General features: G+C 48.1%; 3 protein-coding genes and 1 long non-coding RNA gene across 5 annotated transcripts; 2 read left to right on the forward strand and 2 right to left on the reverse strand.

Annotated features, from left to right (window-relative positions):
• Positions 1 to 21,799: 21,799 nt before the first annotated feature.
• ANP32B (acidic nuclear phosphoprotein 32 family member B) lies at positions 21,800 to 46,807 on the forward strand. Of its 2 annotated transcripts, none has more exons than XM_023629723.2 (7): positions 21,800 to 22,235; positions 31,330 to 31,479; positions 35,020 to 35,142; positions 40,594 to 40,783; positions 43,099 to 43,223; positions 44,734 to 44,803; positions 46,355 to 46,807. In XM_023629723.2, exons 1-7 carry the CDS (start codon positions 22,182 to 22,184, stop codon positions 46,420 to 46,422), a joined length of 780 nt encoding a protein of 259 aa, XP_023485491.1. In that variant the 5' UTR covers positions 21,800 to 22,181; the 3' UTR covers positions 46,423 to 46,807. The 2 variants fall into 2 exon arrangements, 1 of the variants encoding a protein (XP_023485491.1); XR_011432410.1 differs by having other exon boundaries at positions 21,817 to 22,235; positions 42,799 to 43,223.
• Positions 46,808 to 53,607: 6,800 nt separating this feature from the next.
• LOC138920716 (uncharacterized) lies at positions 53,608 to 58,029 on the reverse strand. Its single transcript, XR_011432411.1, has 2 exons — positions 57,767 to 58,029; positions 53,608 to 55,806 (listed from the first exon to the last, which is right to left on the reverse strand). It is a non-coding gene; the product is annotated as an uncharacterized lncRNA (long non-coding RNA).
• A 45-nt stretch (positions 58,030 to 58,074) lies between these two features.
• On the forward strand, positions 58,075 to 77,676 carry NANS (N-acetylneuraminate synthase). The gene is made up of 6 exons (XM_023629725.2): positions 58,075 to 58,355; positions 62,236 to 62,451; positions 71,839 to 71,938; positions 73,309 to 73,463; positions 75,895 to 76,161; positions 77,444 to 77,676. The coding sequence occupies exons 1-6, from the start codon at positions 58,224 to 58,226 to the stop codon at positions 77,651 to 77,653; spliced, it is 1,080 nt and encodes a 359-aa protein (XP_023485493.1). The 5' UTR covers positions 58,075 to 58,223; the 3' UTR covers positions 77,654 to 77,676.
• A 3,054-nt stretch (positions 77,677 to 80,730) lies between these two features.
• TRIM14 (tripartite motif containing 14) lies at positions 80,731 to 107,820 on the reverse strand. The gene is made up of 6 exons (XM_023629724.2): positions 107,518 to 107,820; positions 104,412 to 104,507; positions 92,401 to 92,634; positions 88,737 to 88,899; positions 85,638 to 85,730; positions 80,731 to 83,992 (listed from the first exon to the last, which is right to left on the reverse strand). The coding sequence occupies exons 1-6, from the start codon at positions 107,716 to 107,718 to the stop codon at positions 83,457 to 83,459; spliced, it is 1,323 nt and encodes a 440-aa protein (XP_023485492.1). The 5' UTR covers positions 107,719 to 107,820; the 3' UTR covers positions 80,731 to 83,456.
• Between the last annotated feature and the right edge of the window lie 866 nt (positions 107,821 to 108,686).

Below are 108,686 nucleotides of genomic sequence, written 5' to 3' on the forward strand. Positions count from 1 at the left end.
TTTTAAACATTTTGTTAAAGAAAACCCAGCAGGGAATTTTAGAATAACTCCCACATGTGACAGTTCTGATTATTACTTCATGACCCTGGGAAAGGTGCTTCATTTTTATTGGTCTTTGCTCAAAGTGTGACCTTGGGCCAGTCATTTTCCCTCTCTGGATATTAGCATCCTTCTCTATAAATAACAACCCCAGCTCTGTCTTGCCTGCCCTCAGGGTGGAAAACAGGCTAAAGATGACAGAAGTGGAAGTGCCTTGGTAACCTTAAGGTCTGGTGTACTTTTTAAAACATAAAAAGTGTTGCTGTTACCTCCTACGTTCCTTCCCTCGGCAGTGACATCGCTCACACTGTGTAAGAGTAGCAATGTTTCCTCCCTCTCCATTCTGCTAAGACGTTTCTCCCCCTTAATTCTCTCCATCGAGTTACCCACAGATGGGTCCCTGCAAGAGCATTCTCCAATGGGTCGTGTGTTTTTTCACGAAAAACAAGCAAAGGGCTTGTGCGGGTCACAGTGTCTGCTGGGGAAGGCCAGCGTGCTGAGGCTTCAGTGGGAACAGCTGCAGGCCTCTCGCTTTTCCCCACGTCCTCCACTATAGGACCACTTGTCCTAGGCCTCTGTCAGCGTGGGTGAACCCTTATGAGCACAGCAGCAGCAAACCGCACAGAGGGTCCTCATAGTCTCCATTTCGGTCACAGCAGAACCTCATAATGACACAGAGTGTTGTTCATTCTAACGGGCATTTGGTGAGTGTTTGTTATGAGTCAGGTCCTGTGCTCGCCACTGGGGGTAAGAGATGAGTCAGACATGCTGCCGGCCCTTGAGACCTCATAGTTTACTGGGACAAACAGACTCATGAGTGTCACACACAGAACGTGTTGTGACCAAAGCCTGCACAGTGTTTGGACACAACGGATGGGCCACTGAAGTCTGTCTGAGGGCCCAGGGGAGGCTTCTCAGAGGACACGAGGTTTAAACCGGACCTTAACCAGGGTGCAGAAATTCCCCAGGGGAAAAAAAGTGAGGGGGTGCATTTCAGACAGGGGGAGCTGCAAGTACCAAGGCACAGGGATGTGCGAGGGCACCTTGCCTCTGGACGTGGTAACAGGGATGCTAGAGTGTGTGCTACCCACCGGGGAGTGGAAAGTGCTGAAGCTGGGGAGGGAGCCGGGGCCCCGGGAGCAGGCCTTTATGATGTCAGGGGGAGCCACCGCAGGGTTGTAGGGAGGAGAATGTCGTGGTCAGGTATGCTTCTTAGAGCATTTAGGTTGCAGCATGGGCTGGGTGGGAAGGGAGAGAGAAAATAAATTAACTGAGGGTATTGAAGAAAGGGGCAGATTCTAGAGAGATTTAGAAGGTAGAATTGATAGATCGTATGAGAAATTCTAAGTGCTTCTGGCACAGGAAATTAAAAGAGAAAGAAGGCAGACTAAACATTTAGTAGGGCCCACAGGTAAGATGATAAGCTATCTTGCTTCAAGCAAATCAGACCTTGACTTCAACTTATTGATTGCCTGGCCAAGATGGCCTATGTAGTGGTTGTGGACAGAAGGTCAAAAGCTTTGTGTTTTTTTTAAATTATTTTATCGAGGTCATATTGGCTTATAACATTATATAAATTTCAGGGTTGTGTGATTATATATCAGTTTCTATATACACTGCATCATGTTCACCACCAATAGTCTAGGTTTTTGTTAAAAACTGTTATTACAAATTATTTGTACAGCTGTAAAGGTGGATTCAGCAGACCTGGTGGCTGGGCCAGGGTCCCTTCTTCCCCACTCCTGCCCACATGTCTTAGGCCCACAGCTGATTGCTTTGTCAAGGAGAATGCCTTCCCCAGACAGAGAAAGGCCACGCTTTGGCTGAGGATTGACAAACAGCTGTGCTAGGATCCCCATAGTAAGTCCTATCCAGATGCATTATCACTCAGAACTGCATAGCTCTGAATGCTCGGCTGCCTGTAGCATACAATTGTAGACCAAGTGTAGGGCGAACTCTCAGAAGAATTGATATTTGAGCTGGGTCATGAAGGAAAGCAAAGGAAAAATAAGTATGCTAAAATGATATCTGACCTGGTTTGGCTCTTTTCTAGAAGTACACCTAGAATGCTCTAGAGCAGAACTGTCCAATAGAACTTTCTGCAGTGTTCTTCTGTACTATCCAATATGGTAGCCATTAGTCATATGTGGCTATTGAACACTGATATGTGGCCAGTGTAACTGAGGAACAATTTTTTATTTAATTTTTACTAATTTAAATTTAAATAGCCACCTGTAGCTAGTGGCTACCATATTGGACAGTGCAGCTCTGGAGCCCACTTAGCATGCCCTGATTCTGTCTCACACGCTCATTCCTTGCTTCATTCTTGTGACTCTTGACTGTCTCTGTTTTCTGCCTACTCCTTCCAGTTTGACGTACTCATTAGCTACCTTCCAGCTTCCAACACTGGTTCTGTTTCCTGGTTATTGATTTCCTCTCTCTCATCATAGCAGATCCCTGAACTATCTTCCATTTGACTCAGTCTCCATACCTCCCAACCTGTGCCATTGTGTAGGCCTAGATAAAGTAGCTTCAGAGAATCCTGTCCCGCCACGTTGGGCCCTTCACCACGTCTTACTCACTCCCTCCTTTTCCTCGGTTTCTTTCCCAGGCCACTTTAACCAACCAGGTAGCAACCTGGAATATTCATTGATGTTTTCCCTCCCTGACAACTTGAGTTAGAGGATAAAAAAGTTGTGATGGAGGTGTGTGTGTGCTGGGGATGGGGCAGACCATGGGGACCTGGTCACTGTCCTTGATCTCTGAAGGGCTGTCACAGAACAGAGAACAGACGTGCTCCACAGGGCTCCAGAGGGCAGAACAAAAGCACGCGAGTGAAAATTCGAGCAGAAATCCAGCTCAGTACGAGAAAACTGTTTCCACTTGTCAGACTGTGATTTTTGGTGGTTTCACCTATAGAGGCAGAGTTTAGTGGAGACCCTGGAGGAATGATGTTAAACATGCGCCAAAGCCAGTCTGCTCAAATAGTGCTTGTCTCCACAGTGATGGATAGCTAATTCAAAACGTGTAGGCCCTCCCCTTGCTGACCCCATTTAGCTTACAGGTTCTATATTGAGTGTCAGACTCTCCTCATTCCAGCGCAGCATTCTAATTAAATAACCTTGGCTCTTTTCGTGTGGGAAACAGGTTTCAAGCACAGAACCTCTAGCACCAAGCAGAATGGCAACATAATTTTAGCTCCTGAGCAAAATGGGTCTCACAATAGCGTCAGTACAGCGTGCACATTAACATTTGAATATGCTGTATAAGGCGTGCTAATTACTCTGGGAAGAATACTTGAGGAATAAAATAAGCTGTGATCATTAGAGGAGAAAGGGGCTGGCAATTTATGGCATGGCTGCTACTTGATATTCAAAAGTACGTGACGGCTCTCATCACAGGTAAAAGGTAATTACTGTGATTATAAAATGTAATGATAGTGGCAGGAAGTGATCAGAATCTTATCGGAAATAAGCTTGTGGTGCAGTTTTTTACCACATTCAGATTTATTACTAAGAAATATTCGTTCCCATTTGCTTGTTGGGTTCCTCTGAGCAGTTTAAATGTGAACCCATTGCTGTATTACTAATCCCAACTACGCAGAAGATGCTGACAGTTCTTACGGGAGATGAGAAGCCGAGATGGGGAGGCCTCAGGTGGACCCGGGACGTGGCAGTCACCTGGTGCTCGAATAGAGGCTGTGGTGGGGAGCTGGTGCCCCGTGCCTCCAATGGCCCAGACCCGCAGTTCCCAAAGTCTGGTCTGCAGACCTCTGGGGCATCCTGATACTCTTTCAGGAGGTCCAGAAGGACAAAATTACTTTCATAATGATGTGAAGATGTTACTGAACTTTTTCACAGTGTTGAAAGACTACACATTGCATGATTCAATTTATATGAAATGTCCAAAATGGGCAAATCTATGGAGACAGAAAGCAGATAAGTAGATGCCAGGGCCTAGGGGAGGCCGGAAGGGGAATGACTGCTTAATAGGCATGAAGTTTCCTTTTGGGGTGATGAAAATGTCCTGGAACTAGGTAGTGGTGGTGGTCGCACAACGTTGTGAATGTGCTAAATGCCACTGAATTGTACACTTTAAAATGGTGAACTTTATGTTATGTGAATTCTACCACCACCACCACACCAAAAAAGACCAAAAAAAAAAGAAAAGTAAAGGTTACACATTGTATCACATGAGAGCTTCTTCCCATGCAGAATTTGGAAGCTTCTTGAGGGTTGTCTAATCCTGGAATGCCAGGTCTTTCAATAGCTACAATTCTTAAAGGAATGAAACATTTCCCTTATTTCCTTATTAAGGGACCAACATGCTAGCAAACCCCATTCTCTGGACTTTGCCTAATGCTGGTCTCTCCACTTGAAATACCCTTTCTGTCAACCTGGAAAGCGACTGCTTGTTCTTCGAAGCCCATCTAAAATGACACTCCCTTGGCGCCCCGTCTGCCTGGGCCTCCACCCGCAAGGCCCACTCCAGGAAGAGCTGTCCGTGCCCTGAGTCTGGGTTCCTACAGCACTTTGGCCGTATTCCTTATATCCTAGTCCTCATACAAGACCTTGTCACATTGTATCACAGTCACAGTACATCGCCTTTTGTTATTGTGTCTATCGCTCCTAAAAGGGGACTCTTAAGAGCAGGAGTGTTTTCTTATTAACTCTACTCTTTATATTATATTAACTCTTATTAAGCTCCGTACACACACCCAGCTCTCCAAATGTGCTAATTAATGACTTTATATTAAGTACTTTTTGAAAGGCTTTACAAACATTGACTCATTTAATACTTATAATCTTATATACATGTTATAGTTGGTTAAACTGAGGAAACAAAAGCTTTAGGGCATGAAGAGATGTTGAAAGAGCAAAACCATGCGACAGCATCTGGTATCAAATTTGACACACAGTTGATGCTCAATAAATGCCTGCTTCTTCTGACAAAAGGAAAAATGGCTAATAATATTAAGTAAATGAAAAAGATCCATTCCAACAACTTGTTAAATGTTTCCATATATTTTTTAGACCTCATAGAGTGTTAGAGCTGAGAGGGACCTTGGTTATCTCCTCGAGCGAGTTACAGAAAGGACCAGGGACCTCCAAGGTGATCCTGTGGGAGAAATATGGATCTGGAGCTTACGGGGAGAGAGGGAGTCGGGAAAGAAGTCTCCCAGAAGCGGAGAGAGTGAATAAGTTAATGAAGAGAGAAGGGGTAGCTTAAGACTATTCAACCAGCACTAGAAAACCCTCCAGCCAGGAGCAGGGCCAGAGGGAGGCAGGAGAAGCAGGAGACGGGAGAGTCACACAGCAGTGCAGGTCGCCCCACAGCATGCACTCCCAATGGGACACACAGAGTTTCAAATCAAAGAGCACGTCAGGGTCTCCCATAAAACCCAGCTGCAGTCTCTTGTCCCATCCCATTCTGACAGAACTCCTATCAGGAATTTAGAGGCAACTACTGCCAACTCCTTTAGCTGTTTCTTCTGATGTTTACCTCCATATTTAGAAACATGCTTCTGTTGCTATTTCTTGATTTTTCCACTTTAGACGTTATCTATTGCCTTCCTACTATTAGCAGATTAGGATTTAGCTCTCTGCTACCGGCCCTAAAAGCCAAGGGGGCACTACCAAGCTGAAAACCAGGTGAACATCTAAAAGGGAGGCAGCTGCTCCTCAGCAGGTTAGTGCCAGGGAACGCAGCTCCACGTTGGCAGAATGTGTCACAGTAGGGTCATTTGTAAGCAACTAAAACTCAACTGAAAAACTGACTTAACAATGAAACTCACACTAAAAGTCCAGGGTAATTCAAGCTGCAAGTTTGGTTTGACTCAGCAGAACACCAACGTCATCGAAGCTGACTTCGATGTGAGATGGCTGCCAGCAGGTCCCAGAGCTCCTTGCCCATACCAGACAGATAAAGGTCACCTCGGGAAGCCTCCTTCTCAGGAGCCTCTAGCAAACCTCTGTTAATCTAGATTGGGTCATGTGCCTTAGTGGATACCGTGGGGCTCCACCCACACCCCCTCTTCAGGTGGGGGACACCCATCCCTCAGCTGCTGGGAATATTCTTGCTCTCAGCCTGAGGAAACCACTTCCCCCAAGGATTTACACCCCCTCACAGGGTGGAGGCTGAGGCCAGTGACTGACGGACATGGGAATATAAACAACCTGGCCCCCTTACTTCAGTCTGCGACAACTCTGAAGGGCCATCCCCATTCTTGAGTTCCTGGTGGGATCAACTGAGGCCTTCTCTGTGACTACACTGCAACCACTTTGCTGGTCAGCTTCTCTCCACGCCCACCAGGTCTTCTTTAGGTCCCCATAGGTCTATGTCCTGAGAACACTCCTCAATGAACCTTCCACACGCAACTCTCCATCTCAGTTTCTGTTTCTAGGGAACCCAGTGTAACAGTGTTCGCTTCTGAGTCACTAAACGTGACAAGAGGGGGACTATGCTGATGAATTGGGACTAGTTTTCACGCTCTATCCTAGAACGAGGAGTAGAATCAGCCTCTCCTAATGCACGTAGGCTGAGCCAGGGAGGATGGGACTGGAACAAAATTTTGAATTGTTAATAAAAAAGGGAAGAATCCTATTGGGGAGGCAACTACACAGATCTTTTGATCTTTCAAGAGAAGCTAGAAACAGTTTATGTAAAAAATCTCATGATCTTTTAATGTTGGAAATTAATCAAGATACTATTTTTAAATGCTATGAAGAGCCAACAAGGTGTGGTCCATACTGGCCTGCATCTCAGCAGTTGGCGACCTTGGCCAGAGAGAACACAGGAGTAGTTTGTAGCTCCAGAGAGCAAAGCTAGGACTAAAAGCTGTGTGAAGTTAATATTTCAGCTCAACATAAGGAACAATTTCCTAATGCTTTGAGCAATATAAAAATGGAATGAAGCACCTCAAGAGGAGGTGAGTTCCTTGGCACCAAAATTCGTGTTTGAGTCTTGTTAGAATTTGAGCTATATGATCTATTCATTGGTATCTATACAAAGTGCCATATATTCATAAAATATCATTCATACGCCCTTAGCCTGATATCAGTAGCAAACGGCATTGGGATTGCACTGGTGGTGCTACTGGAACATGACTCAGTTTCCTTTTCCTGGAATACACACTCTATTTGACTGATCACTTCCAAATATTTACTATCAAAATATTAAAGGAAATGAGAAGTGAGAATATAATCATGTTATTCATTGCCCTACTCTCGTCTTAGATATAAAAGTGCCACTAGCAAATCCTTTACAGATATCACATCCTGATAAGCTCTGTTGCTTAGAAATTAGCATTATGTTCTAGCATGTCAGACCTGGGGGCCTCTTTAAGATCATGCAGTCCTGCTGCTTCGCTCAGTAGACACAGGAGACTCAAAAGACACAGAGAAGGAAGGCAAACCACCTAAATCACACAGGACAATCCAGGACGAGGACCCAGATCTCTTCACTCAGAGCAGAGTCCATCCCACTGCAACCCAAGCAACTTGTTTTTTGTCGTTAAGCAGAAATAATTCCCCATCGTCCGGCTATCCCAGAGTGACAGGACTTCCTGGCTGATGGACTTCAAGGTTTTCACAAATAGGAGGTAGCCGGTCTGTGGTCCCCGCTCCCTTTCAGCAGCCTAGAATGCCTAACCATTTATAGAGAGCATTTATTTGATTCTGTGTCAGGCATTTTTTTTTTAAAGGAAATTATGTTCACAGGGTTCAAAAAAAGGTGTGCACTAAAAGTTTCACCCCCACTTCTTCCCCCATTCCTCTTACCGCCTCCTACAGGTGATTTCTCTTATTAGTTTCTTGTGAACCCTCACAAGAAATTTGAAGTCAATTCCCCTGATTCTTAAAATGATCTGATAAGGTGGGATATTTATTCCTTCTCATCTTACCTGTGAGGAAACAAAGACTCAGGGAGCCTCAGTGAGTGAAACAATGAACCACTAAGTCCAAACTCAGCGTTCTCTCCATAATGTCACTATGTCTCTAAAAAGCCCTGGGGTGTTGCGGTAACAGCTTAGCTACCAGGAGCAGGATGAAAGGTACAGGGGGCCTGGAAGGCAGGCTGAGTCACCGAACCAGGGCTCCTTACATCGCTAACAGGACTGAGTCTGCAGAGGGACGGCTGGCCCAGACTGTAAAGAGAAGAGGGACTCAACAGGCAGATAGCCACCTTGAAATAGGACGGGATTCCTCCTGCTCCTTCATCCCACACGTCTAATCTGTCACAAAGCCCAGTCAAGTCTTCCTGGGAGCTATGTATCCTGTCTATCCCTCCCTTTCTCTTCTCAGAGCAAAAAACTCCATCAGCCTCCGGGCACCTCCTATGTGGGTTATTGTCACAGGCTTTCCACGGGTCTCCCAGTGCAGCAATGGCTATAACTGAAATGAGCATGTCTGACATCCAGTTTCCAGTTGAAGCGCATGTGTAAATTGTGCTGGTCCTTTAAAAAGCCTAGTTTTTTGTCCTTCAACTCCATGTAGTGGAAATAACCCCATTAGTGTGTTAGTAAAAGGGGTCGCACAAAGAAAACTTGCTCCAGCTCAGAAACGAGGCTGGTCACAGAAAGGAGAGACTTGCTCCAGAACGTGGATAAATAAACTGCAGTCTATTCATACTCTGGAATACTAGTCATCCAGAAAAAGAAATGAGCCACTAATGCACCCAACAACCCAGATAAATTTCAAAAATGTCAAGTTGAGTGAAAGAAGTCAGATACACAAGAGTACTGGCAGTATGATTTCATTCATATGAAGTTCAAGAACAGGCAAAATCATCTCTTGGGGACATAATTTATCATAAGGGTTGCCTCCGATGGGGCATTGGAAGGGATATGGAGGAACGTGGTGACAGTGCTTTCTATCTTGATTGGGGTGTTGGTTAGACAGGTGTAAACATTTGTCAAAACTTGCTAACTGTATGCTTAACATCTTACATATAGCATTTCACTGTATATAATTATTCCACAATTTAAGAGAGAGAGGAGAGAGAAAAAACCCGACCTGCTCAAGCTGTTGTAGAAAGAAGAACCTGGATGCCGATGAAAAACAACGGCTTCCTAGTAGCTCCCTGCCCTCTCTCAACCTCTCGCTAAAAAAGTTCTGAAGAAATGAAGAAATTAGAAATCTCCCAACATTATGCAAAATCTGACAGAAATCTAATGCCAGAGTCTTAGCAACATCTCTACTCTTTTAAAGTGCATGTCGCAGCTAGATTTTAAAAAGTGACCCAATTTTGAGCTTGTATCATACCCACTTTGATTCCCTGAGCTGACTGCCTGAGAAAAGGTAGGAAGGAGAAAAGGTAGGCTGGCCCCTCCCACACCATCTGTCCTCTGCTGCTCTGGGGACATCCCTCCCTGGGAGAGCAGATCTCTGAGGCAGGCAGAACACCTTTTCCCAGCATCCACACCCACTGCCAGGAGCCTCCTCTGCCAGCTTGCTTGCTTTTTAATTTAAATTTCATTTGTTTCATGGTAATACATGGTCAGAGTTTTAAACGCCAAACAGGACGACTACAGAGCTTGCTACCAAAACAGCCGTCTCGTGCCTCGCCCCTCCCACTTCACTCCCCATTCTCCGGAGACAGCAATTTCATTTCTTTTAGCTGTTGCCTCTGGTGTTTGCTTCCTTTTATATAAATAATGTGGTTATATTCTTCTTCATTTTTTTTCTTAGAAGCTAACTGTTAACATTACCTATTGACTTCCCACTATAAAAATAAGAATTTAGCTCTCTCACGCCCTCACTCCACACAGCTTTGACCCCTCCCTCCCTTTGGTATTGTTATTTATGTTAATGTGACCGCATAATGTTTACAGATGTGCCATAAAACATACTGTAACTATATTTCCTGTACTTTTTATTTTTCTTAGAGTTAAGAATTATCTTTTTATTGTTTTCATTTCTCTGTCAGAGCTATAAAATCACCTCTCAGTGTGATTACATGGGAGGTAATCTTCATTTTTATTTTCCAGTATCCCTTCTGGAGCCCTCTGTCCTCTCGTTCCATCTGTACAGCTACCGTGTGGGAGCATATTCTCCAATAGCTTCCTGAGAAAGGGTGTGTGAAAGGTTAATATTTTGAGATCCTGAACGTCTGAAAATATTTTTCTTCTGTTCTCACTCTTGAATGATAGTTTGGCTGTATGTTAAGCTCTAAGAGAAGGATCCTGTTCCTCAGAATTTCATCAGAAGGCATCAATGGCTCCACTGTCTTGAGTTTCCTGTGTTCTATTGAGAAGTCTCACTCCATTTTGATTTTTTTTTTTTTAGGAAGATTAGCCCTGAGCTAACATCTGTGCCCATCTTCCTCTATTTTAAAGATTTTATTTTTATTTTTTTCCTTTTTCTCCCCAAACACCCCCAGTACATAATTGTACATTCTTAGTTGTGGGTCCTTCTAGTTGTGGCATGTGGGATGCCACCTCAGCATGGCCTGATGAGCGGTGCCATGTCCGCGGCCAGGATTCAAACTGGCGAAACCCTGGGCCACTGCAGCGGAGCGCGTGAACTTAACCACTCGGCCACCGGGCTGGCCCCCATCTTCCTCTAATTTATATGTGGGACGCAGCCACAGCATGGCTTGATAAGCAGTGCGTAAGTCCATGCCCAGGATCCAAACCAGCAACCCCCAGGCCACCAAAGCAGAGCGTGTGAACTTAACCACTACACCACTGGGTGGAACTCTCCATTTTGATTTTTGATCTTTTCATTATAACTCTTTTTTTCCTCTTAGGACACTTTTAGGATCTCTGGTTTTCTGCAGTTTCATTATAATATACCTTGGTGGACCATTTCAATCTGGAAATCCAAAGGAATCATGTTCTGTTATTCCTTGATAATTTCACCCTTTACAGCTATAGGTACTGAAAACACTGACATTTGCGAGGTGAGGTCTCTCAATGGAAATGCCAGCTTGCTTCCTAATCACCATGGAGTGATGCCCATTAGTCTCTAAGACCTATTAGTGCGCACAGAGTTTCCAGACACCTTTTTAATGCCTCTCTCATAAACATGATTGGATTTTCAAGGATGGTCAGATACTCAGGAAAGACTCTAACACAAGAGCCAGAAATCTAAGTTAGTAAAAATGAACTTGGAGAATGTAGAAACAACTTAGAAATCAGAATAAAACTTTATCTCCTCAAAGATAAATGGAGAAGATGTTACATCAATGAAATAAAAACAAGATGCTACGAAAAATGAACAATTACAAAGAACAAGAAGGAGCCCTTGGAAATTAAAAATATTATAGCTAAAATAAAACAAATTTGGTTATCTTAGAGATTTTCTTTTAAAATAGTCACTTTCAAAAAAAAAATAGTCACATTCCCCAGTAAAGAATCCTACAGCCTCCCGCCTTTGGAGAGTAGCTATTTCCAGAACTAGGTGGGGGAAGGGGAGCAGGAGGGGTGCTTCACCATTTGGGAGGTAGACTTCCACTTAATTCCCGCCATGTTATCTCTTCTCTCTTCTTGAACTCTGATTAGTCAGATATTGGGCCTCCTGGACCGATCCTTTAATTTTATATTTATTTTTCCTTTAGAATACAGTATTTATCTTTTTATTCTACTTTCTGGAAGAGTTCAATCCATCATGACTGACCAGAAACCCTTCTGACATCATTTACACCCAGACTGATGGTATATCCTTTGAGGGGAAGAGAGATAAGAAATGGGGAGGGGGCTCCATGGGGTAGCTTAGGACTGGTGGTGGCACTGTGCTTCCTGAAAGGGATGGTCTCCACTTCCCTGTGCTCAATGGAGATGCACCCTCATCTGGGCCTGGTGTCCCCAAGTCCACCACCACACTGAGCCCATTTCTCCAGAGAGTAAACATCTGGTCTTCTGCCATTTGTCCACTGGCTTTCCAGTTTCTAAACTCTCCCAGAGGGATACTGGTGAGGGTATAGACAGAAAAATTAATGAACAGAGAAGGAGGTCCAGAAATAGACTTAAGAATATGTAAGAATTTAGCAGGTGATAGAGGTCACATTTCATGTTCATTGGGAAAAGATCATTATTTAATTAACAGTATTGGGACAACTAGCTAATCATTAAAAATAAAGAAAATTAGACTTTTACCTCAAACCATACATTAAAATATTAGTCTTTGTAAATTAAATATTTCACATAAAAATGAAACCAGAAGTACCAGAGGAAAATATAAGTGAATATTGATATAATCTTGGGGTAAAGAAGGCCTTTCTAAACATGACATGAGAGCAATAACCATAAAGAGTAGTTTTATCCTACATGAAAATTTTAAATTTTTCTTCATCACCCTCCTCAGTGTATGTGTGTGTATGTGTGTGTGTGTGTGTGTATCCAACCCATAAACAAAATTTAAAAGCAAACAAAAAATGAGGTAAAATAGTTTGAACATGTATGTCAGACTAAGCGTTAATATTCTTAATATATACAGAGCACTTATTAATAAGTAATTTTAAAATACCAAAAGGACATGAACAGGCAACTTACAAAGAAATACAAACAGCTTATAAATACCTGAAAAAATATTCAGCCCCATTAGTTATATATACAAGTACAAATCAAAATAAGAATGGGATATCATTGTCAATTTACCTAATTGATAAAAAAAACTCAGTTTCATTGAGATATAATTCATATACCATAAAGTTCACTCTGCCAAAGTGTACAGTTCAGTAGTTTTTAGTATACTCACAGAGTTGTGCAAACATTGCCACTATCAAATTCCAAAGCATTTCTGTTACCCCAAAAGAAACCCCATAATCCTTACCAGTCACTCCTCATTACCCCCAGCCCTTGGCAACCACTAGTCTACCTTCTGTCTCTATGGATTTGCCTGTTTTAGAAATTCCATATGAATGGAATCATACACTAGGTGGCCTCTTGTGTCTGGTTTCTTTCACTTAGCATAATGTTTTCAAGTTTCATCCATGTTATAGGATATATCAGTACTTCATCCCTTTTTATGGCCAAATTATATTCCATTGTATGGATGTATTAGTTTCCTATTTGCTGCCATAACAAATTACCACAAATTTAGTAGCTTAAAACAACCCAAATTTATTATCTTACTGTTCTGTAGGCTGGAAATCTGGAACAGGTTTCTCTGGGCTAAAGTCAGGGTGTTGACAGAATTGCATTCCATTTTGGAGGCTCCAAGGGAGAATCCGCTACCTTCCTTCTCACAGTTTCCAGAAGCCATCCACCCTCCTTGGCTTGTTAGGGCTCCCTTCCTCCACGTTCAAAGCCAGCATTGGTAGGTCAAGCCCTTCTCAAGTCACATCACTCTGACCTCTTCTTTTGTGGTTGGTTCTCCCTCTTGCTTTCTCTTCTGCCTCCTGCTTCAACTTTTAAGGACCTTTGTGAGTTCTTTGGCCTATATGGATAATCCAGGATAATCTCGTCTCAAGATCCTTAATCACATCTGCACAGTCCCTTCTGCCATGTAGGTAACATATTCACGAGTTCCAGAGGTCAGGACATGGACATCTTTGGGGAACCATTATTCTGCCTGCCGCATGGATGTACCACATTTTGTTTAAGCATTCATCGGTTGATGGACATTTGGGTTGTTTCCACTTTGGGGCTATCATGAATAATGTTGCAATGAACACTCCTGTGCAAGGTTTTGTGTGGATTTACATTTTCAGTTCTTTTGGGTATATATCCAGTAGTGGAACTGCTGGGTCATATGGTAGTTCTGTGTTTGACTTTTTTTTTTTAAGTATACAGTTCAGTGGGTTTTAGTATATTCACAAAGTTGTGCAACCAAATCATCATCACTATATAATTCCAGGATATTTTCATCATCCCCAAAGTAAACCTTATACCCAGTAGCAGTCACTTCCCATTCTCCCCGTCCTGCAACCTCTAGCAACTACTAATTTGCTTTCTGCCTGTGCGGATTTGCCTATTCTGGACACTTCACATAAATGGGATCATATAGTACGTGGTCTTCATGTCCGGCTTCTTTCATTTAGCATAAGTTTTTAAGGTTCATCCACGTTGTAGCACGTATAAATTCTTCATTCCTTCTCATGGCTAAAAAAATTCCATTGTATGGCTATACCACATTTTGTTTATGCATTCCTCAGTTTATGACATTTGGGTTGTTTATGGCTATTATGAATAATGCTGCTATAAGCCTTCATATACAAACTTTGTATGGACATATATTTTCATTCTCTTGGATATATACCAAGGTGAGAAATTGCTGGTTCTATGTTTAATTTTTTGAGGAACTGCCAAGCTGTTTTCCAAAGCTGTTGTACCATTTTACATTCCCACCAGCAATGCCCAAGGGTTCCAATTTTTCCACATCCTCACCAATGCTTATTGTCCATCCTTTTTATTTTAGCCATTGTAGTGAGTGTGAAGTGGTATCTCATTGTGGCTTTTATTTGCATTTTCCTGGTTCCTAGTGATGTTGAGCTCCTTTTCATGTGCTCTTTGGCCATTTGTATATCTTCTTTGGAGAAATTATTCAAATTCTTTGCCTATTTTTAATTGTTGTTGAGTTCTAACAGTTCTTTATATATTCTGGATACAAGTCCCTTGTTAGATATATGACATGCAAATGTTTACTCCCATTCCATACATTGTCTTTTCACTTTCTTGATAGTGTCATTTGAAACACAGAAGTTCTTACTTTTGATTAAGTCCAATTTATCTCTTTTTTCTTTGGTTTATTGTGCTTTGGGTATCATATGTAAGAAAGCTTTGCCTAATCCACGGTCATGAAGATTTACTCCTATGTTTTCTTCTGAGTCTCATAGCTTTAGCTCTTAGCTTTGTCTATGCTCCAGTTTGAGTTAATTTGTATATGGCATGAGGTAGAGGTTCAGCTTCCTTCTTTTGCATGTGGATATGTAGCAGTCCCAGCACCCTTTGTTTAAAAGACTATTCTTTTCACATTCAATTGTCTTGGCACCCTTAGGTTTTCAACTTTGTCATTAGTTGCAAACTGATTGACAAAGACTTTTAAAAGATAACACCTAGCTTACGCAAGGGGAAGGGGAAGTCTTCTACACTGCTAACGGGAGGATAAAAGTAGCACGGCCTCTGAAGGGCAATGTGCCACGCATATCTGAATTTGAAATCTATATACTCCAATTCAGGAATTGTACTTCTAGGAATTTATTTCAAGGAGCCAATGGTATAAAGATGTTATGTATAATGGTGAACAACTGGAAGGAACCTAAACGTCTACCAGGAGACGACGAGGTAAATAAGTTATGCTACATCCATACTATGAGATAGGCTGCAGACTTTAAAAGTGATGAAGTAGACCTAAATGTGTTGACTTGGAGCAACCCCTGTGACCTCCTGTTCAAGGAAAAACACAAGCATGTTACGAAGCACCGCTTACGGCAGGATTCCATTTATAGAATATCGTGTATTTTACAAACGCACATGCATTCACAGGGACTGCTCGGAAAACAGTCACAAAAATGTTAACAGTGGTTGTCGCTAGGTAATGGGATTTTGGCTGGCTTTTATTTCCTTCTTTATACTTTTTTGCATTGCATGAATTTGCTGCATGAATATGTATTGTCTTTATATTCGGAAAAAGAAAAGCTATTTTCATTTTGTAGAAGAATGTCCTCAAAGAATATATATTATAGAAGCCTATTCAGTGGCATGGAAATATATTCATAATATATGGTTGACTGAAAAAAGCAGGTTACAGTATCATCCACTTTTGAAAATTTTTTAAAAATGAAATATTTCCTAGGTACTGTGACACTTTTTTTCACTGCTTACTATTTCTGAAATCTGGATGTCTCTTCTAATCAATATGAATATTTAATGTAGTGGGTTCCCTCCTCCCTGCCTCCCTGAAAAGCTGTTATTAATGAGCCGATGCTTCTGGCAATCTGAGACTCGAGAAAGTGCCATATGTGTGTAGAGAAAAGACTGGAGGAATACAACCAAAATGTGAGCAGTGCTTAGCCTGAATTGAGATTTCCATTTTCTTCTTTTTGTTCAGTATCATTTCCAAGTTTTCTATCATCCATGCACAGATAAACATAAAAAGAACCCAGGAACCTGGCTGCCCAGGCTTTCCAGGAAGAAGCAGAGTGTGAAGGTATTTCAGGACTTTTGGCCTTCACTAAAATAAGAGACTCATAGATCAGGGAGCACACAGACCACCTCGGGAGTGTCCGAGTCCTTGCGTGCCCACCGCGGGGCCCCTAGCCAGGCAGGAGCTGGCGAAGCAAGCTCAAGAACAGATGGGAGAGTTCAGTCAGCAGGGGCAGGCCTCTTGGATCAGGCCTCTTAGTTCTGTGTGGACAAGGAAATCCCCATGAGGTAGAAAAGGGTCCAGATGGCGGCGACATTGGCTAATTATGGAGGAGAGGGATGCCCAACCTGGTGGGGCCACTCGGATGTTTTCCAGTCTAGCTCAGGAGCATGTTCCCAGCTCCTCCAGAGGGACAAGGACTGCATCAAACAAAACGAGTCCACCTGTTTTGAAAGTCAAACCAATTTGGTTTGAGGTGAGCCCTTCCCTCAGCCAAAGACGCAGGAGCTACAGGGGCTGAAGGACACGGAGTAGAGGTGGCGGACTTGATGGCCACAGCAGAACTTCAACAACACCAGAGGGGGCCAGCAAGCCTTGGGCCTCTGCTGAGGGCGAGGGAGGGACCTGGGCTTGCAGTAACTGTGGCCAGGGCACGGAGGAGAATGCCAGGCGCTGTTCCAGGTAGGAGCTTCACCCACATGATCACGTCTACTCCTCACAACAGCCCCAAGATGAGCAGCCTGAGGCTCAGAGAGGTTATGTGGTTTGTCGAAAAGCACACAGCCAGTAGGTGATGGAACGGGATTCCCACCTCATGAAAATCCTTCTCTAAAAAGGGAAAAACACTGAGCACAGTTAATACTCCTATTTATCATGAATAGTAACTCATTATTTACTGTAATGGTAGATGGAAAAACAAGTTTCAAAAAAATCTTCAATCCAGACCCAATATTGTTTTTTAAATTAAATATGTATAATACAGGGGGAAAAAAACCACTGCAAGGATATACACCTTAATGGTGGATGTCTCAATGGTAAGAATTTAATTCTTCAATTTTATTTTCTGTGTTTTTTTCTTTTCCCCTCATGATGAGCATGTAAATCTTCTAAAGCAGAGAAAACAAAACATCTTCTCAGAAGCAATTGTGAGGACTAGTGGATCAAAGTCATGAGAAACAATTACAGTGAGACCTTAATGACAGAGAAATCCAGGTTCTTACTAGCTATGTGAGTTCCACTTGGCTTCGCTGGGCCTGTTTCCTAAACAATGCAAGGGGATTATGGTCTTGTACCAGTGAGCTGTTGCCAGGATTAACTGAAACACAATCTACACGAAAGTCCCAAGCACGGTACTTGGCATAAAGATGGTGCTTAATAAATATTAAACCTGACTCTTAGTAGCCATTGCTCTTCTTTGCTGCACCCCAGGAAGGCCCAGCACCTTCAGCTGTTTCAGAGAGCAGAAAGGAATCTGGGTCCCTTTCGCAGGGGCCCCCCGACCTGCAGCTGCCTACACACCTGACACTCTCCCCTCCTGTTTTTTTGTTTTTTTTTCCTTTTTCTCCCCAAAGCCCCCCAGTACATAGTTGTATATTCGTCGTTGTGGGTCCTTCTAGTTGTGGCATGTGGGACGCTGCCTCAGTGTGGTTTGATGAGCAGTGCCATGTTTGCGCCCAGGATTCGAACCAACGAAACACTGGGCCGCCTGCAGCGGAGTGCGCAAGCTTAACCACTCGGCCACGGGGCCAGCCCTTCCCCTCCTGTTTTCACCAGCTGGAGACTAATAGGATCTCATTCCTTAACCCATCTCCACCTATTTGCCTCTCTCTTTCCCTTTGTCTCAACCATCTCAGCTGCCTGGATAGTATTTTTGAGTACACATGACATTATTTCCAACATAACACACATCTGCAGAGCATCTATGTTCTAAAGATGGCCCCAGGCAGCTACTCTCCATTCATATCAGCCCAGCCAGACACATTTGTATGAACTCAGTCTAGTTGAGAATTTAGATCCTTCACCAGCTCCTATGTGTTGCCTAAGCGCTCTAACGGGTACACACACCATGTTGTGGACACTCAGAAGGCAGATTTACCAGCGTCTGTACATGTGTATGGGAGAGGAGAGGAGAGGAAGAATCAAAGTACTTTCAGAGTCATGATCCCCTCACCCTATATACTGTCTTAATGATCCCCTCACCCTATATACTGTCTTAATCATGCCCTCACCCTGTATACTGTCTTAATGATCCCCTCACCCTGTATACTGTCTTAATGATGCCCTCACCATATATACTGTCTTAATGATCCCCTCACCCTATATACTGTCTTAACGATGCCCTCACCCTATATACTGTCTTAACGATGCCCTCACCCTATATAATGTCTTAACGATGCCCTCACCCTATATACTGTCTTAACGATGCCCTCACCCTATATGCTGTCTTAACGATGCCCTCACTCTATATACTGTCTTAACGATGCCCTCACCCTATATACTGTCTTAACGATGCCCTCACCCTATATGCTGTCTTAACGATGCCCTCACCCTATATGCTGTCTTAACGATGCCCTCACCCTATATGCTGTCTTAACGATGCCCTCACTCTATATGCTGTCTTAATGATGCCCTCACCCTATATGCTGTCTTAACGATGCCCTCACCCTATATGCTGTCTTAACGATGCCCTCACCCTATATGCTGTCTTAACGATGCCCTCACCCTATATGCTGTCTTAACGATGCCCTCACCCTATATACTGTCTTAATGATGCCCTCACCCTATATACTGTCTTAATGATCCCCTCAGCTTCATATACTGTCTTGACTAAAGAGAAGATGTGCTCATTCTGCTAAACTAGTTTCAGAGCCAGTTAAACCAATGCTTGAGTGGGGCTGCTTCCTCTCATCTTCAGATTGAATGACGTCTGCTCACAGCCACAAAGCTTGTGGAAGCTCGGGCACCTGACGCTGCTGCTGAGGCAGCGGGGCGGAGGGCAGGTCCAACGAGTTACAAACTAGCTCAGAGTGTTCTCCTCGGACATTCTGGAGTTTACTGGAATACACACACATTCTGACCAGCAGGCAGTTTTAAGATGCAAAGGGATGCCAAAACTGGGCCTTATTTGATATTTTTATTACTGATTAGGCAAACATTAACATCAATGGAATTACAAAGAGATTCCCCCACAGTCCGGACTCCCTAACAAACTAAGCTGTTTTCACTTGTCCTCACTCCCTTCCAGCCCTTGTTCAAATCCATAAACCCATGAACATGATAATACTTGTGGATTAGATACAACTAGATATTCTGCTGCTTCCTCACACCCAGATGCGTACTCAGAATGATGATAAGTACAGCGACGTTCAAAACCGGAGCACTGTGACAACAGCCCCTTCAGGCCTGTGGCCTGACAGTCCAGTGGAAGATGTTGGCAGGGCAGTGTGACACACCCTGTTCTGCCTGTGTTATTTATGCCTCTGGCAGTGAAACCCCTGACAAAGAAGCATGTCACTGGAACACATGCTCTTTGTTCACAGAGGTGCATGCCAGCACCGGCTGTGTCAGAAGGGACAGTGCCGGGTCTGTAGTCTCTCCTCCTTTGCCTCTTTTGCTTTCTTTTTACTTGCTGCACATTGTGGCGATGTTTATTAACTACTTTGTAGCTTAATCTTAGAAACGCACATTTATTTTGTGAGTTCTGTATCACGGGGAAAGAGTTCCTTCATACCCTTGTGTGGTCATGAAGAGAGGACAGGATCCCAAGATTTGTCCTGTTTCTCCCTAAGGATCAGCAATACACCTCCTCCACTAGGTTGCCACTCTCTAGCACAGAGCTACCATATTCCAACCTCCTTCAGCATCTCCCCTTTACCTGTAAGATGGTGCCCGTGGGCTCAGTTTGGTCTTAAAGGCCCCCTACAATTGTTCCCAACCAACTGTTCCACAGCAGGCCCCCACGCTAAGACTTCATTCCAGTGCGACTGATGGTGCAGCAGAAACGATGGCGGGCTTTTGAGTCGGACCCACGCGGGTTTCAGCCCTTGCTCCACCTCTTGCTGGTCACGCAGCTTAAGATTCCTGAGCTTCAGTTCCTCATCTGCAAAACGATTAAAACACAATCTACGGGGTCGGCCCGGTGGCGCAGCAGTTGAGTCCGCGCGTTCCCCTTCTCGGTGGCCCGGGGTTTGCCGGTTCGGATCCCGGGTGCGGACATGGCACCGCTTGGCACGCCATGCTGTGGTAGGCGTCCCACATATAAAGTAGAGGAAGATGGGCACGATGTTAGCTCAGGGCCAGGCTTCCTCAGCAAAAAAGAGGAGGACCGGCAGAAGTTAGCTCAGGGCTAATCTTCCTCAACAAAACAAAACCAAAACACAATCTACTTCACAGGGTTGTCTGTGGATTCAACGAGAAAGACGACTTCAAGCCCTAAAAGCAGATGCTCAGTCTTGCTTGTTAGCTCTCGGAGCTGATTTGATGTTTTCCCAAAGGCCTTCACCTCACGGCCCTGTGGTTCTATAACCTTATAGTTACAGATTAGTGTGACATCCCGAAGACTTCCCTCACCATTTCCCCTGTCAGAGATGTCCGCTAGAACTGTTTTAAATACGCGATTCAGGAAACAACAATCTAGGAAGTTTTTGCCTTCTCCCACAATCCTTCTAAAACTTCCCTTTGCTTTGAAATTTTAATTCTTTCGATATTTTTAAAATTGATAGAAGTAGTCTTGTTTGCCACTAAATGAACTGAGGGAAAATGGGAGGAGGGGATCTTTCTTAACTTTAAGAAAACCTCGGGTTCATGCATAGAATTTTAAGTTTTTCTCTATTCATAAGTTGTTCTCCATCTTTGGATAGAGAACAACTCTTCCATTAGAACAACTATTCTATTCCTCTCCTACTAGAGTTAAGATGGTGGCCGATGTGACATCACCTATTTACTTATTTGACGCTGACTATAAGGTGGCCTCACTTTCTGGAGGTCTGCAAAGCAAACTTAGGGCTCTAACCCTGGCTCTCAGGGTGCTCTCCGAGCCAGGCCATGACAAAGGCTACCTGTCACGCCTCACCGAAGGGGAGACCGTCAAGAATTTACCCAGCTCCCAGGGGTGCCCTAAGGAATAAATAAGATAAAAGTCTGCGGGAAAACTGTAAAACTCCTAGGCCCCATTAGAAATGTTAATTGCTGGCCTCGCTAGCCTATATTTAGATGTTGCAAAACCAGGGAGATCCTCCTGAACTCGGACTCTCGGCTCCTCCGCGGCTTGGGCAAGCGGCCTGGGCTACCCCCGGCCCCGCCGGCCGCCCGCGGGGGCCGACTCCGCCCGGTGCCACGCGGTGCAGAGCGGGCCCGCCGCGCCCCCGCCCCGACGGGGGTCCCCGCCGCACCGCCACCGCCTCCCGGCCGCGGAGACAGCGGGGCTCCGGCTGTCGGCGCCACGCTGCGCGGGCAGCTGGAGGTGAACACGAAAGCTCCTGCCCCGCGCGCTCTGCTCGCCTCCTGCCTCCGCGGGCGTCGGGCTGGCTGGGGCGAGCCTCCGCGGCCCGCCTCGGCCCTCGGGGCCCCGCGGCCGTCCCGGCGCCGCCCGGAGCCCCGCGTCGGGGCGCGGCGAGGTGGGGCCCGGGAGTCTCAAGCCCTCAAGCCCCCTAGGAAGGTCTTACATCAGCCACCCCACGTGCGACCCGGGGGAGGGAGGAGGCGGCAGGCGTCCCCCCGCCCCCGCCCCTCCCGCCGCGCGTCTCCCCGCCCCGTCCCTGGAGCCGCCGCGGCCGCCGAGCCGAGCGGCGCCGCGCGGGGCCGAGTCGAGCCGAGCAGCCGCCCGCGCCGCGTCGCCGGTTTAAGCGCAGTGCGGGGCCGCGGCCGGGGGCGGCGGTAGTGAGGCGAGCGCCGCGCTCCAGCCCCCTTTCCCTCCATGGTTTCTCTCCGCTCCCGTGAGTAACTTGGCTCCGGGGGCTCCGCTCGCCCGCCCCACGCCGCCCGCCGCCCGGGACCGCGCCGCCGGCCGCCGCCGCGAGCAGACCCTTCCGACGGCCCACGCCGCGCAGGCCGGGCCGCCTCTCCCCCCTCCGCCCCCGCCGCGGAAAGTTAAGTTTGAAGAGGGGGGAAGAGGGGAACATGGACATGAAGAGGAGGATCCACCTGGAGCTGCGGAACCGGACCCCGGCCGCGGTAAGCCGGCCCCACGGGCGCCCTGTCCCCCGATGACTTGCACGTAATGGTGGCCACCTGCGGGGCCCGGGCCCGGGCTCGCCGGCCCCGCGCGGGGAAGGGCGCAGCTCGCAGGCTCGGACGGGGAAGGCGGGCGGGCAGGCGGGCGGGCGCGGAGGGGGGAGCGCGCGGGGATTAACTCTTTGGCGCCCGCGGGCCCCGCGGCCGCCCAGGGAAGGTGGGGAAGAGCAAACTTTGAGCTCCGCGCCCGCCGGGGTCCTCGGCGCGCGGGGCGCGTGTGCCTGTGGCCGGCGGCGAGGGCAGGCGGCGAGGGTTGTGTAACGCTGGGAGCCATGTTTGCAGCCTCCCAGGATGCGCGGCCGCGCGGAGGCCGGGCCTGCCGGGGAGCCGCGCGGCCATCCCGGGCTGGGCCCGCCGGGCTCCGCGCGCCGCGGCCGCCGGGAGGGGCGGGACGGGGGCTCCTGCGGCCGGGTCTCGCGCTGGGCGCCGGCCGGGCCTTGGGGCTCGGGGCCCTCGCGCCGCGGAGGGGGCGAGCAGCCCTCGGGCGCCGGGGCTCGGGCGGGCGCGGCCTGGCGCGCGGGGCGGGGGAGGGGCGAGCCCGGCGGCGGCGGTGGCGCAACCGCCGCCCCTCCCGGGGCTGAGTTTGAAAAAAGGATGCGGTTCCCGCCATTTTTCAAGCCTAAAAATAAAACTTTCTTCCCCATTTCCTTCGCTACCCCGGGCCTGCCTGACTCCCGGCCCCCAGGGCGGGCGCCGGTCGGCCCGGGCCGGCCGTGGCGGTGGCGGCGGCGGCGGCCTCGCGCTAGTCCCGCGCCGCCCGGCGGGCCCGGGGACCCTGCCCAGGAGACCGGCCCCTCGGTGTGGGCGGGCGGCGGCTCCGCGCGCCAGCGGCCGCCACAGCGCCATGTTGGCGGGCGCCCGTCCCCCTCCGCCGCGAGAGCCGGCCTGCAGGCCCGGCCCGCGGGGCGCCGCCGCCCGCCCTCCCGCCGCGGCCGGGCGAGTCGAGGTCCGCTTTCCCCCCGCCTCGCCGGGGCTCGGCTCGTCTGGCGGGCGCCGCGCGCGGGGCCGCCGCCGCCTCGTCTGCTCTCGGGCGCTGCCGTCCCCTCCCCCTTCTTAAAAGGGCAACGCCAGGCGGCCCTCCGCCGGCCCGGGCTCCGGGGACGGCGGGCCTCGGCCCCCGCACGTGCTCGAGGGCGGCGGGCCGGGGCCGCGGCGGCGTGAGGCGGCCGGCTCTCGAAGAGTCGCCTCGTTCTCCTCCGCTCCGGCCCTCCCCGCGAACTCGCGCGGCTTCCCGAGGCCGGGCGCGGGGCCATGTTGGCCGGCCCGCGGCTGTCCCGGGGAGGCCCCCGCGTGGTCAGGGCGCCGTGCTCCCAGGCTGCCGGCCTGCGGGGATCCGTCCAGCAGGGTCTCCCCCGTGGGCACGAGGGTTTTGAGGTCGCGGCGCGGCCCCGCTCGGTCCCGGGTTCGGGGCTGAGGCCGGCCGGCTGTCAGACATTTTGTGAGGGCCACGTGCGGGCGTTGGGGCGCCTCGGCCGCCGCGACCCCGGAGGCGCGGAGCCCGCGTGCCGAGCGGCGGCTCGTTTCAGGCGCGTGCGTTCTGCCCGCGTGGCTGCAGACCGGCGGAATGCGGAGTAATTAAATTTAGCCAAAATTTCCGAAAGAAAAGAAGCACGTGCATCTTCAAAGTGCTTTTAAATCGAGAATTTCGGTTCTTTGAATGGGCTCGAACTAAAACACTTAAAATACTCGGTAAGAGCAGTGTTGCTCCCTCTGGGAAATAAAACGGTTGGTGTTCCCACTATGTGGGATTTTTTTCGTATATGAAATAATTAATATTGCTTTTTAAAATACAGATATATGTGCGAGTTTTAATTTTTCAAGTAATCGACTTAGGCCTTACTCTCTTGTCAAAGACAGGCCAGAGCCCTGTAGCTATTTAATTAAAATTAAATTAAAAGGTCACTATCCACATTTCAAGTGCTCAAAAGCCACAAGTGGCTGCTGAGTTCTGCCTTGGACCGCGCCAGCCTGCAGAATCCACTGGCTTCTTGAGTCAATACCTGAGTCCCGACACCCTGCCGGGCCTGGAAAGCAGTGTGAACGGAGAGCAGGCCTTCCCTGCTGAAGCCTCAGACCGCGTGGTGCCTGGTGCCCGGGTGCAGGTTAGGGGCCTTGGGCGAGTGTCAGGGGAGACTGCCAAGATTGGGGGGCAAAGACTCCCCGAGGGCTCCGAGAGGGCGCCTGAGACCAGTGGGAGTTAGGTTCTTAGGAGAATAAAGCTTTGACCTAAAACCGAAGCATTTTCAGGAAAAAAATGCCGTAGAATTTGAAAGAAATTTTAAAAGAGGTGTTAAAAAGTGTTTTGCACAAAAGCATCATCCTTAAGGCAAATGAGTAGTTCCAGGATCCTTTAAAACCAAAGTCCGCGCTGGCCTGGTGGCGAAGTGGTTAGTTTCCCGCGCTCTGCTTTGGCGGCCCAGGGTTCGCTACTTCCCACCCGTCGCCCACCTATGCGCTCCCTACCAAGCCACGCTGTGGCAGGCGTCCCACTTATAAAATAGAGGAAGATGGGCACAGATGTTAGCTCAGGGCCAGTCTTCCAAAACAAAAATAAAAAAACCAAAGTCAGCTAGTGCCATGGCTCCTTATGTGTGTTGTGGGGCCAGCTGCTAGAGAACAGACCCTATTCTCTGGCCTGCTAAGGATCTGGGATCCTGCAGGCTTTTGTCATTTGGAGAAACAGGAAGAACCCTTTCTTCATTGAACTACTGCCTGTCATAAGATGAATAGGAGGCTGTTAAATGCGGTAATAGTGTATCCCATGATTGACCTCAGTGTCATCAAGTGAGATCTAAGTGTTTGAGGAGGGTAAGTGGAGGTTTGATCATAAATGTTTTTTGTTTTTATTTTGGGGTTTGAAGAAGACCCTGGTAACACTTGACCTTCTTGTGGTCTTTGGCCTAAGTACATGAGATCAAGATAATAGGTTTGCTTCACCTATTACTATATCCTTATTCCTTGTAAACACAGGTATGCTCATTTCCCTAAGAGGAGACTCATAAAGATATGTGTAATTCGATTTTTTCCAAGTGCAAAATGGCGTCTTTTTTATCCAGTGTGTTCTCACAGTAGAAAAGATGGCATTTTAAAATAATCTTCATAAAGAATGGTAATCATTCAAAAATATCTTAAAGGCAAGGCTAGGAAATACTTTATATAAAAATATTTATATTGTCTGTTACTTCACTCAGAACAAGTTGTACAGTTCTAGAACATACCATATACACCATAGAAATTGGTGGTATTATCAGATGAAAAAGAGACACTGAAAAAGAGACACTGACATGCAATAGCGAGCTATAAACCAAATTTAATTATATTCCCAAACTGGATAAAATGCCTGTTCTTTATGTGGGGCTCTCATCCTTGCATTACACTAAACACGCCACTCTGTTAGGAGCACCTCGTTAATAACTACGAATCAAGGGACAGCTAGCTTTAGATATTGGCTGTGTTTGAGTCTTCTCGTTCAGAAAATTTAGATTTTCCTTAGTTTATGCCTTCTTAAATTTTTTTCCCCAACTTTTGGCATCTGGTGTTGTCTTTTGTGATATAATTTTGAGCTCAATGGGATATTCTCATTGGTTGCATAGCAACTAATTGGTTTTTTTCCCCTTGTGTAAATAATACATCTTCATTGAAGAAAAATTAGATACAGATAAGCCAAAAAGTAGTAGATAGAGATAAGCAAAAATAAAAAACAGAAATCTTACACACACACACACACACACCCCTTTCTACCATCTAGGCATCTGGTGTATAGTCTACTAGAATGTTTTAATTTTTTCCAAATTCAGATGTGTTATCAACGCACATACTATCGTGTTGCTTTTATTTTTGCATATATAATGCAGTAATTATCTTTCCATGTCACTATTTATTATTTTTCAGTCTCGTTGTTAATGTCTGCATAGATCATAATTTAACCATCCCCATTGGGTGGTTAGAAGGTTTTTTTTGCTGTTTTAAATAGCACTGAAACGAATATCTTGTAACGGGAGTCTATCTTCTGCCAAATGCATTTCAGAATGGGTGCCTTCCTTACCTACCCGCCAGTAGGATATGGGTGTTTCCTTCCTTGGTGCCAACAGGTCTGCCACCTAAACACACTTAAGAACTAATATAAATTTGTTCTATTGTCATTTTGAAAACATTCTTTTAAAATAGTAATAGGGTAGAAGGTTTGGAACATTGGTTAACTCAGGATGGAAATTGGCAAGGGTGGCAACAGTTACTTTTTCTTTCTACGTTTTTGGATTATTTCACTTACTACAATAATCATGTATTACTTTCCTAATTAAAAGAATTGATAACTCAAAATGACCTTTAATTCCTCCATGCCTTTTTTCCTCCCTCTTATAACAATTTAAGTGTTATAATTAGGGAAGGTCACCCAACCAGTTGGGTAAAATTGATCTTTTTTTTTAGAGTAGTGGGAAGTGAGTGCAAGCTGGAGAGAATGAAAAGAGCATTGCCTGGATCCCCGCTGTGGCTGCGAGCTCCAGTCCCTGTGACTTGGCTACAATCGTGTTCAACTTTTCAGTGAAAAACTAGTAGAAAACAGTGCTGTTTTTGCTGATCACTATAGAAAGCAGAAACAAGAGTTAAATAAGAAACAGTGTGGATTTTTGGTTTTAGTTTTTAAGTGTTTAAATTCATGTTTGAGAAGAAGCTAGTTTAATTGGAGGATGAGGGATGAAGAAGAGTGGATTTGGCCCCAGAAGTTAAACTATCTGTCTTCGAGCAGAAGGCCAGCTAACTCTATCTTGGACCAGACAGCTCCCTATGTTGCGCACACAAATGTACAAGTTCCTGCCCAGCCGGCCCGCCTTAGATAGTGGCGCTGGGAGGGTTTTGGATTTGTTTCTCCCTCTTATGAAGGAGAAGCTGGGGCCGTTTCTGCTTGATTAGAGCCTCTCGTTTGTTCTGGATCTAGATTGGGAGTCCATGGATTATATGACCCCCTCCCCTGCCCACTGGCCCTGCACCCTCCTCTACAGTTGTTATCTCCCTTGCAAGTCAGTCTGGATGCCCTCCCCACTCGGAAGGAATGGGGGAGAGAGGAGGCTTAGTTATCGCGAATGCTGCTCACACAACGCCTGAGAACGCTTTTCACCAACGTCCTGCTTGGAGCCTGCAACAGGCCAGAAGGCTGCTGATGGCGGGCTTTCCAGACCCGTCCTCCTCAGGCACAGCCCTTGGTGGCGCCTCCCATGGTCTCCGCTTTCTGCCATGATTCCCACTCTGCTCTGCGCTTTCTCCCCAGTGGCTTGCCCTCTTACTCTGCCCCTGGAGCTCTGCTCTGGAGGCAGCACATTTTTTTTTACTACATCCTCAGCCTTCCTGGCAAAGTCAAGGGACATGCGGTCTCTGCTGAGCCGTACAACCCTCTGCTCCACTCCCTCCAGTAAATTACCCAGTAAATTCTGGTGCCTCCTGCTCAGGGAGGAAATTAAGGTCCCCGAATTTCTCGCTCTCCCACTTTATAAACTCACCTACGCCTGGCCCCATCCCAGCCTTCTGTTCTCCACTGGAAGAGCTGCCCTACCGCCAACAAGAGTAGAATGATAGCTCTCATTTTTAATATTCATTTTTTACTGCTTACAGTTGAGCAGTCTTTATATTTACTGCCAATTTGTATTTTTTATGGCTTGTCTGTTCTTGTCATTGTTTCTTTTGGGGTGTTTATTTTTAAAATATTTTCCCTTAGGGTAAAAACAGTATTCTCAAGAAAAAAATAAATGCAAATACCTAGAATTTTCATATGTCAAGAAAGGTCACAAAATTAAAAGTCAAATTGGAAGAGAATTTTGTAATAAATGTTAAAAGAGGAGTTGGTTGCCTTTTAAATAAAGAACTTGTAACTCAATAACAGACTCATTTTCATATTCTTTCACCTAGCAATAGATTGTGAGGAAGCAATCCTAATTACAGAAGAAATTTTACATAAAAAGATACGGCATTATTTAATAGGGAAAATTGGAAAAATGTTCAATAGGGAGGTTTGTAAAGTTATTTATGTACATGCATACACCTTAATTTCTTCAGCACTTAAAAAGTATTCAGAGTTGTCATTTCAAAGTATGTTAAGTAATATAGTTTTATCTCACCTATATTTAAAATCTGCAAGAAAGACTGAAAAAAATATACCAAAATATTGATAGTGACAAACATTAATCTCCTTTGCATTATGTGATTAGGCGTATAATCAGAAAGTAGGGTCCCCTTCTATCTAAGTTTTCTCTGTGTTTCCTCCTCTGCTCATTCCCCCACCATCCTGCCACAAAGCCTGTGCAGTACTCTGAGCCCTGTGGCCATTTTTCCTCCTGCAACAGTTGCAAAGGCTCTTCCTCATACTGGCATATGGCGGTCACTAAAATAGACGTGACCCTGCCATCAGGAAGTGTGGTGAAGCTTAAAGTCCAGCAGTGACTTTTTTTACCTTTATTTTTTAATTGATATTCTCATCATTGAGATGCTAAATAGTTATATAGAAAAGTCTCCAAGTCACTCATTTTCACTCCCTGAGAAATTTTATTGACATGTGAGAGAGTGAATGTGTGATATGCACATAAATAACAGACCTTCTCTAAGTTTGGTTGTCGTCCTACAGTGTATCCTGGAAAGGAGTCCCTTGTTGATGGGCATTTGTTTTCTAATTTTTTCAGTCTTTATTCAGTAACTTCTTGTGCCTTATTTCATAAGCCTTTCTGGGTGTTTGAAAGGAACGCTTCACTTTTGGGGGTACCACTCGTGATTCTTCTCAAGTCTCCTTTGCAGGATCCCCCAGGATTGGTCTTCTTCCCGGGAGTTTCATCCTTCCACTGCTCCCTCTGCACTGATGACTCCCAGATGCAGAACTATAACCCAGACCGCCCTGAGCTCCAGACCGCCCGGGGCACCTCCACCTGGGCAGCCTGGGGCTCGGATCCCTCGTGGTACTCACTACCTCCTCCCTCGGAAAGCTGTGCCTGCCTTCTTTCCATCTAGCTACATGATTCCTGTTTCTCTAAGCCAGAACCTCATCCCTCTCCATCATCTTCCTTACCCAACAACTAAACCTGCAAATTTGAACTACGTTAACGTCTTCCTTTTTCTCCCAATTTCGTCTTGATTCCTTTTCTGCTGTTTGGTTCAGCAAACGTGTTCTAACTCACGTTTGAATGCTTTGTGGTAGTTTTGACGACCCTAATTAAAGTGGAATTTTACCAATTGAGAGAAATGTCCGAGAGGTGCTCTCAGCCGGTGATCTGGGAGGCACCGTGGCTACCTCCCTAGTGCCCCCTCACTTGGCTTTCGGCACATTCGAGTGGTGCTGTATTTAAGCATAGAAGATGCCCCAAACCGAATGGAAACATTCTAGCTGTGCTGCAGTAGACTACTTAGGTGAGTGGGCAGGGACAGTTGACTTTTTTTTCATGGTTTGTTGGTATTACTTTTTTTTTTAATACAAAAAGAAGCACAGACTTGTAAAAAACTTAGTACACATAGGAATAAAGTAAACAGTAAAGGTCCCTGTCACACCCCTACTCCCTTTCCCCACAGGTTCCTTTCTCAGCATTTACTGTGTCCCCAACGCTGCTCTCTACAACAACTCTGTGAGGTGGATACTGTTACCTCCTCTCCACAGATGAGGGATGTGAGGCACAGAGAGGTTAAGTGACTTGCCCAAGGTCACACAGGTTGTAAGTGGCAGAGCCAGGGTTTGACCCCAGGCGTCTGTCTCCAGAGCCCAGCGCTCCTGAGTTGGCCTCTTAAATTTTCAGATGTGCTGGTTTTCATCAGAAGAGGTAAGAATGGCAGAGATATCTAGGGAAAAGCAGAAGGGAGGAAAGAAAGAAGTAAAAGGTATAGTGGGCTGCACGCATCCTGAAACCAGGGCTTCTGAAGCGGAAGTAGGGTAGTGAGAAGTAGTGAAGAAGTTCTGGCGTTGTGGGCATCACTCACTCTCTAAACCTTTCTCTGTAAGTAGGGGGAGTGTGTGGTGGTGCAAGGAATGACGAGTAGGTTCTCCGTGAGTGATGGCGATGACTAGAGTAGTATCCTTGGATTCTGTATGGGAGGATGCAGACGTTCCTCGCTCCTATCCTTGTTTGAGACCCATCAGCATCACCCTCCCATGTACAAGCTTCATTAATGCTGTTAAACATGATAGATTTGCTGCATGAATGCCTTTGGCAGTTAAAACTATAATTTGCATTAATCTAAATGGATCAAAACATGTTAAAAAGTTGCAAATCTGAGTCAACCACAAAGCGAGAATGGCAATAGGGATTATCAGGGCAGACATTCATATAGTAGCCTGTTTATTAAATAATCAACATTCAGCATCTTCAGAGGTGATCCCCTTGGCTGAATTTGAATTCTGAATCTTAGGACCTCCAAAGAAGGAGGTTTTCTGGCCTGAAAAAGCAACCTCATTTAATATCCAATAGTTCTATCCACTAGAAATGTCTTTCCCATGTGTAACCCAAATTGATCTTTGTTTTGAATTAAGGCCTTTTGCATCTTGATTCCTTCCTCGTGTCAAGATAATTTTAGTAAAGATTAATAAAACTAGAAGTGGAAATGTGTAGTGCAGAAACCTGTCACCAGAATCTCTTAATGATCTTGATAGGAAAAGCGAAGTTTTCCTCTCTTCCCGTGTCGGCCTGCTGGGCCTGCTTCTGGACTCGGCTCCTCTGCGTTTGCAGTTGGGAAAGCTGCCCCTCGGGGAGCAGACTTGGGCAAAAGAAATAAGGGGGATATGATTTCTTCACTCACATCTCAGCTGTGGTTTCTGCCTCTGGAAAGCAGAGTTTAAATCTTTATAGCACCACGGTATAATATTCCACCCTTGATATCTATTAGTATATTGTTACTAAAGGCTTACTCCTTTTAATTTATTTATAACTGTGAGCTAGGTCTAAGTAGAGACTGCCCCTATGTGTGGGTGTTTTTGCTGGGTATTTATGGTTGGAGTTTTTGCTTTGTCTTTGTTTTCTGTATTTTTTTTTAAACTTGTCCCCCCCGTCCCGCCCTTTGTCATCCACAGGTTCGAGAACTTGTCTTGGACAATTGCAAATCAAACGATGGGAAAATTGAGGGCTTAACAGCTGAATTTGTGAACTTAGAGTTCCTCAGTCTAATAAATGTAGGCTTGATTTCAGTTTCAAATCTCCCCAAACTACCTAAATTGAAAAAGGTAAGTACTTTTTCTTTAACGATAAAAGAGAACCATCCTGGGAAGGGAAAAATAGATGATTTTACCTTTAAGGAAGCATTTGGTGTCCTGGGCAGATCTGGGATTGAATTCTAGCTCTGTCGTTCCCTGATGGGTGATCTTCTGCAGGTTCTTTCATCTAAGACTCAATTTCCCCACCTGTAAACTGGTGCTACCACCCGAGCTTGCAGAATTGCTATGATGTTTGGAAATAATACATGTTAGATGCTCAATAAATAGTAGATATGAAGAATAATTATTTTGTGACTAATTTATCCCTTGCTAATTGTTATAAATTTGTTGTTATTAACTACACTTTGTTCTTAGTAAGCTCTGGTTTAGGAACCACGGGCGCCTCCTACTCCCCACGTTTTATGTTTGTTAAGGGCGAGTTTAAAGACTTTTCGGATTTGTGGTCTACGATAATTCAAACCCGTTATGTAATTCTTAATGAGTAGGAAGTTTACAATGTGTTGTGACTACAAGAAATTTTGTAACCGAGCTTCTCTATTTCCCTAACCTAGCTCACGGCCCATTGATAGTGCTTTGTTGGTCTAATTATAAACCAATCACTGTCTCCCTCCAATTCTCCCCGGAAAAAACAACCGCAAGAAAAAAGTGTTTTCTCATGTCTTTGCGCATTTAACTGTCAACCCCAGAATGTCAGAAGTAGAAGAAATTTTGGTCTTCTAGCCTAGCCCCTTATTTTATGGGCATAGCAGGAGACCCAGAAAGGTATAATAATTTGCCTAAAGCCACCCGCAAAAGTAGTTCGCGGTAGAGCCAAAGCTAGAGCCCGTATCTCCTGTTGCCTAGCCCAGTACCTTTTCCATTACATATGAAAAGGACGTGGTCATGTAAGCGTTGCAGAATTCTCCGCTCTTTGGGTATTCGCTTTATTAGGGAATTTAACTTGAACCTTTATCTAAAGAAAGGTACACAGAAAGAAATCTGTAATCAAATTTAGGCCAAGGGTAGGTAGGCTGTTCTTGTATCTTGCTTGAGTTCTGGGAGGGACTTGGTTTTTGGTTAAGTAAATCAATTAAAAATCACAAGTGATTTTTACTTATTTGCCGCATTTAGGTAATAAATGCTCGGGCAGTTGGCATGAGTTTCAGGGTGACCTTGTTTCCTATCAGAAAGAATCTGTTATATTTAAATTTGTAGGGGGCCGGCCCTGTGGCTGAGGTTAAGTTCGCAGGCTCTGCTTCCACGGCCCAGGGTTTCTCCCGTTTGGATCCCGGGCACGGATGTGGCACAGCTCATCAGGCCATGCTGAGGCGGTGTCCCACATGGCACAGCCAGAGGCACTCACAACTGGAATATACAACTATGTACTGGGGGGCTTTCGGGAGAAGAAGAAAAATAAAGAAGATTGGCACCAGATGTTAGCTCAGCTGCCAATCTTTAAAAACATAAATAAGTAAATGAGTAAATTTGTCATCTTTTCCCTGTCTTCTGATAAGTATCTACTTTAGAGGTTCAAGTGTAACCCTTTTGTGTTTGCATGCATTATCAGTGACATCAGAGGCCCTGATTAGCCCACTAGACAACTGATGGGTGGCTTTTTAGCGTCTATCTACATAAACTTGACATTAGCTTATCCCTATTATGTGTTTTCTGTTCTGTTTTCCTAGCGTCCTGATACGTTTTCCTGAATTACTGTGATCTGTGTGGTCACCCCTGCTGAGAAAGTCAGTGTCTCGGTGACTGTCTATCTAGAGGCTTTATCACTCCCTCGGGAGTCTTGTTGGTCGCTTACTTGGTAGGGTTAGTGAGGGATGAACAGAGATCTGTCCACCAAACCTAAAGGCAGTTTGGATGTTCTCATTGCTGATATGGACTTGATTTTCTCCCTACCCTAGAGCACAGATTGTTTTTTAACAAGAAGCAGGTTCTGAAAGGAATTTTAGTGTATAAATGTCACAGCTTTCCTAAATTTACACATTGATTTCATTTCAAAATAAATATGCCACTAAATACTTTGGCGGATTGTCTTATCTCTACTCCCTAAGATGTTCATGTCGGAAGGATGTGAATATTGAATATTTGTGCTATTCTAACCAGCCAAGGGAAATAGTCTCTTTTTATTTTGACTTACTAAAATTTCAGTGAAACTAACACTTGAGTCTTTGTTGATTATAGTCTTGTATTTTTAAATCTAGACCATGACTAGATATTTGACTGGAATATCCCACTGGAAGGAAAAAATGTTTTGAAGTGTTACATTTCAGTACAGTTGAGTTGTTTTTTAACCTATTCTCTCAACGAATATTTATTTAAAAGTTCCTCTATTCTGCATTATGCACTTCATTTCATTGCATGCCAAAGACTAAATAACATGAAGTTTTCATGCTATTCCACATATATAGCATGATAGGGAGCACATGGATTCTTCTGAAGCTAGCCTGCCTGGCTTCAGATCATAGGTCCTCTGCTGTAACAGCTGTGTGCTCTGGGGCAAGTGACATCGTCTCTGTAGTTCACCTTACTCATCTGTAAATAGGGGCAATAATTCCACCTACCCCATCGGGTTACTGTGAGATTGATGAGCTCATGTGTTTCTAGTGCTTGGAACAGTGCCTGGCATTTAAGTACTATGTACGGGTTAGATACTCTTACCCCTGTTCTTGGCACTTAAAATAGAGAATTGAAATCAGCTGTTTGGCCTAAGTTTTCTCATCTGCAAAATGAAAAGTTTGCATTGGATGCTCTCGACCATCTTATTTTTCCAGGGTCCAGTTTCTTTCCCTCTGAGATTCTAGTACTCCGTGGTGAAGGCTTAGCCGTTCCTGGGCACCCCACTCGCCATGCTTCTTGACCTGCAGCTAAGAAATTAGAGCAGGTTCTTGCAAAGGCTGCTGCCAGGTTTATGCAAGGAGTGGCCTCAGGGAAGTTGGTTTCGTCAACGCTCAAAGCTGGTGCCCCCCTCCCTTTCCTGAAGTCATGGAGCATAAGGGCTTGTTTGTGGCCTGCACCACTCCTGTAGCCTTCAGAGGCTTCCAGATGTGCAAGCCCACAGTGTGTCAGCACTGTACACAACCAGATGAGGTTTCAAGTGGGCATTGCAAGCTTTGCTTGGCGCACAGAATAGGCTGCTTAGAATGCATGGGCCATTTACCCTTTCTGGCAGGTATAGAGTATTACAACTTCTCAAAGAATTCTAATTTGCTTTGACCCACTTTTTAGGTGAGAAAATGTATTCACTGATTTTAGGGGCCAGTTCTTGAGCAAACTGTTAGAATTAGCAGCTAGTTAAAAAAACACAACTCTTTTCATCCTATCGTGTCTCTCTCCCTTGCCCAAAATGTGCTAGGATCTGTAAACTGCTTATTTGGATTTAATCAAACAAAATGAATACATGCCCTAATAAAAACAGAGATCATTGAATTTTGATAAGTATTTGAATACTATATGTGCTATTTAGAACACCTTAATGATATATGTTTCTCTGTGTGTGTGTGTGTGTGTGCGCGCGTGCGTGCGTGCGTGTGCCCGCCCTGTGTGCATTTTCTCTTCCAGCTTGAGCTCAGTGACAATAGAATCTTTGGAGGTCTGGACATGTTAGCAGAAAAACTTCCAAATCTCACACATCTAAACTTAAGTGGAAATAAACTGAAAGACATCAGCACCTTGGAACCTCTGGTAAGTAATTGAGAATTTAGAAACCAGGACTTATTGGTCATTTTCATTTTCATATTTCTTTATAGTGAGGGGAATGATTGGAAATAATCATTGATTGAGAAAGTGGTGGTTTTTTATTATAATGCTTTTTCTAGAAGGAGCCCAGTTTTAAAGATGAGGGCTTGTCTGGTTATGTGTGTTCCTGTGGCTTTGCTCTCTCTGCCTGATTATTGTGGCTTCCTTCAAAGGGGAATTCTTTTCTTTTCTTTTTTGTCCTTTTTAAATTTCATATGTTGAAAACCTTAACCTTAAACATCTATCTGAAAATTTTTTCTCTAGACTAGCCAGGCTTTTCTGTACTTTTATACTTTTACAGAAAAAGCTATTTATATTGCGTGGCATATCTGAATTATAAATGGAACAGTCCAAGGACAGCTCCAGTATGTTTTGGATCTTCTAATTCATGATCTTGTGTTCTAGCTGCATCACTGTTGCCTAAAGTTTTGCATGGGAACCCCCAAATCCTCCTCAGTCTTACCTACTGGGATAAGCTATGGAAAGTTAAGCAAGTGCCAATTGGTTATAGACTTGCTGTGTGACCTTGGGCAAATTGCTTCTTCTCTCTGGGCCTCAGTTTCCTCCTTTATGAAGCAGGGAAGATAATAATCCCTGCCTTACTTGCCTCACTTAGGAGTTCTGAGAATAAAATAAGGTAATGCGCTTACTTTGCTTTGTAAGTTGGGAGCTGTGCTAATGGAGGGCCAGTCCATGCAGAAGTCGCAGTGGCCAGAAAAGAGCTTCTGCAGGCAGGGGTAACACGGGCTGTGGGCAGCCACCTGAAAATGTGTCTGAATTCAAGTTTGTTAAATGACTGATTTCCCTGAATATGACATTCAACAAATTTGGCATGGAGGTAGAATTCCATTTACTAAGGCTCATGGAACTCAACCTTGTTGTCTACTACCCAAAGAAGCCTGTGGTTTCTTTCTGTTTTTTACTGGTATACATAGTATTTCCATGTGACTTAACTTGCAAGCATTAACGGGGAGAGGGCTGTGCTGCAGATAGGAGCTGTCTTTCAGGATCCAGAAGACCAGAGCCCAAGAGGAAGGGCATCTTTCTCTGCTCTTCTGATGTCACAATATAGTCAGTATTTGGATTTCACATCAGCTCTACAGAAAGCTCTGTTGGTATTTTAAGGGAAGATAGAATTAAATTGTGACTTCTTGTTATGAAGAGGATTTCCTGCCAGAACTATAGGATCTTTTCCTCCTAACCAATAATTGAGGCTCTGTTCCACTGTAGATTTAATGACCTTTTACTGAGTCCCTTTTATGTTTCATGAAGTGTACCTTGTTTAACTCGTTTCCCAGAAATGTTTGGAGCCTCCTTCTCACCTTTGCTGTCTTAATTTTGCCCATTTTTTCTGTTTTAGGTATACCCAGATACTTGAGCTCCCTCATTTTTCTAGTTCTATTTTTTTCCTCCAAACCAATTCCCATATCCAGTGTTGAAGCGAACATCAAGTTTTGCTGTATTCGGGGATATTCACATTTGCCCACTGTATCCTCGTGTAACGTAGAGAAGAGAGAATGATGGTCCTCCTTGCAGAGATAGGAAACCAAGTTCTGAAAGCTTAAATACTCAGCAGCCACAGGATAAATGGCAGAGTAGGGTTTCAAAACCAAGTCCACTATTCTCTCCACTGCCCTTAGGACCTGTTCTCTTTTTACCTACAAATTTTTTCCATACCCGAATTGACCTAAGCTGGCAGTTCCAACAGGAGCACCAAGCTAAGTGATGAGGATCTCCCAGTCAGACGGGCTACACTAAGCCTTTATTATGTGTGAATGACAGGCCTGTCAAATCAGGGTCACTGTAAGCATTGGAACCTCTTTTTTTGAGAACAACCTGCCACGTAGTATTTCCATGCTAGATCACTGGCTGTTGCCTAATTCTCATGGCAACCCGAGTCCTCTTGATGTTTCGTCAGAAGCCTTGGTCAGTGTCCGGCATGCAGGCAGGGCAGAAGCAAACGTTGTTTGGGAGTTGTTTGCTTGGGTGTTCCTAACCTGGTCAGTGACGTATGAGGGCCCTTTGGTGGCCGTGAAAGTCTCAGTGCTCCTGGGACGGTGAAGAATGAGAAATTATTATTATTGTATTTACCATTTTTGGAGGATCTCTTATGTACTGTACACTGTAGAGGATTCTTTGTGTATGTTATCTCATTAGTAATCCTCAAAACATTACTGCAAAGTGGATAGAAATAGCACGGCCCTTGTTACACGTGAGGAAGCTGAGGCTTGGGAGAGGCTGAATCCCTTGTCCAGAGTCACACACTTGGCCAGCCAGTGACAGGGCCACAGCGCTGCACACCCAGGGCTATCTGGAAAGACAGAGCTCCTGCCATTCTCCTGAGCTTGCTCTTCAGATTCCTGGGGGTGCCGGGTGGGTCTCCTGAAGTTACAACTTAGAGTAAAATAAAACCGTAGGCGAAGGTGAAGGGGGGAGACGTTGGGTCCATTTTGACTTCTGAAAGTATTCAGCGGGGAGAAACGCCATCCTCATCCTCATTAACCGCGTACATCTTGAACACCGTCTACGTTGAGCCCAGTGCTTATAGTCAATGCAATGATTGTGAATGCCTCTGCTTGCTACAGGGACATTAATCGAGAGACAAAGAAGGCATCAATTCAAACGTCCTTGGACACCTTTTTTAAGAGACCTGGGCCATCCAAACCATCCCCCAAAGCCCTTCTAAATTCTAAGAAGGCAAGCAAAATTATTGTTAATAAAATGTTTAATGTTTATTATGGCTAGCCTATTAGTTTTAGGCCAAATTTCTGGTATGGTAGAGTTGTAATTTTTTTATTTTCTTTTTTAACAGTATTTACACATTACATTGGAATCCTGAATAATCTAATCTGTGTGTCGTGTATTTTGGGCCTTAAAGCACAATTTTACTACTTTACACAGTTCTAGAGTACTGCAGTTATTTGGGATTTTGTTGTTGTTTGCTTTCACTTCATTTTCTGGTATATTGTTTGGAATGTCCAAATGATTCATAATGGGTCCTTTCTCACAAAGTAGCCAGAAGTCTCAGACTCAGAGAGTCTCGGAAACAGGAGGGCCTTGGAGGCCCTGTGTCTTGGGATAGTTGACAGAGCGAGAGGAGGGGCCCGGGGCGCCGGAGAGCGCTGAGGATCGGGGGTTGGGCACGTGTTTGGGCCTCCATTCCTAGGGAGTAATTTTGAGAAACAAATGGTTCATTCCCTAGAGCAAAGAGTTTTTTACTGAGCCGCTTTGAGAAGGCTGCCTAAATTTACTTGCTGTTCTGTCTTCGCTGGTATAGAGTCGACCTTTTTATGAAGAGATTAGAGTTCCAGTATGCTAGCTAGTTGTCTGGGGTGGTGTTTTTTTCAGCATTTTTTCCCTCTTTGGCAAGCAGTCATACCTGGGAGGGAACATAATCTGAAAGCTACACAGCATGAAAGCAGTTCCCCCATGATGAGAAGGCTGGGGACAGCCTTCTTAAGACCTCAGGGGACTGACTTTGATGCACACATGATTTGATCCACAAACTCTTGGGTCATTGTGCATTTGTGTTTCAAGGGGCGCATTTGCCTGTCGCTGTGACCCTGCTGTGTGTTCCAAGGACTGCGCAGTGAGGACAGAGCAGGTGTGGGAACCTCCTCCTTGATCAGGAGGATAGAGGCTGTGAGTGCGGGCTCAGCAGCCTTCCTTCTAAAGGACCAGGGAGTGGATCTTTTAGGCTTCATAGGCCAGCCAGTCCGTCACAACGCTCAGCCTTACCCTTGTAGCACGAAAGAAGCCACACATCATACGTAAACCAGTGAATGTGGCTGTTCCAGGAAAACTTAATTTACGAAAACAATCAGCGGGCCAGAATGGGCCAGCAGGCCATCGTTTGCCAAGCCCTGCTTTAGCGTGAAGATTTTCAAATCATTTTGTAATTCCCCAGAATTACACAGATACCCTAAATCCTGGAGACTGTTTTTGTTTCATCTGCATTTCTTCCCAGCTCCTTATGAATGTTGAAATAGCTTTCCCAATAAAGCCTCAGAGCCTTTAAACACCAACATTTATTTTTTGCGACTTACTTCATACGCAGATATGAAATTTTTTTGGTGAGCAAGATTGGCCCTGAGCTAACACCTGTTGCCAGTCTTCCTCTATTTTCTATGTGGAATGCCCCAGCATAGCTTGATGAGTGGTGTGTAGGTCCGTGCCTGGGATTCAAACTGGGGAACCCCAGGCTGTCGAAACAGCACACAAACTTAACCACTACACCACAGGGCTGGCACCCCTTTTTTTCTTCCTTTTTTTTTTTAGTACTACTTCCTTAGAGGTTACCAAGCTTTTTCTCTTGCTTCAGAACCATCAAAAGTTCGATCTGTGAAGCTGTGTAGTCATATGCCCTCCGGGCTCGTTGCCTCTATTCTACGAGGCGCCAGGCCGCATAGCGCTGCACGTTTGTGTTCACTCTTTATAAAAGGGGTCCCCTCTTCCCCTCCCTGTGAGGGTCTGCTCTCCCTCCTGTTGCTGTCTCCTTATTTGTCTCTAACACTACCTCTGCCCTCCCAGTCTCTTAATTCACCTTTAATCAAAACTTAATAGATGTAGGATTGAAATAATAGTACACTGATGTAATAACATGAAGATCTGAGTAAAATGTAAAATACACGGACATTTTCCTATCCCCATTGGCTGCTCAGAATCTCTTGCGCCAGGTGTTTAGATCTTAACTGTTTTAGATAGATGAAACTGAGGTTCCAAACAAAGGAGATAATGCAACAACATTTCAAGGTACGGTAAATCAGAAGAATTTTATACCAGAAGGGTCTGGTAATAGTGTCCATCTTTTCCAAAAGAATTAAAAAAGAACACGGGATAGTGCTTCCTGCTTCTGAAGTTTGAACTCTGAGCCCCCTCCTTTGCGCCAGCCAGTCTCCCCGTAAAGTTTGCACACCACCACACGTGGTGCTGTGTTATATTCCAGTCTCCAGCCTGGCACATCTCTGTCTCCAAGGAGGGGTCTCAGGCACCTTGAGATGGATTGATGCCCCTCATACGGCCACCCTAGCGCATGAAGACAGTGCTTGACACCAGCACGTTCTTACTGGCCGTTTGATTACTCAAGTGTTCACGCTTAGTTTTGAACCAACTTTATTAAGCACTGTTTGTCTCATACTGTGAAAAGATCCAGTCTTAATAAACATTATTTGAAATTCATATTTAAGACTACTAATGCTGCCAGGAAAAGACAGTTCTCCGAGAGGGTAGATGTGGGAGGGAAGGCCTGACAGGGCTTGCAGTGTTGTCCTGTGCACAGGGCTGAGTGGGTGGCAGTTGATTGAATGTAGAGCCTAGAGTTTTACCTCTTCAGGAGATGGGTTTTGTTGCGTATGTTCCTTTGGTTTAGGAGGTGTGTTTTTTGATCCCTTTCTTCAGAAAAAGTTGGACTGTCTGAAAAGCCTGGATCTGTTTAACTGTGAGGTTACTAACCTGAATGACTACCGAGAGAGTGTCTTCAAGCTCCTGCCCCAGCTGACCTACCTGGATGGCTATGACCGAGAGGATCAGGAAGCCCCCGACTCGGATGCCGAGGTGGACGGTGTGGACGAAGAAGAGGAGGATGAAGGTGAGTGGGCGCAACATCCAGTGAGCCTAATTTCTGCCTTTCAGAGGTCCTGAGAAAGCTGCTGAATGATCTTGCTATTGAGAGAAATAATTTACATCCATGCATGTGGGCATTTCATTAAATTTGGAGCGAGGACCTCTGTTTAATTTTGATAAGCTCTTGGGACACTGAAGCCTTCAAATGATTCAAAATAAAAATGGTTCGTCAGCTAATTAGTCTTGAATTCGGAGCCTAGAGACCATAGGCTGCTCCAACCCATTGAAGTACTTGTGGTTTACAGTTTCCTAAAAGGACGTCGTCTCCTGCCTTCCTCCTAGATGCTCCTTTTCTCGCTTACTGCCTACTTATCCTTACAAGCTTAGCCTTGGCACCACTTCCGGGGAGCATTTCCGGACACCAGTGGGCTAGGGTAGGTCCCTGTGCGTGCTGGCTCATCCCCTCGCTAACCTCTCTCCTAGCACTTGTCGCACTCTGCTATTCTCGTTCCTTCCAACTATGCTTCTTCTTGGGTAGAGATTGTCTTTTATCTCTTTATTCACACTTAATAGGTACTTGGTACATGTTCATTGTATCCTAATAGGAATAAAATAGGTTTCCTGCCTTCGGTATATGACCAGAGATAAGAAGGTAATGATTTTAAAGTACTATATGATACATTCCATTTCTCATTAGTAAGGAAAATAAGCTCTGGCCCTAATATGGAATTCAAATAGAGTTTTTATTTTTGACATTGATCAAGGTTTTTTATATCTAGTTATCTTTAAGAATCTTTGTATATTTTCTACCCAAAATATCCCTCCGGAATTAGCTCATGCTTTCCTTGCACAGTGACTCGTTGACTCTGAGTCACTCTTAGAACGAATGGTTTCTGGCCTCGGAGTGGCTTAGAGGAAGCGGAGTGATCAGTTTTCACATCAAAATGAAGAAAACTTATTCTCCTGTAATTCCTGATGTTGCTGGAATTGGTGGTATTACTGTATTTGAAGCACTATTTTAAATATCTCTTTTCTTTAAAAATAAAAATACAGGATAGAAATGGTTGAGAAAAGTGGAGGAGGAGAAACATCAGGCAGCTTGCGTGTGATTAATGGTGTAGTAATCTGGAAAATTGCACATTCACTTTGTGGCAGATTTGGGACAAGGCCACAGCATACGGTAAAGTGAACACAGAGTAGGATGCCTCCCTTGTTCCAGATGTTTCCATCACTCACTCACTCCTGAAAACCGTTCATCCCTCTTGGCTGTTCAGGCTCCCCTTGGACAGGTCGAATGGCTGCGTGTGCAGGAGCCTGTGGAGACTCCTTGGAGGGCAGAGGGCAGCTCCTGGGAGCGAAGGGCAGTCAGGCACAAACACTGGAGCATTGCTTTTGTGCTAGGCACTGTGGACAATAGTTTTGAAAGAAAAGAAAACAAACGTCTCCTGTCCTCTTGGAGCTCAATGTCTACTAAGAAGAGAAATGTTAAATGATCATAACTAAATATTCCCAAGTGAGCAAAGTGTGCAGGAGAGGAGCGGCATCAGGTGCTTGTGTGTGAGCATGTGAGCTGAGAATGGGAGGGCTAGCAAGTCGGCCTGAGGAAGTGCTGTTGAACTGAGACTGGAAGGTTGAGTCAGTGTGAGCCCCGTTGAGAATACAGGAAGAGCATGCCGAGGCAGGAGAGTGCAGTGAGCTCGTGGAGTGGGAGAGGCAGGGACTGCTCGCCTGGGGGCCTGCACCACGTATGGAGACGCAGGGGGCGGTGGCCTCCATCACCCTGCCTGTCCCAGGTGTGCACACCTGCCTGCCACCTCTGATGGGGTCCCCAGGTTCCTGATTGGAGCAGCTGGTTTTGTGGTGGTACCCTTACCTCAGAGAAGGAGCTTAATTTGATTTATTGGTAGCTTTTTACTATGGAAAATTTCAGTCATAGACAAAGGTAGAAATAATAGTAAAACTAACTTTCACGTTCCTGTCATTGAACTTGAGCACTTACTGGTCCATGGCTGATCTTGTTTTATACATGCACTCCCTCAGCCACTTGCCCCCTCCTAATTCTGAAGCGAGTCCCAGCCATTGTATCATCCCAGCAGTACGTATGGTAGTGGACATCCAGCCCGCCAGGACGCCTGGCCTCCAGCTTTGTGGGACTCTTGAACAGAGGAACTGAGCTGCAGCAGCTCGGGAGAAGGAGGGTGATGGTGCTTCGTGGTTTCTGCTGACATTGGTGTGGCCCAGTGTTCGTCCTGTGCACCAACCCAGAGCTCCCTGGCACCTTCCCAGGGGTGGCCTGTGGACAGCAAAGTAGTTAATGAATTCCATGCGGACCGTTTTCAGAAGGAGAAGATGAGGAGGACGAAGAGGATGAGGATGGTGAGGAGGAAGAGTTTGATGACGAAGAGGATGAAGATGAAGACGAAGATGGAGAAGGGGAAGAGGACGAAGATGAAGTCAGTGGGGAGGTGAGTGCAACTCTGCTACCCATTTGTAGTTAGAGCGAAAGTGTGGATTTCAAAAAAAGAAAAAAGAAGGAAAAGGCCTCTGAAGAAATTAGTATACTTGTGAATAAACTGATGTCAGTCTGGTTGATTTAGCTCTTGTCCCCCTTTTGGTAAATACTAACTGGAATGCTTGCTGAATGCTAACTAGACACAGGGCTTGGCTCTGCAAACTGAGTTTTGATCCTTTAACTTTGGGAGGAAGCAGTAGTTGAGTATTCATGCAGAGGGTGAGAGAACTGGAGACGCTGAGAACTGACGTGTCTGTCTGTCCCTTTGTTGCATTGAAGGGAGGGTCTGTTTGCCACGTCTGAACTTGTTCTTGTGTATCAGCTGCATTCAGTAAGTACTTTCTCTGCTGTGCTAAAGAGTTGGATGCAAAGTTAACTAAGAACATGGTCCTGCCTGCACGAGCAGCTGGTCTAGTTTATGAGACGCCTGGTGAAGCAGCGTCTCTGAGGAGCCCAGCACCGCAGGACAGGAGAAGGGGGGACTTAACTCTGACCCGCAAGGAGGTTTGTGAAAACAGGCAAAGAAAATTAGATGGCATCAAAAAGCATGTTCTTTTGTAGTACAAAAGTAAGGCTGGGTATTTGTATAATCTCATAGGTGTTTAATGAAATAAGTTCTGGAAGGAAGATTTTATAAGAATGGGAATATAGAAATCTTTGTCCAAACTTGCTTTGAAATTCAAGATTTTAAAATCATTTCTTGAATTATCCATCATAAGTTGTATACTAATTAAACATATCTGGCAAATAAAATGTTTACTTTTGAAAAGCAGGTATTTTTCCAGGGGAAGAGTCACCCTAAGCTAACACCTGTTGCCAATCTTCCTCCTTTTTCTTTTCTTCCCCCCGAAAGCCCCAGTACCTAGTTCTGGATAGTAGTAAGTTCTTCTTGTTCTTTTGTGTGAACCACCACCACAGCATGGCTACTGACAGACAAGTGGTGTCGTTCCGAGCCCAGGAACCAAAGCACAGCACACCGAACTTTAACCACTGTGCCATCAGGGCTGGCTTGAAAAGCACTTTTTGGGGCCAGCCCTGTGGCCGAGTGGTTAAGTTCGCGAACTCTGCTTTGGCGGCCTAGGGTTTCGCCAGTTCGAATCCTGGGCACAGACATGGTACTGCTTGTCAGGCCACGCTGAGGCAGCGTCCCACACACCACAACTAGAAGGACCCACAACTAGAAATATACAACTATGTACCATGTATGGGGATAAAAAGGAAAAATAAAATCTTGAAAAAAAAAAAAACACAAACAAAAAAAGAAGAGCACTTTTTTAAAAGAAAATTTTAAATTAAGCTTATAAGAAAAATCAGCAGATCCCAGTACATCAAAGTAGATGAAAACAACATAACAGTTTTCTCCTTGATGGATTGTTACGATTACTGGCAAATTATAGTTTTCTTTGTACTTCTCAGCTTGGCAGAATTAATGTAATAATGGCGTGCTATTTACCATTCTTTAGGAGGAAGAATTTGGACATGATGGAGAAGTTGATGACGATGAAGATGATGAGGATGAGGATGAGGATGAAGGTGGGTCGGATGCATGCACTTTGGTTCTCCTCAGTTAAAAATCAGGGGGAAATATCCATTAATTTAGAATTTGAAACCACTGAGGAGAAAATAAAAGGCCCTTGGGCCTGGTGATCTTCACAGGTCTTCATAGGTCTAACAAGGCCTGTCAGTGTGTCTGTGCTGGTGCAGCTCGCCTGCTCTACAGCGATTAATAATGCCTATGTGAGTGCGGGCGGCTTGGTCCTCAGTCCCCACACTTGAAATGTGTTTTTAGACCCTGTCATTCGGGTTACTGCCAGGCATGAGATTTCTGTTTTGGAATTCTTTCATTAACAAAAGCCTGGTGGCACAGTGGTTAACTTCACACATTCTGCTTCGGCGGCCCAGGGTTCACCGGTTTGGATCCCGGGTACAGACATGGCACCGCTTGGCAAGCCATGCTGTGGTGGGCATCCCACATATAAAGTAGAGGAAGATGGGCACAGATGTTAGCTCAGGGCCAGTCTTCCTCAACAAAAAGAAAAGGATTGGCAGCAGATGTTAGCTCAGGGCTAATCTTCCTCAAAAAAAAAAAAGAAAAAAGAAAAAAAAGAAAAGTCTTACTATTGGATTGTAGATTTTGCAGGATATATATAAATAGCACCTTTCCAATTTTATCAGTGTTATTCCTTTCCCCACCACAACAAAAACCAGTGAAACATCTACTTATTTATTATTCATTGAAAGAACAGCTTCTCCCACTTGTATAGGTTTCAGAGTACCAGGCTGCTTCCTGTGCTTTCCCATTGATTCATACTTTCTCAGCACCTGTTCTCTGTGCCAGGCATTGGACTAAATTTACATGGCTAAAACAATGGTTAGGACCTGGTCCCTGCCTTCAAGGAGCTTTTTGGAACATAATTGAGTGCAGATTTAGTCAATTTCGTTGAAATAGCCAGAAATTTTTACTAGTTGAAAAAACAGAGTGATGTGTAGGTCTCTGTCCCGCATACCAAGGATTCGAAGTCCCTGCTTGGTTGATACGAACTTGCTGTCGTCTGAGTCCTGGCGTGTTCCAGGCTGACTGCTTCGTGTTGTCTCACTTCATCTTCAGAATAACTTTCATGAAGTCAGTACCATTGTCCCCATTTTACGGACGAGGGACTAGGCTTCAAGAGGTTCAGTGGCCACCCATGGTCACTCGTTAGTGAGCCTGGCTCCGAGACAGCTCACTCACTCCAGAGTCCTTGCTATGCATTGTAATAACTGCCGATGTCTAATTGTCAGGACTAGCAAGCATAAGGAAAATAAGAAACATCTGGGAGACAGCCACTTCAAATTGAGAAAACTGGGTTACCTTTGCTGTGATTTGAGGCGCTGCTGTGCATTTTGCCCTTCTTGGTTCCATGGCCACTATTTATGCTTTTATAAATTTATACCTCTTAATTAACAACCTGTTGATCTAATCAAGCTTACATTTTTTTAAATCTCCCAACCATCAGAACATTCATTGTTGTTTACCTCCGTTAGCAATAACTTAGGCAAAATGCCTTTCCAGTTGTCTCAAAGTGGATTTTTGTTATTGTACAGAGGAGGAAGAAAGCGGGAAAGGTGAAAAGAGGAAGAGAGAAACAGATGATGAAGGAGAAGATGATTAAGACCCCAAATAACCTGCAGAAAAGAGAACTGTTCAGTATTGGTTGGACTGCTCATGGATTTGGTAGCTGTTTAATAATAATTAAAAAAAGGTAGCTGTGATACAAACCCCAGGACACCCACCCACCCAAAGAGCCAAAGAATAGTTCCTGTGACATTCCGCCTCCCTCTGTTTAGTCCCTCTTGGAAATCCACCACCAAGTTTGGGGACTTCACCCCAACAAAATTATAAGCGTTGTTAGGTTTTCGTGTCAGACTCTTGCTGTGGCGTGGATAGCTGTGATTGGCGAGTCAGCCGTCTGTGGCTACCAATTACACCGAGATTGTAACAGCATTTTTACTTTCTGTACAACAAAGAAGCTTTGTAAATAAAATCTTAACATTTTGGGTCTGTTTTTTCATGCTTTTCTTTTTAATGAAATTTTTTTACATTAGGACATTTTATGTGACAACTGCCAAAAAAATATTTTTAAGAATTTAAGTGAAATAAACACGTTCCTCTTTGGTAAAGCCTAGTTGTATGCTTACATTTTTAAACTAGACTTTTAATTGTAAGCTCATGTTAAAACACACTAAAGAATGGTTTCTTTGGCGTTTTTATATTAGTGGTTGTTGAGGGGAAATGCACAAGTGTGTAGGATGTTTAGTGTTTAAATCTAATCTTCATGTTTGATGGCGGTGGGAGTGAGGCAGATTTTTTAAAAATAATGTTTGAAATTCATTGCTCTGGAACCCATGAAAGTAATGTTCGATTCAAATAATAGATGACTTAGGAAAAGAGGGTAGTATAAAGGAAAAGATTTTACCCCGAGCCCGGAGAGAACTGAATTCTAGTTCTGGCTCTGCCGCTGATTTCCCGTGTGACCTTTTGTTGACCTTTGGGTCACCTCAGTCTGGAAAATTGAGGGGGTGTGACCAAATGGCTTCTGAAGTCTCTTGCAGCACTGATAGTCTGTGACCCTCACTGACAAGAAGGTCCGAAGAAAAAAATGGGCTTTGCACCAAGGCTGAAACACGTCGGATTTGACTGACAGTTGAACAGAGTATGGCTTGTGACCGAGACAGGCATGCTAAGAAGGAGTGACATGTGAAAAGCCTTCCCGGGGAGCGGGTGGGCACTGCCTGAGGTCAGCTCGGCTTCTCCAGGAGATGGAAGTTTCTCTGTTCTTATGATCTTCAGGGTATTTGGGGGAGGGTAAGGTGCTCTGCAGTCTGCATTCAGTGGCTCCGCCATTTAATTGACGAATGACTGTGTTGTCAATAATATTTTTTGCAGTGGAAGATTTAAGGATTGTTTTAGTAAATCTGAGCGGTAAGCTGCTGGAATGAGTGGGGGTTTTATGCGCGTAAAAATAACGTTAAAGATTGGAATCTAACTTGACTTTATATCTAGAAAAAGTTACCTAGTGTCAGTGGAGCCCCCACTTCATGTACTTTAAAATTGATGTCTCTTCTAGGCTTTAAAGTGGAGTTTGCTTTTTACCAAGGAAATTTAAGAAAATTGAATTTGATTTCTGGTTTAACAGGTATTACTTGATTTTCCCCAACCCCAAGACCTTATCTGCCATTTGGCAAAGCTCAGATACATTATAAAGCAATTTCTTCTGTAGCCTAGATGTCCTTAGGCTTTGTAGATATTGCCAAATATCAAACGGTAACTTTGGATGATTATTTTTCCTGCTTTTTCAAGTTTACAGAAGTTTCCAGAGTCTCCCAAGCACCTAGGATATGCCAGCCTCCTTGGCTGGGCAAAAGGGAGGGGGGTTGGGATGGAGACAAGCCGGCACTTGCGATAACTAGTAGGGAAAAGAAGGCACAGACATGGTAATGATATTTACTAGGACCTAGACCAAGAGGCCAGATAAGTGTTAGGGTAATTCAGAGGCTGGAAAGGTGGCATCCAACTCGGAGGACTGGGGAAGTTTCCAAGAAAGGAAAGTATTTGAGTCACACATGCAAATATGAGCAGAGTTTAGAAACAGGAATGGAGAAAGGAGGAGGGAGCATGATGAGCAGAGGTCAGGTCAGAGGTGGGGGACTGCTGAGGACATTGAGATTCAAGTAGGCAAGTTTGACGAGAATGAGAAAGACTAGAGGAATGGCAGGTGAGACTGGGGCAGTGACTTGGGACCTTGTCCTTCAGGGCCCGAAGGGCAAACCTTTCTTGTGCCCTCACTTTGTAGAGTGTTAGTTTGACCTACACGTGGCCAGCGCAGATGTCTAGGGAATTGGCAAGCCAAGTCTTCATTTCTATTTTGTTTTTCTTTTAAAATTAGGTTTACCAAAAACCTTTGACATTCTGACCTCTGGGACAGCCTTGAGGCTCAGCTGTTCCTCACTAAAGACTATTTTTAAATTCTTGAGAAGCAAGCTTTTTGGTGATGAGGTCACAGAGCAGACCATATTTCTGGAATTGTCTCCCACCTGAAGGAGACCTTCACTGCGTGGGTTTGCTTCCAGCTTTTGCAGTGAAGGAGTTACAAAGTGTGGGAGCTGTTGGGAGCTGTGATGGCCTGGATGCCTAGTCCTGACTGACTCCTGTGGAATCAGCAGATGTGTCCCTTCCACACATGTGCCTGCCCTGCAGCCAGAGCAACTGCTCTGTCCCTGTGATGTTGGAGTGTCACGACTGTGTTTGGAGCATTTGTCCTTTAAAAGGGTTGGAACCGTTGCTCATTGTAGAGATGAGGAAACAGGCACAGGAGAGGGTTGAGGGCTGGCCCAGGGTTTCTTGGTGAAGTAGTGAAAGACCCTGGCCTTGAAGCCACGCTGCCTTGTTTGCAACTTTGTGCTCTTGGCCTTTAGTTTGCTCCTGCTACAGGAATCCAGGCCCCTGAAGAGTGACCAACACTTTGGATGGAAATGCAGACCCTCCTGTGTAAGATGTTAGCCCCCCAACCTGCATCGCCCCCACCAGGACGCCTAACCAGTACACACGGGGTGGGGGGGGGCTAGTTAGCACAGAGCCAACCGTCTCCACTTCTGGCATTCCTACTTGAGCTACTCTACCTACCTGCAGAGAGACAGAGCCACAGAGGGGGGCCCAGCCCTAGACTGTGACCTTTCCTGTTCTCCCGCTCTGTCGGGCTGTGCTGACATCAATTTTAATGAGGCTGATGATACCGCTGTGTTGACAGTTTGAAAAGGGAGTCAAGTTACTCTGCAGGGAAACCACCAAGCCTGCAGCAGGCGTAGAAGTTCTCCCCAGAGCCATTCAGTCAGCATCCTAACTCTGACCAAGTATTTTATAACTTGTTCCAGAGGTGTTGGGAGGCAGATGGAGAAAAGAAAATGACCCTTAGAGTTACTGTTGACCCAGGCCAGGAGCGGGGGCGGAGAGCCCAGGGGGAATGGCGGGTGGTGTATGTTCACCACGGCACCTCCCCAGCCCTGGGGAAGCAGGAGTGGAGGCAGGGTGAGGAAGGCCTCGAACAGAATCCAGAGGGCAGCTCTAGCCCCAGCCTGGCCACTGGCTGGTGTTTGACCCTCCTGAGTCACTTCCCTTCTGTGAGCTCCAGTTCCTCAACTGAAAATACGGGGCCCAAGCCAAGTGAGCTGGCAGCTCCACTGTGGCCACAGGAACCTGAATGGGGTCCGCTCCAAGCTCTGACCAGAAGCAGGGGTGCTAGTAGTTAGTACTCGGGCTGTTACTTCCAGTCACCCCGGAGCCCTCCCAGGGAGGAGTAAGGGTTTGGGCTGATGGAAAATGCCAGAGCTGAGTTTGAGGCCAACAGGGTAGAAAGCAGTAGACCAATAGCAGGAGGCCAGTGAGGAGGCTGCTGGAGCTAGGGGGCCCAGGCCGGGTGAGGGCTGTGCCCCAGGGCTGACGGCCAGTGAGGTGCCTTCCAAAAACCGCATCAGGAATACGGGTAAATCGGTCTTGCCAGTCAGCCGCGTCAGCCTTCTGGGAAGCGGCCGGATGACTCCCATCAGCACGAGCAGGGTGTGTGTCTGCCACTAGGGGGCACTAACACGCCGAGTGGGAGGAAGGAAGCAGAGGGCCATTTATCACGGATTCTTTTTTAATCCTCAACCCCAGCAAAATAGTGCACTGTCATCCCCTTTTTACAGATGTGGGGACTGAAGGATTTAGAGGTGAAGTGCCTTACTGAAAGTCACACAGCCAGTAAACGGCCAGCCCGGCTGGGATTCCAGCCCAGCTCTGCCCAAACCTAAAGCTCCATAGGGCCCTCGGGCTCCTGGCTCCGTTCTAATGAGAAAGTTAGAGGACCTGTTTCTTCCTCCTCAGTCTGGAGCCAAGTAGACGCTGGCTAACAAGACCCTGCCGGTTCAGAGGTTCAGGACAAAGAGAATAGAGCTAAAGGTTTCAGAGCTGGAGCCATGAAAGGCTTCGGGGTGCAGGCAAACACCCCGTCATAAATCCTGACAACTACCACTCAGTGTCGGCGATCGTTGCACACAGCAGGAGGCAGCCCTGCCACAGGCCGCCTAGTGACCTCGCAAAGGAAGACACTTTGTTTCTCGGAACTCAGCTTTCCCATTCGTAAATTGGGAGTGCCCTGCCCACTGCTAAGCTGATGAGTGTGAAGGTGCTCATACCTTCAAGGGGTAATTTGTTGAGAAGCGCTGGGGACAGCCTACGGAGGCCAGGGGCCTCTGTCCCGGCAGAGCAGGCTGGCGTACACACAGCATGGTCCCGCACAGCTGTGCGCCTGGGAGGTGCTGCAGCAGCCGCGGGCAGGCGGGTGAGAGGCGAGCATCTGAGCAGCGTGGGTGGCCTGGGAGTGGGTGACAGGACTCTGGGGAAGCTTGAGAAGCCCGCAGGACCCCAGTCAGCCCCTGGGGATGGGAATTCCTGTCAGGCCCTTGGCTTTGTCCATTCCCAGTGACTGAGTCAGAGGCCCACCTTGTCCCTGATCTGCCCTTAGGTTCCCCTCCTGCTGGGACATCAGCTCATTGTGACCCTGCTTCTGTAGCCAGGCAGTACCCCCACAGCTACCTGTCTAGATCCTACCTATGACCACCCTGCCAAGCTCAGGCCTGACCAGCTCCAGTTTGGCCCATCCTGAGCCCCACTTCTGACTAAGGAAATGATGGTTCCAATGTATCCACAGCACGCTACAGTTTGCGTGGCTCTTTCACATCCATTATCTTGTACATAGGAGGCAGTGTGAGGATTCTGCCCCCCATCTTTCAAATGAGGGAATTGAGGCTCAAGGTGATTGTCACAGGGCCCCAAAGTGCAGAGTAAGGCCACCTTCTCTTCCTGCCTCGTGCTGTTCCCAGGGAGAAGGCCAAGGTGAGGGAGCTAACAGTGGACCACGGAACCAAGTCCACTGGACTTGGCAGAAGCTCATCTCAGAGGGTCCTTTACATGGACCCCCAGGGATTTCTGAAACCTAGAGCTCTCCACAATGCAGGTGCTTCAGCAGGTGGAAGATGGAAGGAAAAGGAAGAAACTAAGCGAGAAAATCCAAGTTCCCATATCATGGGCCACTCGAGACCCCTTACTATCCCCGCTGGGCCCGTCCTCCCTATGCTGCCCAAGGGATCTCCCTACAGCCTGGCTCTCCTCAGGCAACCCGGGCCCTTCCCGTGACTTCCCACACCAAGACCTGCTCCCAGCCTTCCTTTCCAGCGCTTGGTCCCCACAGGCCCTACCTGGCCATCTGCACGTTTCATTTTGTTCATGCTGCCTCCTCCTCTGTCTGAACACTCTTCCCCCAGCTGCACAAGCAAAACCCATCCCATCTTCAGGAACCAGCCCAAAGGCATTAGCCTCCCAGACAGCCTACGGCCAGGAGGCTGCCCTCCCCGGGTTCTTCGTTGGATGGCCTCGACGGCTCACAGCCCTGGGCCTGGCTGCTTTGCTCCCTGTCTTGCCTCCCATGCCAGAGAGTGAGAGCTCTGGGCCATGCATCTGATTCCTTTTGCTGTGCCTCGCACCCTGGTACTCGGTGCACAATTCCTCAATGACCAAGGGTGTTATTTTCCTAGGGTGGCCGTAACAAAGTGCCACAGACTGGGGGCCTTAAACAGCAGACAATTACTGTCTCAGTTGTGGAGGCTAGAAGTCCAGGATCAAAGTGTTGGCAGGGTTGGTTCCTCCTGAGGCCTGTGAGGGAAAAATCTGTTCCAGGCCTCTCTCCGTGGCTTGTAGATGGCCGCCTTCTCCGTGTCTCCTCACGTGGAACTTTCCTTGTGGGCATCTCGCTGTGTGCGCATTTCCCCTTTCCATAAGGACACTAGTCATGGATTAGGGCCCACCCTAATGACCTCATTTTAAGTAATTACCTCTGCAAGGACCCCATTTCCAAATAAGGTCACATTCATTCTAAGGTACTGGGTACTAAGACTTCAACATAGGCATTCTGAGGGGACACAATTCAATTCAAACAAGTGAACTGTGAAAACTCCTGGGCAGGAACGCAGTCGGGTGCTCAAATGCCCTCCTAGTTGGGTGTTTGGACAGACAAGCAATGTGATTGAAAGGAGGAGCTGGGCACTTGGGTGTGGAGAGCAGAGTCAATCCAGATTTGCCTCCTCTCAGTTTTGTGACCTTGTGTAAGTCAGTTATCACAAACTGTATTCCTCTTTCAAACCATGCTAATGCACATTCATCATCTCATCCCCTTCAAACTCCACCAGAAAAGTTATTTTATCTTGAGGAGCAGAAGGCTAAAATGGCAGCAGATGGGGCCAGCCCGGTGGTGCAGTGGTTAAGTTTGCACATTCCACTTCTCGGCGCCCCAGGGTTCGCCGGTTTAGATCCCGGGTGCGGACATGGCACCGCTTGGCAAAAGCCATGCTGTGGCAGGCATCCCGCATATAAAGTAGAGGAAGATGGGCATGGATGTTAGCTCAGGGCCAGTCTTCCTCAGCAAAAAGAGGAGGACTGGCAGTAGTTAGCTCAGGGCTAATCTTCCTCAAAAAAAAAAAAATGGCAGCGATGATATGAATCAATACAAGCAAGTCTGGGGTCCCAGAAACCAGAGCCCACAAATCTGGAGCTGACAAAATTGTATCTCCAGACAGCCATGGAAACTTCAACACACCGTGAAGTCCAGGCTCCCTGGCTAGATGAAACCAGAGCTCATGTGGTCGAATCCCTCTGCCGATGCTGGAACCCCCTCGGCAACGTCCCTCCCTGACTTTTGTTGGATACCTCGGTCACAGGGAGCTCATTCTTTATGAGACAATGTATTCCATGTCAGAAAAACAGAAAGTTCTTTCTAGACTAGTAAGGCAGCTTTAACTTTATTTTTGATTATCATGGGTGTTAATTTGATAAACAATCTTTTTAAAAAGCTCTCATTTATCCAATTTCCTGTAACACTCTTGGGTATGATTTTGCCCCATGGAGCCACAGGTGGGAAAAGCATCTAATTCAGCTTTTTAAATGGAGACCTGCAAATATTGGACGAGATCCATCATGGCTCCCCCAGCTCCCAACCTCTCTTCTCCACAATTAATCTCAGTTGAATATTCTCGGAAGTTTCAACTACTGAATACTCATGTGACAAGGTTCCAATGTCAGGTTCATCCATGTTGTAGTGTGCATCAGTACTTCGTTCCTTTTTCCTTCCAAGTAATACTCCATTGTATGGCTATATTACATTTTATGTATCCACTCATCAGTTGATGGACATTTGGGTTGCTTCCATTTTTTGGCTATTATGAATCATATTGCTATGAACATTTGTGTACAACTTTTTGTGTGGACATGTGTTTTCATTTCTCTTGGATATATGAGGAGTGGTCATATGGGAACTCTATGTTTAACCTTGTGAAGACCTGCCAGACTGTTTTCCAAAGCGACTAGCACCATTTTACATTTCCTTCGGCAGTGGGTGAGGGTTCCAGTCTCTGCACATCCTTGTTATTATCTGTCTTTCCGACTCTACACATCCTAGTGAGTGTGAGGTTGAATCTCAGTGTGGTTTTGATTTGCATTTTCCTGAGAGCATCTTTTTCATGTGCTTATTGGTCAGAAAATTCTCTTTGACACATCTCTGGGACAATGCGGTTGGCCTCGGGCTGCCAGTATCACCTGGCTGAGACAGGTTGCTGTGGGGCGTTCTGGTGTCCTGGGGCTGTTCTTGGAGGAGGCTGTGAGCTGAGCAGGCAAACAGGGGGAGCAGTCAGACTGGGCTGCTGCCGAATGGGAGTGGCCCATGAGGACACAGATCTGTGAAAGGACCAGTCCCAGGGACAGTGTGAGGGGAGAAGAGTGAAAGTTGTTAAAGCTGTGGGGACTCTTGGAAGTTACGGGTGAGAAGAGGAGGTAGGGACACATCATAGACTCACTGCCCTGACTGGGGTGTGGGGAGGGGCAGGACCTGCCAGACCGGGTGGGGTGGGGTGGGGTGGCGAGTAGGGAGGAGATGAGGCTGGTGCAGGCACAGACGGTGAGGATGAGGTCTGAGGGTGGGGAAGCTCCCACAGGCCACAGGCAGTGGAAACCAGCCAGGGAGCTGGAGCCGGGGAATGAGACTCCTGGCTAAGGGTCTGGCAGGGCAAGACCCTGGGTGGCAGGTCTGGGCTGTTAGGGGGTCTCACACCTCTTCTCATGTGGTCCTCACTACTGCCCCCTGGTGGTGGTTGTCCCTATTTGGAAGGAGTTAAGTTCTGCAGCAGGAAGGGACAGACCTGGGAGTGGAACCCAGGCGGACTGAATCTCAAACCCTCTGCTTTTCTCAGGACACTATACTGTTCCAGCATCCTGTGGGGACTCAGCACAGAAGAGATTATTATCGTTTGGAAGGAATTGGGGGTGGGAGGTCTCAGCTTAAATGTTGACTCTTCAAAAAGACTCTTCCTGTGGATGTCCCACATGGCCCCAGGAGGTGATGGTGGGCTTGTCCTTTCAGGGACAGTAGAAGAGAGAGACGAGGAACGAGGCTGAGGGAGCAGGAAGTAGGTGTGGGTGAGGCGGGACGTACAAGGGTGCCTGTAAATGGAACAACTGAGAACCTCGGGGGATCAGACTTTTGCCACTTGACACCAGGGCAGGGCCTTGGCAGCTGGCCTTGGGTAGCTTGGGTGGATCAGCACTTCACTTCTTCCTCAGAGGAACTTTCCAGAAACAGTCATGTTTACCTAAGAGGCTGAACATGGTCTGAGAAGTAAACATATGAAGTCAGTTATGTCATCTTTCCTTTTCTGCACTTGGCCATCCAGAAAATGTTTCCTGGCACCTACTGAGTTTAAGAAGTCCTGTGTTCAGGGCTGGGGATACAGCAGGAAACAGTCCCGGCCCTGCTCAGCGAGCTCTGGGCCCTGAAGGACACACTTATAATGCAGCGCGCTAAGCGAGTTAGGGCAGAGGGTGGTCTGTCTTGCTCACCGGGGGATCCCTAGGGGTTTGCCTGGGTTAGTGCTGAGGAGGGGCTCCAGATGGTTCTTGACACAAAGGAGCTCACAGTCTGGAGGGAACAACAGACAAGAGGCAATTACCATAAAGGGTAATAAGTGGGCGAGGAAGAGGGTCCTATGGGAGCCCAGAGATGGTGGTTGGGAGATCAGAGAAGGCTCTGAGAGGAAGAGACTTTTCACTGACTGACCTGCAGAAGGTGTGAGGCATAGCTCCCTGTGGTGGAGGGAGAGGAGTAGGGAGCGTGCAGGCTCAGGAAGCAACCTGTGCCAAGGCCTGGGGGTGCGAGAACACCACCCTCTAAGGGCACTCAAAATAGTTCAGTGTAGCTGGAGCACAGAGTGGCAAAAACTTAGGGCAGGAGTCCTAGGTGGAGGTCGCTTTGCAGGAGCCAGCCTCAGGAGGGGCTTAGCACAGTCGGGCGGCCAAAGGGGCCCCTGACCCCAGGGCCTCAGTTCTGGGAACTGGGTCGCCATCGTCTAACTTGATCCCCATGACCCAGCACTCTGGGACTCCCAAACTAAGTTCTTCCTTGCCCTCTCCTGCCAATCACAGAAAAGAAAATCCCTCATTGGTTTTAATTTGTTTTTAACAACCTTCCACGTGCTCTCGTCCATTTTGACAGACTGAACATGGATTCATTATTCAAGCAGAAAAAGCAACAGAAAGCACCAGAAACTGGCTTTAAAAACAAGGGCAAGAGTGGAGTGAAAACTGCCTCCTCTCCTCCTTACTAGAGTAAGGCAAAGCGCTACTTGAACTTACTGAAAGCTTTCGTTGAATCACGAATAATATCCACCTAACTTGCTTTTTTGTGATGATTGTATTTTTAAAAGTGGTTTCTGCTTTTGTCCCTTTAAACTTCATTTCCACTTATTCACAAATTATGCAAAACCATACCGGTCTTCTTTAACCCACAGCGTCTGCGTTCCTTCAGTGTTGGATTGGATGTTCTCTGTGCTCAGGGTCTGGTGCTCAGCCTCCCCCGGTGTGAGAGGCCACGTAACCCGAGACACAGAGCCCGTGCCATCTAGTCCAGCGCACCCACAGTGCGTAGACAGAGCGCCCTGCTGCAGTCTGCTCCTTCTCTTTGGTTGCCTCCTCCTGGCCTCCGACATGCACTTCTTCAGAACCCTCAACTCCAGGACCCCATCCAGCCTGGGGTCCATTTTCCATCTGCTTTTAATAATTGAACTTTTCCAAGAAAAGGTCTATTTTCACTCCTGTTTCCTCACTTTCCCTTAGCCACCAAATGTGCTGTCTCCTGATCCCCAAGTCCTTGCTCATTCTCCTGGACTGCTCTGGGCCTTTGACCCTGTGGGTCTCCCTTCCTCAGGACACAATGTCACCTGCTTTCGGTCCCTTTCTCCATTCCTCCCAGAGCAGCTGCCAAGCCTCATTCCTCCACACTGCTCATCCCTCTGCACACTCTTTCCCTCAGTCTAACCTGTCTTCTTTCTTTTCCTCACAAAAGACTCCCAGATCTCTCTCCAGCCCAGACCGCTACTCTGAGCTTCAGACCTGCCTTTCCTCCTGCCCGGTGGACAGTTTCACCCGCATATTTACGCCAAAGTGTCCAAAACCTACCCTTTTCATCTTCCACCCAGACATGCCGCCTCCTCTCCTTTCTGTTACTGTTGCTACTTTGCTCATCAGTTCCGGTAAGTCAAGCTGGGAATCAGGGTTATTTTTTCCTCCAAACTGGCTCTTATTCTTCAACTTTGTCTGCAACCCAACATAGCATAATGCAGGAGCCCTAGGCTGGGAAGCAGCCCAGGGACCAAGCCCCAGCTCGGCGCCGGCTTCCTGGACGGCTTTGGACAAGTCAGGGGAACTTTTTGCACCTGCTGCCACTTGTACACTAGAAACGGACACCACTTACTGAAAGCTTACTACAGGCCAAGGACTGTGATCAGGGTTTTCTCTACATCATCTCACAAGCCTTATGAGGTGGGTTCTATATAATTTTCCCGTTTCAGGGAGAGAGGAAAATAACATTCAGAAAGACTTACGTATTCATGATCAAGAGCCGGTCAGCGGCAGGGGCGAGGCTCGCACCAGCTCTGTAATTCCTACTCCAGAGTATGTCGTCTCCATTAGAGCGTAGGGCGCGCTCTCCCCACGCCCTTGGGAGTTGGACCTACACTGAGCGCTGCAAGGGCAGCCTCCAGCCTCCTTCGGGGCAAGTCTGCGCACCGACCCCAGCACGGGCGGACCCCACCCTCGGCTGACCGCCGCAGGCGCGCGGGGCTTCCTCGTGCTGCCGCCCCGCCCCTCTCGCGGCGTCCCCGCCCCCCACTCCGATTGGCTGGCGTGAGCGAGGCGGGGCGCGGAGATTGGCTGCGCGGCGGCGGCGGGCTGACGTGGCGGGCGGGCGTGTGGGCCCCGCCGGGCTCCGCAGCGAACCGCCCCGAGGCGGCGGCGGCCGGACGAGGCGGGCGGTGCGGTGCCGGAGCGCGAGCCGCCACGATGCCGCTGGAGCTGGAGCTGTGTCCCGGGCGCTGGGTGGGCGGGCAGCACCCGTGCTTCATCATTGCCGAGATCGGCCAGAACCACCAGGGCGACCTGGACGTGGCCAAGCGCATGATCCGCACGGCCAAGGTGAGCGGAGAGCTGGAAGGGAGAGGGGCGCGGGCGGGGCCGCGGGGCGCCGGGCCCACCTGCCTCGGCCCGGCCGGGTTTGCGTCAGGCCTGGCGTCCCGCTCGCCAGGCCCGTTTCTGAATCTTTGGAATCTCTGCTTCGTCCCTCGGCCGCCCTCCTGCACTGCTGCGTTTCTGCACTTGCTTCCTAACCCCATCCTTCTCGCTCCCTTCTTTCTGAAACACAGATTTAATCAGGTCCTACCCTTGCTTGACACCTTCAGTGGCTCCCCACTGCCCGTGGGTACAGTCATAACGTTTTAACGTAGCCTTCGAGACCTTGATGACCTGGTCCCTTCCTGCCTATCATTTTTCATCTCTTACTTTCGTGTAGTGACGTTGAATTACTTCCAGGGAGTTCTGGAAGTTCTGGAAGTTGCTGTGGTCTGCCTTACTTGCCATTCCTTACCTGTTTGGAATATGAAATGGTTAAAATGCCGGGACTTTGGGACTCCTGACTCCACCACTTACCAGCCGTGTGTGCGTGGGCTAGTTACGCTGCGTGTCCTTATTTGAAAACTGGGCTTGATAGTAATAGCACTTACCTCGGAGTTGTAAGGATCAAATGAGATGACTCGTGTACAGCTCTTAGCATAGCACTCGGCAGTTAGGACTCAATAAATGCTAGCTTTGGTGATATGATGTTTATGAATATTCGTGCTCCCTCTCCTCTTGGTAGATTTCTACTCCTTTTCAGGTCCCCTTGGATGCTTTCTCCAACCCCTTCCCCCAGACGTAGGACTCCTACCATTGTCCCCAGTGCACTGCATTGGAGTTGTTTAAGCTTCGCGCGCTCTGTTAGACTGAGCCTCCTGAAGGGGGGCTGTCATGTTCTTCATTCTGACCCCAGACCCCAGTATAAGGTCTGCACTGTGATTCCTTGGTTTAGAGAGAGTTCACTCACTGTTTCCTTTCCAGTGCTCTTCCCTGGATTTCATCATTCCTGATTGGGTTTATCTTGCTCTTTCAGGACTAACTCTGCTTTTATGGAAACCTACTGGATCAAGAGTAACTGTTGCTAACATTTTTGGGTGCTTACTCTATGAGATGCTGGGCTGAGTGCCCTAAGTGCGCCTTCTCATTTATTCTCACACCGCCACAGTGGGGTAGATGCTGTTGGTGTCATTTTAAAGGCTTAAGGAGAATGTGTGCCTTGTGCTAGGGCACACAGCTGGTGAAGAATGGATTTCAGAGCCTTGCTTCTGGCCCCTGGACTCCAGCTTGTGTACTGTAATGTAACGTTGTTTTTGCGTGGGAAATTCCTGCTCGGAATTTAGGAAACAACCTGTTTTTCTGAGGCGTGACCTCTGAATGCTGCAGTTGTAAAAATACCCAGATGTTAGAGCTGTGAAAACAAAGTTCTAGTTTTTTTCTCTTTCTTTTAATTGTGAAGGCTAGTTCTCCAGGGGGAGGAGAATGGAAGGGTTGAGGTGTGCTTAGTAGGAAGAGCACTGGACTGAGTCAAGATAACCTTTACCAGCTGACTAGTCTTGGGCGGGTGACTTTTCCTCGCTAGGCTTCAGTTTTACTTGTCTTACAATATGTATGCGTTTTTGTTTTTAAATGTGAAGCAGTGGAATTTTTTGAAATCCTTATATTTAGGATTTTTTTTGTCATAGTTGCCAAATGAAGTCACGTTTGCAGGTGTGTTACCCAGAGTGTGTTAGGCAGAAGCTGATTGCTCATACAACAAATATTTGCAATATTAAAAGTTGAGTTCAATTATTTTTATCTTATTATAATTACATGATATATATATATAAACTATAAATATATTAGAATTAGAGACTTGCTAATTGAATATACTTTAAACTTTCAAATTTTGATGCAAATTGCACATCACCCCTTGGCTCATCCTGCAGTTTGGCTTGTTTTTTGACAACAGAGAAGCCAGAAAACCTTGAACAAAGAAACCATCGGCATTAGAGTAAAACAGGGACAGTGATTGTGTTTTCTGAACCTAGAGTTCACCATAGCATTAATCTCATAAAGAAATCACTCGTTTTTAGGAAAGAAGCTGTTCTCCTCCCAGACAGCTCCTGTCATGTGGGCTGTAGGAGGCCTTGGTCTGACCTCTGCCGTTTCCCTTTTACCATCTTCCTGTAAAGGGAAGGTTTGTCCAGATGGAGACAAGCTTTTTGACTTCTTGAGGATAAGTCTGCTTCCTGAGATAGAAGTGAGAAGCACAGGGAGCCAGAAGCAACAGTCTGTGAAGACCACCTCATGAGCTTGCCGGGGCCTGAGTGCTACACCGGGGCCCAGGGTCTAGTTGTGGGCCAGGACACACATGTCCACAGCCTTTAGGAAAGTGATCTGGCTGGCCCTGCCAGCGACTCACTGTGCCACTTTGGTCAGGTCACTCTGGGCCTTGGGATCTTCATCTAGACAGTGAGCACTCTGTCTCCCAAGGTCACTGTCAGTTCTGATATTCTTTGAACTTCTTTCAAGCCTCAAGTCCTGACCAGGCCCTCTTGTGATTTTTCCAAGAGTGAGAACAGCGCTCTTGGCACAGACATCTTTGGAGCCAGGGGGTTTTAACAGCACGAATACCTCTGTGTCTAAAGACTTTAGAGGGTTTTCCTTAATCTTTCTATTGAGTGGTTTTTAAGAACAATTTTGAGAGATTGGAGGCTGACTGGCAATAGAACCATAGCTTTTATAGTCACACAACCCCGCTTTATACTGTAACTTTGTTCAGTAAGGCTGGGGCATTTCTAAGTTTTCTTTGTTTGCTTTTTGCCCCGGAACCTCTTGTTCAAATGAGATGCCATACAGAAAAGCACAAGTGCAAATCGGCTAAAAGCAGAGCTGTTCCTTTGTTTCCCGCCCCTATAAGGGGTGCCTTAGAGCAGGTACAGGTCTTGGAGCTAGCCCACTCAGCTGTTTGCACAGATGGAGAATCTGAGTCTGATCCCAAACCTCCTAATCTCAAATCGTGTGCCCCACGCACGGTAAGCCAGTCACTGAGACGCTGGTTCTTGGAGGCTCAGTCGAACCGGCCGAAATGAGAAGGTGGGAGCATAGGTTCTTTCAAATCTGCCTCAATGAAAGAAGAAAGCCGGGGGTCTTTATAGAGCTAAGGGGCTTGAGAGGAGGGGTTTTGACTAAACCAACGGGAAGTCCGTGTTTCTTCTACTCCAGATAAGCCCTTGGGCAGCCAGATGTCTGGCTGTCTGCAGCAGCTGGGAGCTGGTTGTCTGGTGGTCGTAACTTCCTTGAAGGCATTCTTTTTTCTCTGCAAAACAAGCTCATAAATCCATGTGACCCTTGAGTCATCCATCAGGTTAAACAAGAAAACAGCAAACTAACAAATTTATGCTGCTGGGTGTGTTGACTTCTTTTCATCTGTGTGTGTCTTGGGACAAGGTTGAAGGGTAACCGTGTTCTCATTGAATGTTTACAGTAACCCTCGGGAGCCAGCTTCGGGTCCAGAGACAGGAGGTGACTTATCCAGGTGTGAGGGTCAGAGTTAAGCCAGAATCTGACTTTCTCTTCTAAATTCTGGTCCAGTGCTCATTTTACTATCCTCTGTTGAGTTACATAACTTAAAATCTTCCTTAATGGTTTGATTAATTTTTAATATCACAGTGCAAAACTAAGCCAAAAAAGCCCTTTTTTTCCTTTGTATTTAAGAGGGAAAAACAGAAGGAAACCCCTATCCCCACCCTCTTCTTCTTTTGAGACTTTCTTGCTTCTCCTCTTCCTCTTCTTTGGGGTTCTCAGCGCCTGTCAGTTGACGTTATTTTTAAAGATAAGGATGTCGTAGCACTTGCCCCAGTGTGTCCCTCCCCTCTGAGAATCCACGGCGGGTCACTGAAAGGAGCCCTAATGTGTGTTGCAGGAGTGTGGGGCTGACTGTGCCAAGTTCCAGAAGAGTGAGCTGGAGTACAAGTTCAATCGGAAGGCCTTGGCGAGGCCGTACACGTCGAAGCATTCCTGGGGGCGGACTTACGGGGAGCACAAGCGCCACCTGGAGTTCAGCCACGACCAGTACAAGGAGCTGCAGAGCTACGCCCAGGAGGTTGGCATCTTCTTCACCGCCTCTGGCATGGATGAGGTGAGCCCTCAGCTGCTCGGACATTTGCCACTTTAGCAGACCCAGGGGACAGCAGGTGGCCTGGCGACTTTTGGCTTAGAGCCAGCTCCAGCTCTTGCTCCCTTGAAACTTTTTTGTGCTTTCTAGACCCAGAGTTCCCCAGAGCATTAACGGGATAGATGCCCAGCCAAAGGGGAGGCCACGCGGAGGGAGAAGAGGCCTAGTGAGAGCTTGTGGGAAGAGTACCATAGCTTTCAAAACAAGTTGCCTCTGGGAGTAGGGGGCAGCCACACTGGAATCTCAGAGTCCCTCAAGTCTGTGGGAGACCCCTTTGGGGCCAGTTCCCCCACCCACCAGTGGGAAGTGTGCTAGGATACAAGCATACAGGAAACTTCAGTTCTGACGGGAGCCCGCCCCCAGCTGAGTGGCCTTGGCTGACTTGGGTGGGGTGGCATTGGCGTCACCTAGAAGGGAGTGGCACCAAGGATGGCATGCCAACATCCTGGAAGAGTCCAGCGGGAGCCAGGTCTCGGGTCCCATCTGCTCTGTGGCCCCCCTCCTGAGATTCCTTTATGTCCTCTTTTTTCAAAAGTAAAAAATTTTAATGGTAAAAATAATATCACAGAAAGTTTAGAAAACAGGAAAAGGGGAACAAACCAGACCCATAATCTCTGTATGGCACCTCTTTTAATATATTTCCTCCTGAGGTCTTTTTATATGCATCTTTTATTGCCTGGTTGTTATATTTGTGAATATTTAGTTCCTTGCTCGCATTTCCCACTAAAATTTCTAGCATGAGCTTTCACCCACACCTTGTGCTTAAAGCTTTCCTTTCGATGTAGTCTTTCTTCTCAGGATTTATAATGTACCTAACCGTTTCTCTACTTTTGGACATGAAGGTTACTTTTAGTTTTTTGTGCCTGCAGAAATGGACTATTAGGTGAAACCTAAGGACGTTTTTATGGCTCTTGAAACACTTGGGGTTTTTTTAGTCAACCACAATGTTTGAAGCTGACCCCAGTCTCTTTTGGCCTCTGACCCTTTGTGCCACTGTTCCAACCCTAAAATACGTCTGTAAATTGAGTCAAAAGAAACTAATTCTGGCCTAGGCCATTTGTAGTTTAAAGAAGGGGCGAGGCAGAGGCAGAGACTCTGGGCCCCTGGGAAGCATCACAGGTCCGGGCTTCAGGTCTGTAGCCCTGAGTCCTTCCTTCCTTCACAGCCTTTGTGAGCATGGCATTCTTCAGATCAGCTGTGCATGGAAAATCACAATTTCCTCCTTTTGAATTATGCGTTACAGTTCACAGAGTGCCTTCACATACAGTAATATATCTTGTCCCTACTATGCCCATTTTACAGCTGAAGAAATGGAGGCTCAGAAGGGCTGGGGAATTTGTACAATGTCACACAGCTAGGTGGTGGGTCTCGAAGGCACATCTTATGCCTGGTGCAGTGTGCATTCTGTGGTCTCCTCGGTTGCAGCCTGGCCACAGTCCGGGTGTGTGTGTCTCCCCAGAGCTCCGCAGAGCCTTTGGGCTTCCCGCCCTGTTCTTAACCCTCAATATTTGTGGCCGGAGAGTCTCTGGGCTCAAGAGCTGCCCTGGGAACAAGGGGACAGATTTTTTAGGAAAAGCTACCTAAAGAGATTGCATAGAGGGCCAGCCCCAGTGGCCTGGTGGTTAAGTTCAGCATCCTCTGCTTCAGCAGCCCAGGTTTGGTTCCTGGGTGTGGACTTACATTGCTCTGTTAGCAGCCATGCTGTAGAGGTGTCCGTCATACTAAAAGAGAGCAAGATTGGCACAGATGTTAGCTTAGGGCGAATCTTCCTCAGGAAAGAAAAAAGATTGCATGGAGATATTGCTAGTCTTCAAGTAAAGAAAATGGGTCCAGGGTCCAGGGCCTCACTCTGCATCCAGTCCCGCATCTGAGACCAGGATTTGCCTGAAGTCAGTATGAACTGGTGACACGTCAGCCTCCATTTCAGAAAGGAGAGGGTAAGTCATATATGTGTCAACGAAAGAACTGATGGTAAGACTTTTCAGAGACAGAACTGTGCTCCTCACAGTGTGGGAGAGTTTCTGAGATTGTATTTGGTGTCTCTAAAGAAATAGGATATATTTTTTTTTTTTTTGGAGGAAGATTAGCCCTGAGCTAACTGCTGCCAATCCTCCTCTTTTCTCTGAGGTAGACTGGCCCTGAGCTAACATCCGTGCCCAACTTCCTCTACTTTATATGTGGGACGCCTGCCACAGCATGGCTTTTGCCAAGCGGTGCCATGTCCGCACCCGGAATCCGAACCGGCGAACCCCGGGCCACCAAGAAGCAAAACGTGCAAACTTAACTGCTGCGCCACCAGGCCGGCCCCGAAATAGGATTGTTTTTAACAGACAAATCAGAATGTTTTGCCTCTGGTTAAATATCATTCTTTCAAAGTGCTGCTCACTTGGAGGACAGCAGGATGGAATTCAAGCTCTTGGCCTAGGAGCCAAGCTCCCTGGAACTGGGCATTTTTCTGATCCCAGCTTAAATAAATAGTGCTTCCTCAGAATTTTGCCTGTGCCTCTGCTTGGTGCAGGCCCCTCCCTTATGTTCTCCACTCTGTAATTACCTGTTACCTGTCCCTCCTCCCTGCCACAGCATCCCCAGTGCCTGGCATGTAGGCTGGGAGATGCTCGTTGAATGAGTAAATGAATGAAAGAGCCAAAGCCAAGAGAGGATTAGTGGCTTTTTTCAGATCCTTAAAGGGTCTGTCAATCAAAAAGGTTAGGGAGGAAAGAAAGTGGGCTTTGGGATCTGAAAGACTTAGGTGTTGTTTCTGGTTCTGCCAGTAACTAGCTGAGTGATCAAGAATAAGCATCCTTAACATTTCTGGAGCGTTTTGATGTATCAAGTTCTGTACTGGGTATTTTAAAGGTATCAGCTCATTGACCCCTCTTAACACCCCTTGAGATAGGACAGTTATTATCCCCATTTTCTAAATGAGGAGACTGAAACGCAGAGAGGGTGTCAGTAGCAGCTCTCAGCAGAGGCTGATGCCAACCCAGGCGGGCTCCAGAGCCTGCTGTCCTGACCACACCCTTCTTGCATCTCTCTGTTTCCTTGTAGGTGAAGGGCAAGGGGGGGAATTAAAAATACCCACATTCGGGCTCGTCCTGTGGAGCTGGTGGGACCACATGTGTAAAGCACACTTCTCCGGCAGGACCATTTCCGTGTGTTCCCGCTGTTAACCTGGATCCTGGCCCGGGGTCGGCCTGCAATATGAGCTTAGGAAATACCTTGGTGGAAGGAAGGTCATACCCAGGAAATGACACGTGTTTTCAGTCCGTGCTTGTTTCACATCCCGTGGGGCCAGAGCTTTTTGGGATTGCTCTTTGGCAACTGCCTGTAGGACTCAACACATTCCATTTTAGAACATTTTTATCACTCCAAAAGGGAAAACTGTACCCATTACTCATTCCTCAGTCCCCCCAATTCTCCCCGCCCTAGGCAACCTCTAGTCTACTTTCCGTCTCTATAGATTTGCCTATTCCAGATATTGCACATAAATAATCAGACGATCCGTGGTCCTCTGTGTCTGGCTTCTTTCACGTCGCATCATGTGTTCAAGGTTCATCTGTGTTTTAGCATGGATCAGTACTAATTTCCTTTTATTGCTGAATAATACTCAATTTTATGGATATACTACATTTTATTTATCTGTATGTCAGTTGATGGACATTGGGATTTTTTCCACTTTGGGGCCAGTATGAATAATGCTTCTGTAAACATTGATGTCCTGGTTTTGAATGCACATGTTTTCCTCTTTCTTGGATGTATATACAGTAACTCTCTGTTTAACTTTTTTGAGGAACTGCCAGTCTGTTTTCCAAAGCCTCGCCCTGTTGCATTCCCGCCAGCAGTATATGAGAGTTCCAGTTTCTCCACATCCTCACTGACGTTTGCTATTATCTGTCTTTCTGATTCTCAACGTCCTAGTGGGTGTGAAGTGGTGTCTCATTGTGGTTTTGATTTGCATGTATTTGATAGCTAATGGTGTTGAGCATCTTTTCCTGTGCTTATAGGCCATGGTACATCTTTGGAGGAATGTCTGTTCAGACCCTTTGCCAGTTTTTTAATTGGGTTGTTTTTATATATTGTAGATACAGGTCCCTGATCAGATACATGATTTGCAAAACTGTTTCCCATTCTGAGAGTTATCTTTTCACTTTCTTGATGGTGTTCTTTGAAGTACAGATATTTAATTTTGGTGATGTCAAATTTATCTGTCTTGTCTTTTATGCTTGTCTATTCTCGTGATTTAAAAATTTTCAGTTTTGGGGCCAGCCAGGTGGTGCAGTAGTTAAGTGTGCATGTTCCGCTTTGGTGGCCTGGGGTTTGCGGGTTCAGATCCCGGGTGCGGACATGGCACGGCTTGGCACACCATGCTGTGGTAGGCGTCCCACATATAAAGTAGAGGAAGATGGGCATGGATGTGAGCTCAGGACCAGTCTTCCTCAGCAAAAAGAGGAGGATTGGAAGTAGATGTTAGCTCAGGGCTAATCTTCCTCAAAAAAAAAAAATTTCTCAGTTTTAAACCACAATAAGATAGCACTACACAACTATCAGCATGGCTAAAATAAAATGTGGCAAGGACACCAAATTGTGTAGAGAAAATGGATCACTCATACATTGCGGGTGGGAATGTAGAACGGTTCACTCACTCTAGAAAATAATATGGCAGTTTCTTGTTTTTTTAAGCAAGTTTATTGAGATAGAATTCACATACTATAAAATTCACCCACTTAAAGTGTACTGGTAATTTCTTATAAAACTAGATGTGCTTATTATGTGGCCCGCCAGTTGTCATTTGGTAATTTATCCCAAAAGACCTGTCCACGAACGTCTGTAACAACTTTATTTATAGTAGCCCCAAACTAGAACCCCCCGAACATTCTTAAGCAGGTGAATGGTCAGACAAGCTATAGCACATCCATAGCATGGAATGCCACTCAGCAGTAAAAGGAGTGAATGCGGACACTACGACAGCTGGGCTGGATCTCGGGGATACCATGCCGAGTGAAAAAGCCAGTCTCAGAAGGTTGCATACCTTATGGTTCTGTTTATATAACATTCTTGAAATAACAGAATTATCGGGGTGGAGAACAGGTTAACGGTTTCAGGGGTTAGCTGGATGTGGCCACACAGGGGTCACATGAGGGAGCCTTGTATTGATGGCATGATTCTCTCTTGGGACTGTGGTGGTGGTTGCATGAGTCTGTGCACGCCGTAAAATTGCGTAGAATTAAATATATGCACACTCAAATGAGTACATGTGAAATGGTGAAATCTGAATAAGGTCAGTGGACTCTCGATGTCCCTCTCCCAGTTGTGATATTGCAGTAAGGTTTTGTAAGATGTTACCATTGGGGTGAACTGGGTGAAGGGTACTTAGGATCTCTCTATATTATTTCTTACAGCTGCATGTGAAGCTATAAAATTATCTCAAAATGAAAAGTTTAAAGTAAAAAATAAATCCTGTTTTAATTTTAATCCAGTAAATATGAATAGATAAAACTTACATGAACACAGCTCTGTAGAGGCCCCAGTAATTTTTAAAGGTGTAAAGACCAAAACATTCGGGACCCCATGAATGGTGCACACATGGGCTGAATGGTGGAACCCCCCCTGCTGAATGGTTCACCCCCTGCTGAATGGTGCAGCCCCCTGCTGAATAGTGTACCCCCCTGTTGAATGGTGCACATGCGGCTGTATGGTTCACACCCCTGCTGAATGTTTCACCCCCTCTGCTGAATGGTGTACCCCCCAGCTGAATGGTGCATGTCCCGGCTGTATGGTGTACTCCCTGCTGAATGTTGCACCCCCTCTGTTGAATGGTGCACCCCCCTGCTGAATGCTGCACGCCCCGGCTGTATGGTGCACACCTGTACTTGCTGTGGTACTTACTTTGGCTGTATGGTTGTGTGGTTAAGTGCATGGACTCCAGGGTCAGATTTTGAGTTTGAATATGGTTCTGCCTGTCTTTCCAGGTGTGTCCGTGTGGAGGTTATTTGACCTCTCTGTGCTTCCGTTGCTTTAGCCGTGAAGTGGGTTAGGAGCTGAACTGTCTCATGGGGTCGCTGTGAGGGTTAAATGTGGTCATTCCTATGAAGCATAGCACACAGCTGGTGCCAGCAAACGTTAGTTACAGTCGCAGGGAGCATCCTGGGCTGAGGGTCGGTGGGCCTGCCCTGCCCTGCTTGAGCTCAGCGTCAGCTTGGCAGACCCTTCCCTGCTCTGGGCCTCTGCCTCCTTTTGTGTGTGAACAGGCTGCGGTGGAGGGCTCTCCCAGCCCTGACATCTGAGTCAGCACAGGGCCGGAGGGGACGACCTGAGGTGGCTTGCACCCGGGATGAGGATTTCCCTCTCAGTCTGTGTGTCCAGGCGCCTGAGCACCGGCATGTGGACTCTGAGAGAGAGGCGGCTTGGGAAAGGCTCCTTCAGGCCCGTCGCTCCAGGCGGCTTCGAGGCGAGCAGCAGGAGCCGTTGAAGATGGAGGAGCCTGGTGGTGGCAGCCAGTCGGGCGCCCTCGGCCTGGGCCCTTGCGGCCCCCGGAAGCCCCTGGGCGGGTGTACGGAGCACTCGCTCCGCGGCCTTACTCGACGTCTGGTCCTGGCGCGACACTTACCCTGTGGCTTGGGCTCACTCTGAGCCTCGGGTGCCCCGTCTAGAAAAACGGGCTTGTGCAGATGCCCATCCCCGGGGCTCGGTGAGGCCCCATGAGGCAGGCCTGGGGGTGCAGGGCAGCTGTCCTTCCTTGGAGCGCTGGGGCTGTCTGCTTCGCGCATCGGGCAGGGAGGCATCTGTGTCCCAGGAACGCCGTCTCTTCCCACCTGGTCCCCTGACCCCCTGGGCACAGGCACTGGGGGAAAGGCATTCTTAAAGAGTCTTTTTTTTTTTAATTTAAAGATAATTGGCTTTATTGAATGTTTCATGAATTGGGCAGCATCCCGTCTAGCAAATAGAAGGGAGCTCCTTTTTTAAATTTTATTGTAAAGCTTCTTAAGAGTCTGGTCAAGTTCACCTACCTGCCAGCTGCCAGGACCCTTGTGGCGGTTTCCTAAGTGGCCACTAGGTGGGGCCAGTTCCCCGGGAGGGCTGTGAAATAAGACGCGCCTTTGCCGTCCAGCAGGAATTTGCCTCTGTCTCCTCGTTTGAAGATTGTGGTGATTCCAGCCTCCGTGGTTAGCTTCTGTGAGGGGTTCGTCTGCACGCGGCCCCTCGCTGCCCCTGCTGGTCTGCACGGCTCCCGAGCCGCCTCACCCGGCTGCTCCACCCGTGGGGGCTCCTGCATCGGGAGCCGCCCTGGCTCTTCTGTGGAGGAGAGCTTAGCAAGGGCTCTCCCTCTTTTTTTTTTTCCTAAGATTTTATTTTTTCCTTTTTCTCCCCAAAGCCCCCCGGTACACAGTTGTGTATTTTTAGTTGTGGGTCCTTCTAGTTGTAGCATGTGGGATGTCGCCTGAGGAGCAGTGCCGTGTCCTCGCCCAGGATCCGAACTGGTGAAACCCTGGGCCGCCGAAGCGGAGCACACGAACTTAACCACTCGCCCACGGGGCAGCCCCAGGGCTTTCTCTCTTAGAATAGAAAACTTTCCGTCTACCAGAGAGGGTGCGAGGGTGGGAAGTTAGACTTTGTTCAGTAAATATATTAAAAACGAATGCTTGTCATTTCCAGCTTCAGCCTGGTTAACAGTGTGAGAGACACGCAAATGGGAGAGAGTGAGATAGAAAAATATGGAAGGGGGGCTGGCCCCGTGGCATACTGGTTAAGTTCGGGGTGCTCCATTTGGCGGCCTGGAGTCGCAGGTTCAGATCCCAGGTGCTGACCTAACACAACTCATCTGCCATGCTGTGGCAGCATCCCACATACGAAACAGAGGAAGATTGGCACAGATGTTAGCTCAGGGCTAACCTTCCTCAGCAAAAAAAAAAAAGGAAACATATGGAAGGGAGAAGAGGGGTGAGGAAGAAATGGAGCAGAGGGGAGGAGGCCGCCGGAACCACAGCAGAGGTGGCCTAGCACACTATGGGGGGAGTGGGGCTCGGCCATACTGGAGGGTGTCTCTTGGATCCAGGGGTTGCGATCTGCCTGTGAACTGTTCCCTGGCTGGCTAAACCCTCTGTGTGGCTCTCCAGCAGCCCCCCACCTGCACACTGTTGGAGGGTTTACCTGTGAGGAGCGGTGTTCTCTGAGTGCGGCCACAGTGGGCGCGGCTCCTTACCTGCTGCGTGGAAGCTCAGGCAGCAGTGTAGCCCGCTTACAGAGCCTGCTGGCAGAATGCCCTCCTCGTGCTGTTCCTTACCGCTCCCTGCCCTTTGCATTTTCAGGCATGGTGACCTAGCTCTTTGCTACTTGGAATGTGATTCACAGGGTGGCAGCAGCAGCATTATCCAGGAACTTTCTAGAAATGCAGGCTCTCAGGCCCCACCCTAGACTGACAGGGTCAGAATTTGTGTTTCATTTCAGCAAGCCCCTGGGAGTCACGCGCGGTGCTATGGTGTGAGAAGCGCAGGCCCAGCTCATCACATCTCCAAACTTCGCTCTGAATCCAGGCAGTATTTTAGGATGGGTCGAGCTGAGATGTTTGGAAACATTCCAGACATTGATTCTCCCCCACTTCTGATTTTCAACTTCAACTAAATAGTAATAAAAGGTAGTTTTGGGGTTCTTGTAATTTGACAGCAAACAGATTTTAACTCTTCAAACGTGTGGTCTCCTGATTCCTTCAGCAGGCGTTTGCTGACACTCACCATTTCCTGAGTCTTACTGACGCCTCCCACGTACAGAGGGCGAAGGCCCTGCAGAGGGAACCTCAAGCAGAGATGGGTCAATAAAGTGACTGTGCTTCATTTTTCCTGTGGGTGGCATGGCTTGAAGTCCCAAAGGGCTTGGGTTTGATGGGGCCTGCCAGCTGTGGATCAGTGTGTCAGGGCTGGGCTGTAAAACGCTCCTTTTCCCACTTTTGGCAAGGATTGAAATGGCCCTTTCTCCAGCTGTTTGGTCCCAGTCAAGGGGAAGGCCTTTCAGGTACGTTCACTTTCTCACTGCCTCGCTCTCTGGGTCAAGAGTAGGTCATGTGACCCTTTCGCATTTGTTCACTGGGCCCTGGACCCATGGGGGAGGAGGTCTGGCCAGGACTCTGATGCTTTTCCAGATGCTCATAGCCACACGGCCAGCAGTGTTTGTTGGGCAGATGGATGGGTGGATATGAATGAAAGAGTGTTTGGCTTTGAATGCAATGACTGATAGCAAATCTTTGCCTGCTTTCAGGTTGTTGGGAGTTCCTCTTGCTGGCTAGGAGGAGGGTTTTCTGTCTTGAGGACACTGATTTTGAACAGTGGTGAAAAAGAGCTCTCTCTTTGGTTTTTCTAGATGGCAGTTGAGTTTCTGCATGAACTGAATGTTCCGTTTTTCAAAGTTGGATCTGGGGACACTAACAATTTTCCTTATCTGGAAAAGACAGCCAAAAAAGGTGAGTGTTGAATTTTTTCATACAATCTGAGGGAGTCCAAACCTTCATATTTTTTTAAGTAACAACCCACTAAAGGAGTCTCCTGAAGACAGACTTCTCAATCAGCAGATACTTCCACTTCTTCATGTGCTGACTTGAAAGGAAAGAAATTTAGGATAAGGCAGTTTTTATAAGAATTTTCATTTTTATTATTTACGTATTTATTTTTTTAGAGTTACTATTTTATTTTATTTTTTTTTTTTTTGAGGAAGATTAACCCTGAGCTAACTGCTGCCAATCCTCCTCTTTTCACTGAGGAAGACTGGCCCTGAGCTAACATCCATGCCCATCTTCCTCTACTTTATATGTGGGACGCCTGCCGCAGCATGGCTTGCCAACCCGTGCCATGTCCCCACCCCGGATCCGAACCGCCAAACCCCGGGCCGCCAAAGCGGAACGTGCGCACTTAACCGCTGTGCCACCAGGCTGGCCTCAAGAATTTTTTTTTAAAGATAGCCCTGAGGTAACATCTGTTGCCAATCTTCCTCTTTTTTTTTCCTCTCCCCAAGGCGCCCCAGTACATAGTTGCTATATTCTAGTTGTAGGTCCTTCTACTTCTGCTGTGTGGGGCGTCACCTCAGCTGATGAGCGGAGCTAGATCCATGCCCAGGATCCGAACCAGCGAAACCCTGGGCCACCGAAGCAGAGCACGTGAAGTTAACCCCTCAGCCATGGGGCTGGCCCCTATAAGAATTTTTTTAAATTAAAAAATCATTTTTAATTTATAAGAAAATATTTATACGAAATTAAGGATATGACTGTATATGTAAAACTTCTTAGCGGAAGCTCTGACTTGGAGGAGTATTCTGTAGGCGTATTATGATACCTAACCTCTGCACAGCACAGTTGTCAAGGGGTTGAACAGCAGGAGCGATCTCATCTGATCCTCCTGGCAGCCCAGTGACTGAAGCAGGTCGAATGGTGATGATGCTTTATGGTTACTTCGTAGACGGGGCCCTGAGACCACACGGCTCTGGCTGCACACAGACTCCTGCTCTAGAGTCTGGGGCAGTGCGCACACCACCAGGCTGCTCAGGCTCTTAATGCAATGAGGCGCTCATCTTTGTCGAGGAGCGTGAAATTCTTCTGCCTCCTTAATTCAGTTCACTTTGCCAAATGAGGATGTTGGGGGCGAGGGGAGTCTACGTTTCCATGGTTGAGGTCAGGAACCCGCCAAGCTCACCTCTGTTTCCCCGCCATGGCGGCCACAGTGTTTAAGAGGTGTTTGTGGGGTTCAGTGGAACGATAAGCCCAACATTTGGGGTGTGCTGGAGGGAGAGTGAGAACCCCTGGACAGAAGGTGCTGATGGTGTTGGTGCTGGGTCCCTCAGGCCGTCCGATGGTGATCTCCAGCGGGATGCAGTCAATGGACACCATGAAGCAAGTCTATCAGATTGTGAAGCCGCTCAACCCCAACTTCTGCTTCCTACAGTGCACCAGCGCATACCCCCTCCAGCCGGAGGACGTCAACCTGCGTGTCATCTCGGTGAGCAGGAGCGGGGGTTGTTGTCGGATTGGGGCATTTGCTGTGGGGAAGATGGCGCCTTTTTATAGCCAAAATTCTGACCAACCTTCATATTTGAACATCCTTTGACAGTCTTGCTGTTACAGAATCAAATTGGAACCAACTGTGGAGTTAAGGAGGCAGATACATTCTAAAGAGGGGGATTATAAATTTTCTTGAAACCAATTGTAATTTCGCCCACTATAAAATTTAATTGCCTCATAAATTTAAATGCCTCATAATTGCCTATGTGCATTTTCTTTCCCACGTGTATTGGCCATTAGAGGTCCCTCTTCTGTGACTTGCTGGCTCATATCCTTTCTTACTGCACTGTGTTTCTGTTTTTTTTGTGGTAAAATATATATAACACAAGATTTACCATTTTAACCATTTTTTTGGTGTCCACTTCGGTGGCATTAAGTACATTCATGTTGTTGGGCTACCATCACCATCATCCACCTCCAGAACTTTTCCATCTTCCCAAACTGAAACTCTGAACCCATTAAACAGGACCTCCCCGCCCCCTTCCCCCAGCCCCTGGCAGCTGCCATTCTTCCTGCCTCTGCATTTGACTGCTCCAGGTCCGCATCTAAGGGGATCACACGGTGTCTGTCTTTCGTGTCTGTCGTCTTTCACTTAGCATAATGTCTTCGGGCTTCATCCATCTTGTAGCGTGTGTCAGCATTTCATTCCTTTTTAAGGCTGAATAATGTTCCATTGTGTGTATAAACCACACCTTTTTATCCGTTCATCCATCGACGGACGTTTGGGACGGTTCCGCCTTATCGCGAACAGCGCTGATAGGAACACTGGTATGCAAATAGCTGTTTGTCTTCTTCGTACTGAGTGGTAGAAGCCCTTCTTGAAACTTCTGGCTTTTCCTGCTCTCTGTTATTTGCCAGCTCTGTTATTTTCTACCTGTAATTCTGAGTGTCCCTAAGGCTCAGACTGGTTGCAGGGATGGCCTTGAGGGAGCTTTCTCCCAGGATTTTGTCTACTCCAATTCAATCGCTTTATCGATGGTGAAGTCCAGTCCCAAAGGAAGGAGGACTGCCTTGCTGAGATCCCACAGCAGCCTGTGGCACAGCTGGGACAAAACTCTTTTGCCTCTTACTGTCTCGGGCCGTCTCATCAGTTTCTTCTGGTAGCACCTGAAACCTAACCTAATTAGAGATATCTATATACATATGTGTGTGTGTGATTGTCATACAGAGATGTTGTAGTAATATTGGTGGAATTCTAAATATACACGTGATCCTGACATGGCAGTTAAGCAGTTTTCCCTTTATGTTTTCCTTTCAGTACAGTATTCGACATTCTGGGTTTTTCCACGATAGTGCAAGCTTTTGTACATGTTGCTACATAGTCATCATGCTTAACTTAAAAAAAAATTAACCGTTTTTGAAAACTGACACTATCTTTTTAACCTAAACTTTCTGTCCCTCCCAGTTTATTCTTTTCTCCATTTCTAGCTCATCTCTAAATCATGTAATTTTTAAAATTTAAACATGATTTTTAAGAATACTCAAACAGCTCTAAAACTATAACATGTATAGCCAGCAGCCTCTGTCATCCCACCCCACAGAGATTACCAGAATCAACACTTAGGACATGTGACTCCAGGTACTGTCCTTGCTTTGCTCTCTCTGTGTGGGTTGGTCACCTTCCCCTCGCGCCCCGGGTGCGCTCCTGTCCTCTCTCTGGACACTGGCACGTGGTGTGGTGGGGTTCAATCCCCAGCCCCCCATTACAGCAGTTTGCACTCCTGACCCAGAGATCTGCACTCCCTCATCCATCACGCACCCTCACGCCTGGTTTTCAAGGCCTTTGCCACCCAAGTCCTTATCTTTTATTAAACCCCCTCTGGGTCTTTCTGCTGTACTTAGGCTCTCTGGTCACCCTCACTGACACGCCTCGCTCAACTTAGAATGTCTTCTGTTGCGTTCAGTGAATTGTAGATAACAGGTTGCTCACTTGTGCAGCTTCTGCCGAGGGAGCGTCATGCGGTTGGGCTGTGTATGTTATTGATGGTGCTCGTCACAGAGCACGCTTGCTTCCAGCAGCTCAGGTTAATGAAGTGTGCCGGCGCCTTCTGAATGAGTTCAGCATTCGCTTAGGGTTTCCTTGTCATTCTGGTGACTCGCACCATGTGAAACATTCTTGCAATGCTTTCTTGATAATGTAGCCATTATTTTTTGAGCATTTACAGGGTGCCACATGCTTTTCACGTGCTTCCAGCAGCCCTTGAGGGTACGGTTCCTGTCCCTGTGAGGAGAGGCTCAGAGAGCCTCAGTACCTTACTGTAGCTGCAGAGGCAGCAGCTAAATGGGACTCCAACCCAGTTCTGCCTGATTCTGGAATGTGTGCATGAAGCACCACAATATTTAGCCTTTTTTCTTTTCCTCTTTTAAAGGAATATCAGAAGCTCTTTCCTGACATTCCCATAGGGTATTCTGGGCATGAAACAGGCATAGCGATCTCTGTGGCCGCGGTGGCTCTGGGCGCCAAGGTGTTGGAGCGTCACATAACTTTGGACAAGACCTGGAAGGGGAGCGACCACTCGGCCTCGCTGGAGCCTGGAGAGCTGGCCGAGCTGGTGCGGTCCGTGCGCCTAGTGGAAAGAGCCCTGGGCTCCCCGACCAAGCAGCTGCTGCCCTGTGAGATGGCCTGCAACGAGAAGGTGGGTTCCACCCGCCCTGTTGGGCCCCACTGTTCCAAGGTGCTGCAGTTGGGCTTACCTGCCAGGAAGAGTCAGTACCAGCCCTGCCTGAGCCCAGGCCGATGGGACGATGAAGGATTGTCACTCCAACCCTGAGTCTCCCTGGGCTCCTGTTATTAGCGAGAGGAACATGTCGCTCAGGAACTTCAGCAGTTTCTCCAGCTGCCTTGGATCACGTCAGAGTTTCCGGCTGAGTCTCTGAAGCCTGTGGCCCCCACTGCTCTAGATTCCAGGAGACGTGGGGGCGGGGGTGGTGTCTGGGGCCTCGTGAGGCACTCGGCTAGGTCAGGTCTGGGGTCCCTTGGAGTAGGTAAGCCTTGGGAAACATGCAGACAGAGGGTCTGTGAGGCAGTAAGAGAAGGGCCTGTGGTAGGTCGAGGCGTCCCTCAGCTGGGGAGGCACTGGGTGGACGGGGGCAGGGGCCGTCCCAGGGGCTTGGTGGGACATGATGTAAATACTCCATCAGGAGCAGTTTGAGCTGTGTAGCATTGACCTCCAGACGGAGGGGATCTGAGGCCAAGGATCCTGCTTGGCACACTGACCCTCTGGGGCTCTTGGAAGCTGCAGCCTGGACCTGTCTTGGCCTCTGAGTCATGGAGTGGGCGTCCTGGGGCTCCAGGAGTGCAGACACTCCTGATCTGCTGCGGGCTGTCTGGGTCAAGGCAGAGGTTGAACAGCAGGCACGTGTGGGGAATGTGGTCATCTTTATTCTAGTGAGGTCTGCTTGCTTCCCTCAAATTAAGGATGCATATACACTGGGAAATTAAGATAATAGTAAAAAGAAACAAACTACTTTATAGAGGTACGTAGAGTAAGAGCATAGATCGTTTGTTTAACAGCACCTGTGGACGAGACATGGAAACGCTGGTCCTGAGCTCAGGGGCCCTGAGGCCCCTCTCCGGTCCTCTGAATAGCACTAATGCTCTCTGTCTTGGGAGCCCTCCACCTTCCTATTTTGCCAAACAGGTGGCAGTAAGGTTTGTGTCCCTTGAGAGCAGTGGGCCAGGAGTTAGGAATCCTAGGTTCTCATCCCAGCTCCTTGCAACCTTGGCCAAGTCACCCCTCCTCTGGGCCTCAGTTTCCCCAAGTTTAAAATGAGATATTGAACTAGATGACAAAAGTAATCATAATTTTATCGGGAGCATCTATGTTTAGATCGATTACATATATTATTACTAATCCTTATAGTCGTCTGACTCTATATTTCTGCGGGGCCGGCACTGAGTCTTAATTCTCTTCACAGCTGGGCAAGTCTGTGGTGGCCAAAGTGAAAATTCCAGAAGGCACCATTCTGACGCTGGACATGCTCACCGTGAAGGTGGGTGAGCCCAAAGGCTACCCTCCTGAAGACATCTTTAGTCTTGTGGGCAAGAAGGTCCTGGTCACTGTTGAAGAAGACGACACCATCCTGGAAGAATCGGTGGAAAATCATGGCAAAAAAGTCAAGTCTTAAAAAATAAAGTGCTGTTCTCTGAATTCTGGGTGCCTTCTGGTACTGTTGGGAGCGTCGGGGTGACGAGGGGCTGGGGTGCTGGTCTCCAGAGACCTGGCTTTCATCTGCTCCCCAAGACACAGACACTTGGGCCAGGCCCATAGGAGGGGTGCAGAGAGCACATGCGACATCTCTGCTTCAGCCGGGCCGGCCGGAGGGGAGGAGCTCAGAAGCAGGTCGTCACCCTCCAGGGGCTGGGTGGGTGCAAGAGGGACGAGTACGGGCCGGCTGGGTCCTTTTCTGTAGGCCTTCATTCTTCCTGCCCGCAAAGCCAACCCAAGTGACCTGAAATCTCCCCTCCTTCCAGACCTCCAGCTGCCCTCCCCACTGCCCTCATGCCCTGCCCACCCTGGCACTCTGTGTCCAGTTACTCAGCAGAAGAGAAGGGATCAAAGGGTCTTACAGGTGGAGAAGTGCCCAGAGCACTCCTGTCCCTGAGCAGAGAGGGAAGTGGCCTTCATTCCTTCTTCCAGCAAACACGGAGGGCTGCCGTGCCGGGCCCTGTTCTAGGTCCCAAGCATACAGCAGGGCACAGCCCACATCACTTCCTCGTGGAGCTCCCATTCAGGTGGGGACAGGTGAGCACGGTGAGCAGATGGCAGCGTGTTAGAAGGTGATGTGTGTGATGGGGGAACAGGCACGTGAGGGAGACACAGAGACACAGTGCCGGGCTTAGTGTCTCTGTAGCTTGTGGCGACTTTTAAACATGGTGATGACGCTGAAAGCCGCCCTTCCTTAATCATGGTGAAATTACAAACCCCACTAACAGACGCGCGTCTCTGCTCCGCCGCCTTGAACAGCAGCATGAACCCTCCGCAGAGACTCCACTGAGTCTCTTCAAATGCATGCGTGATCCTTTTGAAGTTTCTTTACTTCTGAGTTCAGGCCCTCCCTCACCTGCGGATCCCACAGTTTCGGGAAAGGCGCTCATGTGTGGGGTGGGGCGGGATGGGAATCCTGGGTTGTATTCGTGTGAGAGAGAACCAGTAAGGCTGATGGGCTAAAACTGAAGTCTGATTGTATCCATTTCCGGCTGGTATTTACTCCCTTTTATTTCTCCCTATAAACAGATCCTGAGCAGACAATGAAAATTTCCAATTCTGTGGCCATGCTGATTCTACAACAGCAGAGAAGTGGCATTTAAGCAAACATCTGAGACTTCCTAACAAGAGACCTAGGATGCTGGTGGGGGGCGTGGGTCCGGAGCAGGGAGGGCCTGCCTGGCTCTAGCTGGGAGTGAGCAGGCAGTGGTTTCAACAGGCAGGCCGGCAGTTGCATCCAGGTCCTGTCAGACTAGGTGTTAGAAGGGCCCAGTCTGCTCTGGAATGTCCCTCAGAGGGCAGGGATCAGTGAGGCGCAGAGTTGGAAGAGCCACTGAGGTCACAAGTCTTAACCTGTGCCTTTTGTGTAGAGGACTGTGTGATGTGTTGGAGAGGATTGTGAAGGGGGGCCATTGTCCAGGACACGCTTCCCATCAGAGCATGCAGAGCATACCACCTGTGTGGTAGGTGTGGGTCACCTCCGGGCCTGCCTGTGCCAGCAGCAGCTGGCCACCTCAGGCTGCCCTGAGGGCGAAAGGACTGATGTCTGGGCACGCCGCTGGCCCGCTCAGGTTGGGAAGCTCGGTCTAGAAGACATCGCTGAGCGCCCGCCAGGTCAGAGACAGTACTGGGCCCACAGTGAGGCGGCAGACGGTCCTGTCAGAGTTCGTGGCCTGTCAGGTGCAGCTACCTCCACAAATAGCACCCTGCAGGTATGAAGTGTTGATGTGGACACAAAATAACCAATAACCATTCCATAGATAGAGAGGTGAGTTTTACTTGAGCCAAATTGAGGGTTATAACCTGGGGAGACAGTTTCCACAAAGGAAGGAAGCATTCTGGAGAAGCGTGGTTTCAGCACACTCATACCTTTTTAGAACAAAGAACATACATTAAACATGCCCGGGATACACATTCCTCAAAGTTTCAAAGCGGTATTCGGTTCCAAATTGGCAGGTCCACATGACCCTGATGCTGGGAAAGGGAGTAATTTGGGCAGCACCGATAGGGCGGGAGGGGAGGTGTGGGTCTCACCTCAGAGTAAAGCGGAGGCGCGATGTCTGACGGGCCATAAATCAGGCTTCTCTTCAGGCCAAATCCATTTGGAACCAGAAGTTACCCCATGTACCTCAGTATGTGAAAATCTCTTTCACTGATAAGTTTTCCAAGAGCCATGGGAGTGGTGATGGGAGAGGTGGTGTGGCAGGGAAGGCCTCCTGGAGGAGGTGGCACTTTAGTTCAAACTTGCAAGTTGAGAAGTGACTGAGGGAAGATCATGGGATTGGGGGCACAGGCTTGGGAAGTGCCCACGATGTCCAGGGACGAGCAGGTAATGGTGTGGCATGGAATGGCCACGTGGAGAGGAGGGAAGCCAGGGCTTAAGTCTTGCTGAGTCTGGACTTTGTTCTATGGTCAATGGAGAGCCGTGGAGGCTTCTGAGCAGGACTCAGTGGAGTCACACCTGGGCCCTGCTCTCATGCTTGCCCCTCCCCGTAAGCAGCTTGCTTCTTGGGCAGGCTGTCCCCTCCTCCTAGCACGCACTCCTGCCACCAGGCCCTGGCTCTGCAGGGCCACCTCTGTGTGTCCTCTGCAAGGCAGTGCCCCCACTAGGCTGACATCACCGTCCCCTGCTCCCTGGCAAAGAGGAATTGCAGAAATGGAAGAGATGATGCAGTAGGCAAGGAAGGGCCCCTGAAATCTCTAAGAATTAGTAAGTGACCACAAATGGCTTCAGTGTTGCTAAAGGACGATCACAAATATGCCAAAGCCACGTAATACTATCTCGGATAGGAAGAGCGGGAGGCAAGGTTTGTTGCCATATAAGCAAGAACTTAGTGAGGCATCAGAAGCAGTGAACTCCCCATCACTGGAGACGGTCAATCAGGGACCCGCCGACTACTACAAGAAAGTTGTGGAGGGAGCGGCAGATGAGCACGGCCGCGTCCAGGCCTTGGTGCTGCGTACTCAAGCAACATGAACTCCCAACGAAGAACATGCTTAAAAGGGACAGTATTCATATTTTATTAAAACAAACCACATATTAGAAAATTGCCGTCATTTGAAAATATCTGCAAGCCATTTGCTGTATCAATAAAGAAATTTGTACAGATTCAAATCTGAAAGAGAACAGGTGATCAGTACCCTTCCACGGGGAGCATCAGCTGTCTCGGCACCGTGTCAGGCACAGCGGAGCTCCACCGGGGTGCTCAGAGGCCTGGTGTGTGCAGCACGGGGCGGTTTGGAAGGCAGGTTCATACTCTATGGCTCATTTGAGCCGCACAGCACTGGTAGATGGAGTCATTACCCCCACTTTACACATGATGCTCTAAGAAGTAAAAATGACTGGGCAGAGGTCACAATTGATTGTGGACCAAAACTGCAGTTTCCTGACTAGCACAGGCCTTGGCCCAGAGCAGGGGGTGATAAAAGCCAGTTTGTCATCCTTTACGGTCTCATCCCAGCTCTGTTTCTGCTACATGAATCCAAACTCTCAAATCCCCCTTTGGGTGTAAGACCTCCTCTCAGAGCCCAAGGAAGGTAACCCAAAGGTGGACTCTAGTCCCTCGGAGTAACCAGGCGAATCGAAGTGTCAAAGGCCCGACAAGGGAGGGGCCAGAGGCACAGGTGGCGCCAGAGACAGCGTACGGCCTGGCAGACCTGAGCACAGAGTCCAGCGCCACCATGAGCTGTGTGACCTTGGTAAAGTTACTCCTCAGGGCCTCAGTTTTGCCATATGTAGAACTGGGGTAACTTTCCACCTCCTAGGGATGATGCGAGGATCGAATGAGTGAATAGCAAAGCATTAGAACAGCGCTGACAAACTCGCACGTGCTGCCAGTGCCCGGCCCCGTGGCGGGGGCCTGGGGCAGCCTTGGTTGGCAGGGATGTGGGTCACGTGTACCCATCGGCTTCTGTCAGGATGCCCTCTGCCTGTCGGAATCCAGCTCCGGGCGCCCCGGGAGAATCAAGTTCCCTTTCCTCAGGATTCCTGGAGCAGAGTGCTTAGACAGCTGTCCAAGCTACAGCTTTAAATGATTTGGTTAGAACTAAAGGCACTTTTGAGGTTCCTTCTACTTATATTACATTGCCCCATATGAAAGTACCATTTTTAGGTCAAAAACTTGGAAATTGGCACTTTTATATGGTTCAAACCAATTAATGCACCAAGAGTCTGTTAAACCAGGAGGGAGATTTCAGTGTGCATTTCCGCGCCTGACTGCTGGCCTCCTGCCAAGCGCCTAAGAAGATACTTAACACAATATAACTTTAAAACCCCCCGGGGAACTTGACAAATCAGGACGCTGAGCCTTCAGGACTGAGGCACAGACCCTGGAAAGAGGCTGTTCCCTCCCCGCTGGAGGAGCTGGCCTTCTTGATGCCGTCACTTCCTTCTGGAAAGCGGGGCTCTCTGGGTTTCCTTGGCAACATCGGGATCTGAGGAGCAAGGGGTTGTCTGGGCCGCCCAACCTCCACTGTAGCTCCTCTCCTTTGGATTCCATGACAGTTGAGAAAACTGCCTGCGGTTGCTTAGCAACGGTCACCTGCTGATTTCTTCCCAACATCCCTTGAGAAATGAATGAGCAGTAAAATCTCCCAGGTTGAGAGCTGGGCCTGAAGGTCTGGGCCAGGGGGCAAGTCAGACACTTGCCTGGGGGTTGGGGTGGCCCAGCTCTTAATCACCACGGGGGACTTGAAGCAACTTTCTTTCAGGACCTTAGTCTCCCCAAATGTAGTGAGGTCAGGCTGGGCGATCTGTGAGGCCCTCCCAGCTGAGCTATCCTGCCCTTCAACGATAGCCAGCTGGCCCTTCACTCACTGCCTGCGAGGGTGGCAGGGTATGAGGACGTAACTGCTCTTAGCCTCCAATCTAGTTGCAAAGACAGGTCGCAGATTCGTGGCCCTGACAGTAAGAGAGGTTCTTGTGGCTTGGGGGGACCTCCCGGGGCAGCTAAGCCCGGGAAGACTGAGACAGGCAGAGGGAGGAAGAAAGGACTTGCCTGTGTAACTGTGTGTGTATGGGGCCCCGGGGAGGACAGCAGCAAAGTGTAGAGGTGGGGCTATGTGACACCCTTCTGGAGCTAGGAGCCACTGAAAATAGCTGCAGGAACTCCATGAGGATAAGTCGTTTGGGTCAGACTAGAAAAGCCTTGAATGCTAAGGTAAAGTGCTCGTTTTCTCCCCTGTAGTCCTTGGGAACCTCTTGATAGCTCTAAGCAGTGCAGTGAGGTGTGAGAGCCCTCTGGCTTAGGGTGGAAGAGGAGGATGGGTCAGGCCAGGTGGTGACATGGACAAGCTGTAGAGTGAAGAGGAGGCAGACCCAACGGACCGTCAAGGGATAGAGTCAGGGCTGGGTGACTCCCATTCATTCACGTATTTACTGTGTGCCTACTATGTGCCAGGCGTTCTGGGTGCTGCACGAGGAGGTGGGAGGCTGAGGATAGTGCCTTCTGCCACGGCTCCCTGTGGGGTGTGCTTTCAGGCGCCTGGACTGAAAGGAGTGCAGTATGGGTGTCCTGGTGGCGGGGGGTGAGGCCTGGGGAGAGAGCAGCGGCAGAGGGCCTGTGTGTAGGGCACATCTGAACCCAGCCCAGCAGAGGAACTCTTCAAAGCACAGGGCCTGGCTGGTGGGGAGAGGGTGCTTAAGAGTAGGCCGCTGCCCAGCCCCGGCTGGGTCGGGGGAGGCCGGAGCCGCGGGGACCCAGGGCGGCCTCTCGGGGCTCGGCCTAGGGCAGCCGCGGGATGCTGATGGCGCCCTCCCAGAGCCGCAGGGCCGGGTAGAGCGGCTCCTGGAAGACGGCGCGGAAGGTGTGCAGGTGGCTCATGCCGCCCGTCACGTCGTAGAAGGCGAGCACGCCGGCCTCGTAGTCCAGGAAGACGCCGAGCCGCTCGGGGTCGCCGCGGGGCCGCAGGCGGCTGCGCTGGCCGTCGTGGAATGCCCAGTACTCCAGGTCGTAGCGCTTCAGGCACCACGACTGGCGGTTGCAGCCCAGGCGGGCGGCGGCCGAGGCCCCGCGGCGCCGCAGCGAGGCGTAGGCCGCTCCCGCCCACCAGCCGGCGCCCGCCTCCTGCACGTCCACCTCCCAGTAGTGGCGGCCCGCGGCGAAGCAGTCGCGGCCCAGCACCTGCCACAGCGCGTCGAAGCGCGCCGCGGGCGCCGGCCCCAGGCGGCCCAGCAGCGCGCAGCGCACCGTCAGGCGGTCGGCCGAGAGGCGCAGGCGCGCGTGCATCGTGTCCGGGTCCAGCGAGGGCGTCCGCGCGTCTGCGGGGGCGGGACACGGGCCACGCCTGTGGGCGGGGCCAGCGCGGCGCCCCGCCCCCCGGGACCGTCTCTCCCCCCCCGCGCGCGCGCCCACCCCAGGAAACGGGAAAACTCCGGGCACGCCCCACGGAAAGATGGAGTGCCACCCTTTTAACCCCAAACGCCTCTGGAGAGGTGCTGGGGCGACAGGGGAAGAGAGAAAATTTACTGTACACCCAGTGTACCGTTTGAATTTTGTACCGTGGACTTCATTGCCAACCTCTGAAAAAGTAATTGAAATAATCCTGTCATTGATCACAGTCGGGTGTATAGCCTTCCAATTGTCTTTTTACTTGATGCTTTACAGTTTTTCTTAACATTGGTATCATACCAGACATGCTCTTGGGTAATCTGCTTTTTAAAATTTATTAATGTATTGTGAACATTTTACCACATCAAATAATATTCTTTTATAAGAGCATTTTAATGACGACCCTAAGATTTTGACGTATGGATGCATTACAATTTAACCTATCCCTCCCACTGAAAAAAATAGGCATTTTTAAAAGCTTTCAAAAACACTAATATTATTACATCTTTAGTATCTGATTATTTCTTTAGGATATATTTCTAAAAGAGGACTTCCTGGGTCAATGGGGATGGTGGTTTTCAACGCTTTTGGTAAATACTGCCCAAGTGTCCTCCAGAAAGGTGGCAGCGATTTAAACTCCCAAAGCTAGTTCCTGTTGCATCATGCCACATACTAGACAAGAAATTTTAAAAAAGTCTAGATCATAGGGTGTGTGGGTGTTTGGCTTTAATAGATACTGCCAAAAAGTTTCTCAGTAATGTTTTGGAGTTTTCTGTGGAGAGGTTTTGTATATCTTTTGTTAGATTTATTCCTAGTTTTTAAAAAATATTACTGAAAATAATGTGATTTTAAAATTTCATTTTCTAATTGTTTATTGCCAATATATGGAAATACAATTGATTTTTGTATAATGACCGTATATCCAGCAGCTGAAGATTGCTCAAGCCATATTGTTAAATAAAAACTTACAAAAATATCTATAATATGATCCTGTTTTTAAAAATCTGTGCACATATATGCCTTTAAAATATCTGAAAAAATATATGCCAAAATATTAGCAGCATTTACATCTGGAGGAGGCAATTGTTTTATTTTGTATATATGTAATTTCTAATTTTCTTCAAGAAGCATCATTCGCTATATAATTTCTTAATGGGAACAAAGATGTTCACAATATATCAGTAAATGAAAACAGATTACAAAACAGTATATATAGTACGACACCACGTTTGCTTAAAAAAGATATATTAAATATTTATCATTGTGTGTGTATATAGATATGCCAAAGAAAGCTAAAGGGCAAATCACGGTAGTTATCGACTACTACATGTCTACTAGGGTAGACATGAGCAGAATTTCTAAAGCTCTCCAGTGATTTATGAGTGATTTTCTTTTAATTTCTGCTTTTCTTTGTTTTCTAATTTTTCTACAATGAACATGGATTATTTCTGTATTAAAAAACTAATAATAAAGGTTAAAAAACCCAAGTTGGCTCTCTTAGGAAAAAAAGGGGGGCCTCCATTTCCGTGACCCGCCCCCCACTGTGCACCCCGCCCTCCGCCCTGGGGGTCTTACATTTTAAGAAGAGGGATCGCTCTGGTGAGGGGCTTGTTTTCAACAAGGAGCCCGGCTTGGTGCTGGAGGAGCCCGAGAGCTGGCAGTTCATGTCTGTAACGAATTGCAAGAAATGAGTGCCTGGCTCACGCAAGGAGCGCAAACTGTAAAACGTACTAAAAATGATACAAAACTGGAGATTTGCATAATCTCTCCCCAAGAATCGCATGCAAATGTAAGTACGGAATGCATATTCACAGCGACAGGAAAACTCGAGGACAGGCTCAGATCCAGGAAGAAGCGCACTTTCCAGGTCAGAAGTGAGTTCGGCAGTGGTGGGCCGTGTGAGTGAGCCCTGGACTGGGGAGGAGACAGTAGGCTCCAGGTGTGTATCCACAGCCAAGGAGGGGAGCAACCTCATGGCAGAAAGGCAAATGCCAGGACAAAGATGGAAAGCACGAAATTAAAGCTGAGTCCTCAGAAGGTCAGGTCTCGCTCAGGTGAGAGGGAGTCAGGGGAGACCCAAGTCATGGTCCCTGTCTTCAACAGCTGTCAGGTAAATCAGGTGAGAAAGGGGCTCACTTGAGCCACCATCGGAGGCAGAGAGTGCTCCAGGTCACAGACAAGAGAGGTGAAGGGCTCTGGGGCTTGAAGGGGTCAGGGAAGGCTTCATGGAGGAGGAAGCCCCTCAGCTGGCCCTTAAGGGATGGGGAAGATTTGGACACCCAGAATCAAGGATGGGAGGCTTTCCCAACAAAGGGTACAGCGGGAACGAAAACATGAAGGGCAGGGGGCTAGGAGTGGCATGTAAGCAGTGGGGAGCCATGGGAGGTGTCTGATTGAGGCTAGACATGAGCAGAAAAATTTCCAAAGCTCTCTCTGGTGGGGAACGATGGGGCAGGTGAGAGCGGAGGCAGAGGCCTGCAGAGGCTCCTGCAGGAACTGGGCAGCAGGGATGGAAAAGCCAGGTTGAGGAAATGCCACAGTGGCAGAAGGGCCAGGACTTAACGCTGTGGGGGATCAGAGTTTGCCACCTCAAGATGTATCTCTTCGGCATAAGGATTATTTTCGGCTGGTTATTTTTTTAAAAAACTGCAGACATGGGAAAAGCCCTGAAAACCAAGTAGAAGTTACCCTTTCTAAGAGACACTTACATTTGTAAGGGAAATCTCCATCTGTAAAGGTGTCTCCCTCTCTGTACCAGGAAGAGGGGCTGACCTTGTCTCTAGAAACTCTCATCAACGCAGAAGGCAAGGACTTAAATCTGCATAATAAGCGTACTCTTGTTTTCTGTGTTTTCCTGGTAATCTCCCATAACCGACTCCCCCGACTCCCAACATCCTCCTCTGTCTTTAGCTGAAGATGGTATTTAAGGTGGCAGCTTTGGCCATTTGGGCTGAGTCACCCAGTTTTCCTGGGTTTCTCCTATATATACATGGTGTAAAGCTTTGTTTGATTTTCTCCTGTCATTCTGTCTCATGTCAATTTAATTTGTAGACCAGCCAGAAGGACCCAGAGGGTAGGGAAATTCTCTTCCTCCCCTACAGCCCTTTACTGGGAGTCAAGCAGCAGCAGCTTGGGAGAAGATGCAGGATCCCTTTGGGCCTGCTGAGCCTGCAGTTCTGTGGAGCACACAGGTCGGGAGGGAGTGGCGCTGCGAGACCCCCATCTCCTCGGGTCCTTCCTGGGGGTCAGCACCTGTGATCATGAGAATGATGGCCTCACGTGGAGGCGGGGGAGGTGTGAGGGCCTGGGAGTCTAGGGGTCAGAACACAGACTCTGGGCCCAGAGTCTGTTTGAATTCTGCCTCTACCCCCACCAGCTGTATAACCTAGGGCAAGTCAGTTAACGTCTCTGAGCCTCAGCTTCCTTATCTGTAAGATGGGGCTAGCGAGGCGCCCACCACACAGGGTGCTGTGAGGAGCTGCTGGACGGATCTGTGTGAACGGCTGCAACGATGCCTGGCGCCAGGCGAGTGCCCTGCCTGCAGATGTAACGACAGCAGCAGCAGCAGCTAAGGCTCACAGAGGGCTCACTCTGCCTGGCACCTTGCACGTCAGAGCCCGTTTAGTCCTTGCAACAGCCCCCGGAGAGGACACTGCACCATCGTCCCCACTTTATGGACGTGGAAACAAGCAGAGACAAGGTAGGTGCCTGGCCCGAGAAGGCAGGGTTAGGAAGCGGTGGCTGGGGGAGAAGCTGGCACTCTGGCTCCAGAGTCCCCGCCTGTGGCCACGACGCTCTCCAGCCCTTCTGACCCACAGGGATCGCAGAAGGCTTCCTCAGGTCCGCTCAGAGAAGCCTACCCGCTGCCCCATCTGACAGCTCCTCCCCGGGCCACCCCGTTCTCCTCATCCTGCTTTATTTTCCCCAGAGCACCTCTCATCGCTGACGTCTACTCCTCTGTGGTCTGTCTTCCCCCAAGAGGCTGAGCACGGAGGCAGGAGCTCTGCTTTGTACCTTGCCGTGCTTGGCCCTCAACAGGGGCTCAGTAATGTTCTGAATGAATCATGACAGCAGAGACGAATGAATGAGTGAGTGAATGAAAGATTGAACAGATGTTTCTGAGCACCTGCTTTGTGTCACGCCCTGTGGGGGCCTCAGAGCTGGACCCCAATTGGTTCTTGCCCTCCAGGCACTTACGAGAGGCAGGGAGGGAGTCCATGTATCCAGCCTGTGACCACCCCCAGCCATGAGATGGGGCAGCGGGGAAGCGGAGACAGCCAGGAGAGGGAGCACGCCCAGGGTGGCGTGGAAGGGCTTTCCAGGTGAGCACAGCTGTGTTGGCCCCGCAGGGACGGTGGGACTTGACCAGGCAGAGGAAGGTGGGGGAAGTTGGCCATCCCAGCCGGGAGCCCAGAGCAGACAAAGACGTGGTGTGGCAGAGTCCCGGGAGCAATTGAGGGGCAGAAGCAGGGCAGTGGCTTCGAGAGGCAGGACGTGGTCGCAGGAGGGGGAGTCAGAAGGGTGGGCTGGGCCCAGGCCCAGGAGCCCGGGACGGCCTAGCCAAGGGCCTCTGTGTGGGAAGGGCATGAGTGGGGTGGTGACCTTTGCAGTTGTCTCTGGGCTAAAAAGCACCAGGGGAGTAAAGGACATGAGGTTAGTCACACAGCAACTTACTTTCCTTAAGGCGAACGTCCAGTGGCGTCTGTAACACGCCCTGCATGGCTTCCATGAGGCCCTTAAAGAAGCTCTTGACGGGCTCGAAGGAGAGGGGCACCGGGTGGCACAGCTCCCCCAGGCTCATGTGCCGCTGCATCTCCTGCTCCGCGGCCGTGTACTCCTGCGAGGGCAGGCGGGGTCAGCCCCTGTCCCAGCCCCTCCGCTGCCCCCGGAACAAACCCAGGCCTGGGGCACAGCCCCCCGCCCCCCACCAGGCTGTGCCCCTGGGAGCAGAGGCCTGGAGAGACGGCCCAGTGGCTGGGCTGGAGGAGGGCCCCGGGCTGCAGGTCGGGTGGGTCCAGGGCTCCTGCTGGCCCTGCAGGCTCCTGCCGGCCAGTGCACCCAGGCCCTCTCTGTGCAGGCACAGCGGCAGGGGGAGGAGGCAGGCTGGCTGCCCACCTCGCAAGGGGCCCTGTGCCAGGGGTCTGCCTGAGGTACAGGGGGACAGAAAGAGTGAGGGACTGGTTTCCCTGGGGAAGGACCCCAGGGCATGTCCAAAAGGGGGAGCCGGAAACCACAGCCCAAAAGGAAAGCCAAGGGCCGAGAAGTGCAGCTGGAAGGCTGACTGAGGGGTGTGGCCACCACAGTGGGGACTGTCCTGTTTTCTGCCTGGACATCACCTTTAAATACACTGCCTGTGTTAGGTGCGGCTTTGCTAAGTAGAAGTGAGAAAAATGCATGCTCCCAGCCCCCTTCGCGCCCAAGGTGCAGGCAGGGGACAAGGCACCTCCCACCTAGGATCTGGATAGGGAAGGGAGGCTGAGGTATTGACAACAGGTGGAGCTTGGGGACAGCGGCGGTGGAGGCTCTGGCACCGGTGCCCTGGGTCAGTGGTGTGGCTGTGACGTCTTGCCTAGAGGAGCAGCAGTAGGTCTGCAAGGGAGCAAACCTGTGTGTGGCCTGGCCTGCGTCCTGGCTTTCTGGCTCTCCTGGAGACCCTGTGAGCTGCCTGATACTCTCATAACCTCGTTTCGTGCTTAAAACAGTTCCAGTGGACTCTCGTAACTGTTTGCCATTAAGAACCCTGTCTGCACTTTCTGAAGGTCTGTCCCGGGCGAGGATTTAAAAGACAGCGGGTGAGCAGGTCCTGGCTAGTGGGCAGTGCTGCCCACGCCGGGATGGAGGGACGGACACCTCGGGGTGGGGGGCGCTAGGATTCAGCTGTCGGCAGAGGCAGGCCCACCAGGCAGGATGCTGGACCTTGGGAGGGGGCTATGGGATGGTCTCCAAGCCCCATCCGGCTCCGGGGTGGCAGGTGGTTGGCCCAGAAGGCAGATGAGTGGGGTGTGGGGCTGGGGAGGGGGATGAAGGACAAATGCCACCACCTGGTAACTCTAGCATCTAGCAAAGGGCCTGGCACACAGTAGGTTCTCAGTAAATACCGATGATGGAATAAATGAGTGAATGAAACGGAGTGCGTCTGCTCCTGGCTTTGCAGAGCCAGAGAACAGCCCCCAGCCACCCATCTCCAGCCAGAGACTGGCCATCATCTTGGATTCCCTCCACTTCCAATCACCAATCCTGTTGACTTTCTCAGACCTGCCTGCTTCTCCCGATCCCCACCGCCCCTTCACTGGTCCAGGCCCCCATCATCTCTCCCCTGGATGCTGGGTCTCCTCCCAACTTCCCTTCCAGCCTCCAGTCCTGGCCCCCTCAGTGAATCTTCCACCCTGTCACCAAAGTGACCTTTCTAAAGCATTAAACTGACCGTGTCATTTCTTGCTTTAGGACCCTCGCCTGGCTCCCATCTCTACAGGACAAGGGCTAACCTCCATGGCCAGGCACAGAAGGCCCTTCATCAACCAACCCTGGCCTCCCAAGCCAGCAGCAGCTCTGCACACCCCTCCCTTTTACCCCTGCCCTGCCTCCAGCCAGGCTGAACCCGGGCGGCTCTCCAGCCTGCCAAGCTCTCAGCGTGCATGTGGTTCCCGTCTGCCCGGGATGTCCTCTCTGCTCCGTCTCTCCGAGATACCCTGTGAGTGGAATATACTCCACATCCCAGACCCAGCTCCTCCTCCTAAGTCTTCCCTGACCCCCCATACAGAGTCGGACATCTCCCGGACACACTTTGGCTAGCTTGCTTGAGCTGTGTTGTACATAACTCTGAGCGTGTATCCCCACCCAGGAGCTCCTCGTGTCAAGCAGGGGCCTGGTGCTGAGCACATAGCTGATGAATACATGGACAAGAAAATGCAAGGAAGGACTGATGGATGATGGACGTCAGCAGCTCTGGCACCAGAGAATAAAAAGAGAGGATGCCACAGCCCTAAAACTGCACCTATGATGGAAGAAGAACCTTCTCCTCCGTGGAAGAGTCCTTTTGTATTAGCTATCCCTAAAAAGTACCATTCTTTTAGAGGAAACAAACAGATGTACCCCTCTGTGCCTCTTGCCCCTATTAAAGTACAATATCCTTTGTGCCTAGGAGAGTACCTCGCCCAGAACTTTTTGTTAGGTTTATTTTTTCTTAGCTAAACAATGAAACACAGGCTGAATTGACCAAGGCCACATAAAGGCACATGAGTGGAAATACCCACCAGGGACTGGCTTGACTGGTTTCGCAGTGACTGATTTATTTGTGTATCTTATTTCCCAGCCACAGCCTATGCTAATCTGTGGTTAGACTCAGTGCCACCTTTATTTAGTTGTACCCTGCCTTGTCCCACAAGCCTTTAAAGCACAAAGGTTGTCTAATACTGCAAGATGTTCCTGTACAGCGAGAAAAATGGAGCAAAGACAACACTCGGATAAGAATGCAAGCAGGAAGCCAGAGGGAGATGAGGCACAAAATGCACGCCACAAAGTCTCAGCCCAGCTATTGAAACACATTCGGCTCTGAGCTTCCCAGAAACCATGGCAAAGAAGGAAACAGGAAGAGTTACATGAGTAGAAAGGCAATCCAAGTGCACAGGAGTACGGGCACGAGGGAGGAGTTTCTTCCAGGGGTCCTTGAAGACAGGAACACTGCTCTCAACAACACGCTTTCACTAAAACAGCGACAAATCTCACACGGGCATTTCTTAGACGCTTCCTCAGCATAAGCTAACAGCCTCCGACAGAGCCCAGTGGCTAAGGAGTGCCATCCTTCTCTCCCCTTTGTGATCAGCTCTGGAGCCTGCTCCAGAGCTGAAGGGACACCTTCCTTTCCAGAAGGGGTGTCTCAACTCGGACTGTAGAGGCAGAGGGCCGGGCAAGGCTGCCTCATGGCTTTAGAGTTGGACAGACCTGGGTTCTGATCACCACTCTGCCACCTCCCAGCTGTGTGACCTCGGACGAATCACTTCACCTCCCTGAGCCTCAATTTCTCATTCGTAAAATGGGGGAGAATATCCACTTTGCAGAGTTCTTGTGAATATTTAAGCTAAAACACATAAAGTGTGTGGAAGACAGAGGTCCTCAAAACGGTGGCTGTCAATGTGAATGAATTAGTGCAAGGTATGTATTATCTTCCTGACAGTGTATATTTTCTGACCACGCGTGGGGGTAAGGAAGTCTCTATGCTGACAAGGGGATTCTCTGCATATTTACTCAGTGTGTAAATGCCATGTTCAATGCCACTGTAACCGAGAGGCAATGCTGGTGGCAGGTGTGGGCCGTGAGGGCAGAAACCCAGCCTTATTACCTGCAGCAGCTGTACGGGGTTGGGCTCCTGGCTGATGCTCCACACCCTGTTGGAGAGATCGTTCATGATGTCGATTTGCTCCCCACAAGACTTGATTTGCTCCCTGTACCGCTGGAGGGCAAGCTGCGTGTTTTTATCAATGAATTTCTTGGCCAGCACTTCCTCTTCATCAAGAAGTAATCTGAGTTCACTGAATTTTTCTGTCAGCCAGGTTTTACTTGACTCTGCATGAGCCTAAAAAAGAAAACCAGTTGCAGATGATATGATTGCCAACCAGGAAGTCCAGAAAAATCAACACGAAAAAAATTATTACGACCTCTAAAAAGTGAGTTCAGCAAGGTGGCAAGTCAAGTCTAAGATCAACTTATAAAAACTCCAGCTTTCCTGTAGATCATTATCTTTCTCCATACACAAAAATAGATCAAAATGGATCAAAGACTTGAAGGTAAGACCTGAAACCATAAAACTTCTGGAAGGAAATACAGGCAGTACACTCTTTGACATCAGCCTTAAAAGGATCTTTACAAATACTCAGACAAGGGAAATAAAAGAAAAAATAAACGAGTGGGACTTCATCAGATTAAAGAGCTTGTGGAAGGCAAAGGAAACCAAGATCAAAATGAAAATACAACCCAACATCTGGGAAAAAATATTTGCAAATCATATATCTGATAAGGGGTTAATCTCCACAATATATAAAGAAGTAACACAGCTGAACTACAAAAAAATAAACAACCCAATCAAAAAGTGGGCAGAGGATATGAACAGACATTTTTCCAAAGAAGATATACAGATGGCCAATAGGCGGATGAAAAGATGCTCAACATCACTGATCATCAGGGAAATGCAAATCAAAACTACACTTAGATATCATCTTACGCCCATTAAAATGGCTATAATCACCAAGACAAAAAATAATAAATGTTTGAGAGGTTGTGGAGAAAAGGGAACCCTCATACACTGCTGGTGGGAATGCAAACTGGTGCAGCCACTGTGGAAAACAGTATGGTCATTTCTCAGAAAATTAAAAATAGAATTACCATATGACCCAGCTATCCCACCACTGGATATTTATCCAAAGAACTTGAAATCAATGATACAAAGAGACTTATGCACCCCTGTGTTCACTGCAGCATTATTCACAATAGCCAACACGTGGAAGCAACCCAAGTGCCCATAGACTGATGATTGGATAAAGAAGATGTGGTGTATATATACAATGGAATACTATTCAGCCATAAAAAAGACATAATCGTTCTTTCGCAGCCACGTGGCTGGACCTTGAGGGTATCATGTTAAGCAAAATAAATCAGACAGAGAAAGACAAACACCGTATGATTTTACTCATATGTGGAATATAAACAAACTTACGGACAAAGAGAATAATTTAGTGGTTATCAGGGGGAAGGGGAGGAGGGTGGGCACAGGGGTGCAGGGGCACATTTATATGGTGTCTGACAAATATTAATGTACAACTGAAATTTCACAATGTTATGAACTATTTAGACCACAATAAAAAAATTAACAAACAAAAACTCCAGTTTTTCTAAGTACCAGCTATAACCAATGGGAAAATTGGAGAAATAAAGATCCTTTTTAAAATAGCAGAAAAAAATACAAAGTATGTAAAAATAAACCTAACAAAAACTGTAAAGACCTAGATAAAGAAAAGTATAAAATTGTACTGAGGGGCTGACCCTGGCCGAGTGGTTAAGTTAGTGTGATCTGTTTCGGCTGCCCGGGGTTTCAGAGGTTCGGATCCCAGGCGCGGACATGGCACCACTCATCAGGCCACGCTGAGGCGGCGTCCCACATACCACAACCAGAGGCACTCACAACTAGACTATACAACCATGTACTGGGGGGCTTTGGGGAGAAGAAGGAGGAAAAAAAAAAAAAAGATTGGCAACAGTTGTTAGCTCAGGTGCCAATCTTTAAAAAAGATAATAATAATAAATAAAATAAAATTGTACTGAAAAACATTTTTAAAAACTCTGAATGTGTGGAAGAAAAAGACATCCCTGGCTGGGAAAATTCATTACTATAAAGACAGTATTTGTTTCCAAATTAGTCCATAAAGTCAATGCAATCCAAAAGTCTTAACATGCAGATTAAACAAATATTCAATTATCATGAGGGAGAATAAAGCACAATAAAAGCCAAAAATTGCTTTAAAAAGTTCTGTGAAGGATGAGCTGCCTTATTAAACATCAAACTGCAAAGCTAAAGGACTTAAAACCATGTGGGTTAGGGACAGACAAAAAGATCAAGGGCATAGAATAAAAAGTTTAGGAAAGAACTGAAAAATACATGTGTGTGTGTGATAATGGTGGCATTTCAAATTATTAGGAAGAAAGACTGGAGTATTCAATAAATGGTATGGGTACACAGACAATTAACCATGTATTTGAAAAAGATTTTAAGTCATATCCTTATCTTATACCACATATAAAAATAAATTCAGACAGAACCTCACCTACGAAGTAGTCTTGCCAAAAAACGCAAATTCGCATCTGATCAGGCCTCTAAATCTGCCTTAAAGGTTCCATGTAGAGGACAGACAGGCAGAAGAGGAATACGAGAACCATCAACTTAAGAAATGCATCAACCAACTGCAACTTGAAAACTTTATTTCACTCCTAATTCAAACAAATAAATGTGACATTTATAAGACAATAGGGAAAGTGACCACTGATTGGATGTTTGATGATATCAAGGAACTACTGTCAATTTTCATAGGTGTGATGATGATACTGTTGTTATGTGTTTTAAAAAATGAGTCCTTATCTTGTAGAGATAATATGCTGAAACTTTTACAGATGAAATGATATGTCTGGGATTTGCACCTAAATATGTGCATATACTTGACGTTTTCCACAATAAAAGGTAAACAAACAAAAAAAGAAATCCAAATAGATTAAAGCACTACACATTTTAAAAAACCAAATAATAAACCTATTAGAACGAAATACAAAACAATTTTATTTCCAAAACTTTGGGAAGGGAAGACCTCTGTGAGAGAAACCCAAAACCCAGATGGTTATTAAACGGGAGCCGTGACAGGTTTGCTCACATAAAAAATGGAACTTTTCCCTAAAGGGAAAGCGCTGTGAATAAAGCTACACAACAGGTAACAAACGGTGCAAGTTTACTGTCCATAACACATGGGACAGAAAGAAGTCACTGAATTCAGACATGGGCCAAAGACAGGCAAGTGCCAACAGATGTACGAAGAGGCCCCTCAGCCTCCCCAGCAACCAAGACAGCGAGCAGTGTAACCAGGAAATAGATTGTGGCCGTCCGACTGAAGAGTCTGAACCGATGGACGATACTGGGGTCTGTGAGGGCGCGTGCAACGACACTCGCACGCTGCAGTGGTGGTGTCTATTGGGGCTGCACTTTTAGCGGGCAGTCTGACCGCACCAAAACCTTAAATGCATGTGGCCTTTGATGCAGCATTTCCTCTTGCAGGAATTGATCCTAGAAAATGTTTTCACATGGGCATGAAGATTTGTGTACCAAGATGTTCACTATAGCAGTGCTGGTGATAGAGAAAAATAGGCAAAATTTTCAATATGGGAAGTATATACATATATTTATCATATAAATTATGCTGCATTCATACAATGAAATAATACATAGTGATTAAAAAGAATGCAGCATTCTGAGGGGCTGGCCCCGTGGCCGAGTGGTTAAGTTTGCGTGCTCTGCTGCAGGCGGCCCAGTGTTTCGTTGGTTCGAATCCTGGGCGCGGACATGGCACTGCTCATCAGACCACGCTGAGGCGGCGTCCCACATGCCACAATTAGAAGGACCCACAACGAAGAATATACAACCATGTACCGGGGGGCTTTGGGGAGAAAAAGGAAAAAAATAAAATCTTTTAAAAAAAAAGAATGCAGCGTTCTGATACATGCTGTAATATGGATAAATCTGGAAGACATCATGCTACTGAAATAAGCCAGACATAAAAGGACAAATATTGTTTGATTCCACGTTTATGAACTATCTAGAACAGGGAAATTCAGAGAGACAGGAAGTAGATTAGAGGTTACCAGGGGTGGTGGGACGGGAGAATGGGAAGTAATTACTTAATGGTTACAGGTTATGTTTGGGGTGATGGAAAAGTTTTGGAAACAGTGGTGATGCTTGTACAACATTGCACATGTAATCAGTGCCACTGAATTGCACTCTTAAATATGGTAAAAATGGTAATTTCTTGTTATGTATATTTTAACACACACACACAAACGCAGCGGACCTATATGTCGTGGCATAGAAAGCTCTCCAAGACACCATGTGGAGAAAGCAAGTTGCACAATCATACATACAGGATGATCCCATTTATGTAAAAGATAACAGAACAACAACTATACATGGATATATGCATCTGTATGTTTGCAGGTGCATTTAAATGTCTGTTGGTTGTGATCACGTTTGGGAGGAGGTGTGGGGTTGAGGGGATGGTGAAGAGAAACTCTTACTTTGTACATGTATAGTTCCATACTATATTCTAATACACTATTTAAATATTTAAAATGGGCACGTGTTCATGTATTACTAGTACAATTATAAAATAAAGCCAAAAATCATTTGGAAAAACCCACAAAACCTAGGCCAGCCTCTTCTCCCAGCCCAAACATCTGTACAGCCCACGCGGCGGAATGACCCCTGGTACCCGGCAGGCTCCCCCGTGACGCAATGCTCTCTTCTCAGTGGGGCAGGAACGTGTGGTTTGGCAGGATCTAGGGGACGGGTTCCTGAAGCTGCGTTTCCCACACAACGTTCCAGGCAGTGTGGTTGGGCTGAGACTGGCTTATACCACCACGTGCCTGACAGATTGAACTGGCTTTGGGCTAGCCTGGGAATTAGTCTACACTTAACATGGTTTCCATGGGTCCGTGAACCTGGACGCAAATATCTCTCTGTTTAATGACCAAATGAAGGAAAGAAAAGGTGTTCCAAACCCTTGATTTATGAATGCGTTTTGGAGGCAGTGTATGTAAATGGAGTAAATGTAAATGTAAATGCAATTCTTTCTATAGAAACCAAGACGGCAAATATCCTCCCAACCAAGCTATGCTCCAAGCAGTTTCTACAGATCCGCCTCGTAAAGAATATACAAAATAAGCTTCACGACACCATACATGGTAAAAACTCTCAGGAATAACTGTTCAGAAACATCCACAAGAAAACTTAAAGTGTAAGCAGATAGGCTGATTCCGCAATACAGTTAAAAAAGAGTTCTGGCAATGAAACAAGGAAGTATGCTGCTTGGTTTGGGCCACACTGGTTCAAAATGCAACTGGATCCCAGACTGAACTGGTCTGGGTGAGGGCCTGACAGTCCGGCTGAGGAGGCGCCCGTCTAGGCCCCTTTGCCTCAGGTCCACGTCCTGCTCTTCACAGGCTCTGCTCCGCAGGGCAGAGGGGCTGACTCCTGCGGGCCCAATTTCCAGGATCCTCCTTCAGGCTGGGTTTGGTCAATGGGAGGAGGAATTAGACGGAGGTCCGAGGTGAGAGGAAGGAAGCAGCCAGGGCCTCCCTCCCACCAGTATCTCCACGAGCGGCTGCATCCCCGAGCCCCCCATCCTCCAGCTCCCACAGGACAGGCCCGTTAGGCTTCTAGCTCCTGCCTGGGTGGCCGGGGCCCCTGCACTCTGCTAATACCACCTCCTTTCTTTGTCCCGGCCGGCCAGGCATGAAGGTGCTGCCTGCTGGTGCCAGCTGCCTCGCCTCCCGCTGGCTGGCTTCTCTGCCTCTTCCACGCTGTGTCAGCCTTCCCAGCATTCGTCCCCGCTGTCCCAAACACTCAAAGTGGTTTCTGTCTTCCTGGGTGGACCCTGAAGGATACAGCTGTGGTCCCAGGTCCACCTGTGCCTTCCTATGTGACCAGCAACAGGTTATTTCTTCTTCCCGGGTGCCCACATCTCCAAGGGCCTTTCAGCTCTGACAGCCCGAGCATTCTAAATCCCTACCTAGGTCTGCATTCAGCAGACAATAACCACCTTATATATACATACACATATCATACAGACACACGTATACATGCCTACACACAGATCTTCCTGGACTTACCAAGGGGTTACGTCCTGATAAACCCATTGTAAGTTGATCTCTTGAGTCAAAAATGCATTTAATACACCTAACCTACCAAACATCCTGGCTTGGCCCAGCCTCCCTTAAATGTGCTCAGGACACTTACGTTAGCCCACAGTCGGGCAAAAGCATCTAATACGAGGCCTAGTTTATAATAAAGTGTTGAGTATCTCATGTAATTTATTGAAGACTGAACTGAGAGTGACAAACAGAACGGCTGTCTGGGTGCAGAATGGGTGTCAGTGTGTCGGCTGCTCACCCTCGTGGTCGCGTGGTGAGCGGCAGCTGCGGCTCTCGGCCCCTGCCCAGCATCGGGAAAGAGGATCCCTACACCTGGGAAAAGATCAAAATTAAAACCAAAGTACAGTTTCTACTGAATGCGCATTGCTCTTGCACTATTGTACAGTTGAAAAATCTTAATTGGAACCATTGTAAGTCAGGGACCATCTGAATATATATTTATTTATATAATATATATCTTTATATACTTTTCATTTATAAAAGTATCAAAAGCTCACTGTGGAAAACTCGGAAGATTCAGAAAGAAGAACCTAACCACGCTGCACACTGTCACCTCCTCCTGTCAGAGTGAAGAGCAGCGGGCCAGTGCTGAATTTTCCCTCCACCTGCATGTGTTGGTCCCCTGAGGAGCCAGGATGGGGAAGCAAACAGCCTATTAGCAAGGATGTCAGGGAAACCATTTCACGGGTGTTGGTTGGGGATTAACGACCAGATCCTTCTTGACTGTTTGCTGGAAAGGAGTTAGTTAGGCCTGGTCTTTGGCTTCTGAACAGCAGACTTTGGACCATATATGAACTTTATTGCTTTTAATTTGTTTACAAATCTAGCTCATGGGTCAATTTCCAGGCGAACAGCCTCTTCCCAGGACTGCCTCTATGGAAGAAGTCCGGGCAGCACGGTGGCCCCAGACCTCTGTGCCACAGTTCGGCAGAATGCACGAGAGTCCTCACCCACACTTGTGCCTGCTGAGCCAGACGAGTCACTTCTAGGAGTGTGTCCTGAAGGGAACAAAGCAAGGTGCCAAAAATGTTCCCTGAAGTGTTCTTTTACATTAAATTGAAAAACTGGAAATAATCTAAATGTTCAACATTAGGAAAATGGCCTAACGGATCATGGTAGATCCATATAATGGAATATACAACCTCTCATACTGACATTGGTAAACAACTTTTAACGACACAGGTAAGTGTCATGATCTTAAACCAGCAACAACAAAAACCCCACACAGAAAGTGACATATAGTTTTGGTCAATAAAGGAGAAGGAGTTTGCATGGAAAATCTCGCTTCCTACTTCAAACACGTGGAAATGCTGATTTTAAACCAGCAGATTGTAAAGTTATATGACCAAGCTCAGAAACAAACACACAATCAAACAAAAGAGGCCTGCCCGGTGGCGTAATGGTTAAGTTCGTGTGATCCACTTCAGCAGCCCAGGTTCACGGGGTTCGGATCCTGGGCACAGACATACACACTGCTCACCAAGCCATGCTGTGGCGGCATCCCACATACAAAAAATAGAGGAAGATTGGCACACATGTTAGCTCAGCAACAATCTTCCTCACCAAAGCAACAATGACAATAAAAAGAAAATTTTCAGGTGCCAAAACCAAAGAGGCAACTTGGCGGCAGAGCCATGGGCAGAAGCTGAGCTGAGTGACCCCGGGAGGGCAGGGGTGGAGGTATGTGTGACAACCACCCACACGGGGCCTGATCATCTAGGAGGGGCACTGGGCACCTGGCCCATTGCAGCTGGGAACGGGGAAAGGGCCCGCTGCATCAGGCCAGGTCACAGGGAGCCACTCCATCCATGAACGAGGCCCCAGAACAACCCCACCCACTGGCCTGGGGAAGGGGCAAGGAATCCTGTCATCCCCCCCAGGGTCATGGGCGAAAAGAGTCACCAGCAAAACAAACCAGCCAGACATCAGGCTTGGACTGAGAAGGCTTGGAGTCCAGGCTCATGGAACTTCAAAACAAAAAATTCATATAAAAATGGGCTGGAAGTACTGGAAGTCACAGAGCCTTGCACAGATGTCATGCCACAGTGCTCTGCAGGGGCACTCTCACAACCCAGGGCAAACGGGGCACCATGGAAAATACCTACCAAGACAAGATGATGATACAAGTGACAAATCACACAAGGAAACGAACCAGCAGGCCTCACCTCCAGCTGGGAGGTGACCTGAGAACTGTATACAGAGTATATCTCAAACTGTGTACAAGCATATCCATGCACGGAAAAACAATCTCAGAATGGGAAGAGTGGCTGGCTTGAAGTGGCAGGATTATGGCTGAATTTTTAAAAATCTGCTTCTTGACCAGGAATTGAAATGTAAATGCTCACAGGAGCCGGGCTGGTAACACAGCGGGGCAGTGGGCAGGTGGGGGCTGGGAGAAATGCATTTCTCATGGGGTGTCCGTTGCTCAGCTCCCACAGCTCCCAGCTGGGGATGGAAGCCTAGGGTGGCCACATCTTCCTTCCTCCTTTTCTACATCTAAATTTTTATACAAACACCTCAACTTTAAAATGCTAACCACTAATTCTATTTTTCTTACTGTCTTCTGAGGGCCACTGAGGTGTAAGACTGAGAAAACATGTATAGAATTTGTACGCTGAAAACTACAAAATGCTGATGAAAGAAAACAAAGATTTACATGCACGAAGAGACAGACTGTGTTCACGGTTGGAAGACAACACAGTAAAGATGTCAATTCTCTCTAATCTGATACACAGGCTTAACACAGTTCCTACCAAAATCCCAACAAAGTTTACTTTTTGTAGATATAGACAAGATTATTCTAAGACTTAAATGGAGAGGCAAAGGAACTAAAATACTAAAATAATTCTGAAAAAGAATCAAGTGGGAGGCATCAATTATTTCAAGGCTTATTTTCAGCTACAGTAATCAAGCCTGTGCGGCACTGATAGAGGGACAGACTCACAGATCACTGGAAGGAACAGGGAATCCAGAAACAGCCCCACCCAAGTATGGCCAGTTGATTTTTGACAAGAGCAACTCAACAGAGAAAGCACAGTCTTTTCAACAAATGGCATTAGAGTAACTGGACATCCATAGATAAAAGAAAAAACCTCAACCTTATACAAAAGTTAATTCAAAATGAATCATGGACTTAAACGTAAAATTATAAAACTTTTAGGGAAATAAAAGGAGGAAATCTTTGGGACCTAGGGTTAGGGAAAGAGTTCTTTAACACGACCCCGAGAGCACAATCCATAAAAGGAAAAAACTGACCAACTGGACTTCATCAAAATTAAAACCTTTCACTCTGCATAAGAACCCGTTAAGACAATGAAAAGACAAGCTACAGACGGGGAGAAAGCATTCGCAAACCACGTGTCTGACAAAGGACTCCTATCCAGATACAGTCACGTGCCGCATGACGTTTCAGTCAACAACCGACCACATAGACAGTGGTGGTCCCAAAATCTTAGCACCGTAGAGTCTAGGTGGGCAGCAGGCTATACCATCGGGTTTGTGTATAAGTACACTCTTTGATGTTTGCACAGTGACGAAATCACCCAACGATGGGTTTCTCAGAACCCATCCCCATCATTACACAAGGCATGACTGTGTGTAGACAACTCTCAAAACTGAGCAGTCAGAAAATACACAGGGGCCGGCCCGGTGGCATAGTCATTAAATGTGCGTGCTCTGCTGTGGCAGCCTGAGGTTTGCTGGTTCAGATCCTGGGTACAGACCTACACACCACTCATCAGGCCATGCTGTGCTGGCATCTCACAAAGAAGAACTAAAAGGACTTACAGCTAGGATAGACAACTATGTGCTGGGGTTTTGGGGAGAAAAAGAAAAAGGAAAAAAAGAAAGAAAACAAACAATGGGATCAGGAAACGGCAAGAGGCACGAGGAGACCTCCTGGCAGAGTGGATAGACAGATGGCAAACCAGCGCATGGAAAGATGCCAACATCACTAGCTGCTGAGGAAATGCAAATGAAGACCACAATGAGACACCACTACACACCTATCGGGATGGCTAAAAAAGACCAAATGTTGGCAAGGATTTGGAGAAACAGGATCTCTCAGATATAGCCAGTGGGAATGTAAAATGGCCCAGCCACTCTGGAAAACAGTTTGGTAGTTTCTTAAAAAACTAAACATGCAAGCACCACACTACCCAGCATTAGCACTCAGGATTCACCCCAGAGAAACAGAAACTTATAGCCACACGGAAACTGTACCCAATCGTTCAAAGCAGCTTCATTTGTAATAGCCTCAAATGGGAAACAACTAAAATGTCCTAAAATAGATGATCGGTTAAAGAAAAGGGGTATATCCACACTACTGGATTGCTGGAATATTATTTAACAATACAAAGGAATGAACTGTCCACACACGCAACAACTTGGATGAATCTCAAGGGCATTATGTTGAGTGAAAAAAATCTCAAAAGGTCACATGCCACATGATTCCATTTTTCTGACATTCTCAGATGCCCTTATAATAGACACAGAGGACAAGTTAGTGATGGCCAGAAGTAAGGGATTGTTGGGGAGGGGCGGCATGAGGGACACCTCGGTGCTGATGGAATAGTTCTGTTTTGATTGCGGTGACGGTTACCTGAATCTACACACGTGATAAGTTGACAGAACCATACACACACACTGTCAATTTTCCTGTTTTGATATTTACTACAGTTATGTAAGACGTAACCCTTGGGGTCAACTAGGTGAAAGGCACAAAAACTCCTCTGTACCACCGTCCCAACGTCCTGTGAATCTGTAATTAGGTCAAATTAGAAAGTTTAGGTGTTGAGGAGAGGGTTAAAAGAAGGAAAAACACTCCTTAGGGTAAGCTGAAGCCCGCCCTCCTAGGCTCTCCATGCGGGTCCTAACTCTCCCCTTGGGGACCCCCACCCAGATCTGCCGACGGTGAACCTGTGCCCCAACTGTCCTTCCAGCTCCACAGCCCAAGCACCTCCCATTCCCTTGGGGGTGCCAACTTTCAGTTCCAAAATCCTTTTGACCTGATTTATCCATCTGAGCCCGGAGTCCTGCTCATGACATTATTAATAATTAACCCAGGGCTACAGGTGTAAACCACAATTGTCCCCAGCAAACAGGGGCATGGATGGAGTCCCCTTACAGATCACGGATGCTGGGCAATCAGGGGCCCATCGTGTGGCCCGCCTGCCTCCCTGGGCTTCGGGCCAGCCTCAGGAAGACCAGGGGCCAGCTAGTCCTACGGGGGGAGCTGGTCTCCCCGGCTGACCTGAGGGGGTCAGCAGGAGGTCATGGGGCTCTCATAGCGACTCACTTCCACGAGGGGGCGGCTGAGGCTGAGAGGGGAAGGGAACAGCCAAGTTCATGTATAAAGCCCTAAAGACACGACTTTTTCACAGTCTAAACAGCAGCTCACACTAGGGTCAGCCCGAGCTTCCCATTTAAAACCCACCAAGAAATCCTTTTAAATAAACATCGTTATGAAAGGAGATGCCTGGAGAAAGTGCGTGTTTATGGAATACGTTTCTACTCCATCTACTTTCGCCTTGGCAGAGACCTCAGAGCCATTTGCGCGTTCCTGACACGCATTTGGCTAGTTTAAGGCGGCTGCGGGCGCGGGCACCGGTCTCTCCGCGCGGACTGCGCTCGGTGTGGTGTCCCCGGCTCCGCGGAGGCCGGTCACCGCGAAGCGACTCGACCCGCCCGCAGGCCCCTCCCCTGCGGGTCCCTTCAGGGTCTCGCCCCTCATTTTGCGTTCTTTTTCTCGAGAAGAGCCCCCTGAATTACAGAAGCCCCAGGCTCCGCGAGCCTGAGCGCCCCCGAGGCTGGCGGTCGGCTCTCCCGGGCCCCGCACGCGGACAGCCTCGTGGCGGGGGAGCAACGTGTCAACCAGACACGCAGGGGACTTGCCTGGAGCCTCCCGGCCGCGTCCTCAATCTGGTTTATGTTGCCAACCTGCTGCTGCTTCTTGGTCGCCAACTGCTGTAGACATTCTTGGGTGAGTTTCTGTATGCGAAGGAGTAAGGGAAAAAGTCACCACGGTCACTTTCGAGATAACCAGGCCCCCGGGGCACCGCGCGTTTTGTCTCAGCTGAGGTGTCCCCAGAAGGCAGCCGACTCGCCCAGAGTCAGGAGGCAAGCTGGAGGGTGACCAGGACCCAGAGGCCCACAGCAGGTATTCTCCCAACCTTGATGCCCCCTTTCTTTCTAGGACCATCCTGCGTATGACCTGCTTTTCCAGTCCCTCAAAGAGGGCCTTGAGGCAAGCCGCTTGTGGTCAGGGCAAGGGCATTTGCTCACAGCGTGAACACACGCTGGGCCCTGTTCTAGGAGCTGCCCTCAGGGAACTTCCATTGCAGGAGCCTGCGGCCCTTTGGAGGCGTCCAGAAGACCTGCATGTGTGAGAGGCCTGTGGGTCATGGTCCCCTCTCCCAACCGACTGAAACGGCTCCCTTGCCTATCTCTGCTCTTTGCAGTTGCCATTTTTCCAAAGGCCTGCTCTGTGTCCCTCTCCCCGACAGCTGTGACCTTAGCTCCATCTTAGCCTTTTTATGGCTGGCCTTACGGTCAGCCGCTGGGCCAACTGGGAGCTTCCTGAGGGCAGGCCTGCTCCATTCCTGGCTCCCCCATAAGGACCAGGGGTGACCCAGAAGTGTCTGCTGAATTGAACAGAGTGACAAGGGCTGCCAACTTCAAGTAGAGAGCAAGTTGTTATGAGCACAAGCCCTAGAGTCACATGAGACCTCCTGGGTCTGCGTCCCTACTTCCACGCGACCTGGGCAAGTGAACTCACCTCTTTAAACCTCGGTGTCCTCAGCTGTAAACAGGGGGATAACCCCATAGGGCTGCTGTAGAGAATGAGAGGTACAGGCATACCTCATATTGCGCTTTGCAGACATTGCATTCTTTACAAATTGAAGGTTTGTGGCAACCCTGCATCAGGCAAGTCTGTCAGCACCATTTTTCCAACAGCATTCACTCACTTTGTGTCTGTGTCACATTTTGGTAATCCTTGCAATATTTCAAACTTTTTCCTTATTATCATATTTGTTATGGTGATCTGTGAGCTCTGATGTTACTCTTGACCAGTACACAAAGTGTAGTGCTTGGCAGACAGTAAGTGCTCAATAGATGGATGTCATTTCAACATCCAACAAGCATTTGCTACTGTGTGCACAGTTGTCTTTTCTTTCTTTCTTTTTTTGTTGAGGAAGATTCACCCTGAGCTAACATCTATGCCAATCTTCCTCTCTTTTGTATGTGGGTCACTGCCACAGCATGGCTAACAAGTGGTGTAGGTCAGTGCCCGGGAACTGAACCTATGAACCCAGGCTGCCAAAGCAGAGCCTGCTGAACTCAACCACTATGCCATGGGGTGGCCCCAGCACAGCTTTATTCTAGGCAGGAGTTGGGGTAGGGACACGATAGTAACCCAAGTATAAGCCATAGCCTCAACTTTCAGGAGCACATCCTTACTCCACTGTGATTTCTAAGCTTTCAAGTCTAGCTCCTGTCTATCACCCAAGAATAACCCAGCCTCCTGGTGCCTGTGCCCTCCAGTCACAAGGTGCTTCTCCTGTCTTGGTACCTGGTAAAATCCTACCCATCCTTCAAGGCCACTTCCAATGGCACCTCCTCTAGGAAGTCTTCCTGGGCTTCCTGTTCCTGGTTCACATTGTCTTCTCTCTGGGTCCCAGTTACAACACTTATCACAGTGTATTGTCACTGTTTGTTCTCCCCCCACCAGCCAGGGAACTCCTCCAGGTCAGGGAAGAATTGATCTATTCCTTGACTCATGGCACAAGGTATGTGCTGAATGGATGTTTGATGAATGAACGATGGATGAATGAATGGATGGATGATTGATAAACAGATAAGTGGGTGGGTATGCTGATGCAAAATGGGTATGCATAGGCAAGTGGATGGACCGACCTACCTGTGAGATCCACTGGCCATATCTCTGGAAAGCAGCCTTATTAACTCTGAAAAACAGCCTTTTGCAGAGCCATTATTATTACAGCCATTTTATAGATAAGAAAAGGAAGATCTTAGAGGCAGGCCTTGAACCCAGGACTCCACTAGCTTGACTGGCCCCTACAGGGCCCATCTTTACTTTGGAGCTCCAAGGTTGTCACCACGTGATGGTGCTAAATCATGCCTTGTAGGGGAAAGGTCCTTGTGGCCTGGGTGAATAACGGAAAGACTTCTTGGCGGTGGAAGTGGTAGCATCAACGGCTATCAAAGACAGGAGGGCCTGCCTAGCCCAGAGAGGCGAGGGATTTGACCAGAGCCACAGAACGGGTCACCCACAAGGCTGGAACAAGAGTCTGGAGGCCTTGGCCACTCTTAGGATTAAGCATGGGTCAGGGCTCCGAGGTGAGAATGGGCCCCGGGGAGGCAGTCCAGCTGGGTTCAAGGCCCCCCTCCACCTCCAGAGTCTTCCTTTTCTTATGGATCAAATGGCCGTCCTAGCTCGCCAGGCTGTTAGGCGTGGAACTGGAGCGCGTGTGGAGGGGGAGGGGCGGGCCGGGGTGGTCAGAGGGGCCTTTGTGTCTGCTCTCGGGCCCTCGGGCAGTCCACGGCCCCCTCCAGGGAACTCCAGGGAGAGAAGCAGAGGAGATGATTGTGTGGCTTTCCGGGGTGACACGGCTGTTCTCTAAAGGAGTGACGTTCCTCTCTGTTAAAGGCAGATTTTCTTCCAGCCCAAGGGCAGTGTAGTGGATCTGCCATAGTGGACGAGCTCAGGGACATGGGGTACCTGCCGGGGCTCCAAGTTCTCACTTGCAAACCCACCTCTTCCGAAGGTTAACGAACGGCCTTGGCTCGCCTTTGCCCTTCCTTGGGCCTGAGTCTCTCGTTCTGAATGACAGGTCGACAGAGACAGCCTAGACGACCTCTGGGCCGCCTTGGGGCTCCACGTCCTGACGGGGAACTGGCAGCGCGGCCCTGGGCACGCCCCTCCCCGTCCGTTGCTCCCGGCTCGCCCCCCCGCCCCGCGCACCGCCCGCGTCCCCACCTGCACGTGCGCCGCCTCCTCCAGCGCCAGGCCCACCGGGTGGCCGCGGTGCGCGCCCAGCACCGGGCAAAGCGCGCACACGCAGCGGCGGCAGCGGCGACAGAAGAGCTCGGCCGTGCGGTCGCCGTGCTCCGGGCAGCGCCAGCGGCACGCGTCCTCGGGCCCCCCAGGCGTCGGGCTGAGCGCCGCGGCGCCCGCCATTCGTGCGCACAGTTTCGGGCCGCGCCAGCGCGGAGAGAGGCTCCCCTGGGGAATCGAAACCTCAGCGGTGGGGTGGGGCGGGGCGGCCGCGGGCCAGCCCAGCTGGGTGGCAGGAGGGCAGGAAGCGCAGACTGGGGAGGGGCGGGTAGCGGCAGCATCGTCACCCTCGGAGCAGCAGGGTGCTCTCAGCCCCGCCTGCCGCAGCACGTCTCAGCCCCCGCGAGGGCGCAGGCCCCTGCAGCCAGCTCAGTCTGGCCCGAGGTGGCCGCAGCAGAAACGGGGGCGCGCTCCTGCGAACGCAATACAGTGTGGAAATTAATGAAAGAAACTTCCACTAAATTGAGGTCGGGAAGGCCTGTAGGGGAGCCCTCACGCCCTGGCGCACACGTCAGTTACGAAGAGACTGCTCGCATCGTGGAGAGGAAGCGAAGCGGCTTTATTGGCGAAGGAAGATTTCTCTCCCGACCCGGCGACAGCGCAGCCAATGAGAAGCGGTTGCTGCCCTGAACTGTTATTTTCCCCCAATCGACTTTCACTTAGAACAGCCTCTCCCGACTCCCCCTTTTTCTCTATAAAAGCGGCTCTCGTGCGTGTTTTTTTTTCTTATTTGCCTGTGGTTTGCCGTGGTGCACACGTCAGGAATTGTAATTCTTTTGGCTATTCTAGAATAAACTCATTTTGAGGGTAAAATAGGTAAATTTGCTTTTAAGTTAAGAAACCCTCTTTTTAAATTGAGCTGGGACGGCAGAAGGGGGAGCTCTGACACGCCACGACTCCACGTCAATTACAAGAATCGTCATTTACAGACCCCAGCAGGAGGAGAGGTACGGTGCGTCCCCAACTTGAAATCGACTACCCCAGCCACTCAGCCAGGGAGAAACCGTCACCACACTGAACTCCTGTGTTCCACTGACAGGCTTTCCTTTGAAACTATCCTTCCGAACTTCTTCCTTTTTCTCTATAAAATA

The sequence above is a fragment of the Equus caballus genome, chromosome 25, assembly GCF_041296265.1.
Source record: "Equus caballus isolate H_3958 breed thoroughbred chromosome 25, TB-T2T, whole genome shotgun sequence".
Classification (NCBI taxonomy): domain Eukaryota; kingdom Metazoa; phylum Chordata; class Mammalia; order Perissodactyla; family Equidae; genus Equus; species Equus caballus.

Bases quoted from the DNA above. Each gene is read 5' to 3' on its own strand.
- TRIM14 (XM_023629724.2), bottom strand. From the start codon at position 107,718: ATGGCGGGCGCCGCGGCGCTCAGCCCGACGCCTGGGGGGCCCGAGGAC. The intron at 92,635-104,411 runs GCAAGTCCCCTG...TTTCTTTTTTAG, and splicing joins ACGCGGCCGGGAGGCTCCAG to GCTCATGCAGAGTCAAGTAA. The intron at 85,731-88,736 runs GTAAGTTGCTGT...AATTCGTTACAG, and splicing joins GGACGTTCGCCTTAAGGAAA to ACATGAACTGCCAGCTCTCG.
- NANS (XM_023629725.2), top strand. From the start codon at position 58,224: ATGCCGCTGGAGCTGGAGCTGTGTCCCGGGCGCTGGGTGGGCGGGCAG. The intron at 58,356-62,235 runs GTGAGCGGAGAG...TGTGTGTTGCAG, and splicing joins GCATGATCCGCACGGCCAAG to GAGTGTGGGGCTGACTGTGC. The intron at 76,162-77,443 runs GTGGGTTCCACC...TTCTCTTCACAG, and splicing joins AGATGGCCTGCAACGAGAAG to CTGGGCAAGTCTGTGGTGGC.
- ANP32B (XM_023629723.2), top strand. From the start codon at position 22,182: ATGGACATGAAGAGGAGGATCCACCTGGAGCTGCGGAACCGGACCCCG. The intron at 35,143-40,593 runs GTAAGTAATTGA...CCCTTTCTTCAG, and splicing joins TCAGCACCTTGGAACCTCTG to AAAAAGTTGGACTGTCTGAA. The intron at 43,224-44,733 runs GTGAGTGCAACT...ACCATTCTTTAG, and splicing joins AAGATGAAGTCAGTGGGGAG to GAGGAAGAATTTGGACATGA.